The sequence below is a fragment of the Schistocerca serialis genome, chromosome 9 (assembly GCF_023864345.2).
Source record: "Schistocerca serialis cubense isolate TAMUIC-IGC-003099 chromosome 9, iqSchSeri2.2, whole genome shotgun sequence".
NCBI lineage: Eukaryota > Metazoa > Arthropoda > Insecta > Orthoptera > Acrididae > Schistocerca > Schistocerca serialis.
This window is the reverse complement of record NC_064646.1, coordinates 69166014-69274464: the sequence shown is the minus strand read 5'-3', so window position 1 is coordinate 69274464 and position 108451 is coordinate 69166014. Positions and strand designations below refer to the sequence as shown.

General features: G+C 42.7%; 2 protein-coding genes across 3 annotated transcripts; one reads left to right on the top strand and one right to left on the bottom strand.

Moving 5' to 3' along the window:
• Positions 1-1074: 1074 nt before the first annotated feature.
• On the bottom strand, positions 1075-29252 carry LOC126418687 (gamma-secretase subunit pen-2). The gene is made up of 3 exons (XM_050085580.1): positions 29065-29252; positions 1484-1588; positions 1075-1400 (listed from the first exon to the last, which is right to left on the bottom strand). The coding sequence occupies exons 1-3, from the start codon at positions 29123-29125 to the stop codon at positions 1261-1263; spliced, it is 306 nt and encodes a 101-aa protein (XP_049941537.1). The 5' UTR covers positions 29126-29252; the 3' UTR covers positions 1075-1260.
• Position 29253: 1 nt separating this feature from the next.
• On the top strand, positions 29254-90170 carry LOC126418686 (peroxisomal biogenesis factor 19). 2 transcript variants are annotated; one of them, XM_050085579.1, is made up of 7 exons: positions 29254-29378; positions 29778-29894; positions 29975-30130; positions 30259-30419; positions 60651-60806; positions 74524-74700; positions 89935-90170. In XM_050085579.1, exons 2-7 carry the CDS (start codon positions 29792-29794, stop codon positions 90067-90069), a joined length of 888 nt encoding a protein of 295 aa, XP_049941536.1. In that variant the 5' UTR covers positions 29254-29378; positions 29778-29791; the 3' UTR covers positions 90070-90170. The 2 variants fall into 2 exon arrangements, with proteins under 2 accessions (XP_049941536.1, XP_049941535.1); XM_050085578.1 differs by lacking the exon at positions 29254-29378 and adding an exon at positions 29484-29552.
• Positions 90171-108451: the final 18281 nt, after the last annotated feature.

The window sequence follows — 108451 nt, the reverse complement described above, 5'->3', positions numbered from 1 at the left end:
GGAAGATAAAATAGCTTCCTTGCATGAATTAAGAAATTGACAGGTTTCCCAGTTTTAAGAGAATTTCCTTAACAGTCTTAGTAAGGTCTCGCCTCACATGCTGAATCCGCTATCACACACTGATGGGGGCAGGTACAGACAACACTGGTGCACCTCTCAGCAAGCAATCAGTAGTGACAGGAAGTTGGATCTTGCCTGGTGATCTGAGCGAAGTGCTCTGCCTTGGTCTCTGCAATATCTTTCATGTTGGTTAGGAGACTCATTCATCATTACAGCATTAGGCACCTCCCATCTCTCCCTGAAATCCTCTTAATGGCTTCCTATACAAGGGCTGGTGTAGTGGAACTATTGCAATGAAATCTTTTTATTCTCCATAACTGCACAACAGCTCTTTGCCCTCACCACCTTAAGGGCTGTGAGTTTCTCATCAGATGGCTAGCACTTGATCCTCCACACTCTCCTTAATTGCAAAGTGACAATCATCACTCCACCGTTGGACAGGCAGTCTTCCTGGCTGGCCCAAAAACTTCAGCATGGATGCATCAGTAGGTAGTGGATTGTTTTGATGATATGATACACCCAATCTTTGATGCCATCTCTACACTCAAATACAGCCAATTGGCAGAACAGCATCAGTTAGCCTAGGTAAGCACCTATCTAGACAGCACTCTTTTTGGCATTATTCTTTTTGGTCTGTGAACAAGATCTGTGAGGAATATGTGAGATAGAAGAGCTTGGGAGAAGTTATCAAAAGAGGCGTGGAGGCATTCAATATTGGGACAGATATGTTTGTCGCAGGTGCCTAGGCTGTTGGGAAAAGAATGTGATGTAGCAAGAGTGTCACTTCAATCATTACAGCCATATATTGAATGTTGCCCCATATAACATAAAAAAAATTAAAAAACTTAAAACTAGTCTTCAAATTTAATCACTGATAGTTTAAGTAGTTCCAATAAATTACAAGAATTTGAACAATTTCAAACTTTGAAAATTTATTGTTTTCAATATGACAAACCCTACATCTTTTGTTACACATTTATAAAAAAAAAAAAATATCAAAGAATGAACTAAAGATTTTGACAGTGTTTCTCAAGTTTATTCCAATACTACATTATATTTACAATGCTTCTTTTAAAACAAAGTTTGTCTCCCAATAGGTTCAGTATTATTAAGATAATGAAAAATCACGGGCTCACAGTTTATAGTCTCCTTCTGATAACAAATGATTAGCACAAACCACAAAGTGCCAGCATTCTGCAGTTATGGGACCCCAGTTGGTATAATGAAAGACATGTAATCAGCTGTAGCTCCCCATTCTGCTCTGTGTGTTTGAAACATGACAATCCACGACACCAGAATTATAGTCCAAATAATAGCTCCAATCGCAGATAAAATCACATCTGAAACAACATACAATAGTAAAACACATGATCTTATCCTTCGAATATTCCATAAATAAGATTTGGATGTAAGAAATACATACATTTCTTGATAGGCTTTTGCTCTTCATACTCTGGTCGTTTGAATGCTTCCGGAAAAAACCATATAGCATTTATGCACCACAGAAATGGCAAAAATGCAAAGCCCGCTAAAACAGAGAGAAAACAAATTCCTTATAAAAACGTATCTCAACATCACAGCAGTTTGATGAAAGAGAATTTTGCTAGACACATGCCAGCAAACAAAAATACTTTAGGGCTGGGAAAGGACAGTTTTGTTTACCAAAAAAACAAGACAAATGAGGTATTTTTTTATGCCACACCAACCATACTGGAACATAAAGATGGATCATGATTGATTCTTTCACTATGAAATTATGTGCTCGTAGCTACAAAACTTTAAGGCAGATTAATTTTATGTCAGACTAAGACTCAAACATGGACTCACTCTCTTCCCTAGGAGCTATTTAGCTCTGAAAATTACTAGTCCTTCCTTTTCCTCTTGCCTGTTTACTTCTGTACAAGACTTAATATCCACTATTTTATTCTTATGAAACTTACTCAAAAGAAAGCCTGAGGTGGTAGAATTATTCTGCAGTCTATTGCAAATGCTATTTCTCTAACCTTTCTCAGTAGTGTTTCACAAAAAGATCCACCTTCTCTCCAAAAACTACCATCAAACCTATGGAGCATTTCTATAATACTCACACACGATTGAACCAACCAGTAACAAAGCTGGTACGATGCCTCCGAATTGCTTCCATGTCTTCCTTTTGTCTGATGTTGTAGGGACATCAAACACTTCAGACAGGGCAGAACAAGCATTCGGTACACTACCTCCTTTAAGGGTGTACTACACTTTTCCAGAACTTGAGGGTCCTGTAACAAATGGCATTAAATATATTGGCCTATAATGTGGCGCACCTGTTGTTGAGTCCTATACAGGATACTCTGTGCATCTTCCCACCTGCTTGGGGTGTTCCCTCTGTGTGAGGGCTCTCAAAATAATCATGAACTAAGACAGGAGCAATGCAAAGCACTGACTGTAAAACCGTTGCTTTTCAACACAAGGGATGTTTATATCTGTCACCGTTTTGTGAGAATGTTTGGTTATCAAATGATTATAATTCTGTACAGTTTTCACGTGTGGGTGATGTTTTTAATTTTACTCAACTATTTCTTCTGAGATTAGTGGCCACTGTAAACAGTGTAGTTAACAGCTCAGTTCAGTGCCAGCTATCGCCTGTGACACATATCCAGGGTATCAAACGTACTTGGCTTTTTCTGTGTTTTCTTAAGTGTACATATTTGTTTAATTGCTTGTGTGTTTTGGTATTTAAGGAGTTTAGTCTCACTTTTCTGTTAGCTGTAAATGTGAATTCAGGCAGTCTGTACTTCAGTTGTCATTTCTTCTGAACAGCCAGCTACATAGTTCACTGAGGTATCCGCATCCCTTTGTTACACACCAGGAGGATAACAAGTTGCTTACCTAAGTTTCTGCCACCTTGTACTGTTTACTCTTCAGTTAGTCTTGCTAGGATGGGTAGGTTATGTGCCTGCTGTGTGCGGACACAGGAGGGGCTGGCCCCAGTTTGCGGGGAACAGTTGAATGTGGTTTTGGCTGTGATCAGTCGCCTTCAGGACCGTTTTGGGGTGTAGCGGTGGAAGAGATTCTGGAGCGTTGCATGGGAGACCTCATGTGTCACTTGTTTCGCCCAAGGGTTCTATTGCTGAGGCACCTTCTATCGCACCCAACGTGGTGGACCCGAATGGCGAATGGCGGACGGTAACATGTTTGTGTCGTATGGCCTCGCCTATTCACACTGTGAGTGAACTGGTGACTCTTCCTTCAGCAGCATCTGAGCAGGAACAAGTGGTCATCAGTTTGCTGATTATTGGGTGCTCCATTGTTAGGCTGTGCACTTGATATGTCTACTGGAGGCCCTCATCCAAGACGTGGAGGCGACCTTGCCTGGAGCTGTCAAACACACAGCATACATACGCAGCCGTCTGAAAGCTGTGGCTTACATTGATACCAATGATGCCTGTCGCATGGGTGCTGAGGGCATCCTCAGTTCTTACAAGTGGCTGGAACCTTACATGCTGGGTGCAAGCAGAGCTCGCAATTTGGAGCACCATTCCCAAAGTTGATGGGCTCCTTTGGTTTTGAGCTGAGTGGAGGGTCTCAACCAAGGTCTTCATTGTCTTTGTGACAGTCTTGGCTGCAGATTTATGGACCTCTGTCATTGGGTGGGAATTTGTAAGACTCCCCTTGGTAAGTCAGGTGTGTACTACACAAAGGAAGAAGCTACTCGAGTAGCACAGTATTTGTGGAGTGCACATGTTTTCTTTTTTAGGCTGGGTGGTAGTTTGAGGTATTCTCACAAATACTTTCCAGTCAATATGCATATAGGGAAATCATATAGTGTTCAGAGTAAAGAAAGTTTGACTGCAAAAATTGTAATAGTAAACTGTCAAAGTATTCATAACAAAGTTCCAGATTGTATTGTCCTCCAGCAAAGTTCTCATCCTCAAATTATTCTTGAGACTGAGAGCTGGCTAAACCCCGAAGTAAAAAGGTCTGAGATATTTAGCATGTCTTGGAGTGTTCATCGGAAAGACAGATTAGATACTGTAGGAAGGGGCGTGTTCATTGCAGCTGACAAAAATATTGTCTAGCGAGTTTGAAATTGAGTGTGGTGGTGAAGTTATCAGGTCATGCATAACATGTCTAGGTGAAACCAAGTTAACTGTGGGACGTTCTTTGGACCACTCTAGTCCACTGTGACAATTCTAGAGCCATTCAAAGAAAGTTAATAAATCAGTCAAGAGAGCTAGGAGAGTGTTCGTGCTAGAAAAAGCAGATAAGCAGTTGTTAGCATCTCTCTTAGACAATGAACTGCAATCATTTAGTTTCAGAATGATGGCCATAGAGGAATTATGGGCAAAGTTTAAATAATTGTAAATCTTGCTCTGGACAAGTATGTGCTTAGTCATTGGATTAAGGATGGGAAAGACCCACTGTGGTTTAATAACAAAATCTGGAAAATGCTGAGGAAGAAAAGGCTGTTGCACTCTTGGTTCAAAAGAGGATGCGCAAATGACGACAGGCAAAGTTTAGTAGAGATTCGTGCATCTGTGAAAAGATCTGTGCTCGAAGCATAGAACATCTACTGCTGTCCTACCTTGGCTAGAGATCTGGTGGAGAAACTGAAACAATTCTGGTCCTATGTAAAATTGCTAAGTGGGTCTAAGGCTTCCATTCAGTAGTTTGTTGACCAGTCTGGTTTCACAGTAGAAGATAGCAAAAGGAAAGCAAAAGTTTTAAATTCCACATTTAAGAAATCGTTCATGCAGGAGACTCGTACAAATGTACCATCATTTGACCATTCCACAAAGTCCCATATGGATGGCGTAGTAATAAACACCCCTGGCGTAGAGAAACAACCAAAGGAGTTGAAAACAAATAGTCTCCAGGTCCAGATGGAACCCCAAGTCAGTTTTAGGAAGAGTATTTCATGTCATTGGCCCCTTACCTAGCCTGCATTTATCATGAATCTCTCGACCAGCATAAAGTGCCAAGTGAGTGGAAAAAAGTGGAAGTGATTCCTGTATCTAAGAAGGGTAAAAGAACGAGCCCCAAAATTACAGACCAATATGCTTAATATCAGTTAGCGGCACAATTCTACAGTGCATTCTGAGCTCAGATATAATAAATCCCCTAGAGACTGAAAAGCTTATCTCCACAAATCAGCATGGCTTTAGAAAACATCGCTTGTGCGAAACTCTGATTTCTCTTTTCTCACATGATATACTACAAACTATGGATGAAGGACGACAGGCTGATTCCATATTTCTAAATTTCCAAGAAGTATTCAACACAGTACCCCACTGCAAACTGTTAATGAAGGTATGTGCAAATGGAATAGGTTCCCAGATATGTGACTGGCTTGAAGACTTCTTAAGTAGTAGAACATAGTATGTTGTCCTCGATAGTGATTATTCATCAGAGGCAGGGCTAACATCAGGAGTGCCATGGAAGTGTGATACAGCCTGTGCTATCTTCTGTACACATTAATGATCTGGCAGACAGGGTGGGCAGCAATCTGCAGTTTTCGCTGATGGTACTGTGATGTACAGGATGGTGCTGAAGATCAGTCACTGTAGGTTGATGCAAGATGACCTAGACAAAATATCTAGTTGGTTTGATGAATGGCAGCCTGTTCTTAATGTAGAAAAATGTAAGTTAATGTGGAGGATAAGAAAAACAAACCCTTATTGTTTGGATACAGCATTAGTAGTGTCCTGCTTGGCACAGTCAAGTCGTTTAAATATCTGGCCATAATGTAGTGAAGTGATATGAAGTGGAACAAGCATGTGAGCACTGTGGTAGGGAAGGTAAATGGCTGACTTCAGTTTATTGGGAGAATTTTACGAAACAGTGGTTCAAATGTAAAGGAGACCGCATATAGGACACTAGTGAAATCTATTCTTGAGTACTGCTCCGGTGTTTGGGATCCGCTCTACATCAGACTGAAAGAAGACATCGAAGCAATTCAGAGGCGAGCTGCTAGATTTGTTACCAGGAGGTTCCATCAGCATGCAAGTGTTACGGATATGCTTCGGGAGCTAAACTGAGAATCTGTGTACGGAAGAAAACATTCATTTTGAAGAACCCTATTAAGAAAATTTAGAGATCCAGCATTTGAGGCTGACTGCAGAACAATCCTACTGCCCCCAACATACATTTCGCATAGGGACCATGTAAAAAAGATATGAGAAATCAGGGCTCATATAGAGACATACAGACAAAATTTTCCCTCACTCTATTTGCAAGTGGATCATGAAAGGAAAGGACTAGTTGTTATAAATTTATACTAAAGACAGAGTTTACTTATTTATCAAAAAATAAGCTTAGTGCATTTTGGTAACATCTACTTCAAGTCCGATGAACATTCTGTTTAAATTGAATATTCATGAATAGGTAAAAAGCTTTAATTTTTTAAATTCTAAGCTCAAGGTATAAAAAGGCGTTTCCATTTGTTTAGATCCAAAATCCAAGCACAGTGTGCCATTTTCATTTGGGAAGAAGCAACTGGAGCAACTATACGCGCACACACACTACCTGATCAAAAGTACATGGACACCTATATGTAACTCTAAATTGACCGCTAGAAGCCACAAGTGGCAGACCCCCACTAGTATAAAAGGAGTCGGGGAGTATCGAGTTGTCATTAGAGAAGCAGTAACAGCAGAATGGTTGGTTGGTTGGTTGGTTGGTTTGTTTGTTTAAAAGAGGGGGGACGGGACCAAACTACGAGGTCATCAGTCCCTTGTTCCGAAGGAAACAATGCCACAAGGATGAGAATAAGACACTTGAGACAACACAAAACAGAATGAAAGGAAAAACCATAACAATGACTGAAGGGCAACAAACACTTAAATGGAAAAAAGGGGACAACAAAACCACAAAGAGACAAGGAGCAGTTAGAGGAGGTTAAAACAAGAAAGCATGTTACCATTGCTGGCTGACCATGAGGATAAAAAGGAAAAGCCAGCCACTCTGTAACAAAATAAAACCCCCACGCTGAAAGCACTAGGGTGGAGGACACACAGGGACAAAGGACAGGTGCTAAAACTTTGAGCAAATGATAAAACTCACCCTCACGAATAAAACGTAAAACTAAAGCTGCTGTTGAGGCATTATCGTCCAACACTGAAGGTAGAGTGCTGGGAAAGTTAAAAGTCTGCCGCAGAGCGGCTAAAAGTGGGTAATCCAGTAAGAGATGGACAACCGTCATTTGTGAGCCACAGCGACACCGAGATGGGTCCTTGTGACAGAGGAGGTAACCATGCACCAGCCACATATGGCCAATGCAGAGCCGACAGAGAACCACAGAGTCACTGTGAGAGGCGTGCATGGAGGTCTTCCACACATTCGTAGTTTCCTTAATGGCACGCACCTTGTTGTGCATACTGAGGTTATGCCATTCCGTCTCCCAAAGCTGCAAAACCTTGCGGCATAATACCGAACACAGGTCAGTTTCAGAGAAGCCAATCTCCATAAGCGGTTTCTGCGTAGCCTGTCTGACCAGCCTGTCAGCAAGTTTGTTGCCTGGGATTCAGATGTGACCTGAGGTCCAGACAAACACCACTGAATGACTGGACTTTTCCATGGCACAGATGGACTCCTGGATGGTCGCTACTGAAGGATGATGAGGGTAGCACTGGGTGATATCTTGTAGGCTGCTCAAGGAGTCAGTACACAGGAGAAATGACTCGACTGGGCACGAGTGGATGTGCTCAAAAGTAGGAGATATGGCCGCCAGCTCTGCAGTGAAAACACTGCAGCCATCTGGCAAGGAGTGCTGTTCTATCTGCCCTCCATGAACATATGCAAAGCCAACATGACCATCAGCCATCGAGTCACCATGGACCCGGTACATGTTGAGCATCGAGCGGAAGTGACAGCGGAGAGTCTACATCTATATGATTACTCTGCTATTCACAATAAAGTGCCTGGCAGAGGGTTCAATGAACCACCTTCAAACTGTCCCTCTACTGTTCCACTCTCGAATGGCGCGCGGGAAAAACGAGCACAAAGTTTTCTGTGTGAGCCATGATTTCCCTTATTTTATCGTGATGATCATTTCTCCCTATGTAGGTGGGTGCCAACAGAACATTTTTGCAAGCAGAGGAGAAAACTGGTGATTGAAATTTCATGAGAAGATCCCGTCGCAACGAGAAACACCTTTGTTTTAATGATTGCCACTCCAATTCATGTATCATGTCTGTGGCACTATCTCCCTTACTTTGTAATAATACAAAACGAGCTGCCCTTCTTTGTACTTTTTCAACATCATCCGTCTGTCCCATCTGAAGTGGATCCCACATCACACAGCAATACTCCAGAATAGGGCGGACAAGCGTGGTGCAAGCAGTCTCTTTAGTAGACCTGTTGCACTTTCCAAGTGTTCTGCCAGTGAATCACAGTCTTTGGTTGGCTCTACCCACAACATTATCTATGTGATCGTTCCAATTTAGGGTATTTGTAATTGTAATTCCTAAGTATTTAGTTGAATTTACAGCCCTCAGATTTGTGTGACTTATCGCGTAATCGAAATGTAGCGGATTTCTTTTAGTACTCATGTGAATAACTTCACACTTTTCTTTATTCATGGTCAATTGCCACTTTTTGCACCATACAGACATCTTATCTAAATAATTTTGCAATTTGTTTTGGTCATCCGATGACTTTACAAGATGGTAAATGACAGCATCATCTGCAAACAATCTAAGATGGCTACTGAGATTTGTCTCCTATGTCTTCAATATAGTTCAGGAACAATAGAGGGCCTATAACACTTCCTTGGGGTACACCGGATATTATTTCTGTTTTACTCAATGACTTTCCATCTATTACCATGAACTGTGACCTTCCTGACAGAAAATCACTGATCCAGTTGCACAACTGAGGCGATATTCCATAGGCATGCAGTTGGGTTAGAAGACGTTTGTGAGAAACAGTGTCGAAAGCCTTCTGGAAATCTAAAAATATGGAATCAATTTGACACCCCCTGGCGGTAGCACTCACTCATTACTTCACAAGTATAAAGAGCTAGTTGTGTTTTGCAAGAATGATATTTTCTGAATCCACGCTGGCTATGTGTTAATAAATCGTTTTCTTCGAGGTACTTCACAATGTTCAAATACAGTTTATGTTCCAAAACCCTACTGCAAATCGACTTTAGTGATATGGGCCTGTAATACAACGGATTACTACTACTTCCCTTTTTGTGTCTTGGTGAGACTTGTTAGGTATGGTCTTTCTGTGAGCGAGTGGTTGTATATAATAGCTAAATATGGAGCTACTGTATCAGCATACTCTGAGAGGAACCTGACTGGTATACAATCTGGATCAGAAGCCTTGCTTTTATTAAGTGATTTAAGCTGCTTTGCAAAAGTGAGGATATCTATTTCTATGTTTCTCATCTTGGCAGTTGTTCCTGATTGGAATTCAGTAATATTTACTTTGTCTTCTTTGGTGAAGCAGTTTCGGAAAATCATGTTTAATAACTCTGCTTTAGTGGCACTATCATCAATGACTTCACCATTGTTATCATGCAGTGAAGGTATTGATTGCGTCTTGCCATTGGTGTGCCCGAATCTCTCTGCGTTTCCTGCCAGATTTCGAGACAGAGTTTCATTGTGGAAATTATTGAGAGCATCTAGCAGTGAAGTACACGCTATATTTTGAACTTATGCAAAACTTTGCCAGTCTTGGAAATTTTGCGTTCTTTTAAATTTGGCATTCTTTTTTGCTGCTTCTGCAACAGCAATGTGGCCCATTTTGTGTACCTTGGGGGGGATCAGTACCATCACTTATTAATTTATTTGGTATATATCTCACAACTGCTGTCACAGCGTTAACTGAGTCCTTAGGGCCACGTGAAAGGTCCAGGCAAAGCCGCAGCCAAGGTGTACATCGCGGAGATGTACGTGAATGAACCACAAGTATAGGCGGCAAAGGCAAGGACTCCAGTTCGGAGAGAAGGGATTGTACATGAACTGCAATTTTAAGCCCTGACCTGGGCCGCCGATGCGGGAGATGAACCGCCATGGGTGGGAAAAGGAGATGGTAATTTGGATGTGCAGGAGGACTACAAACGTGTGCAACATAACTGGAGAGCAATTATGCATGCCTAACTTGCAATGGAGGGACTCCGGCCTCCAAAAGGAAGCTGGTCACTGGACTCATCCTAAAACCTCCTGTCACTAGGCGAACGCCACAATGGTGCACTGGGTTGAGTAAACGCAATGCTGAGGTTGCCGACGAACCGCAATACAGACTCCCATACTCAAGGTGGGATTGAACAACGGCTCTGTAGAGCTGCAGCAGCATAGAGTAATCTGCACCCCAGTTGGTGTCGCTCAGGCAGCGGAGGACACCGAGGTGCTGCCAGCACTTCCACTTAAGCTGACAAAGGTGAGGAAGAAAAGTCAATCGGGCAAAGAAAACCAGTCCTAAGAATCGACATGTCTTCACTACAGTGAGTGGATCGTCATTAAGATAAAGTTCTGGTTCCAGATGTACGGTATGACGCCGACAGAAGTGCATAACACAAGAACTTGCAGCTGAAAACTGGAAACTGTGGGCTAGAGCCCATGACTGTGCTTTGTGGATGGCTCCCTGTAAGTGCCGCTCAGCAACACCAGTATTGGTGGAGCAGTACGAAATGAAGAAGTCTTCTGCATACAGAGATGGTGAGGCGGACAGCCCTGCAGCTGCTGCTTGAGCATTAATGGCCACTAAAAATAGAGATACACTCAATATGGAGCCCTGCGGGACCTCATTCTCCTGGATACGGGGCGAAATATGAGAGGCACCAACTTGGACATGGAAAGTACAAAGCGACAGGAAATTTTGGATAAAAATCGGGAGTGGGCCTCTGAGACCCCACTTGCATAATGTGGCAAGGATATGAGGTCGCCGGGTCCTGTCATACGCTTTTCGTACATCAAAAACGACGGCAACCAGGTGTTGGCATCTGGAAAAGGCTGTTCAGATGGCAGACTCGAGGGACACAAGATTATCAGTGGTAGAGCGATCCTGGCAGAAGCCGCTCTGACATGGAGCCAGTAAGCCACATGACTAGGACCCAATCCAACCCAACTGCCTACACACCACACATTCCAGCAGCTTACAAAGAATGTTGGTGAGTCTGATGGGCCGATAGCTATCCACATTGTGGGTTTTCACCACGTTTAAGCACTAGAGTGATAGTGTTCTCCCACCACTGCGATGGAAAGACGCCATCCAGTTGAAGATGACGAGGAGATGTCGCTTGTAGTCAGATGACAGATGTTTAATCATCTGACTGTGGATCTGATCAGGCCCAGGAGCTGTGTTGGGGCAATGTGCAAGGGCACCGAGGACCTCCCACTCTGTAAATGGGGCATTTTAGGTTTGACTGTGGCATGTAGTGATCGAGAGGACTTTCCTTTCCATCCGCCATTTGAGGGTGCAAAAGGCTGGGGGGTAGTTCTCCAACGCAGACACTCGAGCATAGTGCTCACAAAAGTGCTCTGCAATCACGTTTGCATTGGTAGACAACACACCACTGATGTTAATGCCAGGGACACCGGTTGGGGTCTGGTACCCAAAATGATGTCCGAGCTTCATCCAGACTTGGGAAGGTAACGTATGGCATCCAATGGTCGAAATGTATCTCTCCCAACAGTCCTGTTTCTGTCTTTTTGATAAGCTGGCAAACACGGGCAAGGGACCATTTAAAGGCTATGAGATGCTCCAGGGAAGGGTGCCACTTATGCTGCTGCAGAGCTCACTGGCACTCCTTTATTGCCTCAGCGACTTAGCAACTTACGTTAACCACCAAGGGACCGCCTTTTGCCAGGGGCACCCTAAAGAGCAAGGGATCCTGTTTTCTGCCGCATTAATGATTGTTGTAGTCTCCTGCTCAGCCATCACATCGATGTACCTATGTGGGGGAGATTCAACGGTGACAGCTGAGGTGAAAGTTTCCCAATCCCTTGTTTAAAGCCCATCTGGGCACGTATCTGTGTGCCTGACGCCGGGACAGTGACAAGGAGATGGGGAAGTGGTCACTACAACACAGGTCGTCATGTGCTCTCCAGTGCATAGATGGGAGAAGTCCTGGGTTGGCTGAGTAAATACCACAAGCCATGCTGACATATGTGGCGGCCCCAGTATTTAAGAGGCAGAGGTCAAACTGAGTCAGTAAGGTTTCGACATCTCTGCCTCGGCTAATAAGCATGGTGTCACCCCACAAGGGGTTATGGGCGTTAAAATCTCCCAAAAGTAGGAAAGGTTTAGGGAGTTGATCAATCAGTGCACTTAATACATTCAGGGGTACTGCACCATCTGGAGGAAGATATACAGTGCAGACAGTTATTTCCTGATTGTCCTTATTCTGACAGCCACAGCTTCAAGAGGGGTTTGAAGGGGCACAAGTTCACTACAGACTGAGTTTAGGACAGAAACGCAAGCTTAACCTGGCACTTGATTATAGTCGCTACGGTTCCTGTAATATCCCATATAGTTGTGGAGAGCAGGGGACCACATTGCTGGGAACCAGATTTCCTGGAGGGCAATGCAGAAAGCAGGTGTAAAGCTTACAAGTTGCCATAGCTCAGTCAGGTAGTGGAAAAAACCGCTGTAATTCCACTGAAGGATGACATCGTGAGACTGGGAAGGCATTGAACATTCAATGAGGCAGTTTACACCTCAGGGTCACCTTCTGCCACTGACTTATTGCCTGAGCAGTCTGTATCCATTGCGTCTGAGGGTCCGGCAAGATCTAGGTCCTCAGCGGCCGCCAGAATCTCCACCTCGTCCGCAGACACAGGGCTTGTAGGTGGCAGTGGTGTGGGTGCCACTGCAAATTTCCTTGGTCTTAGGGGTCTTCTTTTTGACTTTTCTCAGTGCCCCTTGGGTTTCTCTGACTGGGGCTGATTCAGTCACCAGGACTGAGGAGGATTATGAAGCCCTACAACCAGCTGCTTTTGGGCACTGCATCCACTGGCGGCTGCAATCTCTTCCACTAGCAGAAAACTGGGAAGGGAGTGACCCAACGGATCCCTTCCTGGGGAGGAGCTGAGGAAGACTGATGCCTCTCCGGCTGGGAGAGGGGGTGCAGTGCTCCTGAGGTAGATGGTGCGGGAGCAAGAAGATAGGGAGTGGGGGGGGGGGGGGGGAGTGGAATTGCCCCCCCCCCCCCATCAAGAGGGCAGGTGTAGCCTGAGAGCCAACTGGAATTCACAGAACTAATGGGGCTACAACTGTTCTCATAGCGACGGCATATGAGGAGGTCATAGCCACAGGATGTAGGCGCTCATATTTTCGCTTAGCCTTAGTGTAGGTCAGTCGGTCCAGGGTCTAGTATTCCATGATTTTCCTCTCTTTCTGTAAAATCCTGCAGTCTGGCGAGCAAGGTGAATGATGCTCTCTGCAGTTGACACAGATGGGAGGTGAGGCACATGGAGTATTGGGATGTGATGGATGTCCACTATCTCGACATGTGACGCTGGAAGTACAGCAGGAAGACATATGGCCGAACTTCCAGCACTTAAAGCACTGCATCAGGGGAGGGATATACGATTTGACATCACAGCAGTAGACCACCCACCTTGACCTTCTCGGGTAAGGTTATAACAGTACAGCCTCCCCCAAGAATCATATGAAATGTCTGATACCATCTTTTTTCTATATGCATCCGGATAGTTATCAGACAGTGCTTTCTAAGGCCTTGTATGTGTGTCTTCATATATATCATTCTGTCCATATTGCTAAAACACTTGATGTTCATTGTGAAAGCATATAGAATATTCTGGAAGGACGTACGTTGTTGTGATTGTCAACAGATTGTTGTTATTAATAAAATTATGTACATACGGTACATTAAATATATAATCAAGAAATTGAAGTAATAAATATGCAGCAACAGATAATAAGAGGCTATGGAAATGTTGGCATAAATAACTAACACTTCTAATTACCATAACTGCAATTGAGTAACGAGTAAACACAGAAAACCTCATTATCTTGAGAAACAGCTTAAAAGTTATTACCAAGCGATGTATTTTCATTTGTTATCTATTTTTATGTCTTCCTCTGTAAGTAATATTCTTTGTAATTACATTTCTAATTAACCCTCCAACTGTTTACATCATACAACTTTCCAATTTCCAGAATTTGAGGCCTTATTTTTGCATTTTATGTATGTAATCGGATAAAGCACGAGTTCTGTACTACCACTGAATGTTAGAAACCAAATTCAAACTGTAATTAATTGGATGACTAAAATAATACAAGAGACATTACTGTAATTAAAGTGCCGCCAGAAATGAACACCTCACTGCTCAAAATTGGCATACAGCTCATCGTCAGAGTGCAAAAGAAGGTCCCTGTGGAATATAATACCCTGGACCACATTTAAACTCTTATGTGGTGTGAAGATAACAGAAACATCACCCAACTTGTTACAAGTGAATAAAGCCTGTGACTGGGCAGAGGATGCTATTTTTATCAAGACTGACCCAGAGTGCATTATGGACAAGCCCTTCACCTCCACAAACTTGTCCTCTAAATGCTCCACAAAAAACAGTGCCTTCATCGAAACAAAGGAGTCCCCATCAGTTCTCATACATATGGAGTACTGGAGTGAATAAGGTTCACTGCCATCCTTAGCCTGGTGTTCCCCCCATGGTGTGGCCAAGGAGGGGAATGATTTAGGGTTGTACTTTCTTGCATTGTACTGAGACTTGGAACACTTGGAGACTGCTGGTGTCTGATCACCAGCAAGTGATGACGCGGTACGCTTCATCGCGCGTCATCCGCCCTGATGCCATCCACTCCTACCCGGAGCCCTCCCCACAGGTGCCACCTGGCAGGATGGCCTTTGCCGAGAGTCCTGATCCCCCAGCATGACAGGCATCTACTCCCTGGCATATGTGGGGAGTTAATGGCGCAGGCATCAGCAGAGTGGTCCCCATGTTGTCAGGGGGGCTACAACCAACAGGGTACATGGTGACCCCACCACAATGGACAGGTTACCGCGCTAGATATCACGTGCAAAGAAGTCCGTGGTTATCGTTGGCGCAGAAAGCGACACTGCATAGTGCATGGTGGAAAACGCACTCATGAAGGATTCCTCACTCCAGAGATGGAGAATGAGCTGGACTGCAATGCGATGACGAGAAAGTGGGCTAAAGATCTCAAGGGACAATGGACACGATGCACCATATAAGGCACCCTTCCCCAATTGGCTCGCTCTTCGGGTAAATTTTGAAAATGGAGGTCAAACCCTACAGGGGACATCACATAAAGGCCAAAATGTGTGAGACTTCTGTTAGTTGCCTCTTACAACAGACAGGAACACCTCAGGCCTATTCTAACCCCCGGACCCGCAGGGGGGGGGGGGGGGGGGGGGGGGGGGGAGTAACAGCAGAATGTATCAGGTAGAAAAGCTCAACGATTTTGAACATAGATTGGTCATTGGATGTCACCTGAGTAACAAATCCATCAGGGACATATCACCCCTTCTTAAGGTCCGCAGCTTGTGGTCTATTGGCTAGTGTTACTGCCTCTAGATCACGGGGTCCCAGGTTCGATTCCCGACCGGGTTGGGGATTCTCTCTGTCCGGGGACTGGGTGTTTGTGTTGACATCATCATCATCATCATCAAACCCTTCTAAGGCTGCCCACATTGACTGTTGTGATGTACCGGCCTCATGTACTGATGGACAGGAACTGTCAAACATTGCACAGGGAAGGTGTAAAAAATCGCATGAAATCAGCAGAAGGAGTCACCCATGAGTTCCAAAGTGCTACCAGTAGTGCAGCTAGGACAATAACTGTGCACAGGAAGTTAAAAACAATGGGTTATAATAGTCAAACAGATCCTCGTAAGCCACATATTTCTGTAGCCAATGCTGAGTGGCATTTGAGATGGTGTAAAGAGTGATGCCATTGGACAGTGGGTGGCTGGAATCTAGTGATATGAAATACCTGGTGTCAATTCAACAGAAGTTCTTTGGGTTTGGCGAATGTATGGAGAACATTACCTGCCATCACATGTTGTGCCAACAGTGAAGTACGGAGGAGGTGGTCCTATGGTGTGGGAGTTTTTCATTGTTACATCTACATCTACAAAATACTCCGCAATCCAACCCTCCTCGGAGGGTACCCTGTACCACTGCTAGTCATTTCCTTTCCTGTTCCTCTCGCAAATACAGTGAGGGATAAACAACCGTCTATATGCCTCCATACGAGCCCTGATCTCTCTAATCTTATCTTTGTGGTCCTTATACTAAATGTACATTGGCAATAGGAGAACCATTCTGCAGTCAGCCTCAAATTCTGGTTCTTTCAATTTTCTCAATAGTGATTCTTGGAATGAATGTCGCTTTCCCTCCAGTGATTCCCATTTTGGTTCCCGAGAGGTCTCTGTAATACTTGCATGTTCGTCTGACCTATGGGTAACAAATCTAGCAACCTATTTCTGAATTGCCTCAATGTCTTCTTTTAATTCGACCAAGGCAGATCCCAAACACTCTAACAGTACTCAACAAAGGGTTACATTTCCTAAAATTCTCCCAACAAGTCGACCATTTGCCTTCCCTACTACAATCCTTACCTTACACATAGATATTTACACAATATGACTAAATCAAGCAGCATGCTACTAATGCTGTATTTGAACGTTTGAGTTTGTTTTTGCTGCTCATTTGCATCAAGTTAGATCTTTCCATATTTAGAGCTAGCTGGCATTCATCATACCAACAAGAAATTTTGTCTAAGTCATCTTGTATTCTCCTACAGTCAATCGATGACGACTCCTTTCACACAACACAGCATCATCAGCCACAAACTGCTACTTACCCTGTCTGCCAATTCTTTTATGTATATAGAAAATAACAATAGTAGTATCATACTTCCCTGGAGCACTCCAGATGATTCTCTTGATTCTGATGAACACTAGCTGTCAAGGATGACATACTGGGTTTTATTACTTAACAAGTCTTCAAGCCACTCACATATCTGTGAACCTATTCCGTATGCTTGTACCTTCCATTAACAGGACACCAGTGGGGCACTGTGTCAAAGGCTTTACAGAAATCAACAAATCTGGAATCCACCTGTTGCCCTTCAGCCCTCCAGCCATTGTTCACAGGATATCATTTGAGAAAATAGCAAGCTGAGTTTCGCATGAGTGAGGCTTTCTAAAACCATGGCCTTCTGATTTGTTGCAGTCAGTACTAAAAGTTTTTATACTCGGCTTGAACAAGTACTGCAATAAGTGCAATGCAGATCTCCCAGGCGGTCACTTAGCAAGAGCCACCTCACCAAGCAACAGGTGTTGGAGATGTGGGAGTAGGCCATACTATGCAAGTGATCTAGCCACCGAATGTGACATTCCTTGAGAGTGGCAGTGATACTCAGCAGCTTTGCAGTATTCAGGAGCAACTTCTTTTTTTTTTAAGGGTGCACAACAGCTATGGTCATAAGCACCCATTCTGTGGCTTAGTGAAGGGTAAAAACAGGAATATAAATTAGCAGCAATGGAAGTGAAACTCAAGGAGGAGGGAAACTAAAACGGAAGGAAATATTACAAAAATGCTATTGAAGAGGCGTTGTTTTCCCTGAAAAGAGCTTCAAATGACTGATGTCATCTCACTAACACTTATAAACTCAAGGAGGCGATTGGTTGAGCACGCATCATATACTAAAAGGGAAGATAAATCAGGCGACAGCTGTAAATGGGCACGTAGCTGATTAAAATATGAACACTGAAGTAAAAGGTGTCTCACCGTCCATGACAGAGAGCAGTGGGGGCAAAGTGGGAGAGTATCGCCATTTAAAAGATGTCGACAGCTACAAAGACAGTGCCCAATCTGGAGTCTATTTAAAATTAACTCCTCCTGACGAAGAGACCGGGAGGAAGAGGTCCAAGCACAGGGAAGAGATTTTATGCCCTGTAGCGAAGAGGTTTTATGTCCTGTAATTTATTATCCTGAAGTGCAAACCAATGTGTATGCCATAAAGGAGCAGCACGGCAACATAAAATTCTCTATAGATCAGCAAAGGGAACCATGCTAACTATGCAGTTGCCTGTTTCCACATATACCAATATGCCCTGAGATTTAGAGGAATGCCACAGATATGCTCCCCAACTGGAGCATGTGGAGGCAGTCCTGAATCCGGTGGTGGACCAGAGGGTGGATGGGATAAAGAGCTTGGAGGTTGAGAAGAGAGCTGAGGGAATCCGAGCATATAATATACTGTAGCCACTCATGGCAACGGATGTATTGGACAGCCTGGAGAACAGTGTAAAGCTCCACAGTAAAAACCGAACACTGGTTGGGAAGCCAAAATCTAACAGAGGTGTCGTCAATAATATAGGCACTCCTGACACCAAAGGTGCTTTGGAGCCATCACGTAAATAAATGAGGCATCCTCCATTTGTGTGCATAGAGCAACAAATGCCCGACGATAAACTACAGGGAGGGTACTATCCTTGGGAAGCTAACAAACGCAATGGAGAAGGCAGATCTGGGGTGAAGCCAGGGTTGTGTCGTATCCCCCATTTGTCAAGAAAGTTTTAGGAAACTGGAAGGAATGTGAATGTAACAGTTCACTGAAGCGGACTCCTGGTGGTAGCAGAGCGGGCGAGTTGCATGCATACCCTAAATCCAAGGAGCCGTCGAAAAAACGGGCACGGGTCGGTTGAGCAGGCATGGAAGACAGATGACTAGCGTAACAACGCATAAGGACAGCTTGCTGATTGGACAGTGGAGGTTCAGTAGTCTCAGTGTAAAGGCTCTCTATGGGGCTAATGTAAAAAGCTCCAGACACTAAATGCAATCCACGGCAGTGGACAGAATTTAGACACCGAAGAATTGACGGCCATGCAGAAGAATAAACTATGCTTCCATAGTCCAATTTCGAGTGCACTAACACGTGATATAGGCAGAGGAGGACCACTCGGTCCATTCCCCAGGAAGTACCATTCAGAACATGGAGGGTGTTGAGGGATCGCAGACAGTGAGCTGAAAGATATGAAATGTGGGATACCAGCACAGTTTTCTGTCAAACAAAGTCCCAAGAATTTTGCAACATCTGTGAACAGAAGGTCAACAGGGCCTAGATGTAGGGAAGGTGGATAAAACTCTATACGATGCCAAAAATTTACACAGACGGTCTAACTGGGAGAAAATCGGAAGCCAATTTCGTTGCTCCATGAGTGGAGGTGATTGAGACATCCTTGAAGACATTGTTCAAGAAGGATGGTCTGTTGAGAGCTGTAGTAGATTGTAAAATCATTGACAAAGAGGGAGCCCAAGACACCGGGAAGGAGACAGTCCATAATTGGATTTATGGTGATGGCAAAGAGTACAACAATTAGCATGGAGTCCTGGGGCACCCTGTTCTCTTGGGAGAAAGTACGGGACAGAGTAGTGTTCACACGCACCTTAAATGTGCGCTCTGCAATAAATTCATGGACAAAAAGTGGTAGCTGACCTCAAAAGCCCCATGAGAACACTGTCCTCCAACAGGTATCGTATGCCCTCTCCAGATCAAAACATATAGCTACCGTTTGGCGTTTCCTGAGAAAATTGCTCAAGTTATAAGTGGAGAGAGCAACAAGATGGTCAACGGCGGATCGATGCTTTTTGAAACCACACTGGGCAGTTGTTAAAAGGTTTCAAGACTCCAGCCACCAGCCTAAATGGCAATTTACCATACACACCAAAATCTTACAAACACTACTCGTGAGAGAGATTGGGCAATAGTTGGAGGGGAGATGTTTGTCCTTTCCAGGTTTCGAACAGGAATGACAATAGCTTCCCGCCATCTTCTAGGAAAGTTACTGCTGACCCGAAGTCTATTATCAAGGCGAAGGAGGTAGCACAGACTAGGATATGAGAGATGCAACAACATTTGGACGTGGATACCATCTGGTCTTGGGGCAGAAGAGTGAGAGGAGGAGAGTGCATGTCTGAGTTCCTGCACAGAAAAAAACGCCATTATACCTTTTGCAATTTTGAGAGGCAAAAGCAAGAGGTCACTCATCCGCTACCTGTTTCTTCGGGAGAAAGGCTGGTGGATAATAAGAAGAGCTCGAAATCTCAGCAAAGTGTCGACCCAATGAGTTAGATATTGCGGCTGGGTCCACAAAGGTATCCTGCCCTGAGGTCGGGGAAAAACTGGACATGGCGGATATCTGTCGGATTTGACTCGAAACAACTGATGAGGGAGTGAAGGTATTAAAGGAGCTGGTAAACCCAGCTTGCCTTCTTGCTATCGCGTATGATGCGACGGCATCACGCAGATAACTGCTTATAGTGGATACAGTTGGCCAATGTAGGACGATGGCAGAAAACGCAAAGAGCACATCTCCGCTTGCGTATTTGCATCACGACATGCCTCGTTCCACCAAGGAACTGGGGGGTACTGGGACAATGGGGAAGTGCGATGTATTGAACGTTCCGCTGCTGTAAGAATAACTTCTGTAACATGAGTGACCTGATCGTCAATGCTAGGAAATTGATGGTCATCAAATGTTGCTAGAGAGGAGAAAAGTGTCCAATCTGCTTGGGAAAACTTCTAGCATTCTGGATGCATGGATGGCAGTTGTGGTTGTAATCGAAGGACACATGGAAAATGGTCACTTGAGTGTGTATCAGCAAGAGTGAACCATTCAGAGCGCTAAGCTAGCCAAACAGTACCGACTGAAAGGTCCAAATGAGAGAAGGTTGACTTGCAGCCAGACAAAAATGTAGGTTCCCCAGTGTTGAGGCAAACAAGATCCATTTGGTCAATCAATAGGGAACCTCTCTGACAAGGACCCGGAGATCCCCAAAGCAGGTGGTGGGCATTGGGAGTCCCCAACCACCAAATTGGGGAAAGGGGGGGGGGGGGGGGAGGGACCTGACCAAGGAGATGAAAGAGATCGGCTCTTGCCATTGGTGTGGACGATAGAAAATACTGGGTGATCAAAAGTCAGTATAAATTTGAAAACTGAATAAATCACGGAATAATGTAGATAGAGAGGTACAAATTGACACACACGCTTGGAATGACATGGGGTTTCATTAGAACAAAAACAAAAAAAATAAAATAAAATATACAAACATTCAAAAAATGTCCGACAGATGGCGCTTCATCTGATCAGAATAGCAATAATTAGCATAACAAAGTGCTGGCCGGGGTGGCCAAGCGGTTCTAGGTGCTACAGTCTGGAACCGCGCGACCACTACGGTCGCAGGTTCGAATCCTGCCTTTGGCATGGACGTGTGTGATGTCCTTAGGTTAGTTAGGCTTGAGTAGTTCTAAGTTCTAGGGGACTGATGACGTCAGAAGTTAAGTCCCATAGTGCTCAGAGTCATTTGAATCATAACAAAGTAAGACAAAGCAAAGATGATGTTCTTTACAGGAAATGCTCAATATGTCCACCATCATTCCTCAACAATAGCTGTAGTTGAGGAATAATGTTGTGAACAGAACAGCACTGTAAAGCATGTCCGGAGTTAAGGTGAGGCATTGGCGTCGGATGATGTCTTTCAGCATCCCTAGATGTCAGTTGATCACGATACACTTGCAACTTCAGGTAACCCCAAAGCCAATAATCGCACGGACTGATGTCTGGGGACCTGGGAGGCCAAGCATGACGAAAGTGGCGGCTGAGCACACGATCATCACCAAACGACGCGCAACAGATCTTTTACGCGTCTAGCAATACTTTGTTTTTTATTTTGGTTCTAATAAAACCCCATGTTATTCCAAGCATGTGTGTCAATTTTTACCTCTCTATCTACATTATTCCATGGTTTATTAAGTTTTTAAATTTACATTGACTTTTTGATCACCAGGTATATGATACAAAGAGAGAAGGTGAATGCAGAAAGGGAAAGACGTACAGAGACAGCTTGGAAGGAACTGTGTAAGTGGATTAGGTGATAATGGATAGTATCATGGAGAATCATCATAGGTGCCCCATGTGCCAGAATGCCAGCAACAGAGGGGAGATCAAACCAGACTGACTGGAAATGAGGGAAGAGAAAGCAATCATGGAAATGTAGCTATGTTTTGTGAAGACAGAAGATGACCGAGGAGTAGGACCATAAGAGGATCAAGAGTTCATCCCAATTGGAGTGAAGGATTGGGGACAGGAAGAGATGTGGAATGGGAAGGTACGCAGCCCAGAAAGGAAAGAGAGTTGCACAAGCTCAGAGTCCTGTGCTCACCACACATGTATCCCTGGGTGGGAGGGGGGGAGTAACTTATTAGTTGCATGATCTCCCTGTGTTATGCTTAGAATATTTCAAAGGCACCATATGTGAAAAGTGTTGAGCTTAGCATATGATGTCCAAGTCTTGGCCCCATACAAGAGGGTGTCACATGTGTGGCAGACAAGTATTTTAAAGTTATATATGTATATCTTATTACAGGACACAACTTTCTACTAACTTTTGTCTGTCGGGATTCATGCAGCCTTTTCTGAAGCTTGAGTACGGCTACTTTCTACACTACATGTAAAATATCCTGCTAATACAAGGAGTATCCAAAAGATTCCAGAACAGTGCTGCCCTGGGCATAGTTTGTGTAGTACAAACACTCTTATTTTCGATGTGTTGTACAACTCCTTGCAAGCTACAGTATTGCATCTGGTGTTGCCTGAGAATATTTTGTCTCGTCACAGTGAATTTGTTTGCTGTAGCTGTTTTGCTCTGTACTCTTTTTATGATGGGTGTTAGTGAACAATGCATAGCAATGAAATTTTGCTCCCCACTAGGGAAAAGCATTGCACACAGTATTGTGACGAAAACAGCTTACAATGATAACACTATTAGTAAAGCTGAAGTGTACAAGTGGTTTTCCCCACTTACTATCCAATATGTGGGGCAGAGTTAACTATATGTCATCAGAGCCCATTAAGTAGATTTTAAAAAGAATGGAGAATGAGAATTTTGGCTTGTAAACTTCGGTCTCAGGTTCTGGCTGACCAGAAATGGTATGTGAAATGGAAACATGCAGTGCTTCGCAGGAACAGCTTCAAACTGACCGAGAATTTTGTTCCACTATCATCATTACCAGTGATGGGTCATGGTGCTAGAATTATGTGGCATCCAACATTGATCAGATAATGCAGAAGTGCCTGGGATAAACAAATACGGGGAGCAACTGTAAGCCATGACTAAAGCCGAGTATAAAAATGTTTTAAAAATGGATTCACTGATTGTAAAAAAAACTTGTGTGTAATGGAACATGCCTTGAAGGAAATGTTGTTTTGTCAAAAAATTTAAATAAATAGTTTCTTTCAGGAACCCTCTTGTACAACTAGAAAGCAGTCCTGCAAGAAAAGAAGAGAGAGGAGAGGCATTGGCAGTCTGAAGCTATGGCTTACATTCAGACACGTCAGACAGTGACAGCGGAGCTGCCAGAGGGCATAGTCTTCCTCTGTTGGGAAGTTCCATATGAAAATGGATCTCAATAGAAAAAGGAGTTGTTGTTGTGGTCTTCCGTCTGAAGACTGGTTTGATACAGCTCTCTATGCTACTCTATCCTGTGTGAGCATCTTCATCTCCAAGTAACTACTGCAACCTACATCCTTCTAAATCTGCTTACTGTATTCCTCTCTTGGTCTCCCTCTACGATTTTTACCACCACGCTTCCTTCCAGTGCTAAACTGATGATCCCTTGATGCCTCTGATTAGGTCCAGTCAACCAATCCCTTCTTCTAGTCTGGCTGTGCCACAAATTTGTTTTCTCCCCAATTATTTCAGTATTTCCTCATTAGTTACACAACTTACCCATATAACCTTCAGCATTCTTCTGTAGCACCACATTTCAAAAGCTTCTATTCTCTTCTTGTCTAAGCTGTTTATTGTTCATGTTTCACTTCCATGCTTGGCTACACTCCATACAAATACTTTCAGAAAAGACTTCCTGAAACTTCGATCTATATTCAATGTTAAGAAATTTCTCTTCTTCAGAAAAGCTTTTCCTTCCATTGCCAATCTAAATTTTATATACTCTCTATTTCGACCACCATCAGTTATTTTGCTGCCCAAATAGCAAAACTCATCTATTTCAAATGTCTCGTTTCCTAATCAAGTTCTCTCAGCATAACATGATTTAATTTGACTACATTCCAGTATCCGTGTTTTGCTTTTGTTGCTGTTCATCTGATAACCTCCTTTAAAGATGTTGTCCACTCCGTTCAACTGCTCTTCTGAGACTCTTGCTGTCTGACAGAATTGCAAAGTCATCAGCAAACCTCAAAGTTTTTATTTCTTCTCCCTGGACTTCAATTCCTATTTCAAATCAGGGTTTATTGTACCTCCAGAATAGAAGAGGGTGCCATTATGATTTACACATACAGGAGAGACGCATGCCCCTCAGGAAAAATTACGGCTGTAGTTCCCCCTTGTTTTCAGCGTTTGCAGTACCAGCACAGCAAGTCATTTTTGCCCCTGCAACTACTGAAACAGCTGCCGTCCCTCTTCAGGAACCACACATTTGTCTGGCCTCTCAATAGATATCTCTCCGCTACAGTTGCACTTATGAGACGGCTATATGTATCACTGAGGCATGCAAGCCTCCAGGGTTCAGGGCGGGAGGTTAAAAATTAAATTATGAAAGAAGTGAAGCAGGGTGATTATTCACAGGAAATACTGTGAAGGGAAATATTCTAAACAAATAACTAAAATGGAATAAAAATTATTTTAAAATGTGGAGATGTGCATAATCTACCACACATCACATCTGTATACATCTGCATTTGCAGATCGATATTTAATGTTAACAAAGCCCAAGACTCTGAAGAAGCAATACTGTGTACCATAACTATGAGCAGCAGATTCACTAGAGTCATAATTGAGATATTATTTGACAACTACAGCATTTGATTGAAACAATATATATTAATGCTTGTGTGAGTTATATACTGAAACAGAAGTTTCTTTTGTTGGGCATTCTTCACATCAATCCTAAGAACACTCTACAGTTGCTGGTTTTTAGCTGAAGGAAATCTGTGGATGGAGTCCACTTTCCCTCTCCAGCGTGCATAGCACCACTCCTAACAATATGACAGAGGAATTCCACTTTCTGACAAGTAAATCTACACTATCTTAGTTGGAGGCTCAAGTCAGCACGATACACTGCTCGTAACACTTCTCCCACAGCCTGACAGTGCTCTCCAATACTCTCTGAGGACATTAAAATGTCACTGATGTAAAAGGTGACTCATCTAGCAAGGTCTGGCTGATGACTGCATGTATAAATGTTAGGACATTTAAATTTCACTGTAAAAATAGCACAGCCAATACATAAATGCTGCCATTGATTAGAAACACTGTATATTCCCTGGATAGCTTTGAAAAAGAATGTGGCTCACTCAAACTGTGTCAGCTCTTCAGCTACTTTTGGTTGGTCTCGTTCAGTTAATCTGATTTAGGCCACCAAATTTTCACCTGGTGGCAGAAAGTAGAACTGTTATTTTTTTTCAGCATGCTCCTTGAGTCCCCTGATTAATAAACACACCTACTATAAACATACATACAGTTTCAGCATCCTGTGATGTGTACAGCCTACACTGCAGCACTTTGACCACTGTCAGTTTAATTGCAGCAACTGTAAATTTTGAAAACGTTTTTGATGATGTTCACTGAAATACATTCTTTGAACTTCTGAAGGTGGGTGGGATTAAATACAGGGAGGAAAAGGCTATCTACAACTTGTACTGAAACCATACTTCTGTAATAAGGGCTACATGAAATGAAAGAAAAGCTGAATTGTAATTAAGAAGGGAGTGAGAGGTTTCCAGCTTGTCCCTTACGCTTTTGATTATGTACACTGGGTAAATTGTAGAGGAAACCAAGGAGAAACCTGGAAAGGAAATTTAAGTCCAAGAAATTGAAACAAAAAATTTTTGGTTTATAGATGACATTGTAATTCTGTTAGAAATACCAAAACACTTGAAATAACAGTCGATTCGAATGGGTAGTGTCGTGTAATGAGGCTGTACAATTAATATCTGCAAAAGTAAAACAGGGGTAATAGAACGTAGTAAAATCAAATCAGATGGTGCTGAGAGACTTGTACTATTAAATGAGACACTAAAAATAGTTTAAATGACTTTTGTAATTTGAGTAGCAAAATTCCTGATGATGGCTGAAGTACATACACTCCTGGAAATGGAAAAAAGAACACATTGACACCGGTGTGTCAGACCCACCATACTTGCTCCGGACACTGCGAGAGGGCTGTACAAGCAATGATCACACGCACGGCACAGCGGACACACCAGGAACCGCGGTGTTGGCCGTCGAATGGCGCTAGCTGCGCAGCATTTGTGCACCGCCGCCGTCAGTGTCAGCCAGTTTGCCGTGGCATACGGAGCTCCGTCGCAGTCTTTAACACTGGTAGCATGCCGCGACAGCGTGGACGTGAACCGTATGTGCAGTTGACGGACTTTGAGCGAGGGCGTATAGTGGGCATACGGGAGGCCGGGTGGACGTACCGCCGAATTGCTCAACACGTGGGGCGTGAGGTCTCCACAGTACATCGATGTTGTCGCCAGTGGTCGGCGGAAGGTGCACGTGCCCGTCGACCTGGGACCGGACCGCAGCGACGCATGGATGCACGCCAAGACCGTAGGATCCTACCCAGTGCCGTAGGGGACCGCACCGCCACTTCCCAGCAAATTAGGGACACTGTTGCTCCTGGGGTATTCGGCGAGGACCATTCACAACCGTCTCCATGAAGCTGGGCTACGGTCCCGCACGCCGTTAGGCCGTCTTCCACTCACGCCCCAACATCGTGCAGCCCGCCTCCAGTGGTGTCGCGACAGGCGTGAATGGAGGGACGAATGGAGACGTGTCGTCTTCAGCGATGAGAGTCGCTTCTGCCTTGGTGCCAATGATGGTCGTATGCATGTTTGGCGCCGTGCAGGTGAGCGCCACAATCAGGACTGCATATGACCGAGGCACACAGGGCCAACACCTGGCATCATGGTGTGAGGAGCGATCTCCTACACTGGCCGTACACCACTTGTGATCATCGAGGGGATACTGAATAGTGCACGGTACATCCAAACCGTCATCGAACCCATCGTTCTACCATTCCTAGACCGGCAAGGGAACTTGCTGTTCCAACAGGCCAATGCACGTCCGCATGTATCCCGTGCCACCCAACGTGCTCTAGAAGGTGTAAGTCAACTACCCTGGCCAGCAAGATCTCCGGATCTGTCCCCCATTGAGCACGTTTGGGACTGGATGAAGCGTCGTCTCACGCGGTCTTCACGTCCAGCACGAACGCTGGTCCAACTGAGGCGCCAGGTGGAAATGGCATGGCAAGCCGTTCCACAGGACTACATCCAGCATCTCTACGATCGTCTCCATGGGAGAATAGCAGCCTGCATTGCTGCGAAAGGAGGATATACACTGTACTAGTGCCGACATTGTGCATGCTCTGTTGCCTGTGTCTATGTGCCTGTGGCTCTGTCAGTGTGATCATGTGATGTATCTGACCCCAGGAATGTGTCAATAAAGTTTCCCCTTCCTGGGACAATGAATTCACGGTGTTCTTATTTCAATTTCCAGGAGTGTATAATATAAAATATTGACTGGCACTACTAAGAAAAGAATTTGCAAATAAGAAGAATTTGTTGACATTTTATAAAAATGTAAGTGCAAGGGTGTCTTTCATTAAGGTTTCAGTCCAGAGTGTGTCACTGTATGAAGTAAAACATGGATGATGAACAGGTAAGACAAGAAGAGAGCTGAAGTTCCCGAAATGTGATACTACAGGATACTGCTGGAGATTAGGTGAGTTGATCAGATAACTAATGAGAAGGTACTGAATCAAATCAGGGAGAAAAAGACAGTTCTGGTACAACTTGACTATGAAAGGGTGCTGATAGAAGAACACACACACACACACACACACACACACACACACACACACACACACACACACACAGAGAGAGAGAGAGAGAGAGAGAGAGAGAGAGAGAGAGAGAGAGAGAGAGAGAGAGAGAGAGAGAGAGAGAGAGAGAGAGGGGGGGGGGGGGAGGCTGAAGTGGATGTGGCTGCAGTAATCATGCAGAGATAATGGAACTGCATGGGAACACTGAATCATACCAAACTTTGGACTGGACACAACAACAAGTCATTTATATCAAAAATGGCACATGCACTAGCAAGAGAAATAATTACTTTTGAGCCGACTTTGTACATAAAGCGTCTAGCAAATGTATCAGCACTGGAAGATGCTGACTTGAGATACTAAACACAAAACAGAGTGGTTATTGTAAGTCACTCGTTTTACAAATGTTAACCTCACAATTCTCTGGCAATACTTCTTAATAATGTGAAAAAATGCTGAGTTGCATCACATTTTGTAGTCAATGTTAAACTGCAAACCTCCCTTTATTTGGCGAAGTCAGCCGACTGTAAGACAAAGAGATGGCAATTTCAAATCACCCCCAATTGGACCATGTCTAGTAAAGTACTTCTGTGTACAAACCAACCTTCAGATTGATTGGCACTGATCTTTTTTTAACTTTAAAAATGCTTCTTAGGACTCGGCGTAACACAGGGCAACTACGCATTAACAGACGAATACTGAAGAATACATCCTCCAGCCTGCCGTTCTCTGAAACGCAGTCGTTTCTAGTGCAACAATGAATGTACATTTACAACTGTCGGGGTGTACGCCAAATACCATTCTCAAAATGGGTTAGAATGTAATACGGCACCATCTCGATATCTTCGTTTTAGCGATAGGCTGATACGTAGCGAGCTCACGTATACGTTTGATTAGAATCACTAGCACTTAAGCAGAGAGATAAAGTGATACAATTAATTAGCTGCAGGCAATATTAGGGCAATACACTTTAAAGTTTGTTTATTGATGGTGACTTTCTCTTTATGAACGAAAGTATTTGCTTCAATCACAGTTTACTGTAGGACTGGTAAACTGCAGCGGGTTCCCAACTGTCGATGGGACAAGGTTGGTTTCCTTCCTTTAAAATGCATTGATATTATCATTTTATAACCTGTTACTTGCGAATACACTCACCTCTGAAGTACCATCGACATAGATATAGCTTCCTTTCATTTTTCATTTTAGACAAATCCATAGCGGATATATCAACACAAAACTCACTGACGTCTAACGAACAGTTGTCAACTTAAGCACACCCATTATCACAACACTGTACCAAAGATCAAAAAGTGCAGACATTTTACTCTAGCCTGAGACAGATCAATTTAAAGAGTCAAGCCCAGTCTCCACATCGAAAATAAGTTTAGGGGCTTTTAACACTTCTTACTGTCGTACCAGCTGACAAGGCAGTGAATCAATAAGATGTTTTTTCACAAGCTAACTGACAGGTAGGTGCGGTATTTTGGGAGGAATGTACGTGCTTGTTTTCGTTGCCTGCGGAAACATGGCTTCAAACATGACGTAAACAAAAATCAAAGACTTTCATCTTTCTTCCTTAGGCGCTAATGATTTATGATCACTGTACAGGCAGTGCAAAGTCGAAGGATGAGTTTGTGTTATAGGTAATCAGAATTTAACTTTTTTCCTTCTTTTCACTGAATGATGGTGGAATAACGCTTTATGTTGTCTCATTCGTGTTGTTTTAAATAAACTGAAGTTATTTATAGTTTTTGTGTGTGTGTGTGGCCCTGAAACTGAACGTATTTATATATACAGTGTGTAACATTAGACACGGACAGCTATGAGTTCCGGAAACGTAACAGTACGTATGTTGTAATGTTTTACAGTGACAAAATTTAAAATGGCAGAGGCAGAGAAAGGAACAGATACGGAGGCGAGCGAGTCCGTTAGTGAACACAAATCAGATGCTCCGCAAGTAGACACACTGGATAACATTCTGGACAGTAGGGGCTGATAATTTATTTTGTTTATGTACCTGCCACGACTTGTTTGGTACGGTCAACGTCAATTATTTGTGTAACAGGTGCTCTCGAAGATTTTGATAATCCTCCTCCAAACCGAGGAAAATCAACTACTGATGATGCGGCACAGAGCACGTCTTCTGATAATGCACAAGAATTATTGGACAATAGATGGACGGAGGAGTTCATTAAGGAGGCAACGGCCGCCCTAAATCTTGGTGAGGTTTCACTCTTTAGATAAATGTTGCATTGCTGCATGTCAGTCAAAGTGTGAATTAAGAAATTTATTCCGAAATGTTGTTATATGACTCTTTCATGAAATTTTAAAGTGGTTATTATATACCAGATAGCAGCTCGTCGATAAGTGCAGAAGAGTTTGGAGCTACTATACAGAAAATAGCAGAAGCTGCAGGGCAGGCAATATCTGAGGATACATCTGATAGCGATTTCACAGAAACAATATCACGAACATTGAAGAACCTGTCTGAGGGAGCAGACGGACTGCAGGTATGTTGACGTTTGGATTTCCACGTAGGACATTAAAGCCAAAGACTTGTTTAATCCCTTGTAAGTGTAGACAGTTAAGACTATCTTGTAATGATAATCATACATATGTAAATTGTAGATTTTAAAATGTAATTGATGTACTTCAAACCTAAGATAGGTAGCTACTATCATTCTGTAGAGCTTTTTTCTGTTCGTAAATGGTGAGATGGAAATAAATTGGCTGTTCCCTGTTGTTGTTGTTGAACCACAGCCTTAGTCTCCCTCTCTCTTTTGTTTACTTATCTGTTTAATAGTGGCAGACCACAGAGAGGAATAATAATTGACGTACCATACTCTCCTTTTTTCCAGTGTTTTCAAATCAATTTCTCTCTTCTCTCAACGTCTGCCACTCATGTAAAGTATTTATTCTGCTGGTCAATGTGATTTTTGATCCAAGCGCACACAGAACTTGATATTTTTCCTATAAGATTTTCTTTATATTCAATTTTTTGGGTCAACAGAACCACTGATAACAATTGTTGACCGAGCGAGGTGGCGCAGTGGTTAGACACTGGACTCGCATTCGGGAGGACGACGGTTCAATCCCGCGTCTGGCCATCCTGATTTAGGTTTTCCGTGATTTCCCTAAATCGCTCCAGGCAAATGCCGGGATGGTTCCTTTCAAAGGGCACGGCCGACTTCCTTCCCCGTCCTTCCCTAATCCGATGAGACCGATGACCTCGCTGTCTGGTCTCCTTCTCCGAAACAACCAACCAACCAACAATTGTTGGCTTGGGCCAATATCATAACAACAGTGTGGCTTATGATGTCATACAGGCACAAACGGAAATAGAACATAACTCTGTCTTCTCCTCTCTGATGTTTTTTGTATTCTTTTTCTGCCTACTGTGTCTCATCATGCTCTGCTATGAGGGGTATCCTTCTCAACATCCTACAGTCACCTTACAAAATAGTAGTCTGTCATCCACCTCACGTATGTAATAGCGTGGATCTTGAGGGTTGCACTTTTGTAGATGGCCCAGATACAACACCTGTTAAGATCCATCAAATATACCCATGCACTTCCCTTCTACAGCAATCAAATCACAATACTGTGCAACATTCTTGCTACATGAAAACGAGATAACAATCCCACACCACACTTATGTTCTACATCTACATTTATACTCCACAAGCCACTATGAAAACGAGATAACAATCCCACACCATACCTGTGTTCTGCATCTACATCCATACTCCACAAGCCACCTGACAGTGTGTGGCGGAGGGTACCTTGAGCACCTCTATCGGTTCTCCTTTCTATTCCAGTCTCGTATTGCTCATAGAAAGAAAGACTGTCGGTATTCCTCTGTGTGGGCTCTAATCTCTCTGATTTTATCCTCGTGGTCTCTTCGCAATATATACGTAGGAGGGAGGAATACACTGCTTGACTCCTCCGTGAAGGTATGTTCTCGAAACTTCAACAAAAGCTATGTATTCGCATGCACATTACACTTGTGTACATTGAGATTCAACTGCCATTTCCGGCACCATCAACCAATTTGTTGCAGATCCTCCTGCATTTCAGTACAGTTTTTCATTGTTACAACCTCTCGATATACTACAGCATCATCCGCAAAAGGCCTCTGTGAATTACTGATGTTATCCACAAGGTCATTTATGTATATTGTGACTAACAATGGTCCTCCGACACTCCCCTACGGCCCACCTGAAATCATTCTTACTTCGGAAGACTTCTCTCCATTGAGAATGACATGTTCCCACCTACAATAACTTATTTTGTAGTTTCTGTGAACTAGTATCATTCGTCGGTAAGAAGACATAATGATACCACACCAGATGAGTGATGTGTATCTGTCGTCACATATTAACCCACGTATACTTGCTGGAACTGTAGCAATTGCCCTACTTCATATGAAAAGTTTGTATCATTTTGAAGTATTTTTTTATGTTAATAATAAATTCTTTTCATACATCTTTTTAATTCCAGACACTTTGTTAAAGTAGGGATTACAGAAGCATCCGATTCGATCTGTCTCCTTTTTGACCCATGACATCATCAATATGGCGGAAAAGGCCATTCTCAGTGTCTCCAATGTATCACTATGATGCCGCTACATACACGTGGTAACAAACACGAAAATACATATAAATAAAACAATAACATCTCCCTCCAAAAATAGAATCAAACTAACAGCACAACGGTGGGAAATAAGTGGTTTTAGGGTGGGAATAAGCTAAATATATTTAAAAAAAAAACACACACACAATCCCAAAACACAGGACATGATGAACAAAGAAATAAAAAACAAAATTACAACATTCTGCTATCCAACAAAAACCCACAGGAATCGGACGCTCCCATGACCTATATAGCTAAACTGCAATTGTCGATACCACGAAAACAACACCTACAACTACGAAAATTGGAATTGGACATTTCCCTTGACCAGTATAGGTCAACAACAGCTGATGATACCAGAACACCAACACCTACACTTACGAAAACTGGAATCAGACATTTCCCGTGGCCTATATCGGTCAACCACAACTGTCGATACCAAAAAACCAACACTTACAACTCTTGTTGTTGTTGTCGTCTTACGTCCTGAGACTGGTTTGATGCAGCTCTCCATGCTACTCTATCCTGTGCAAGCTTCTTCATCTCCCAGTACCTACTGCAACCTACATCCTTCTGAATCTGCTTTAGTGTATTCATCTCTTGGTCTCCCTGTACGATTTTTACCCTCCACACTGCCCTCGAATACTAAATTAGTGATCCCTTGATGCCTCAGAACATGTCCTACCAACCGATCCCTTCTTCTAGTCAAGTTGTGCCACAAACTTCTCTTCTTCCCAATCCTATTCAATACCTCCTCATTAGATATGTGATCTACCCATCTAATCTTCTCCATTCTTCTGTAGCACCACATTTCGAAAGCTTCTATTCTCTTCTTGTCCAAACTATTTATTGTCCACATTTCACTTCCATACATGGCTACAGTCCATACAAATACTTTCAGAAACGACCTCCTGACACTTAAATCTATACTCAATGTTAACAAATTTCTCTTCTTCAGAAACGCTTTCCTTGCCATTGCCAGTCTACATTTTATATCCTCTCTACTTCGACCATCATCAGTTATTTTGCTCCCCAAATAGCAAAACTCCTTTACTACTTTAAGTGTCTCATTTCCTAATCTAATTCCCTCAGCATCACCCGAGTTAACTCGACTACATTCCATTATCCTCGTTTTGCTTTTGTTGATGTTCATCTTATATCCATCCTTCAAGACACTGTCCATTCCGTTCAACTGCTCTTCCAAGTCCTTTGTTGTCTCTGACAGAATTACAATGTCATCGACGCACCTCAAAGTTTTTATTTCTTCTCCGTGGATTTTAATACCTACTCCAAATTTTTCTTGTTTCCTTTACTGCTTGCTCAATATACAGATTGAATAACACTGGGGAGAGGCTACAACCCTGTCTCTCTCCCTTCCCAACCACTGCTTCCCTTTCATGCTCCTCAACTCTTATACCTGCCATCTGGTTTCTGTACAAATTGTAAATAGCCTTTCGCTCCCTGTATTTTACCCCTGCCATATTCAGAATTCGAAAGATTCCAGTCAACATTGTCAAAAGCTTTATCTAAGTCTACAAATGCCAGGAACGTTGGTTTGCCGTTCCTTAATCTTTCTTCTAAGGTAAGTTGTAAGTTCAGTATTGCCACATGAGTTCCAATATTTCTACAGAATCCAAACTTATCTTCCCCAAGGTCGGCTTCTACCAGTTTTTCCATACGTTTGTTAAGAATTCGCGTTAGTATTTTGCAGCTGTGACTTATTAAACCTATAGTTCAGCAATTTTCACATCTGTCAATGCCTGTTTTCTTTGGGATTTGAATTATTAAATTCTTCTTGAAGTCTGAGGGTATTTCTCCTGTCTCATACATCTTGCTCACCAGATGGTAGAGTTTTGTCAGGACTGTCTCTCCCTTATTTGATTTTGTATTTATAACCCTGTATTCACCTGACCAAAAATCTTGTTCCTCCTGCCACCGAACTTCACTAATTCCCACTATATCTCACTTTAACCTATCCATTTCCCTTTTTAAATTTTCTAACCTACCTGCCCAATTTAGGGAGCTGACATTCCACACTCTGATCTGTAGAACACCAGTCTTCTTTCTCCTGATAACGATGTCCTCTTGAATAGTCCCCACCTGGAGATCCGAATGGGGGACTATTTTACCTCCGGAATATTTTACCCAAAAGGACGCCATCATCATTTAACCATGCAGTCAAGCTGCATGCCCTCGGGAAAAATTACGGCTGTAGTTTCCCCTTGCTTTCAGCCATTCGCAGTACCAGCACAGCAAGGCCGTTTTGGCTAGTGTTACAGGGCCAGATCAGTCAATCATGCAGACTGTTGCCCCTGCAATTACTGAAAAGGCTGCTGCCCCTCTTCAGGAGCCACACGTTTGTCTGGCCTCTCAACAGATACCTCTCCGTTGTGGTTGCACCTACGGTACGGCTATCTGTTTCGCTGAGGCACACAAGCCTCCCCATGAACGGCAAGGTCCATGGTTCATGGGGGAAATGTAACATACTGTAAATAATAACGAATAAGAAACAAATAACAACAAAATCCGTCCTAGTTTTTCCGTTGTTTGATACTGTGTATGAAATGATATGAAAGTTTTCAGAAAGGCAACTGAGATAATATTGACCTATCAAAAATTAGAATAATAATACTGGTATCGACAATTACTGTTGAGGAAAAGTAAAGAGGAGGATGTCCCATTACAAGTTCTCCTTTTAAACTTAATATAATAGATAAAGTACATCAAGTTCTGATATTTTTTGATTTGTGTCAACCTTTCCCTGACATGAGTTAGCAAATTCTCATCTAAATTATTGTCTTGTTGGTTTGTTTTAGTATTTCTTGTACCAGAATTAGCTTTTTGTTGTATTCTATTTGTGCTCCCAGATCAGTTCTGACTGTTTCATTTTAGTAGCTAACTTTCCCATTTTAGCATTTAGGTCTGCCTTAAATGGCTCTCTATCTGCCCTAAATTGTTTACTAAAGTTTTTCAGAAATCTTCAAATCCTCTACTTTGTTTCTGGACAATACTGCCACACACTTTAAATAATGATACTTGAACAACACTTTCCCAGTTCAAAATAGTTATCAACACTTCAGTAAATTCTACAAAAAAGGGGAGGCAGTTTTCACTCAAGATATGACACAAAAGATGGGAAGGGGGGGGGGGGGGGTGTTGCTCAGGAGTAAATACAGCTCACCCGGCTCTGCCGTGCAGTGCACATCAGAATGTAGACTGTACTGTGCTGCTGCAACTCATTGACATTGTGAAGTAACTGCACAACTACCCCTCATCCTGCTAGCTGTTGTATATTCATTAATCGCCCATTAAAATCTGTGATCTTTAGTCAAAGCAACCAGCCATTGATTTTTCATATCAATGTCTTAGACTTTTACTTGTCTGACATTGGCGATACATTACTTTTTAATATTTGCCTTTCAGTGTGTAGTATGTGCACTTTCTTTCTTGAAATAGTTATTTATCAGGTTGTCAAGGGCAATGACACAATTTCACAATAATTTTCTGTATAAATTAGTTTATTCTTCTCAAATAGTTTCATTCAGTAGTTGTTATTATTCTTTTGTGTACAGCTTCTTCCTCTTATTATTCTTTGTGGTGTCCATTTGTTTCTTACATAGTTTGAGTTTCCATTATAGTTTCCAGCAATCATTTCATCCATGTTCTGTACTAAGACACCAAAAATTAGCTGTTCCATTGGATGTTGTATGATTTTATACAGTTCTTGTTACACTTGTATATTTTCAGATGTATGCTCTTGGAAGGCTGTGCGAAAAATCGTCTCCAACCATATTTTTATTGCTATTAAGAAACTTCTTACCACAATTATAACTACCTTAAAGGGGCATGAGAAGTCCATCATTTGTATTAATAAAACCATATCTTGACATTAAACATGTACATCATTGACCTTATCACTTCAGTAGCTTCCGTCAGCCATAACGTCCCAACATAGACTCTGAACATAGAATGGAAAATTAAGAGACCATTTCATTTGTCTCTTTGCACCACATAATAACCATCGTCAAAATGATGACTTGCCACATGAAAAAAAAAATAGCAAACCTGCACAACATCTGTGCTGTTACTTTCAATATCTTTCTTGATGATTTTTATTTACAAGAATTGTTCATCAATAAGAAGACCCAAGCTTATGCAATATTCCTCTGGAGTCGTATATATCACCACAAGCAGTTGGGTTTGAAGATATGAGTGGGTTGCAGAGTCACAACCGAACATAAGGACAAATGATACTTAAATTAGTTATATAGGTTAGTCTGAACAATTTGAAAAGCTTGTTTAACGGTGTTGCACCATTTCCAAGTTAATTAGCATAGAAGTTAGACAATCAGGCCGTTGCGCACACAAATTCAAGCAGCCTGCCAGATACGGTTAGTGTCAGTTGTTCTCATGATGTAGATGATAATAGTGTGCAAAACTGGTCTGCCTTTGGCTCAGGTTCACTCCTTATTACTGTCCCATGTCTGGTTTTTATATTGCTCTCCTGTTTGGTTTTGGGAAGCCAAACAAAGAACCAGTTTGACAACACCATCTCTGGCAGACCATGTGAATTAGCACCCACAACAGCCTGATTGGCTAACTTATACGATAATTAAGTCAGAAACATGTCAGTTTTTTTCTTTTTCTGAACAAATATTTCTCATCACAACCTACCCTGCAACACCCTTACAAGCTATTGAGACCCATCCACAGAACAGATAAAAGATATGCCTGGATCTTTATCTAAGCCCGAAGGAACTGGTAGCCCCTTGAACCTTCCTGCATTTGTTCCTTGCAGTTCTCTGTGAGCGTTTTTATTGTGACTCATTATGATGGAAGGCTGAAATGGTTAAGCTTGCTCTCATAACAGAAATCTCTGGTGACATTGGGTTCTCTCTCTCTCTCTCTCTCTCTCTCTCTCTCTCTCTCTCTCTCTCTCTCTCTCTCTGTGTGTGTGTGTGTGTGTGTGTGTGTGTGTGTGTGTGTGTGTGTGTTAAACCAATCTTACTTTCTTATGTTGACTCCTGTGTTTGGGCAATGTTATATTAAAGACTTTTAAAAATAGTGTTCATCAGAGGGACTGCATGTTCAGAAACAGTTATTTAAGGTTATTTAGTAAACCCAATCATGGTCACTTATAAGTTGTTACTTTTTACTTGTGGCTAATTGGTTTTGATCTACTAGAGATTGATCTCTAGTAGATTGAAACAAGTCATCCGCAAATAAGAGGTAAAAACTTATATGCAACCACAGCTGTGTTTACTAAATAATTATAATACTATTAGGTCACTGGTTCATGGAAAAATATTTTTAAAAAAATATGTTATTTAAGGCTCTACTTGTTTCAAATGCTAATTCCTCCCATCAAGTATTACAGTTTTTATGTCTTGTTGTGAACCTTTCTAATGCACTTTTACTTCCTTTTTCATGAAACTATCAGTACTTTCTGTAAGTAGATCCATACAGGATTTGGCACGTATTATGGTAGAACCTTCTTTCTCCGACATAAACTTATTTAGAGTCCCTAGATATTTCTTTCTATTAAACACAACTGCTCACCTTCCTTCACCATTACTATTTTTTTCCTTCCTTTTTGCACATCATTTGCACTTAAAATTGGGTGTAATTTCTCATGCACATTCATGAAATTATTGCAGCTTTTCTAAATTAATCCTTTAGCTTTATTTAAGTCATCCTGCATATTCCATACTACACATGTTGTACTTGAGCTATTCGGTTAATAAACACAACATGTGTTTTATCTATTTCGTGTAGCCTGCCATCACTCTTGGGTACACTGTTTTCTATTTCCTCCACTCAGTCATCTAGTTTCAGTAATTCACTTAACCTCTCATCAAGCCAAAACATCCATTTTTTTTTAGATATTCTTTTCCCATATAACTCATTTCAGAATGCATTACATCCACTGTTAACTGAATCCTCTACATTGTCTGCATCAGTGGACTGAATGATTCATTATTAACAGGTGTAGCCACACTTATAGGTTGCACATTTACACAGTTCATAAAACCAAATTACTACATTGCTTTTGCAATAGCAATCCTTGATTATCAAACTTATTTGCTCACTTGATAACACAAATTATAAAACATCGAATGAATTATTATGCACCCATCAGATGTGTGTAGTTATCATGTGACTAATGCGTTAGTAATAATGTGACATTCTGCGCACTCTCACAGTGTACATTGACCATGCGTACAGCCACAACTGATCTACTCCATCTCCATACTCCAGTTTAATACAACTTGTTGTGTGTAAAGCGCCCATGGGTTCGCAGTGGATTGACAATGGCCTGTAGAGCCAGATGTTGACAGCTGATGTGGCAGACCTGTCCAAATAAGACTGAGGGACAGTCCATTCTTCACTTTACTTCAAGTCGAATCAACTTTAGATGGGCCACGCTGTTCTATAACGCATCTCACCTCAAAAACCAGTTATCGTAACGTCTTTTGGTTCATATTTCCCTTGAATCACCTCTGCTGTAGCTTGCAATTCATTTGGTTCTTACAAATTATCACAAAATGGTTTTAATTCTTTGTTAGTTTGTTTGTTAAGGTATTTGTACATTAATGCTTGCAACATACACATTAGTTCTTTAGTTTCTGGGGCATTGCTAAGCAGCTGTTTATCGTATCAGTAAATTGTTTCTACATAATTGGTGCATATAATCAAGCTGTTTCTTTGCAAAATTATTTCAGACTTTCAGTGATCATTGCCTTAAACCATCCTTTACAGTTTTCTGTTCCGTGTACTAAACTTTTCCACATGGAACGGTATCTACCTACAATGCCCGTACACGTTGTCTCCTTGAAGGGAGCTCATTAAATTGGTATAAACTAGATTTTAGGAATTGGTCTAATACTGTACACTGCACACTTGTATTATTAAGCCTGCGACTTCACACATTTATTGCCTCTGTCAAACCCCTGCTGACCAGTTCCAGTTGTGACGAAAAATATCCTTTATTGGTAGGTTCTTCCATAATCCCTTTCACCAGTACAATGTAGACAACAAAACTATTGAGAATTCTCACTACCCAACTCTAACTTTATAATGTCACAACAGTGGCTGCACACATTATAGTCCTGATGTAACAACACAGATAATATATATCCAATATTTATACATAGTAAAGGCCAAAAAGGCAGTACATCTACATCTACACACCACAAGCCACCTTGCAGTGTGTGGCACAGGGTACTTTGTGTACCACTCTCACTTCCCCCCTTTCCTGTTCCAGAAGACTGATTGCCGGTAAGCCTCTGTGTGGGCTCGAATCTGTCTAATTTTATCTTCATTGGTCTTTTCGCTCTCAAAACTTTGAGATAAACCACAATGTGATCCAGAATGCTTCTCTTTGCAGCATCTGCTACTGGAGTTGGTTGATTATCTCAGTGATGCTTTTGTGCTTACTAAATGTATTTGTAATGAAATGCGTTGCTCTTTGGATATTCATTATTTTGTATATCAATTCTCTCTCGGGCAGTTCCCATATTGATCAGTAGTTTCAAGTATTGGTTGAATGAGGGATTTGTTAAGCTACCCTCTTTGTTGACAGACTACATTTCCTGAAGCCTTTCCAGTGAATCTCTAGCTAGCATCTGCCTTTCCTGCAATTTGTTTTGTGTGTTTGTTCCCCTTCAAATTGCTTTGTATGTATACTCTTAGATATTTTATGGAAGGAACTGCTTCCAGTTAATGTTCTGCAAATGTGTAATCACACAATAATGGGTGTTTCTATGTATGTATGTATATGCAATATGTTACATTTTTTTAGGTTGAGTCAATTTCCACTACCTGCACCAACTGTCGGTCCTCTACAGGTCTTCCTGCATTTTGCTGCAGTTCTTGTAGCATTGCAACTTCTGTGGGTACAAGAGTATCATCCACAAAAATTCTCAGGGAAATTCCAGTGTTGTCTACTATGTAATTTATATATATTGTGAAAAATAATGGACCTATAGCAACTCCCTTAGGCACACCCAAAGTCACGTTTTTGTCTGAAGACCTCTCTCCATTGACAATGACGTGCTTTGTTCTATGTGCTAGAAACCCATCAGTCCAGTCACAAGGTTGGTCTGGTATTCTGTGTGTGTTTAGCTCATTAAGTGGCAGTGTGGAACTGTATCAAATGCCTTACGGAAGTCGAGGAACTAGGCAGCTACGTGGGCGCCGGTATCTACTGCCTTCTGGGTCTCATGGACCAATGGAGTGAAATGGGTTTCACATAATCATTGTTTTACAGAGATTTTCAGTCTCCAGGGGCAAAGTAGGTGGTAGACTTCAGTTTATTGGTAGAATACTGGAAAAGTGCAATCATTCTACAAGGGAGACCGCTTACAAATCACTTGTGTAACAAGTTATAGAATACTGCTCAAGTGTGCGGAACCTGTACCAAATAGGACTTACAGGGGATATTGTATGTTCACAGAGCAGGGCAGCACAAATGGTTACAAGTTTATTTGATCCATGGGATAGTGTAGCAGATATACTGAAGCAACTGAACTGGCAGACTATTGAAGATAGACATCAACTATCCTGAGAAAGTCTGTTTACAAAGTTTCAAGAACCAGCTTCAAATAATGACTCTAGGAATATACGACAACTCTCTACATATCACTCACGTAGGGATAGTGAGGATAAGATTAAAATAATTACAGCATGCACAGAGGCATTCAGTCAGTCATTCTTCCTGTGCTCCATACGTGAATGGAACAGGAAGGAACCCTAATAACTGGTACAATGAGCCGTACCCTCTGTCATGGTGGTTTACAGAGTATAGATGTAGATATAGACCAGAATCAGAACCGATTTTTGCATAACTCAGAATCGATTTTTGCATAACTCAGAATGGTTACAGTCTCCTGACATTTCATGTAGGTATTACCTGTTTGCTAATCTGGTACTGACACTTGTGGAGAGGTGGACGCAGTGATAGCAGACTATTGTGTGCCATAAAAAGATTGGTGTATTAACATATCATGCTTTTGGAAACTGTGAGGATCATAATGAAAGTAGTGGCAGTGGTCCTTAAATCTCTTAATATTTATTTTTTAGAGAAACCAAGTACCTTGTCATAATCTATGGACTTTTCTTGTGCTTTTATATGTAGCATCTAATTCTTTCCAGATGTTTTTCCCATCATTCTACGAGTTTGAAAAGGGTCTTACAATAGAACTCACTACCCCCACCCCCACCCCCATCCCCCATGGGACCGGAGGTTAGAATAGGCCCGAGGTATTCCAGCCTGTCGTAAGAGGTGACTAAAAGGAGTCTCAGGCATTTCAGCCTTTATGTGATGGTCCCCTGTAGTGTTTGACCTCCATTTTTCAAAATTTTCCCGAAAAGTTAGCCAATTGTGGAAGGGTGCCTTACATGGCGCATAGTGTCCATCATGCGCTGAGACCTCTCGCATCCTTCGTTGACATGGATCTGCACTTCTGCTCATTCTCCAACTGTTGGTTGAGGTCACCTTCTTGGGTGCGTATTTTTCCATGAACTGTGCAGTATCGTTTTCTGCGTTGACGATGATAATGGACTTGTTTACTTGGTTGCACCTGATAACCACACGGTAGCCAGCCCATTGTAGTGGGGCCGCCATGTACCCTGTTGGTTGTAGCCCCCTGACCACACAGGGACTGCTATGCTGATGCCTGCACTGTTAACTCCTCACGTATGCCAAGGAGTAGATGTCCGCCTTCCTAGGGCATCGGGACTCCCAGCAATGGCCATCCTGCCAGGGGCCTTTGCTGCGGATATGTGACGCCCGTGGGGAGGGGCACTTGTTTGGAATGGGTGGCATCAGGGCGGATGACAAACCATGAAGCATAGTACATCATCTCTTGCTGATGGTCAAACACCAGCAGTCTCTAAGTGGACAAGGTGTAACTTCAGTTCTAAGAAATATGACCGAAAATCGTTCCCCCTCCTAGCCACACCATGGGAGGAATGCCAGGCTAATGATGGCAGCGAAGCTTGTTTACCCCGGTACCTCATATGTACGAGAGTTGTCAATGAAACCTCAGTTTTTTTGTGGAGCATTTAGAGGACAAGTTTGGGGAGATGGAGGGCTTTCCAAAATGCGGTCAGGGTCAGTCTTGATCAAAACAGCATCCTCTGCCCAGTCATGGGCACTGCTCACCTGTGACAAGTTGGGGGACGTTTCTGCGTCCATCATGCCCCATAAGAGCTTAAATATGGTCGAGGGTATCATATTTCACAGGGACATTCTTTTGCAGTCAGATGATGAGCTGCGCACCAATTTAGAGTGCCGAGGTGTCCATTTCATCCGGCGCGTCCACCAAGGTCCAAGGGACAATCAGGTTGCCACCAGTGCCTTCATGTTGGGCTTCGAGGGTGACACATTATCCGAGCTCAAGGTGATGGTCTACCACTGTGACGTAAAGCCATATATCCCTCTCCTGATGAGGTGCTTTAAGTGCTGGAAGTTCGGCCATGTCTTCCCGCTGTACTTCCAGCACCAACTGTCGAGATTGTGTACGTCCTTCAAATCCCAATACCCCCTGTGCCCCGCTCCCATCTCGTGTCGACTGTGGAGAGCACCATTCACCTTGCTTGGCAGACTACAGGATTCTCCAGAAATAGGCTAAGAGGAAATATCAGAGGCTACATCCTGTGCATTTGACATCAAACTACACCGCCGCTACGACAAAGGTTCTACTATCTTCCGTTCCGCCACGTATAGTTGGCTCTCAGAGCCATCAGACTCCATCTGCCCTCTTGATGGTGGAGGGCACTTCCCTCCCTGTTGCTCCTGGTCAACCTACCAACCTATTTCAGGAGCAACCCCCCCACCCCTGCACAACAATCGGGGACGTCAATCCCCACTTAACAGCCAGAGAAGCGTAAGTCTTCTTTCACTCCTCTCGCCAGGAAGGGATCCCTTGGGTCACTCCCTTCCCAGGTTCCTACCATTGGCAAAGTTGACACCCGACAGTGGCTGAAGCAACCACAGGTAGCTGGTTGTAGGGTTTCACGGTCCTCCTCAGTCCCTGAGACACTCAGTGAAACCCTTCCAGCTGGGCAAACGTAAGGAGCAGTGCGAGAAACCTAAAAGGAAAAAGACCCCCAAGAAACAAGCCGGTGCCTTCCACAGTTCCCCCCCATGTACAGGAGAATGGTGTTCCGCGGGGCTCCTTATTGAGTGTGTCCCTATTTTTAGTGGCTATTAACAGTCTAGCAGCAGCTGTAGGGGCGTCGGTCTCACGTTCTCTGTATGCGGATGACTTATGCATTCTGTACTGCTCCTCCAGTACTGGTGTTGCTGAGTGGCACCTGCAGGGAGCCAGTCACAAGGCGCAGTCATGGGCTCTTTCCCATGGCTTCCAGTTTTCAGCCACTAAGTTGTGTGTCACGCATTTCTGTCGGCGTCGCACCGTTCATCCAGAACCAGAACTTTACCTTAATGACGATCCACTCACTATATTGGAGATGTATCGAATCTTAGGACTGGTTTTTGATGCCCGATTGACTTGGCTACCTCACCTTCGTCAGTGTCATCTTAAGTGGAAGTTCTGGCAGCACCTCGATGCCCTTTGCTGCCTGAGCAACACCAAGTGGGGTGCAAATCGCTCTACGCTGCTGCAGCTCTACAAAGCCCTTGTTCAATCCCACCTTGACTATGGGAGTGTGGTTTGTGGTTCGGCGGTGTTCTGAGCATTGCGTTTACTCGACCCAGTGCACCACTGTGGCGTTCGCCTAGCGAGGAGAGCCTTTAGAACGAGTCCAGTGACCAGTGGCCTGTTGGAGGCCGAAGTCCCTCCATTGAAGGTTGGGCGTGCACAACTGCTTGCCAGTTATGTTGCACACATTCATAGTTCTCCTGTGCATCTGAATTACTGTCTCCTTTTCCCAACCACGGCAGTTCATCTCCCGCATCAGTAGCCCAGGTCAGGGCTTACGATTTTGGTTCGCATCCAGTCCCTTCTGTCTGAACTGTGTTCCTTCCTGTTACCACCTTTCCTCGAGGTCTATTCCCATACATCTCCATGGTGTACACCTAGGCCGCAGATTCTTCTGGACCTTTCGCATAGAGAGAGGAAAAAATATTGAGCAGAGTGGGAGCCAGTACACAGCCTCTTTTCACAGCAAATGGGTCAGATGTGATTCCATCAAAGACCACAATACCTTTCACATCTTCGTGAAAAGCCATGATCATCTTTAAGAGCTTTGTAGGACACTCTATCTTCAAAAGTACTGCATACAGTCCTCTGCTGGCTGTGTTGAAAGCCTTCTTTAGGTCGATAAAGGCAATGAACAGATGAGTTTTCTGCTCACGACACTTTTCCTGAATTTTCCGGAGTGTGAAGACCATAGCAAATGTAGATCGTTAGGGACGAAACCTACATTGTTCCTCAGGGTATATGCACTCAGCAAGCTTCTGAAGTCTGCCCAACACTACACAGGCAAATGTTTTTCCAGCTATACTCAGAAGTGAGATTCCATGGTGATAGTTGCAATCGCCACGATCACCTTTACCTTTGTATAAAGTAATGATAGTGGCATTGCGTATGTCTTGCGCCACATTACCCTCAGCCCAACATTTCAGTAAGGGGTTGAAAAGCAGTGGAAAACATGGCTTAAGGTTTACAATTTCTCTAGAGATGTTGTCTTTGCCAGGGCACTTCCCACTTTTAAGCTGTGCAATTGCTCTTTGAAGCTCCTCCGTAGTAGGCAAGACATCCAAATCATGGTAAGGTGTTGTCTGAGGAATTTTATCCATTGCATTTGGACTAATGTTGGTGGGATGTGAGTAGAGGCTGGAGTAATGTTCTACCCAACAATGCAGTTGACGATTTTGACTTGTGATGACTTTTCCATCCATTTCCTTGAGTGGTATGCTCCTCTTTGGAATGTCTCCAATGGCATGTTTGATGCCCAAGTACACACCACCAATGTCGCCGCATTGGAACACTCCTGTATAACAATGCAAAGTTGCTCCCAATAGGAACTGATGCAGTTGCGACCAGTGCATTGAACAGCTACCTTTGCTTAGCTTAGCTCTCGGTGTGTAAAACTGCATGGGTTTTTATGCCAGATGACAGTGGTCCGACACTTAGTCTCAAGGAGTGGTTTCAGGACATCTACATTCTCGATGAACCAATCCTGGGATTTTGCTTCCAGATTACTGAACACATTTTCAGCTGTAATGGTAAGAAGCGATTTTACACCTTCTGCCAGTCTTCAGAAATAGGAGTGGCTGAGTCTCAGGGATCCACCTCTTCCCATGTCTTGTCACTAAATACTTCTACTGCACCAGTGTTTCTTGTTTTGTTTTTCAAGGTGTTCTGGCAGAGTGAAACTTTTTTAGTCATGAAGCGCACTATTGTCACTACTAGTGCATAATCTGTGTCACAGCCTGCACTAAGGAAAGAACGTTTATGAAAATGGTAAGGCAGATCTTTCCTTTTAGTTAGAATAAGATCTAATTGGTGCCAATGTTTTGAGCGGGGGTGCATCCAAGAAACCTTGTGGTTCAGTTTGCCTTTAAAGTATGTATTGGTGAGACATAACTGATACTTTGCACAGAATTCAAGCAACCGCAGACCATTTTCATTCATCTTGCCCACTTCATGTTTGCCTAGGCAGTCAGTCCAAGAGGCAAAATCACCACCAATACGAGCATTGAAATCACCAAGGTTGCATAGACGGTCCCTGGAGTGCACTCCTTGTACCACATCACTGAGTTGTTCATAAAACTGAGCCTTGGCATCTGCAGCTGAGGTAAGTCTTTATGCATATACAGATATCAGCATCAGTGGTCCACTATTTGTTGTGAAACGCAGAGTCATAATGCGTTCTGAGATCCCAATCAGATATTCGGCACAACACAGCAAGTCATTGTGGACAGCAAAACCAATTCCATGCTGTCTGGGGCTAGCAACATCTTTGCCCTTCCAGGAGAAAGTTTAGTTTTTTCCCACTATTGAGCCTTCTGGTATCCTGGTTTCCTGCAGTCCTGTTATAGCGATATTGAGACTGACTAGCTCAAAGTCGATAGCAGCCGTTTTGTGAAGCTCTTGTGAGCTTCCAAAGGTGACCGGGAAGCCTTGCAGCATAGTGCGGATGTTCCACGTACAAAAGCGTAATAAAATATCTTTACTTTTTATTTTATTTTAGTTTTTTTATTTTTGTAGCAGCAGGTGTCGATATTACAGTGACGACTTCTAGCAGTGCCAGTCTTCCATACACCCAATGGAACAATCGGCACCAGGACGGGCCAGTACCTAACTGTCTTGGGGCTGTTCAGCTTGGAGCGGGCAGTGACTGACCAATGGACGTACGATGGACCCTCCCACTGGCAGTAGCAACTCTGGCACCCACTCCTACACCTATTAGAGCGAGCTTATGACTGGTAACTGCCGCTATCCATGTTGTTTTCACATGGGTGGAGTGTTCTCTCCCATGGATACTACTGCACCTTGGATGCAGATTTTAGGTGATGGCGAGCTTGCCCACTACTCGTGCAACCCTCTTGGCCCAACTGACTGGTTCCACAGGAGTGAAAATAAGTGACGTGCGGAGTCAGGTTGGCTGCATGCAATTGTCACTCATTTACAGTTGGACCGTACTTGCACCTAACATTAGTGCCGATTCCAGGTTTCAATTTGGAGTTGTCCCTCTCCTATTCGGATGGCATGCCAGTGGTAATGAAGTCCATATCTCCAAAGACAAGAGATGGGAAACAGGATATGGATAAGAGGAAAGAAAGGGCATTGTGAGACACACTCTGTCTGGTTTCTAGGGAAAATGAATGCACTATTGTAATCAGCATATGAATAATTTTAGTCTGGATAATAAATATACAGGAAGCATCATATGATAAATGTTTTGAAAGATTCAAGCATATATTACATTTGCACAAGTAGATCAAAGTTGAAAATTGAGTAAGAAAAAAAATAACTAACTGAAGCGAAGTGTAATCATAGATGGGGTGGTTCCATCTTCATATGCTGTACACCGTATGACTACTGCAATTGCATACGGCTTGTCTATGTTCTACTAATCACGCTATTGCGTCTTTGCTTCACTGCATCAGTTAAATTCGTAACATATTTTGTTGTAAATATATTCTCCCTCTTTAGCTCATATCTTGTTCCTGCAGAATCACAAATTCTTCATGACCATAAATTCTTCATTTTGCATTTTCAGAACATCACCATTCCTGTAGTCAGTACTTACGAGCATCATCGATTCTCCATGGGAAGGTTTGAATGTTATGCAAATTGTGAAAAATCTGTTCCTTCAAGTAATTGGCTTGTTTGCTTGATTAGAACTTGGACAACACAGGGATATCAGATTCTAAGCCAGCGGGTTTACTCGCAATTTGTTCTGCCATCTAGGAATTCAACCAATTATATTTCTGATTACAATAAGAAAATAAATTATTGTGGTATGCCCCTGGGGGTTAGAATAAGCCCGAGGTATCCCTGCCTGTCGTAAGAGGCGACTAAAAGGAGTCTCAAACTTTTCGGCCCTATGAGTTCAGGTCCCATTTTATGGTTTGACCTACCACTTTCCATATTCTACAGAAGTGCGGACTATATGGGGAAGGACGGCTTTCGTGGTGCGTGAGTTATCCATAGTGCCCTCAGATTCAATCTCCTGAACCTCTTTTCTTGGCTTTGCGTCTCCTCTTGCAATTCAACTATTTGGGCGAGGAAACTTTCTGGGGTATGTCGTCTTCTTCCATTGTCTCCTGACCTCTTTCGCCCCCATGACAGTATTGGATTTCTCTGTGCCCAATATCCAGCATGGTAGCCAGTCCATTGTGGTGGGTCCGTCATGTACCCACTTGGTGGTAGCCCCCTGACAACACAGGTGCCTGTCTTCCTGGGCCATCAGGACTCCCGGCAACAGCCATCATGCCAGGTGGCTTTTGCTGTGGCTGGGTGGCACCCATAGGGAGAGCCCCTGATCAGAATGGGTGGCATCAGGGCAGATGACTTGCAATGAAGTGGACTAAGTCATCTCTTCCTGGTGATCGTATGGTGTCTCTAAGAAGGGCAAGATCGACTACAATGCTGACAGGTATGACCCTAGATCATTTCCCTCCCTTGCTACACCATGGGACTACTGAAAGAAGAGAGGTATATTCGCCTCGGTATTTAGTCTGTAGCAGAATGGACGGGGACTCCTTTCTACCTATGAAGCCTCAATTTTTTGTTGAACATCTTGACGGTAAGTTTGGGGAAGTAACAACACTGTCCAAGATGAGAAGCGGTGCAGTCTTGAATCAGACAGCATCCCCAGCCTAATCCTGGGCATTACTTGCTTGTGACCAGCTGGGTGATATTCCTGTTGGCATCACTCCCCATAAAAGCCTCAACATGATCCAGGGGATTATTTTCCATTGCAACCTCCTATTGCAGTCTGACGACAAGCTCCACGCCAATCTAGAATGGCGAGGTGTTCATTTAATCCGGCGTGTTTACAGGGGACCTAAAGACAACAGGGTTGCTGCCAGTGCTTTCGTCTTGGCCTTTGAGAGTGATTCATGGCCTGAGAAGGTCAAAGTGATGGTTTACCGTTGTGACATTACACCATAAGTCCCTCCCCCTATGCAGTGCTTTAAGTGCTGAAGTTCGGGCTCATGTCTTCCCACTGCACTTCCAGCACCACATGTCGAGACTGCGGACATCTACTGCTTCCACATACTGCATGTGTGCCACCTCCCACTTGTATCAACTTTGGAGGCCAGCACTCCCCCTGCTCGCCAGACTGCACAGTACTCCAAAAGGAGTGGAAAATCATGGCGTACAAGACCCTGGACTGGTTGACATACCAAGAGGCTAAACGTATATTTGAATGATTACACCATTTGGTTGATGTCCACATATGCTGCAGCTACATTACCATCACTGTCACGAGTACCAGTCGTACCACACTCTGTGCCATGAACAGTGGGCCCTCCGGGCCTCCAGATGGTGCAGTACCCCTGAATGCATTGGCTGCACTGATTCATCAGTTCCCTAAACCTTTCCTACTTTTGGGAGATTTCGATGCCCATAACCCCTTGTGGGGTGGCACCACACTTACTGACCAATGCAGAGATGTCAGAACTTTTCTGTCTCAACTCTACTTCTGCCTCTTAAATACAGGGGCCCCCACACATTTCAGTGTGCCTCATGGCACTTGGCCATTAATTTGTCCCTATGCAGCCCAGGACTTCTCCCATCTGTCCACTGGAGAGCCCACAATGACTTGTGTGATAGTGATCACTTTCCCATCTTCCTGTCACTCCCCCAGTGCCATTCCTCTGGAGGTCTACTAAGATGGGCTTTAAACAGGGCAGCCTGGGAAGCATTCACCTGTGCTGTCACTGTTGAATCTCCCGCACATGGTACCATTGATATGGTAGTCGAGTGGGTCACTAGAACAATCATTTCTGCGGCGGAAAACGTGGTCCCTTGTTCTTTAGGGTGCCCCCGGTAAAAGTCAGTACCTTGGTGGTCGGTAGAAATTTCTGAGGCCGTTAAAGAGTGTTGGCAAGCTCTTCGGCAACATAAGCTGCACCCTTCCCTAGAGCACCTAATAGCTTTTGAATGGCTCCGTGCCAGCATTTGCCAGCTTATAAAAAGATGGAAACAGGAATATTGGTAGAGGTATGTCTTGACCATTGAGTGCCATACACCACCTTCTCAAGTCTGGACGAAAATCAGAAGTGTTTGTGGGTACCAGGCCCTGACAGGTGTCACGACATTAACATCAATGGTGTGTTATCTACCGACACACACCTAATTGCCGAGCACTTCGCTGAGCACTATGCTCGAGCCTCTGCATCAGAAAATTATCCCCCAGCATTTTGCACCTTCAAATGGCGGATTGGAAGAAAAGCCCTCTCGTTCACTGAACTTCACAGTGAATCCTATAAAGCTCCATTTACAGAGTGTTAGCTCGTCAGTGTCCTTGCACATTGCCCTGACACAGCTCCTGGGCCAGATCGGATCCACAGTCAGATGTTCAAACACCTCTCATCCGACTATAAGCGTCATCTCCTCGTCATCTTCAGCTGGATCTGGTGCAATGGTCTTTCCATCCCAATGGCAAGAGAGCATCATCACTCTAATGCTCAAACCTGGCAAATACCCATTTGATGTTGGTAACTATCGGCTCATCAGCCTCACCAACATTCTTTGTAAGTTGTTAGAACATATTGTTAATCAGAAGTTGGGTTGGGTCCTGGAGTCATGTAGCCTACTGGCTCCATGCCAGGGTGGTTTCCACCAGAGTCACTCTACCACTGATAATCTAGTTTCCCTCGAGTCTGCCATCCAAACAGCCTTTTCCAGATGCCAACATGTGGTTGCCATCTCTTTTGATTTACGAAAAGCTTATGACTTGACCTGGTGACATCATATCCTTGTCACATTGTATGAGTGGGGTCTCCGGGGCCCACTCCAGATTTTTGTCCGAAATTTCCTGTCGCTTCATACTTTCCATGTCCAAGTTGGTGCCTCCCATAGTTCACCCCATATTCAGGAAAATGGGGTCCCACAGGGCTCTGTATTGAGTGGATCTCTATTTTTAGTGGCCATTAATGGTTTAGCAGCAGCTGTCGGGCCGTCTGTCTCACCTTCTCTGTATGCAGATGACTTCTGCATTTGGTACTGCTCCTCCAGTACTGGTGTTGCTGAGCTGCACCTACAGGAGCCATCCACAAGGCACAGTCATGGGCTGTAGCCCACGGCTTCCAGTTTTCAACCACGAAGTCGTGTGTCATGCACTTCTGTCGACGTCGTTCTGGTCACGTTCTAACAACCGTACCACAACAAAGGTCAAAAATTAATTATGATTGTAGTGTTGCTCACGCCGCTAAATATGCATTTTCGGGCAACAACAAAGTTATATTATGTGGCAGGTGTCATTAGAGCACAGTTAATAAAGTCATTTCTTGAAATAATGGATAAACTAGGCACTCATTTTTTCGTGTTTCCCAAGCTGGTCTCATTGTGAACTCATGGCTCAATCGTCGAAAATCTAGGTAGTGATGATTCCAAGCTCAGATGCAAAGACGCCTAGGTGTTATTCTGCGATATTAAAAAGTTTTTTAGATGTGTTTCATAAACCATTCTTGAAGATTAAACTTTTGCAAGTTAAGACAATGGTGAGGTAAAAAAGTAATCAACACTCCAAATTTAAGTTACACTTCTTTTTTATTACTTTTGTTGCAATATCGCATGACTCGTTCCAAAACATCACTTCACAATATAAAACATACTTGAAAATATCTTCCTCACTGTTAAAGTTCACATTTCATAAACATGACGACCAAAGCTTGACTCTCCAATAACCGCTTACGCGCCCAAAAATCAGAGTTACAAGTATGACAAAGATCATAGTGACAAAAGAAAGAATACACATAAGAATAATATCATTGCAATATATACATATCGATGTATCGAAGTACCTCTACATTAATGAAATCAAATCTAAATGTTGTCACAGAAATATGTTAACTATTTTACAGAAACACAGTAGAATATTGCTGGTATCGAGAGGTTGAGGTGAGGTGCCGTAATGGTTACGTAATTCAAGTACCATTACAACCTGGAACCAGAACTTTATCTTAATGACGATCCACTCACTGTAGTGGAGACATATCGATTATTAGGACTGGTTTTCGACACGCAATTGACTTGGCTACCTCACCTTCGTCAGTGCCAGCTTAAGTGGAAGTGCTGGCAGCACCTCAATGCCCTCTGCTGCCTGAGCAGTACCAACTGGGGTGTAGATCGCTGTACGCTGCTACAGCTCTACAGAGCCCTTGTTCAATCTCGCCTTGACTATGGGAGTGTTGTTTATGGTTCGGCTGTGCCATCAGTGTTGCGTTTACTCGACCCAGTAAACCACTGTAATGTTTAACTGGCAACGGGAGCTTTTAGGACGAGTCCAGTGACCAGCGTCCTGGTGGAGGCAGGAGTCCCTCCATTGAAGGCTAAGTGTGCACAACTGCTCGCCAGTTAGATTGCATACATTCATAGTTCTCCTGAGCATCCGAATTACCGTCTCCTTTTCCCGCCCATGACGGTCCATCTCCTGCATCAGAGGCTAAGGTCAGGGCTTACGATTGTGGTTCGCCTCCAATCTCTTGTGTCTGAAGTGGAGTCCTTGCCTTTACCACCTATACTCGAGGTCTATTCATGTACACCTCCATGGTGTACACCTAGGCCAAAGCTTTGCCTGGGCTTTCCACATGGTCCTAAGGACTCAGTTAAGCCCATGACTCCTTGCTGTCACTTCCTCTCGATTCTTGACATGGACCAGAACCATGAAGTGGTATACCCCGATGGCTCGATGGCTGATGGTCATATTGGCTTTGCATATGTTCATGGAGGACATATTGAACAGCACTCCTTGCCAGATGGCTGCAGTATTTTCACTGCAGAGCTGATGGCCATTTCTCATTCATTTGAACGCACCCGCTCGTGCCCTGGCGAATCGTTTCTTCTCTGTACTGACTCCTTGAGCAGCCTATAAGCTATTGACCAGTGCTACCCCTGCCATCCTTTGGTAGTGACCATCTAGGAGTGCATCTATGCCCTGGAATGGTCTAGTCATTCTGTGGTGTTTATGTGGAGCCCAGGGCACATTGGAATCCAAGGAAATGAACTTGTTGACAGGTTGACCAAACAGGGTACACGGAAACTGCTCCTGGAGATCGGCATCCCCATAACTGACCTGCGATCATTATTACGCCGCAAGGTTTTTCAGCTTTGGGAGATGGAATGGTGTAATCTCAGTATGCACAACAATCTGCATGCCATTAAGGAGACTATGAATGTGTGGACACAGGGACACTGTAGTTCTCTGCATACTCTGCATTGGCCACACGTGGCTAACTCAGGGCTACCTCCTCCGTTGTGAGGACCCACCTTGGTGTCACTGTGGCTCACATATGACTTATCATCCACATCTTGCTGGACTGCCCATTTTTATCCCCTCTGCGGTGGACTTTTAACCTTCCCAGTACTCTACCTTCGGTGTTGGGTGACAATTCCTCAACAGCAGATTTAGTTTTACGCTTTATTTGTAAGGAGGGCTTTTATCATACCATCTAAGGGTGATCATTTAGCCTTCTCCCTGAGGCTGCCACCCTCCCTCCATTTTAACTCTGTTGCACTTTCTTTACATTTGTTTGTCTTGGTGGTCATCTTTTCCCTACATGTGTTCATCTCACCTTGTCTTTCTGGAGTGGACATTGTAATGTGTTGCAGAGTGGCTGGCTCATTCTCTTTTTATTATTGTGATCAGCCAGCACAGACTCTCTACTCTATGGTTTTAATACCTCCTTCTACTTTCCTTGTGGTGTATGTTTTCCCTATTTTTTGTTCGTTCCATTTGTTTTCTTTTTAGGTGTGGTTCCCCATTCCTTTTCCCCCTTTTACTTTCTCAAACATACTTTGGGTGTTTTCGTACCTTGAGCCTTACTTGCATCAGGAAAAAGGGACTGATGACCCTTTAGTTTGGTCCCTTTATACCCCAAACCAACCAATCTTGTGGTATATACTGGTTTCTTATTACAACTGGGTGTCGGCCAAAGTTGCTTCAGGCTGAACACTTCCAACACAAACCAGACATCTTGATTTTTTGCATTGAAATTGTTAATAATATGGGGTGTATCATAATTAATGGCAGAATTGGTTACAGTTGAAAGTATGTGAGACTAAGGAAAAAAGTTTTAGTAAACATTGGGTTCTAAAACAAGTACTCTAAGAACTGTGAGCACTTCTTCATCCTTGATACTGCGAAACAAATCTCTTCTATTGCAAGCTCTTTGCTCTCCATATTTTGGGAGAAGGCAGTATGGACCAAAACAAATACAGTAAACACAGGCTCTAAAGTACATATATCTTAAGAGCTATGAGCACTTTATCAGTAGAGATATGTGTTTCATCAGTAGAAAAGATGAACAAGTGCTCATAGCTCTTAAGGTATGCACTTTGGAGCCCATGTTTACTAATTGTTTTTTCTTGTTTACCCCATACTACTTCCTCCCAAAGTGTGGAAAGCAAAGAGCTTGGAATAGAAGAGATTTGTTTCACTGTATCAAAGATGAAGTAGTGTTCATAGCTCTAAGCATTTTAGTATGTTTACTTAGACTTGTATTGCTTAAAGTACTGTGTACTTTCAACTGTGTGTGTTAATGCCATTAATGGTGATACACCCTGCATAATCAATTCTTGGAGACTGCTATCTTGGTATGATAATGCCCACCCCCAGAGTGGCGGTTGGATGAGGGCTACAGCAATTTGGTTGGAAACACTGCAACATCTTGCGCACCTCTTTGGTGACCTGAAGGAAGATGTGTGTGAACGTTGGTTTCAGTTAGACAAGGAAATTCAAGAGTGGGTGCAATTGTGGTGTCAGCAGCTGACTGTTTCGTAGGAAACGGGCATTGATCATGTCCTTTTCCAGTGGAATAAATGTCTTACCATGTGTGGCTACTTTTGAATAGAACCATTTCATGGTTCCATCATGACAGATGTTCAGTTTTTATTTGACTTCCCCTTTTATGACATGGTGTAGTGCTACATGGGTTATTCATGAGAATGGCCTATATTCCACCAAGGTACCCACACTGTCGAAAGGGATTTTGTCTCTTATAAACATTTTTTCTAGTGGAGAAATACGCTGTGCATGCCTCCATATGTGATCTGTGCAGATTGTACCTGTGGTGATGTAACACAGCAGGGGTGAGGCATGGAGTGGTGAGTGTGGAGCACTACTTGGACATGGCCATTCATGCCTTGGTGACGCCCCTTGAAGATGTTGTGCACACCTCAGAGGAAACGAACATACTTCAGTGTAAGCACTCAAGACAAATGAAGATTGTAAACCTTATATCTTTAGTAGAGTTCAGTTGGTTGGACATACTGTTGGACGTATTTAAATTTATGAGTTGCTGATATTTGGATCTGTCTTCACAGTTGATGTACATAGTTGAAACAATACAGAGATTATCATTGAAGATGCATTCATCATTCAATAGTGCAAAGTAGTGAGACACTTTCTTAAAGCATCACACTGCCTGGAGACAAAGGCTGGAGGAGAAAGCTTGTGCACGGCTGTGGTATTGGATAGTCTGACCACGAGAACAAAACAGAAAGGTGACTGTAGTGAAAGAAGAATAATCAAAGACAACTTAAACCATATCACACTGACAAATCCTTACTCGTGGTGTTACAGCCAACACACACACACACACACACACACACACACACACACACACACACGCACACAAAAGAAAAGGAAACACCACAACAGCTGCTTTCACAGGTGGCCTGGCCTCTGATAGAGTACGGTATGCCTGTGGCAGGACTTGAATAGGAAATGCTGAATGGGTGGATTGCGCAGGTCTTACATCTGGCTCTTCCACAGAGGTGTGATCCCTGTGTCAAGGGTCTGGGACTGGGAGTGGCATAAGGGTGGACTAGGATGTTGTGGAGGTTGGGTGGGCAATGGAACACCAGTCTAGGAGGGGTGGGAAGGATCTTGGATAGAATGTTCCTAATTTCAATGCATGATGATAGTTAATCAGGACCCTGATGGAGCCTGTGGTTCAGTTGTTCCAGTGTGGGATAGTATTGGATGACACTCTTTTATAGCTTAAAAACTATAAATTTAATGTTATACCTAAAAACATAGATGATGTGACTTACCAAACGAAAGCACTGGCACGTCGATAGACACACAAACAAACACAAACATACACACAAAATTCAAGCTTTCGCAACAAACTGTTGCCTCATCAGGAAAGAGGGAAGGAGAGGGAAAGACGAAAGGATGTGGGTTATAAGGGAGAGGGTAAGGAGTCATTCCAATCCTGGGAGCGGAAAGACTTACCTTAGGGGGAAAAAAGGACAGGTATACACTCGCACACACACTCATATCCATCCGCACATACACAGACTGTGTGTGTGTGCGAGTGTATACCCTCCCCCTTAAAACCCACATCCTTTCGTCTTTCCCTCTCCTTCCCTCTTTCCTGATGAGGCAAGTTTGTTGCGAAAGCTTGAATTTTGTGTGTATGTTTGTGTTTGTTTGTTTGTGTGTCTATCGACGTGCCAGCGCTTTCGTTTGGTAAGTCACATCATCTTTGTTTTTAGGTATATTTTTCCCATGTGGAATGTTTCCCTCTATTAATAAATTTAATGTTATATACATTTATCATGCATCATTTAGTAAGTAAATTTCTTCAGCTTTCTATTGCTATCCTTTGTTTTTCTCTAAGGTAAATAGTTTGTTGACAAATAATGATTTTGTCCAAGTGAACACTCCTTTACGGCATGTCTTTACTAATGTAAACAATTAAAACCAAGTACCTTCATACCACCCTGTCTATGTCTACTGAGTAATACTGTCACTATTTTTAATGTTTAATTTTTTTGTGTGAAAAGTGAAAATTCAAGTTTCTGTGGGCAGTATGCACATTGTGGCCTATAATTCAAAATAAATCACATTTATAAAAAAAAAAGAGTCTTATGATAGTCCGATAATGCTCAATGAGACCTATCTGTAGACACTTATTTTGTGAAAAATCACTTAAGGTGTTGTCAAGACCTTAATTTTCAAAGTTCATGTTATATGTTGTTGTGGTCTTCAGTCCAGAGACTGGTTTGATGCAGCTCTCCATGCTACTCTATCCTGTGCAAGCTTCATCATCTCCAAGTAACTACTGCACCCTACATCCTTCTGAATCTGCTTAATGTATTCATCTCTTGGTCTCGCTCTATGGTTTTTACCCTCCACACTGCCCTCTAATACTAACTTGGTGGTCCCTTGATGCCTCAGAACATGTCCTACCAACCAATCCTGTCTTTTAGTCAAACATTTAATATGAAAAAAATTAAAAACTACTCTTCGGACAAAGGGCGCGTCTTGATGCACAACCTCTTCTGATTTTTCTCTTTGTAACCATGTTACTGGCTTCTTTGTTGGGTTCACTTTTTCACTTTCTGTTGGTTTTAATCTCATTTGATTTTTTTTTTATGCTTAACCAAGCCATGATGGTTACTCCTGGTTTCAAGCCAACAGCCAGATGCCTGGGTTTTCCCCAACATGTGGCCAGAGCATGGCTTTATGTGCTAGCCACGGTCCTGTGGTCTTGGTAATTCTCGTAGTCAGGTCAGCTTGTTTGCCAATCACTGCAGGTAAAAGGGTCCTACCATCTAGTGATGCCAATGCAAGACTGGTGCAGCTACTGGGCTCTGCCTGGCTCAGACGCCACCCCTTCTCAGCTGCCAAAACACTTGCGTAGGCTTGACAGCGCATGTCTCTTGCCACAACAGAAGGCATGTGCACAGCTGCGCCTGTTTTTAAAGTTCCAAGTCACAATTACAGAGTTGTACCCTCTCAGATTGTATTTTATTTTATAAGCAAACTTTGTTTATACAACTTCACTCAAATGAGATATGTTAAATCTTTGGACTTGGCAAATTCAGGAATGTTGAGGACCCCAGAATGCACAACAACAGATATTGTTCTCAAAACTTGTATCTGCATCATCCATGTCCTTCATTGTTGTGTCTACTTAAAGATCGATTTGGCTGACTAAATTGCTATGTCTCCAGGAACCTCATTATGGCTCGGTTGCTTTTTTATCTTCATCCCCCACCCTTCTCCCCCTCCCTCTCTCCCCCTCCCCCTCCCTCTCTCCCCCTCCCCCTCCCTCTCTCCCCCTCCCTCTCTCCCCCTCCCCCTCCCTCTCTCCCCCTCCCCCTCCCTCTCTCCCCCTCCCTCTCTCCCCCTCCCCCTCTCCCCTTCCCCTCTCCCCCTCCCCCTCTCCCCCTTCCCCTCTCCCCCTCCCCCTCTCCCCTCCCCCTCTCCCCCTCCCTCTCTCCCCCTCTCCCCCCTCTCTCCCCCTCTCCCTCCGTCTCCCTCCGTCTCCCTCCCTCTCTCCCCCTCTCCATCCCTCCCTCCCTCTCTCCCCCTCTCCCCTCTCCCTCCCTCTCTCCCCCCCTCTCTCCCCCTCTCCCTCCCTCTCTCTCCCTCCCTCTCCCTCCCTCTCCCTCCCTCTCCCTCTCCCTCCCTCTCCCTCCCTCTCTCCCTCCCTCTCTCCCTCCCTCTCTCCCTCCCTCTCCCTCCCTCTCTCCCCCTCTCTCCCCCTCTCTCCCTCCCTCTCCCTCCCTCTCCCTCCCTCTCCCTCCCTCTCTCCCCCTCTCTCCCTCCCTCTCCCTCCCTCTCTCCCCCTCTCTCCCTCCCTCTCTCCCCCTCTCTCCCTCCCTCTCCCTCCCTCTCTCCCCCTCTCTCCCTCCCTCTCTCCCTCTCCCCCCCTCTCCCCCCCTCTCCCCCTCTCCCCCCTCTCCCCATCCCCCTCTCCCTCCCTCTCTCCCTCCCTCTCTCCCTCTCCCCCCTCTCCCCCTCTCCCTCCCACCTTCCCATTTTCCTCTTAGTTCTGAGATACACTTCTCATCTATCTTCCCCGTAAGTGATTTATATTTCTCTATCTCTACCTTCTGCCAGTGCTGAACTGAAGCTATCACAGTCATCATTTGTGGTCTCCTCACTTCTTGATGGTTCCCTCTCTATCTTTGTATTCCCTTGTTCCCCCAGCAGGTGGTCCTTCCTCTTGGAATGATGTAAATATTCCCCAACCAGTCCCTTTTTCCTCCGTGAAGAAGGAGCATTTAATCTGGAAAATTTGGGATTAGTATTTTCTACATTTAATGACAATATTATGAAAGGTAGATTGTTACAAACCATAGAGAGGAAATGTTGAGTCGCAGGCAGGCGCAACAAAAAGACTGCCATACATGTGAGCTTTCGGCCAAAAGGCCATGTATTCATACAAGCAGAACTCCACACACATGACCACTTTCTATGGCTACCAAGGCCTAAAGTCTTAATGTTGTCATTAATCCAACTTGGATTTTCCATTGTTTTATTTTGTACCTTTCATTTTTGTGTTTGCAGTACTAGGAATTTTACTTCATGCTGGTAAGTACTAACCAGACATTCTGTTTCCTTGTGATTTAAACAGTTTTGTTATTTGAGTTTTCCATCTGGTGCATTTACTGTAGCATGTGAGTGCCCTATTTAGGAAATCTCAGATGTACTCGGACCTCACTTAACAGGTGAAAGGGTATTACGTAAAATCTTTCTTGTTTTTCATTCTCAGGCCATTAGAATTTCACCTGATCATTTCATTGTTCCTATTGTAATCTGAGATTGTACTGTAAATGATGAAGGAAGCAAACATCAGTCCCACTATTATTTCAGGGCTGCAGCCAATGGTAGCATTTTGAGATTTTACATACAGCAGCATATTAAAGATAATCTCATTATTGTTGTTGAAATTTCTTATAAGTATGGATAATATCAACAAATATTTAACTTATTATTATAGCAAATCAAAATTTAATCCAGAACATTAAAATTATGAGAAATAATTGTTTGCGAATGCTTACCATCAGGATGCAGAATGTTTAGTACTGCCAATAGATACAGCGAAAAGTAAAAGTGACAGCATTGTCCTAGCTTTCAAAACTGTTGAGTTCCTTCCTCATAAAGGAGTGACAGGTTGGGTGAGGTTAAAACTGAAGAGCAGGTCACTCAGTACCCAGGGTGATGGGGACTCACTTATAGTCTGAGTGACCTGCCCTCCCTTCTCAAACTTTGCCAAACAATTCCCCTCTCCTCCCACTGAGCAAAGTGATGCAGTGGTTAGCACACTGGACTCACATTTGGGAGGACAACAGTTCAAATTTGTGTCCTGCCATCCAACTTCAGGATTTCCAAGATTTCCCTCAAATCGCTCCAAGCAAATTCCAGGATGTTTCCTCTGAAAGGGCATGGCTGGCTTCTTTCTCCATTCATGGAACATGGTGAACTTTTGCACAATCTCTAATGGACTCAATGTCGATGGGACATTTAAGCCAATCTTTCTTCCTTACCCCTCTCTCAAAGGAAGGAACTCAGTTCTGAAAGCTAGGACAATCTTGTCACTTTTATGTGTGTCTGTTGGCAGGACTAAACATTTTGCTTTCTGAAGGTAAATACAGCATCATAATTTAAACTTTGTTATCTGACATGTGCAAACTTCTTCCTTTATGTTGTGATTCCAGAATGAATTCTCCGATGAGCAGATGGCGAATCTGTTGGGTGGACTTGGCCTGGGAGAAGGTGGAGACAATGACTTCCTTAAATTCATGCAAACAATGATGCAGTCCCTTCTGTCAAAAGAAATATTATACCCTACAATGAAGGACATTGTCGACAAGGTAAATGTAACGTTCAGTAGTTTTGGATGTTACTGTTTGACACTGTGTAACTATTCATTTGAACCTATTAGCTGTGACCGTACCAGCCAACTTGTCTAAAAGATGTCACAGTGTTAGAATAAGATTTGTAGAGTTCGTATCTTCATGTCATTCTGTAGTGTCAGGACAATGTAGTGTGTGCCTATTTGTGCTTGGAAGAAGAATGCAGTTGCATAAACTGAACTACTATGCTCAAGTTCTTGTGCCCTCTCCTTCCTTCCTTCCTTCCTTCCTGCCTCCCTCCCTCCCTACCCCTACCCCTACCCCTACCCCTACCCCTACCCCTACCCCTACCCCTACCCCTACCCCTACCCCTACCCCTCGTCATCTCCTTTCCTGTATTGTGTGATATCTGATCATCTTTACGCATCCATTGTTGGTATTTCATGCAGGATTTTGCAGTAGTGTGTGGATTACACATTCAGTTTCAATACCGTTATTCTAGTTTCCAATTAATTATTCACATATTACACCATCCTCATAGTCCAGTCAATGAAGGGAAAATGGGGGAAATAATTTGGGTCATTGCAAATTTTTTTATACAGAGTTATGTGCCATCAACCTGTTTTGGGTGCCTGTTGACTCTCATGGAAGTTAATCTTAGCCATTGTTTCTCCTATGATTATGTGACATAACAATTATTTAATAAAAGTACACATATGGTTGAATTTACTTTGTCGTACACCTCAAATTTATTGATATTAAGCATATAATGATCAACATTCGTGTAATATATTAATATTGTAACATGTTAAGGTTGATTTTGTAACACAGGTTGCAAAGTACATATGCTATGGGTTGTTGTTGTTGTGGTCTTCAGTCCTGAGACTGGTTTGATGCAGCTCTCCATGCTACTCTATCCTGTGCAATCTTCTTCATCTTCCCAGTACCTAACTGCAGCCTACATCATTCTGTATCTGCTTAGTGTATTCGTCTCTTCGTCTCCCTATACAATTATTACCCTCCACGCTGCCCTCCAATGCTAAATTTGTGATCCCTTGATGCCTCAAAACATGTCCTACCAACCGATCCCTTCTTCTAGTCAAGTTGTGCCACAAACTTCTCTTCTCCCCAATCCTATTCAATACCTCCTCATTAGTTACGTGATCTACCCACCTTATCTTCAGCATTCTTCTGTAGCACCACATTTCGAAAGCTATTCTCTTCTTGTCCAAACTAGTTATCGTCCATGTTTCACTTCCATACATGGCTACACTCCATACAAATACTTTCAGAAACGACTTCCTGACACTTAAATCTATACTCGATGTTAACAAATTTCTCTTCTTCAGAACGATTTCCTTGCCATTGCCAGTCTACATTTTATATCCTCTCTACTTCGACCATCATCAGTTATTTTACTCCCTAAATAGCAAAACTCCTTTACTACTTTAAGTGTCTCATTTCCTAATCTAATTCCCTCAGCATCACCCGATTTAATTTGACTACATTCCATTATCCTCGTTTTGCTTTTGTTGATGTTCATCTTATATCCTCCTTTCAAGACACTGTCCATTCCATTCAACTGCTCTTCCACGTCCTTTGCTGTCTCTGACAGAATTACAATGTCATCGGCAAACCTCAAAGTTTTTACTTCTTCTCCATTAATTTTAATACCTACTCCGAATTTTTCTTTTGTTTCCTTTACTGCTTGCTCAATATACAGATTGAATAACATCAGGGAGAGGCTACAACCCTGTCTCACTCCTTTCCCAACCACTGCTTCCCTTTCATACCCCTCGACTCTTATAACTGCCACCTGGTTTCTGTACAAATTGTAAATAGCCTTTCGCTCCCTGTATTTTACCCCTGCCACCTTCAGAATGTGAAAGAGAGTATTCCAGTTAACATTGTCAAAAGCTTTCTCTAAGTCTACAAATGCTAGAAACGTAGGTTTGCCTTTTCTTAATCTTTCTTCTAAGATAAGTCGTAAGGTTAGTATTGCCTCACGTGTTCCAACATTTCTACAGAATCCAAACTAATCTTCCCCGAGGTCCGCTTCTACCAGTTTTTCCATTCGTCTGTAAAGAATTCGCGTTAGTATTTTGCAGCTGTGACTTATTAAACTGATAGTTCGGTGATTTTTCACATCTGTCAACACCTGCTTTCTTTGGGATTGGAATTATTATATTCTTCTTGAAGTCTGAGGGTATTTCGCCTGTCTCATACATCTTGCTCACCAGATGGTAGAGTTTTGTCATGACTGGCTCTCCCAAGGCCATCAGTAGCTCTAATGGAATGTTGTCTACTCCCGGGGCCTTGTTTCGACTCAGGTCTTTCAGTGCTCTGTCAAACTCTTCACGCAGTATCTTATCTCCCATTTCGTCTTCGTCTACATCCTCTTCCATTTCCATAATATTGTCCTCAAGTACATCGCCCTTGTATAAACCCTCTATATACTCCTTCCACCTTTCTGCCTTCCCTTCTTTGCTTAGAACTGGGTTGTCATCTGAGCTCTTGATATTCAAACAAGTGGTTCTCTTCTCTCCAAAGGTCTCTTTAATTTTCCTATAGGCAGTGTCTATCTTACCCCTAGTGAGATAAGCCTCTACATCCTTACATTTGTCCTCTAGCCATCCCTGCTTAGCCATTTTGCACTTCCTGTCGATCTCATTTTTGAGACGTTTGTATTCCTTTTTGCCTGCTTCATTTACTGCATTTTTATGTTATCTCCTTTCATCAATTAAATTCAATATTTCTTCTGTTACCCAAGGATTTCTATTAGCCCTCGCCTTTTTACCTACTTGATCGTCTGCTGCCTTCACTACTTCATCCCTCAAAGCTATCCATTCTTCTTCTACTGTATTTCTTTCCCCCATTCCTGTCAATTGTTCCCTTATGCTCTCCCTGAAACTCTCTACAACCTCTGGTTCTTTCAGTTTATCCAGGTCCCATCTCCTTAAATTCCCACCTTTTTGCAGTTTCTTCAGTTTCAATCTGCAGTTCATAACCAATAGATTGTGGTCAGAATCCACATCTGCCCCTGGAAATGTCTTACAATTTAGAACCTGGTTCCTAAATCTCTGTCTTACCATTATATAATCTATCTGATACCTTTTAGTATCTCCAGGATTCTTCCAGGTATACAACCTTCTTTTATGATTCTTGAACCAAGTGTTAGCTATGTTTAAGTTATGCTCTGTGCAAAATTCTACGAGGCGGCTTCCTCTTTCATTTCTTCCCCCCAATCCATATTCACCTACTATGTTTCCTTCTCTCCATTTTCCTACTGACGAATTCCAGTCACCCATGACTATTAAATTTTCGTCTTCCTTCACTACCTGAATAATTTCTTTTATCTCGTCATACATTTCTTCAATTTCTTCATCATCTGCAGAGCTAGTTGGCATATAAACTTGTATTACTGTAGTAGGCATGGGCTTTGTGTCTATCTTGGCCACAATAATGCGTTCACTATGCTGTTTGTAGTAGCTAACCCACACTCCTATTTTTTTTATTCATTATTAAACCTACTCCTGAATTACCACTATTTGATTTTGTGTTTATAACCCTGTAATCACCTGACCAAAAGTCTTGTTCCTCCTGCCACCGAACTTCACTAATCCCCACTATATCTAACTTTAACCTATCCATTTCCCTTTTTTAATTTTCTAACCTACCTGCCCGATTAAGGGATCTGACATTCCACGCTCCGATCCATAGAACGCCAGTTTTCTTTCTCCTGATAATGACGTCCCCTTGAGTAGTCCCCGCCCGGAGATCCGAATGGGGGACTATTTTACCTCCGGAATATTATACCCAAGAGGACACCATCATCATTTAATCATACAGTAAAGCTGCATGCTATGGGTAACCTAACCAAAATTTACAACTCGAAATAATCAACACAGTAACTACACATCTCATGACGAATAAATATTTGTATATTAAATGTTGAGCCACAACTGACTGACAATTTTGACTTCCTCACACTGACTGACTGACTGAGATGTAGTAACTTTACAGGATGGTTACCAAATACTGACTGACTGTGTGAGCAAAACGAGTAATATAGTATTTGAACTGGTTGAATGCTTGCCCACAATTGATTGTGTCTTTGTGCATGACACAGCGGCCCTCAGTGGTCAACGACAGGGGGATCAGGACACAACAAATGCAGGAGACCTACAGCTGGTGCCCATGCAAATTTCCGTCACAATGCGCCCGCTGACTCGAGTCAACCAGTGCATAGCCAGAAAATTTGAAAATGAATCTTTGCAGGAAGAGATAAACGGGAACTTCTTCATTTGGTTCTTGAACATACGCATGGAGCACTCTACCTCTGAGTTACAAGCCGAGTGAAATGCAGCAGTCAGATGCTGCATACTAATGTTAATGTCGAAGTCCTCAAACTCCTGTAACTTAAACAACCAACTGTTATCAGACATGAGCATCATGGGGTGTCCCTTGGTGGCAAATATGGCTGACAACGTGCAAACAGCAGTAGTCGATGATATGGAAGACAACTTGACACAATACAGGAAATTTGATAAGGCACTGAACATTAACAGCCACATGCTGCCCAAAAATAGACCAGTGAAATCAACGTGCACCATGTCCAGAGGGTGGTCCAGGATTGGCCAAGGGGAAATCTGGTGTGGTGGCACAGCCTGGTTCTGCACACAAGCCCTGCAAGCCCACACCAGATGGTCAGTGTTGTAGTTGATTGCCTTCCAGTAGACGTGACAGCGTGTCAACGGCTTCATACAAGTCATACCTCAGTGTGATGCATGCAGCAGCTAAAGTATTTGAGGATACAATGCTGGGGGTGACCACCGACAGCTTTGCTTGTCCATGGCAAGCAAGAGGAATGCCAAATAAGATCAACGCCCAAAGAAGTGTGCTGTGATGAACCTATCTGGACAGCTGAATGATTTTCCCAAAAAGTGGGTTGCCAGCTGTGGAGGTCACACCCACACACACTATCAACAGAAAATACAACAAAATGTGCTGCAAGGTTTTGTTCAAGATGAACACGAGAGCCTCTTGTGGACTGAACTCTGGATCCCCCCCCCACTCCCTGGCAGCCATTATAGTGCATCAGCACTAGTGTGCCAGGTGGTGAAGTGGTAATGAATGTCATGGCACTAATTACTGAGAAAGACGGCTCATGCTGCAATTGGTGGGCAGTCCTCTCTGTTAGCTTGGAATAAAGACCAAATAAGGAACGAGCAGCTTGGTCAGTAATGAGGTGGAACCTAGTCCCATACAAAAAATTGAATCTTTGTAATTGTGAAAACAGTCATCAGCAATCCGTATCCACCTGTGAAAAATTGCACTGCGCCATGGAAAGTGTCTTTTATGCATAAGTGATACAGGTTCTGATGGGACAGAACTGCACCAATGCCATCCTGAATTGTCACAGGCCAGGGATAAAGATTTGCCCAGTGGAAAAGAAGTCAAACAGGGAGCAGAGTACATACACTTCTTGAGGGACGGAAAAGCCCATTGACATTCCACAGACCAGACAAACTTTACACCCTGTTGGTGAAGCTGGTTGAGTGAATGGGAGACGTGTTCGGCCTGGGGATTGAACTTAGCATAAGATGGAAATCTTGCCCAAAGAAGACTGGAGCTCCTTTAGGTTCTTGAGTGCTGCAAGTTGACAATGGCTTAGATGTGGTCATCCCTAGGGAGGGGCCATCTTTGCTAAGCATGTCCCAAAAAATGCAACATTGGAGAGAGAAACACTGAACTTTTTGAGATTGCAATGAAAGCCATTCTCTGGAAGGCATTGGAAAACCCTCTGTAGGTTTTGTAAATGCTCCTTTCTTGTAGAGCTCATAAGACAATTGTCCGTTGCATCAATAATGGGGAATGTCTGGAATCAGCTGCTCCAGATATTGTTGATAAATTCTCAGCACAGACGAGATTACAAAAGGAAAGTGATTAAACTGTTAAAGCCCAAAGGTGGTGTTGGGTACCAAGAAAGTTGGAGAAGCTGTGTCCAACAGCAACTGCAGGTATGCAGCACAAAAGTCAAATGCATGAAAAATACCGGTCCCTGTAAAACTTCACCAACAACTCCTCCGACCTTGGAGTTTGATACATTTCTGTGACACATTATGCATTGACTATCTGTTTAAAATCGCCTAAAGGCACACGGTGCTGCTGAGCTTCTGAATCGCCACCAAAGCAGTGCCCCACTGACTCAACAAATAAGAGATAAGACAACCCTGATCCTGCTAGCTTTGCAACTTGGCCTTTACCTCGTTACACATGGAGAAAGGAATGGATTAGGGCCACAAAATTTACACACCACTGACAGCTTAAGAAAAACTTGGGCCTCAAAATATTCTGCTCACCTTTCTTCAAGTGGTTTTATGACTGCACTAAGGAGTCAGAACCTTGAAAAAGTACTGGCTGAGACGTTGAATGGACTTCACCAATTATCTTCAAGTCCAAAACAGCAAAAGCTTCTAATCCAAAAATATTTTGCAACAGGGAATTGACCATTAACAATGTAAGTTGATGTTCCATCTTCTTATAACTCACTGAGACGAAGAATTGTCCACTCAAAGTATACACTGTTTACTGTACAGCACAGCTGACATCGTGGCTTACATACATATCTAAAAGAACAGACACTGTTGATTATACACAGCTGTACAAAATATTTCAAAATTAATCCGATGACTGTGAATCTCATGACTTCAGCTGTATTAGGGACTTGAGGTGTGTGAGAAAAGCAGTAAGAATGATTTTTTATCTACTAACAATTTTATTTTTTCAAAGTAATACCCTTGGGCATCTATTCACCGGCAGCATTGCTGTTCCCAGCCTCGGTAGCAGCACTGAAAGGCGCCAACTGATAGGGCCTCTAACATGTCAATTAAATTATTCTGAATATTCTCCGAAGTTCCAAAATGACGTCCTTTTAAGATGTTTTTCAATTTCAGGAAAAGAAAAAAGTCACAAGGACTCAGATCAGGTGAATAGAGGGCTGTGGAGCAACAGGAATGCCTTTTGAGGTCAGAAATTTCGTGATGGAAACGGCCATGTGACATGAGGTGTTGTCATGATGCAGCATCCAGTTGTCTGTGATGTTCAGTCTCACTTGATTCACTCTTTTCCTTAGCCTTTTAAGGGCATCTTTGTAAAACACATGGTTGACAGTTTGTCCTGGAGGAACAAATTCCATGTACACGATATCCCTACTGTCAAAATAGCAAATCAGCACTGTTTTGATCTTTAATTTGCTCATTCAAGCTTTTTTCAGTTGAGATGTCTCACTGTTCCGTTCCTCACTTTGCCTCAGGATTGCACTCGTAAATCTAGGATTCATGACTTGTGATCACACAACTGACGACCACCCACAGTCATTGGCAATACTCTCAAGATTATCAATGCACATGTTTCTTTGATTGTCCTTCTGCTCAGTTGTGAGGTTTTTCAGTACTATTTTGCCACAAACCTTTCGCATGTGTAAACCTTTGGTCAAAATTTGATGTACGGTGAGTTTAATAGATCATCCGCCATCCTTATTGTTAAATGTCGGTTCGATCTTACAAGAGCGTGCCCACATTCAACATTTTCATCAGTTTTTGAAGCGAGTTTCATCTTCACTGTGTTTTCGGCCCTCCAAAAATGATTTGTGCCAGCGAAAAACTCTTGATAAGAAATTTTCCCCATAGGCCCATTTTAACTTTTCAAAGATCACACTCGTAGATTCTCCCCAATTAACACCAAACTTTAGGTCATAACCTTGCTCTAAATTCCATTGTTCCATTTTCGTAACACACAACAAAAACACATCTTCCCTGATGGCACTGTCAGACGACATGTGGTCGCTGTACGGGGCTGAAACTTGGACTCAACATCTGGAAGGGATGAACACGCTGGTCTATTCAGGTTGAACAACAGAGTGTTTCCAAATTACTTACAATTTTTGCAGTTCCATTACTTTTCTCACACACCTCATAGATCTACTAACCAATAGTGACATATGAAAATTTGTGTGAAACTGGGACTTGAACCCAGATTTCCTGGGAACATATGGAAGCTTGAGTCAGTTCAGGGAGCAAGCACAGATAGACAATTTACTTATGCCAACCACTTGCGGTAAATGGAAAATCCAGTTTTGGATACCGGTGGCGGGCAGTCTTTGCTTAATCTGGCTAATGGATGTGACCTCACCCAACCGGAAGGTTTACAGAGGTGAGCGTTTCCCACAGGATGGCTGGCATTTCCTAGTATCCTTTAGGAACAAATTACTGAAATTGTCAGCAAGCAGCAGCACTTTGCAGTAGTACTATGAGCACTGGGCAGGAAATGACCAATAGCAGCCCCTACTTTCAGCTCTCGAGGCTGATTGGCTGAAAAGTCTGTGTGTGAAAAAATGTTGTGTAGCTGTGAGCAGCTAACAAAATGGTGGAGTCAGTTGGTGGTCGTGGTAGGGTGCATGAGCCGAGTCTGGCACTCTGGGGCGGAGGTGGTGTGGAGGCGTATTGCCGAAGTTTGTAGTCAGGAGTCACTAATGTTGTTCTTTAGGTGTGGAAAGTTCAGAAAGTGTTAAAAATAGCATCCCCTTGCACGGGCATAGGAAACATTTTGGTTTATTGCATGTTTTCAAGGTGAGTGTTGCTGCTTAGTGAGCGTACATGGACTGTTTAAGAAGAGAGCGTACATGGACTGTTTAAGAAGAGGCCGCCTAATGGAGCTTGTAGCAACTGGCTAGTTGGTGTTGTCTAATGGACAAAGTGGACTTGGTGAGGATTTTTAGAAAATAATAAATTACGTTTTGCTCCAATATAAGTTATGAAGCTTGTTCTTTTGTGTGTTCTTATGCATTTGGGTGTGAATCCTTTGATGTCTACATCAGAAATTGTAGAAATCAGTTGGTCATGGTATAGTGACTGATGGCGGTGTTTGTTGTCTAGTCCAGTGGTTGAATTCTGGGAATCACTTCCTCTTTACCTGTACTCAATACCTGTAGAAACCTGATTTCTCTCGAAAGAAATCAGGTAGCTACAGGTATTGAGTAGGAGTATAGAGGAAGTGATTAACTTAACCCTAAGTCACGGATCAAAGAAAAGCTGGTGACCTTTATTATTTAACTTTATACTGTATGTTTATCAGGGCCTACAAATTATCCAGGTCCACCTACAAACATTTCAGAGGAAGTCTACGGTGCAATACCTCATGCAATCTAGAGATGAGTTCATGGCCACAGTCAAGAAAAGATTTCACCAGATGCTACAGAAGCTACAAGATGATGGACGAGAAGGAACATTTCTGTTCTCATGAGAGATTCTACAAATTGATGATTCATGGCACATGATTGCTTGGGGTGCATGTGGTCTGGTTAAACTGCAACTGTGACACCACCAAATGGGTCTGATGTCTGAAATACTGCCTAAGCAACCGACAAAGTTCATCAGAGGAGAATTTCTCAGGCTCCATGGAGGACTTTAAATTCTGCACAAATTCACATAAACCTGCACTGCTATACAATAACAAGGCAGCTGTATCAACTACATCAATCAACGATGTGCCCTGCCCAGCAGTGCAGCAAGAACTGGCGCAGGTAATTTTTCAACCTCTCCATAGACTCATCAAAACTGGCGGTAGCAGGGGCTAGGAAGAAAAGCGTGCAGAGGGCACCTCACCCACCACTTGCGTAGCTTGGGTGTGAAGCAATTCCACATTCTGGTTTAGCAGTGCCTGCATCTGACCATGCTGCTGCTGCTACTGTAGGTGTAACTATTCCTGACAGCAGTGCAGAAATACTCTGAAAAGTAAAGAATAAAAATGAACTATCACACATGTAAGACTGTCCTTCATCACCATTTTAGTATCTGCAAAGGAATGAGGACACCACTAGAAGCTGTACGGGCCAACAGTGGCTCAATCAGAAGCTGGGGAGCAGAAACCTTCAGGGGGAAATCAAAATTCACTGTGCGACTCAGTCTATAGGAAAGCAGAAAGTCTGAAACAGCATAGAGACATGTACAGGTATGAACAAAACATGGGTGCGAGCAGCTGACAACTGATCATAATGGGAAGAGCACAAGGTGTGAGGCGAGGTCAGATCTACAGTGGTTGAATTCGGTATTGGAGCTGCCGTGCCCTGTTTACCATCACCTGCAGGCAAACAGTTCAGTCAATGGATCTGTCCATTCAAAGAGTTGCATGCACCCCCCATGGCAGTTGTCCACACTAGTCCGCTGCACTACCCACACCAGTCCATCTGCCTCCATTGTGATGTTGCAGGGATACTAGAGCTGGGATTCCCAAAGCCTACGAAGAATGTGACGGAAGCTTAAATTTTATAATTTGGATAGTTCATAAACTAATGTGTTATTTTAGAAAAGTCATATGGGTTTGTAATCAGGAAAATTCATCGCTACAAAACTGTAACAGCAGGATTTTGATCAGATTGCATTTTTAAGACTGGAGCATTCTGGAATATAATAATTTTGATTATGTACTAATAACTTTTGAAATATTGAGTTTTCAGAAAAAGTATAACATTTGTTTGAAAGAGAAGAATGAGGGCTTTCAAATAAGCACTGTCAGTCTTGAAACAAACAGTTACTAGCATTGTCAAATTTTGCAGTGAGTGTAGTTTTACGAGACCCTAAAATTGTAAATATCCCTTTAAATAAAATGTTTCCATATCAACTAAATACATCATTATCATCAGTAGTTTGAAAACTGTACTGTGAATAATAATGTTTAATGAAATATTGCATGAATAAAAATTTAGCAGGTTTGTGTAATTGCATTATATGAGTTACATACATAATAGAAAACAAAAAAAAACTGTTTATTTAAGGAGTAGACATGCATCAGGTGTAACCATTCCACCTTGCTTTGCCTCAAGTGGCAGTGGTGGGGGTAGGGGAGAGGAGAAGTATCTTATATTTATTTTTCTGCTACTAATGCTGCTGATGCCGGCCAAAGAAATCTTATGGCTTTTGTTTGTCAATATTCTCTCTTTGTCTTCCTTGGTAAAATATAAAAGGAGTAACTTATTTCATCAAATGATGTAGTCTGCACTGTCGGATTTTAAACTAACCAATCTATTCATAGTTATGGCACATAGCTGAGAGCTTGCTCTTCTTTGCATCCGCTCTGTTTCATGGGTACCAAAGAAAACAAATCTGATATGTTTGTTTATTTTGAGACAAGCAAAAATGTGATGACAGCAGAGGTGAAACTGCTTTAGTGAGTGTCCAAAAAAATAGATACAATAAAAATTATATCTAAACCACAAAACTAAACAGGAAGAGCTATGCTACAGCCAGGGAGGTGTGTTATACTATAGGGACTGCCTTGAAGAACATTTTGTTACACTTTCCTCGAACAATTAAAACACCTCAGTCTCTCACAAAAATGTGACCCAGCATAAAATCAAATTACATTAAGTGCTTCCAGGTGTTTTGCCAACTTGTTTCCTTTGATGCTCAATATTTTGACAACTGATGAAAACACCATCTCCAGGCTCTGTTAGTTTTGCTGTTCTTGCATAGGCTCCAACTACACTGAGAGCTGTCATTGGTCTCATGCTGCTATTTTAGCAGAGTCCTGTTCACTACGCCCACTGTGCTCGTTGATGCTCCTTTGCTTTTCAGAGATCACCTTGATATTCTGTGGAATACAAATACTCTCAGCATTTCCCATCTCCTGTGGATGTGACGACCAGCATTATCATAATAGTGAGTGCAAGGCCCAAGCCTTGTTTAAATGGAAACCTCTGTCCCTGCATATTAGTTTCCCTGGCATCTTTATTTCAATTGACTCCTGGATTATGCTGCCCCAAAACTTGGTGTTTGCACCATGAGGCTGGTCTCATCATATTTCATTTCGTGATTATATTTGAGGCAGCGTTAAGCAACAGCTGATTTGCTTGGTTGTTTTAGTCACTTGTGTCGCTGATGTTCCTGGCATCTCTCCTCGACTGTTTTGGTAGTCTGTCCACATAAGATGTGCCACATACATGTATCTATATCCAGCTTTCAGAGATCTACATCGTCTTTTAACATTACAAGGAATACTTTTTATCTTAATTGAAGGGAACAAAATACACTGTGTATCATGTTTCTGTAGGCATCTAGAGATCGTCCTGGATATTGGGCCAGCATAAGATAAATAAAGGAGTGAGTCTTGGCTTCCCTTCCTCTGTCCCCATATCAAGCATTTTCCCAGGTATTCTTGAAATTGACTGCAGTGACGATCTGAGTACTCATTCTTTTGGAACACTGTTCGTAGATGTAATTTTTCGTCGAGGCTCTCCTTTTCTGAGAGTGCTTGAGCCATGAATCAGTCTCTTCAGCCCCAAATTTCTTTGTAATGGATGGTGATGGCTTGAGATATGGAACATTGTGTGTACATTTTCTATACACACCGTGATCCAGAGATCTGTCTATTATTGTCTTAACTAACACATCGAGGGAAGGTAGTTGGTCCACATTTTCCAAGTTCTGTCATAAATTTTATATTGTGGTGGCCAGAGTTTAATGTTTCAGGAACTCTTCCAAGATTAACCACTCCATGTGGCCATGTCCGTGTACTGATAGAATGACATTGGTTTCAATTTTCTGGAGTCTAGTGCCTTTGCTTCAAAGTGCTCCATGTAAGAGTTTGACCACGACAAGTGATAACGGACTACCTTTTGCCGCGCCATTGATTTGTACATAATATTTTCTGTTCTGTGAACCAGTCACCAAACTTTTTCATGACTAGTTCTAAAGAATCAGAAAGTGGGACTTCCGTAAAATAGGGAAACTGCATTGAAACTGACTTTGTTAAAAAACCATTCAACAGCCAATATCTTATTAAATATTTCTTTATTTAAGGCAACTGGTTGTCTTTTTTATGCGATATTGGCAGGTGAATAGTTTTTTACAATTAAACAGAGTGCCCTTCATTAGTCTCAAAATGAGAAATTTCAATGAAATTGACTTTAATATCTATGTCCTAGAATTGCAATTGGCTTATGTGGTGTATAGAGTCAAGGCAGCTGCAAATGTGGTGTCGGCACTTCTCCACATATTCACTGAGTATGCTTTCCAAGTATTTTGCCATCTGGCATTTAAGTGTACCATATTATTTACTATTAGTCTTACAGGAGTTCCTTCCTTATGCATGTTAGGAAGGCTATGTGGTCATGGTGGCAGTCAGACTTCAATATGTCAAGTGTCACCATTTCAGTGTAATAGTGCCACACTTCAAATGTCCCAATTTGCCCTTGTTTTTGAAACGGGAGGACAGATATTGTCACTTTTAGCCAAACATATTGGTATCCACCTTTATTGGGTGTGTTTTGAATCAAAACATCACCAGCATGATTTTAATTGTGTCTATCGTCATCTGCATTTCCACGGTGGGAAATTTGACCTAGCACTGACAAGTTTATTTTAAACTGTGTAGCCCTGTAAAATATTTGTGGGTGTTAATGCTGTTTCTTTCTACAGAAAATCATTTGCTGGTATTGGAAAGTAGTCTGAAACTGCTGTTTTGTCTGTTCCTTACAGCTTTTGTGTCAGAATGCCAAGCAGTTCCACATAGGAAGAGGAAATAGCTATAACATCCAAATTCTTTCTGTATAAGATTATATTTTTGTCTTGTTATGGCTATATAAAGTGATGTCAGTGTCTGCCAGATGGTAGCTGTAAGATCTACAGGTTTTCTGCATGTCGAATGATAAGTGTTATTTATAATTTTGTTGTTGCAGTATCCAGCATGGCTTGAAGAAAATAAGAGTAAGTTAGCTACCTCTGAATATGAACGGTACAGTAAACAAAAGGAACTTATGACACGCATGTGTGAAGAACTGGAGAAAGAGGACGACACAGACAGTGCTGAGGTTAAGGAAAAGAGATGCAATCTCTTACTGGACCTTATGCAGAAGGTGAGATTTTGCAAGGAAATTTCACGTTGAATCCGTCTTTTCCTATTTATGCACCCTGCCAAAACTTTACTTTGCTGAGCTAGTGTATAAACAAGGAATATTTTATAACATATATATTGCACCAGCTTTTTAGTTGCTGAAATCTGTTTTTACTAATCTCACTAAAATAGACTTCAAATATAGAAAAAAAGTTCGTTCCATAATACTGTTATGATGGGAAGTTCAGATTTGACAGATTCGTAGTCATCGTATAAGAACATTAAATTGTGCTTAACAAAGCAGTTTAATGTAAATAATGATGTATGTTTGTCTCATTAATGGTCATTTTTGAAGGGAAAGATGTGAAATTACGTTTTGTACGAGGGAAAAGGGGAGAGGCGTTCCACCGCCCGTAGAATCTTCCTCCCCCCTCTTAAAAAAAAAAAAAATTAAAAAGGATCACTTTTTAGTTCAGGCATTGAGTGGTTTGTTAGGCACTGAAACAAGACTGAAAGCTTGGCTAAGTTTTGGGATGATATCCTTCTCAGAGCTAACTACGCATACAGATATACACCCCAACTACATTGTACTGATACTGTTGCTCAACTGGGGTGAGGGTTTGTGCCAGGTGTAGACAGTGAGGCGAGAAAAGAAATGGGTGGGGGAGGGGGGTGGCGATGATATGAAGGAAGAGGCGGCAGCAGCAGGAATGTGGTACCAGTAAGCTAGTTCAGTTTGGTGGTTGTGTGCGACACACATTAACATTATGCGGAAGAGATCAGCGCTCGCGCGCGCGCGCGAGAGAGAGAGAGAGAGAGAGAGAGAGAGAGAGAGAGAGAGAGAGAGAGAGACTGCCCTCATGGGCCGGCATTCATTTGTGGGTACCAGTTTGGCGACCCTGGGGTACATGAGCTGGGGAATGGTGCTGCCACATGCTTCAGGCGACCACTGTGTGGCACGGCGGTGGAACATTGTATGTCATAGGGAATGGGGATCTTAGCTTGACTGCCCAGATCACGAGGATGGTAAAAATCTCTATTAAAAAAAAACCTCCAATCTCAAGGTGTACTGCATGCCAATCAGATGCATGGCTGTTGAGGTGGAACAATCATTAGTGTGGGACCTCTGGGGAATCTGCTGCCCTCAGATGTACGGGCTCTGCGTCGACTTTCCTTTGCCTAGCTATTCTTGGGTTCGAGATGGAATGCTCAAAATTTTCTCCTCCTCCTCCTCCTCCTCCTCCCAGCAGAAATGGTGGGCTGCTGGTGGGTACTAACACCCAATCAAACAAGAGGGTCAGTCCTCCTGACTCAGGGGTTCCTTCCAGAAGTTTTGTCTGTAGTAACAGAACACATTCTGGTAGTCATGAGAATGTGTTTTTAATAGTGAAAAGGAAAGAGGGTAGCTTTGAAAAAGTTTCACCTCTCTATATTAAAAAAGCTGCAGAGGACATTGCTGGCGTCTTAAATTCAGTCAAGCGATTGTGTAATGGGTCACTTTGTTGAAACTTCTAGTTCCCAACAAGTTAAGAACCTCCAGAAAGCTCAGTGCCTTGGGAAATTGCTATGAAAACTGAGCTACACACCACCTTGAGTTACAGCAAACATATTGTGATGTGCTGGGATCTGGTGGACATTCCCAAGGAGGAATTGAAAGCTGAATGGGGCCCAGAATGTATAGTCGATGTGTAAAACGTAATGAACAGGGTGGATGAGGATCTTCTCAAATCTGTCTCCTGTATCCTAACATTCAGTAGCACAAACTTCCTGAGCATATTAAGGCAGGTTTCCTTCACCTAAGTGAGAGGCCTTACACCCCCAACTCAGTGTACTGTTTCAAATGGTCATGCTATTCTTAAATGCCATGGAGAAGCCACTTGTGGCAAATATATAAGGGGCATTCAAATGAAACCCGGTCACTAGTGTAAAGTAACACTAATGATTTTATAAACCCAAAAATGAAGTTATACACAGTACACATACTCAAATAGTCACCAAAACTGTTGGCACATTGATCCCATTGCGGCACTAGCCGGTCGATTCCATCTTTTAAAAAGCTGGTAGGCTGTTGTCAGATCCAGGCCTGGACCCAGACACACACTCCATTGTCCGTTGCGAATCAATGTCTGTGAGTAGCTTGTTTTAGAGGTCCAAACACATGAAAGTCACACGGTGAAAGATCGGGACTGTACGGTGGATGTTCCCGCATGTTCCATTGAAACTGCAGCAGTGTCATCTTCACTGCATTGGCTGTGTGTGGGCGGGCATTATCATGCAGGAGGATAATGCCATTGGACAACATGCCTCAGCGTTTTGACTTAATGGCTCACCTAAGGTTCTATAAAGTGGCTTGATAATGCTGGGCATTGAACTCAGCAAGCAGTTGGCCCTTGTGGTTAAAAAAGGGCATCATGACCTTACCAGAACTGGTGTGCGTGGCCTTTGATTTCTTTGGAGATGGTGAAATCGCATGTTTCCACTGCTTGCTCTGACGCTTGCTTTCCGGTTCAAAATGGTGACACCATGTTCCGTCACTAGTGATAATACGTGACAAAAAGCTGTGTTCATCCTTATGATAATGTTGCAGATGACTCAAAGACTGTGCCATTTGAGTATTGCACTGTTAGGCAATCAGTTGGTGAGGAACCCTCTGCACGCAGATTTTTTGAAAGTTCGAGTGTTGATGCATTGTGGTGTGGGCGGTGCCCGTACTAATACCCAGTAACCGATGGATCTTGTCCACGGTGACTCTGTGGTTGTCCAAGGCTAAAGCATTCACTTCCGCAACCATTTCCAGTGTGATGACGTGATGAGCCTGTCCAGGAGGAGCATCGTCTTCCAGTGACTTGCACCTCTCAAGGAATCATTTGTGCCATTCCACAACACTTGAACGACTTAGACTGTACTCACCCTATACACCCTTCATCCGACAATACATTTTGTGGCCTGGCCTCCAACTCCCTCTGCCGCCAAAAATCAAATCACTTGTTGGTCCTGCTTACTCGCTTGCATGTTCGGTAGTGGACGATAACATGTGGGACCACCTTCTCTTCGGCGTGAAACCACACTGGTGCTATGCAACATCAAGCACGGAAGATGCAAGAGCTTAAGATGATGAAGTGCGTCTGGTATGGTGAGACCAGTAAGCTGTATAAGGCAATGCTGCCCCCAAAATTTGCCACCTCCTTTGCTTCATTTCTTAAACAGCCAGTGCAGAAAGCTGATGCTGCTACACAAAGGGAGATTGCTGGTGTCAGCACTGATACCTGCGGCTGTCAATTCACCTTTGCTGCTGCAGTTATTTTGACGCTTGTCTCCCCCCTGCCGGCAGAACATCAGAAAAGGCCGTAGTTGCCAATGTTTTGGGGCTCCCAGCCCCTCCAAATTTTCATTCTGGTCCACTGTCCAGCACTGCCACAAAGACTTCCATGGTTGTGGCTCTGAAGCCTCCTCAGACAAAAAAATAAAAAGTTGAAGGTGAAGAATCGCTCAATGGCAGAGACGGAAAGTACACAGTCTGATGATGTCGACGTCATCCTCTCGGACATCTCTCTCAACCCTTCTTCAGCGGCAATGGACCTTGATATCGGATTGGGGCAATCATTTCGCTGCCAAGAGTGAGCCTCTACCCATTGCGGGCTCCCCTCCCCAGCAGAAAGTCAGGAAAAAAGTGCTAGCCCCATGAAAGAGCGCTCCCATCCTACAGAGGAACATTAATGGGTTCAGGACACGTGGGGGAACTGAAACTCCTAGTAAAAGAATGCCCCATGTCCTTGTGTTTGCAGGAAATGCACTTTAAAGCATCTGATGCCTGTGTACCAAGGGGATGTATGCTCTTTTGCAAAGATGACCTGACTGACAAAAGGGCCAATGGAGGGCTTTCTGTGTTTGTAAATAACATGCACCACCCCTCTGCTCTCCCCCTGGTTACTGACCTACAAACAGTTGCAGTTGAAATTCATGTGTGTCAGAGGATCACTGTTTGCTGACTTTATTTACCTCCACAAAATGCAATGGACTCAGAGGCTCTCAGAGATCTTATGGAACAACTCCTCCAACTGTTTCTCATACTGGGAGACTTCAGTGGCCATCAAGTCTTGTGGGGCTCAGTCACTACTTGCCATTGGGATCACATTTTGGAGAGCTCATGATGTCTCATGAGCTGCCAGCTGTGCATCCTCAACACAGGTACTCCCACTCATCTCTGCGCTGCTACTACGTCATTGATCATTCTCAGCCATACACCTCTCTTTCTGCTCTCTGTTCAGTGGGAGGACGTTGATGACCTTTCCAGTGACCACTTCTCCTTCAGCATTCATCTATTGGATGGAGCATTATTTGCACACAAACCACCAAAATGGATGGTCGTCGGGGCTCACTGGACGGTGTGCAGCCAGCTAGCTGTGTTTGAACACCGTAACAGTGTTCGGAAGTGGACAACCACATCACACAAGTGATCCATCATGCCACTGACTTATCAATTCCAAAGTCCGCAGGTTATCTTAGGAGGCAACCTGTTCATTGGTGGTCCAATGAGTGCCACTCAGCCATCTGGGACAGGCATGTAGCTTTTCAATGGTTTAAGTGTCGCCTCACAGCCTTTCAGGTTTCAAAAGGCTCAACTCATCATTAAAGAGAGCAAGAAAAGCGTTCCATCAGGAGGATTTCTGGTAAATACAGCCATTTACCAATAATGGCAGTGCTGAAACAAGGGTGTCTTCAAACAGTGCCAGGAGACATCACTCAGACACTGGCAGAGCATTTTGCAGCGACTACTGCTGATGCATTTTGCTGCTAGCATGCGACTGCTGAGAGGGGCACGCTGGACTTCAGGCCACATAATTCTGAGAATTACAACTACCCTTTCTCCATGTGGGAGCTGGAATTTGCACTGTCTGTGGCTCATGATACTGCATGTGGTCACAATCAAATCCAGTACTGCATACTTTGACATTTGCCAGCAGTGTCAAAGGAAATTCTCCTCAAATGTTTTAATTTTATCTGGCAGACAGGCAACTTTCCCAGATCATGGAAGGAAACACTTCTGTTAACCTGATCCAAACCAAGAAATTACCACACATGTCCGAGTAGTTACTGGAGCTTCGCCTTAACGAGCTATGTAGGAAAGACCCCAGAGCAAATGGTTAACCATCGCCTGGTCCTGTTGGTGAAGACTAGGCAACTCCTTGCCGCTCTCAGTGTGGATTCCTGAATATTTTGATCCAATGTCAACAACCTGGCCCTACTAGAGGCAGCTATTCAGCAGGCTTTCCTACGTAAACATCACTGTCTCAGCATATTCTTCGATATCAGTAAGATATACAGCACTACTTGGAAACACAATATTCTCATGCAACTCCATCAGTGGGCTTTTGTGATCACATCCCCATTTTCATATGGTCCCCCCTGTCTAACCTCTTTCTTCTGTCCCAATTTAGTGACGTGCTGTCAGATTGTTTTGAGCTGGAGAATAGTGTTCCTCAAGGCAGTATTTTAAGTGTTACCCTCTTTGCCATAGCCATAAACCGTACCATGTCTACAGTAAGGAGTCCTGTACAGTGTTCCTTATTTTTGGATGATTTTGCTGTTTTCTGTTCCTCCTCCAGTGTTGCAACAGCAGTCAGTCAGATGCAAATTACAGTGTGGAGGTTAGAGGAGTGGGCTGCAAAGATGAGTTTTCAGTTTTCTGTAGAAAAGTGTGTGTGTGTGTGTGTGTGTGTGTGTGTGTGTGTGTGTGTGTGTGTGTGTGTGTTCATTTTAATCATTCTTGTTGTTGAAGTTTTAATTTACATGATTTACATATGAGGGACACCATTCTACATTTTGAATATTGAGTGAGGTTTCTGGGCCTCATTTTGTACTCCAAACTATTATGGTTACCACACCTGAAAGACATGAAAGCCAGAACCCAGAAGGCACTGAATATTGTGAAGTGCCTTAGCTACAGGTCTTGGGGATCAGACAGGGCATGTCTGCTCCAGTTTTATGGGGCTTTCGTGCGTTCACAGCTAGACTGTGGATGCACAGGGTATGGGTCAATGAGGCCTTCTTACCTGAAGATTATTGACACTGCCCACCATGGGGGTATTAGGCCAGCCACAGGCTCTTTCAAGACAAGCCCCTGTAGGCAGTCTCTGTGCTGAAGCTGGTGAACTGCCACTCATAATCTGGTGCCAGCTCCTTGCAGTGTGTCAGGCGTGTAAGTTACTCACAACTCTGACTTCACCCGCATGCCATGCTGTTGTTCGTCCACCTTTGGAACGCCTTTTCTCCAATCATGCACAAGTAACAACACCATTTGGAATTTGGATGCGACATGTGCTGGAGTCACTTGGTGTGGAGCACATACAACCCCAAATTCACAGCTTTAACCACCAGCCACCATGGTTATTGCAGAGGCCCAGAGTAAAATTACTGGTGCAGTGCAGAAGACATTGCATTCCTGCATATGTTTTTAATACTTTATTTTATGACATTTTAACTGAGCACCACAATTCTACAGCTGTCTTTATGAGTGGGTCAAATTGGGGGGATTCCGCTGATTGCTAAGTTTGTTTTTCCTGATTGTGTCCTCCAGGTCCAACTGCCTCAAGACTGAACTGCCTTTGATCTGGAATTATGTGGAATCTTCAAGGCACTGGAGTGGATGAGATGTGCTTCAAGGGCTAAATTCCTTGTCTGTTCTGATTCTCTGAGTGCCCTTCACTCTCTAAAACACTTGTATCAAGCAGATAAAGTAAACCAGAATATCCAGGAACCTTCCTCCAGCTACAAGAGCTGGGGAAGAAGGCGTCTTTGTGTTGAGTTTCAAGGCACATGGGTATTGCAGGGAAAGGCAGATAAAGCAGCTGGTGAGGCATGTCATGAGTCTCAGTTATTCCCCTGCATGCTATCACCTCACTGTTGCTGTACAGTCATGTGTTGAAGGGAGGATGATTGGCTGGAAGTGAGAGATAATAAGCTGTATCTAGTAAAGCCCACTAAGCAACCATGGCACACCTTTGAGCCACGAAGACTTGGTGAGGTCCTCCTTACTCGTCCTTGCATGTGCCACAGTCCTCTAATGTGTGGCTTCTTGATTTGGTGTGGTGACCTTCCAATGTGTGGTGCTTGTGGCCTACAGATCACTGTGCACCACATTTTACTAGACTGTGTTTTCTCTCTCTCTCTCTCTTTTTTTTAAGTGACTTTCAAACAAATGTGGTGATGCTTTTAAGATTTGTGATTTGTCCAACTTGTTGTCAAAAAAAATTAAGGAGATGTTCTCAATGTGTTAGCAGGATGACTGGCTCACTCATTTTCCTTCAGTTTTCCTCCCAGGCGGGGAGGGGGGGGGGGGGGGGGTGAGATTAGATTACACCAAAAACTTTCCATTATCAACAACACTGCATTATTTTATGCCAAGGACTTTCCAGAATCAAAATTTTGTTCTGTAGTTCCTGTTTTGGTGGGTGATTAGTAGATGCACAGCAAATAATTTGTGTGGGAACTGCAAGTCACTTTATAATGTTTTAAAAACTTAACTCACATTCGAGACTCTGCAGGCTCATTATCAGGTCGTGGGTATTTGAAGGAGCCATCTATCTGATGATGACAGACCTGCGAAGGATGAAGGTTGGTTAATGAGAAAGTGAAAGCTTTTAAAAATCATTATAAAGCTACCAATCACAGTTTCTGTGCAGATAATACACTAATTCAACCACAGTTGCAGTGTAATGCACCAGAATGGGGTAAGATAAAAATAGATATAAACTTAATCATTTAAATTGTGAAAATAAAAAGGGGCATAAATGGATGTGCTAAGAGGCAGAGCAGGGAAAACTTTGCAACAGCCTGTGAAATATGAACAGCAGGCAGAGTGAAAGAGCTTAATGAACATTATTAAGAATGTGCAAGATGTGCTTTTAATGTGGCAGAAGGATAACCAAACATAAGTACCTGAATCATCATGGCCTAAAGTGAGTTTCCAAGATCAAATGTGGCTATTTATCTTCAACAAAAGGGGTAAAAGTGAGATAACAGCACAACAGTAACAAACATACAGGATTTCCCGAATGAGACGACAATGAAATACGAGGGTAATCCCAAAAGTAAGGTCTCCTATTTTTTTATATATACATAGACCTGTTTATTTCTACAATGGTTTACATCAGTTTACAGCTTGAACATTTAGCTATTTTTTGACATAATCACCATTTCTGTCGATGCATTTTTGTAGATGCTGTGGCAGTTATTGTATGCCCATGTCATACCAGCTCGCTGCCATGCTATTCAGAAAGTTATGAACCTCTTCTTTCACCTCGTCGTCGGAGCTGAATTGCTTTCAGCCCAAATGTTCTTTTAACCTAGGGAACAGGTGACAGTCACTGGGCGTCAAGTCAGGACTATAGGGTGGGTGCGTGGGTGATTATGTTCCACTGAAACTGTTGCAGGAGAGCAAAGGTTTGCCGAGCGATGTGTGGGTGAGCGTTGTCGAGGAGAATGTGTACTCCCTTGCTCAACATTCCTCTTCTCCAGTTCTGAATTGCCCGTTTGAGTTTTTTGAGAGTCTCACAGTACCTGTCAGCATTAATTGTAGTCCCAGCGATTCAGCTCCAACAACGAGGTGAAAGAAGAGGTTCATAACTTTCTGAACAGCTTGGCGGCGAGCTGGTACGACATGGGCATACAAAAACTACCACAGTGTCTACAAAAATGCATCGGCAGAAATGGTGATTGTGTCGAAAAATATGTAAATGTTCAAGCTGTAAACTGATGTAAACCATTGTAGAAATACACAGGTCTATGTACTTATAAAAAAATAGGAGACCTTACTTCTGGGATTATCCTCGTATTTATAGAAAAACTTACTATCAAATGATAGCAAACCTATGTAATCGTCCACACAAACAACAACAAATTGGACTTGAAGTTCCTTTTTCCCAGAGGAGTGGAAAGGGATAGCTGTTGAATTCTCACTCACCTTGTCCAGCTGCACCTCTTTTCATGTTGGGGCATTCATGATGTTCCTACTTCATTCATGAGTAGTCTTAGCTTCCCAAATCTTCTCTTTCACCATTTAATGGAAAAGCAAGGGTTTTAATTGTGCGTTTTTGTTGCACAATCTGTAAGTGGAAGAAAAAGGGAGAGAATATGTGAACACTAGGAAAGAATGCCCTGAATGTACTTGTTTCAGATGCAAGAAATAGTTTGGTGAAACACAAAAGAATGATTCAATAAAGTATGGCTCTCATCTTATTTCTTTAGACACCTAGCCTTAAAATGTCGAACACACATTTGATTTTAGTAGTGGAACAATGACTGATTCTTTTTTCCCCAAATCCATACAGAAACCTATTCTAGAATCAACGGTGAATCCAAAACAACCACCTCCTTCCTAGTCGCCATGACCAACTATATCCTCACCCACAATTACTTCTCTTTTGAAGGCATTACCTACAAACATATCTGGGGTATGGCTGTGGGCACCCGCATGCCACAATCCTATGCCACCCTATTCACGGCCCATCCAGAGGACTCCTTCCTAATCACCCAGAATCCTACACCCCTCACCTAGTACAGATTCATTGATGACATCTTTGAGATCTGGATTGAGGGTGAGGACATCCTATCGACGGTCCTCCAGAATCTCAACTACTCTCCTCCCCCCGTTTACTTCATCTGGTCCTACTCAATCCAACAAGTCACCTTCCTAGATGTTGGCCTCCACCTCAAAGATGGCTACATTAGTACCTCCGTCCATATCTACCCTACTAACCCCCAGCAATACCTCCACTTCAACAGCTGCCATCCATTCCATACTAAGAAGTTCCTTCTGCACAGCTTAGCCACCCTTGGTTGTCACACCTCCAGTGACGAGTGGTTCCTCTTGAAATATACTGAGGATCTCACTGAAACAGACCATAATTATCCTCCCAACCTTTTACAAAAACAAATCTCCCAAGCACTTATCTTTCCAGTCTCCCAAAGCCTTACGATCCAGGCACGAGCATTCGCCTCGTAACTCAGTACCACCCAGACTGGAGCAGCTGAATTACATTCCCCGCCAGGGTTTCAATTACCTCTCGTCACGCCCCGAAATGAGAAATGTCCTCCCCACTATCCTTCCCACCTCTCCCACAGTGGTATTCTACCATCCACCAAACCTACACCATATACTTGTCCATGCCTACATAACCTCTTCTCCCAGCCTCTTGCCTAATGGCTCATACCCCTGTAATAGATTTAGATGCAAGACCTGCCCCATACATCCTCCCACCACCACCTACTCCTGTCCGGTCACAAACATCACCTATCTCATCAAAAGCAGGGCTGATCTACAAGCTAAGCTGCGACCACTGTGCTGCATTCTGTGTGGCCATGACAGCCAACAAGCTGTCTGTCCACATGAGTGGCCACCGGCAAACTGTGGCCAAGAAACAAGTGGACCACCCTGTTGCTGAGCACGCCGCCAAACACGACATCCTTCATTTCAGTGACTGTTTTACAGCCTGTGCCATATGGATCCTTCTCACCAACACCAGCTTTTATGAATTGCACAAATGGGAATTTCCCTGCAAAATATCCTACGTTCCCGTAACCTTCCTGGCCTCAACCTTTGTTAGTCATTGTCCTCACCCATCCAGCCCCTTCCCTGTTCCCATTCCAGCGCTACACAGCCCTCATTCCACCATCATACCCAGTCTTTTTACTTATCTCCTTTTCCGCCAATCCCCCTCCCTCCCCACCTCTCCCCTGCCCTATGCTAAACCTCCTGCCCACACACAGCTGCCCTACCCTCTCTCCACCTTGTCACTGCACACTCCCCAGCAACCTTCACTGTCCATCACCGCTACCCTACTATCCCTCCCCCTCCCTGCCCCAGCCTCCTCCTTACTCCCACCCAGTCACCAATCCCATCATGCACTGGCGCTGCTGCTCGGAGTGTGGCTTCAGTTGACTGAGACTGTGTGTGTGTGCCATCTATTTTTGACGAAGGCCTTACTGACCGAAAGCTTTATTTGTGACAGTCTTTTTGTTGTGGCTGTCTGTGGCCCAGCATCTCCGCTATATGGTGAGTAGTAACTTTCCATTTCTTAATTGTCACATTCCATCCTGGATTTTCTGTTGTTTGAAGTCAAGACTTCAGTAAAACATGATGTTATTGATACAGTGCACATATAGTCCAGCTGTTCACAATACACACTAAAATTGCTCTTCACCATTAACCAGATACACACACAGTGTGTGCCTGGACTGGGTTAGGTTGCTTATCAGATGTGATTTGTCATTTTCTATTGCTTGGAAATGGTAGAAGTAGAGAGCAGGTGTGGCGCTGTTCTCTCTCCGCTCGATGGTGATGGGTGTCCCAGTCTATATGATGTGGAACGGCATCCATAGGTCATGACATCGCCAATCTGTAACTATTAGGAAAAGAGCAAACTCCTCACATGGTTCGGTTATTTTCAGATACTGTATCTCAGAAATGATATCACTGTCTCGATGGAACAGCATGCCGGATTGTGTGCACCGCCCTTGCTGTGATGAAAGCAATTGCGTTAGTTGTCTGTCGATCTTCTTCACTTAAAATGTAGCGACTGCACCACTAGATAACATGATGCCTCCATTGACCTGAAATAACCAAAAGTCCCTTGTGTGTTTGCGATGGACCCTTCAGTTTACGCGAACTTGCTGACTATAGTTTTTATGCCTGGTTTGAGAATGGTTATTCAAACATTAAAATTTAGTGTCTTGAATCATTATTCCATCACCCAAGCCGAGGCCACAATATAAATTTTGCGAGGATATTAATTTGTTAATTATTATTCCATCACAAGATGCCGCTATGTCTCGTATTCAACAACTGTGACGTTTATGGGGAGATAGGCGGCAAACTGGCCTGGCTGCAGTTGCTAACTAGATTTTACATGTAGTATTGGTTTTATGTATGGGTTTCTACTTACTATGAAATGGCCAGTAAAGAGCAGGCATTATTATGCCACTGCTCATTGCAAGACCATTGCCGATGAACTCAGGATTTTGTGTAAGATTGTTTCCTGAAAGTAGAAATATTGTTCAGTGCATTTGAGTAACTGGGTACAAGTTAGTGGATCAAATGAATATTCCTATTGAAAAATATATTCAGAACGTTTCCGCCCTGAGGATTACTAGTGGGATTATTATAAAAATGAGGCATTAGCTTTGCCTTTTAAATAAGGTGTAGAAACTGAACACTGTTCTGTCATAGAAATCTCTCTCTCTCGTGTGTGTGTGTGTGTGTGTGTGTGTGTGTGTGTGTGTGTGTGTGTGTGTGTGTTTCCATATCTCCTAAACCATTGGATCGATTCCAGCCAAATTTGGTGCACATCCTACATACCATCTGGAAAGAAGTACTGTGGGGAAAGAACTGCCTAGCTCCCAAAGGGGCGGGAGTGAAAATGATGTGTAACACCTGACATCTAGGCTGCCTCCACAACTGGCATGTCATGTGAATAGTATTGGAATTTGTTCCAGGAGATATGTGTGTGGATAGGCACAGCTGAACAGAGAGGGGAGAGGGCAGTTGGTCAGATATTGGTGGAAGTTGGAAATGGTCAAAGAGAGAGGGGGAGAGGAGATGGACTGAGAGGGCATTGCAGAATTTGTTGGTTGGTTTTGGAGACGGGGATCAAACAGCAAGGTCATCGGTCCCATCAGATTAGAGAAGGATGGGGAAGGAAGTCGGCTGTGCCCTTTCAAAGAGACCATCCCAACATTTACCTGAAGTGATTTTGGGTTATCATGGGAGACCTATATCAGGATGGCCAGATGCGGGTGGCAGAGGAAGAGACAGATAGTGTTAGGGAAGTAGGGGATGGGGATGGACAGAGTGGAGTGGAGATTAGGGTTGGATTGTCTGGGGGACAAGACCAAACAGCTAAGTCATCGGTCTCATTGGATTAGGGAAGGAGGGGGAAGGAAGTTGGCCATGTCCTTTCAAAGGAACCATCTCTGCATTTGCCTGGAGCGATTTAGGGAAATGATGGAAAACCTAAATCAGGATGGCCAGAGGCAGGATTGAATCGTCATCCTCCTGAATGCGAGTCCAGTGTGCTAACCGCTGTGCCACCTCGCTCGGTTAGTGGAAATTAGGAAATGGACAGAGACAGGGGTAGAGAAGGAAGCGGGAGGAGGTGATGGACAGAAGTGGTGGACAAAGGGGGGAGGAGATGGACAGCAGAGGGGAGAAAATGTGGATTAAATAAATGCCTTTTTTATTACTAATTGGCTTGCCAGGTTCATGGTTCAAGGTCCCAGTTACAGACTGCCTGTCAAACGGCATCCAGGTGCAACAGAATTTTGATTTTCAACATTTCGTATAATTAATGACCAAATTTAAAAACTTGAAGTGCTGCAATACTCTACTAACTAAGAAGATTAACACAGTAAGAGAAGTATTATATTTAGAAACTGAATACATGTCTTGAGGCAGCGTAACTCATGGCAGGCAAATACTCAGACTATATTCATTGAGTATTTAAGAATGAGCGCACTTGTTGGCTGCCAACAAACTTTACACAGGATTTCAAACTTTCTCTCTCTCTGACACACACACACACACACACACACACACACACACACACACACACATATTCTATACTGAAAGGAAAAATAGTTTATTGTGTACTTTTCACTGTCCATGCAGTGAAACTGCCACATCAAATACGGCCTTTTAATTTATACATTTTTACTATTGACTCTATTCACAACACATTTTGCAGACTGTATCCACATATACAACTGAATGTACCTGCAAAATTATATAATGGCACGACACAGGTTTAAGAAATATGACGACATAAATATTGAGACGGATGGAGAACTAGCTTTTACGGAAGACAGTGCAAATTGCCCAGACTGAACTTACCCTTGTTTGATAATGACAGCACATAATGACTTCCAACATGTAATGTAATCAGAAGACTGAAACTGTTTTATACATGGGGTTCAGTTCTGTACAGAATCAGAGGTTTATTTGGATTATATAGAATCCATAAGTACATAATTAGTGTACTTTTCCTTGTAGGATGTCACAGAATTGCAGTGGCACTCTTAAGCCTTCCTCATTTTCAAGTAGATATCTCAAATGAAAATGATATAAACTCAAAACTGCAATTACACCTGAAATGCTGCAAGAGTAGCTCTTCTTGCACCTGTCATAACCAAACTAAATTCCAAAAATCATCTTAAAATATTGTTCCAGTTCTTAAACTTTATGTTTGGGAGTTCAAAAAAAGAATTACGTTTTCTTCAGCATTTTCACAGCTTGCACATTGTGACATAGAAGTAACTGTGCAGTTATTCTCACACCTTGGTGTACACTGCCAGTAATATTCTGATACGTCTCTGAAATGTGAAATGCAAATGAAAGATCATAGATCATCCATATCTTGATGCCTCAGATCTTTTATTAACTTCTTTGTCAAAGTCATGACATCTGGCAAAATGGAGTCCTTTGTCTAGTGAACAGTTTCTTAGCAATTCCACGAAGTGGTACATTACAGAACACCCATAATCATGTCATGATCTGAAGGGTTTGAGAAAGGCTTCATTCGTAGATAGCTGAAGCTGCTTCTGTACTTTCAAATTTTTTGCTCCCATGTCACAAGAAAAAAGCTAGAGTGAATCCAGATCCTTGTTCTTACTATTATTCATTTTGCTGAAAATTCTTGCAAACTCTACAAAGTGTGCTGACCAGAAAATTGTGGGCAAGTATTTTAAAAGCTGACTACCTAGTGAGTTTTCACATTTGGCTATAAGAATTTGAAATTATCTGCATCAATTGTGCCATGTTTAAATCTTCCTGTTTTGCTAGCTGTTTTCTGACAAACATTTCTTATAATTCAAATTCGTATTGTAAACTGTGGAATTATCACTTATCATGCAAAATCGTAACTCCATTCTTTCAATGTCATTGTGTCTTGTAAAATCGGGTTTACTTATTCAATTTTTTAAAGTGTAACTGTTTATTGTCTTCAACTTTTGACATGAAGGAACATTACATTGTTACACCCAAGAAGGTAAATTGTTAAATGAAAATTGGCCTGTTTGTTCATTTGTGAAAAGAATCATCAGTTTTAGTGAACAGAGGAATAATTTATTTGTTGGGTATGACGATACATAATCAGCTCTTTACTTTTGTTGTAGAATAGTTTGGATCACATAGACATGTTTACAACTTAAAGAAAATTAGATGTGTGTGGAACCAAATGTAATTATGTACATTTTTGTTTTATAGATGCAGAATTGTGGTCATCCACCAAAGGATCTTGTTGGAGACATGAATTCAGTTATAACGTTCGATGAACAAGGCAACCCAGTTCTGCCTTCTCTGCCACCTGGGGCAGATCCCAGCCAATGTGCTGTCATGTGACATAGGAAAACGTGCACTGCTGTATACAGTGCCGCTTTGTAATCTTTTAGTCGAGAAATCCTTGTAAAAAGTTTGTTTAATAAAATTGTATACCAGTGTAACCTGATAGTTTCCATCTTACTGTAGTCATCCTTTTGTAACTGCATTGTTTTTGGGAGGACAGCATTTCAGTTCCTCATCCAGTCAACCAGAATTGGGTTTCCATACATTACTTAGGTTAAATGCCTGCGTGATTACCATGAAAAGAGCATGACCAATTTCCTGCCCCCATGTTTCTTGTGACCGAGCTTGGGCTGCATATCTCATGACCTTCTCACTGACAGGACATTAAACCCTAATCTTCTTTCCTATTTCTATATGACACCAAACTGAGTAGTGGCAGAAAAATAATTGTTACTGTGGCACTTCATATTCTGCCTTAGTGAGGAGTCAGATAAGCTTTTATCTTTATTGTCTTTCCTTCAAATGGAAATGTTGAAGTAAAAACTGTAACTGATTAGTATCTGTTGATGCAATTGAACAGAAAGAAGGATGCATCTGACTGAGATTAATGTTAGATTTAGAAAGCTAGTGAAGGATAAAAATTTGTTTCCAAGAGACTGAAGTAAAATTAAGAAATCAGTTTGGCATGAATTATAGCTTGCAGTGTGATGCACAGATCCTAAGTTAAATGGTCGATGTGGATGTGAAATAGGTATATCTGAATCATATTTTTAAGCGGTAATACTTGTCACAAATATGTAAATGAATATACACTGAGGTGTATAAGCTAAGGGTACTGTAACCATGCATCATCATCAGACAGAAAGCAAGCAGTACCTACTGGCAAGTCATTGAAAATGTTTACTCCTGAATAATGGACACCTTTCTGGACCAAAGTAAGTGACTTCATATCTTTATGAAGATTATTGTAATTTGTAGCATTAATCCCATGAACTGAGCTGTTGGTTTGGCATATTTCATTAAAGTATAAATCTATTGAGAATCAGCTCCTTGAACAGGCATATGCAGGACATTATTGAATTCAGACTACTAGTAATTTGTATTACACACATTGGGACTCGGGAAACTTCACCTTGGCATGATGAGTTACCGAAGAAAATTACCCCATATTACAGTATGGAATGAAAGTAAGTGAAGCATTCCAGCTTTTTTCTCTTTATATTTCCTGTGTCTGACAACAAATGCATTGCAAGTAAATATTTGTTTAGGCACTTTGGTGGTCCTGTGGTGTCAGCCTTCCACCCGTCCCAGTTACCATCAGTTTATAATCCCAAGAATTTAATATTGTCAACCTGTACTAGCTGCTTGTCATCAAATTTTAGATGCATAAAAAATTTCTTTCACGTTTTGACCTAGATGTAGTGTGCCTTTTTAAAGTTTAGCAACAAAGAATTTGATGGGAACTTCTTATTAATGTCCATGAAAGTTTCATTAACTGATCATTCTCAAACTTCACTATTTATTGCAATGCTTGTTTCATTTGTAAACAAAACAAATTTGGCATCTAGTAATATTACTTATGAGAAGTCAGTTATATACAAAACATAAGGTGAGGACCCTAAGATGAAACGTTGTGTGACACCACATTAATTGATTTCAAGTTGGATGGCAACTGTTAGCTTAATGTTGCACTCTTCCATATTGACAACCTTTGTTATCTCTCAAAGCAGTGGTGACTCATCCAAAATTATACCAATATGGTGGTCTGTAGCCTTTGACTTACAATGGTAGTAATGATAACTAAATTGAATATATAAATTTTACATATATATAATGAATTTTACATATATTTAAATTTTATAGTTTAGTTTAACATTGTGAGGAATAAAATAAAATGAATGAAAAAGAAGAAGAAAATGTTCATATCTGGAGTAATCAAACGTGGAGCCACAAATTACCAGTCTCTGTTAAGACCATTCACCCCTGGAGGAGTCATGGCTGGTGCTTTAAAAATCCATCATATTTTACACTTGCACAATACACTACATGTAGTTTGAAAGAAAAATACTGACTTTACTAGTCGAGTAATTTTTGGCAAATGATTGATTTCAGATTAAATATTTGTTCAGAACATAATCTGCCCTCCCTCAAACCACCTTGATGTTCACCTTTGATTAAATTGCTCTCCACTGTTATTTCTACTCTGTTTAATCTTGGAAAATATGTTATATGCAACTGGTTGCAAAGAAATTGCTCTGTTATTAACATCTTGCTAATTGCCTTTGTTATGTAGTGGATGTTTCAAGGCCACCTCCCACTCACCTAGGAGGTTTCTCTCTCTCTCTCTCTCTCTCTCTCTCTCTCTCTCTCTCTCTCTCTCCACCTCCCTGTGTGTAGGAACCATTTCAAAAGTACTGTTGTCTTCTCCACTAGTTTTATAAGGTGTTAATGACTTCGTTTTCTTTGATAGTTGGGGGTAAATCGTCATCTAGATTTTCATAAGTGAGTATTTGAGCTTACGAATTGGTTCTGAACAATTAAGAAGCTGATCAAAATATTTTGCAAGTGTTCCAAAATTTTCAGTGTTAGGTATGCCAAATCAGTGAACCTGATTCCTCATCCTTGCATTGTTCGATTTATATTTGAAGTACATCTACCAGAATCTTTAAATCTCACTTTCACTCCAAGGGTCAACTGGAAAAGGGCCTCTTTAGCGGGTCACCAACATGAAACACTTTGACAAACTGCCTATAGGCTTCTGTCTCGGGTTCTTCGGCCGACGTTCATCTAATGATTTTTCTGACGTTTCGCCAGCATGAGTGGCTGGCATTGTCAAAGCTTCACCCTCCATTGCCGGTGGTGAACTGGAGCCGAGCTCGCGGCCGCAGGCTATATGTACCTGGCGCACCAATGTCCGAGGGCTTCTCCACGGTCATTTTCGGTGCAGTTCTCCTCTTGCTACCTGCGACGGTCGTTCGCCGCAGTACGGGAAGCCATGATGCGTTTACCTTAAGGCTCTCCTCTTTCTTGTTGAAACTGTTCACGTGTTTTTGTATTTCTACAGCTTCTCTGAACAAGCGCGTGTGATATTGCTTCTGTACAGCCAGAACTTCCGTGTCGGCGAATTTTATTACGTGGTCGGTCTCATTCAGTGCGTGCTCTGCCACGGCCAATTTCTCCACCTGCCCCAACTTGCAATGTCGCTTATGCTCTTTGATCCTGGTGTTAATTGATCGTCCAGTCATTCCGACATAAACTTTTCCGCATGTGCATGGTATATGGTATATTCCCGACATTGCAAGTGGGTCTCTTTTCTCCTTCGCCGATCTAAGACACTCTTCGATCTTCCTTGTCAGTTTGAAAATCATCTTTATGCCATGTTTGTGCAATATACAGCCGATTCTGTCCGTCACTCTGGGAATGTATGGCAGAAAGGGCGTACCCGACATTTCTTTTTCTGGTTCCTTACTTCGCCGAGTGTTTGGCTCTGTTACACTTCTAATATAATTTGTGGAGTACCCATTGCTCCTCAACACCTGGAAACTGTATCAAAAAACCTTAAAAAATAAAAATTTCTCAATTTGACTGGACTAAGTGAAAAGGAAAAATTCGGGAAAGAGGCTGGTTACTGAAAAGTCAAGTTACAAGACGGCTAAAAAATATGCTGCATTTCTATTTGATGGAAAATACTACCAATTTTGAATGTTGCCATTTGATTTAAATATTTTTGGGTCAGTTTTTAGACAAGCAGTTAGAGAAGCGTTAGGTAATGAACTGTTAGAAGAACTGATTATCTACATAGACGACATACTTGTAGTGTTGAAAACTTGGTAAGAACATTGTCGTTTACTGATGAAAACAAAACTAAAAATATGGAAAGGGGATAACAATTAAGCTGTCAAAATCACATTTTGCAAGGGAGGAAATAAAATTTCTAGAACACTTGGTTAGGGTGAATGATATAAAATCAGATCCAGAGAGAAAAAGAGCTATCAAGGAGTGTCCACAACCTCAGAATGTAAAACAGTTGCGTTCATTTACAGAATTAGTAGGATTTGACCACTGGTATGTTCAAGGGCAAGTTTAAATGATCCACAGTTAATAATTTTTTTTTTTTTTCAAATAATTGTCTGTGTGGTCATGGAATGAAGGTACACCTGAAGCATTTTGAAATATTAAACAGGTGCTAGTAGATGAACCCATTTTAAAGCATCCAGTAATGAATAAGCCATTTAAGTTGACAACAGATGCATCAAAATACTGAGTCACTGTAGAATTATCCCAAGGGGAATGGAATCCTGAAATGGGGGAATGTAGGACAATAGCTTTCGCTAGGAGACGCTCAACAAAGGATGAAATGAATTAAAATGGTCACAGAGAAAGAACTCTTAGTGATTGCATTGCTATGGGGTCACAGATTATTATCTGTGCAGGCCATCACACAACAACCCTGAAAGAGTGGGTCGGCGGAGGAGTGAACTGGACCACTGCAGCTGTGGTGGGGATGGAGCCTCTCCGCCGTTTCTGGGCCCCCGGTTAACATACAATACAATACAGGTTCTCGTAATGGAATAGGAAAAAAGTGAAACTTTTTTTTATTTTTCAGTGTAGTCTCCTTGTAGATTAATTCACTTGGTCCAACGATGTTCCAGTGCCTTGATCCCATCTCGAAAATGAGTTTCCTCCAGGCCTACAAAATAGTTGTCAACTCTGGCTATCAATTCTTCGTTTGAAGTGAATCTTTATCCACCAATCTGGTAGCAGAGTGGTCAGCACGACAGAATGTCATGCCTAATGGCCCGGGTTCGATTCCCAGCTGGGTCGGAATTTTCTCCACTCAGGGACTAGGTGTTGTGTTGTCCTTATGATCATTTCATCCCCATCGACACGCAAGTCACCAAAGTGGCGTCAACTCAGCAGACTTGCACCAGGTGAACGGTCTACCCGATGGGAGGCCCTAGCCACACGGCATTACCATTTTTTCGTCCACCAAGAAAAATTTTCAGTTTTGGAAAGAGATGGAAGTTTGAAGGAGACATATCAGGTGAATGAGATGGGTGTGGCAACAATTCATACTTAGTTCATGTAATTTTGCCATGGTGATGGCACATGTGCGGATGCGTGTCAAGTTTTGCGGCAGCCATCTTGCGGATAATTTTTTTCATTTTTAATTCTTCAGTTAAAATGTGATATATCCTTGCAGATGATGTCTGGCAACACTCTCAATCAGTGATCCTCCATGATCATTTTGTGCACTTTTGCAATACTTCTGGAGTAGTTTTGGCCGACCACTGTGTGGATCATCATCTAAGCTCTCCCGACCAAATTTAAGTTCATTTGTCCACTTGACAACAGTTGAATATGAAGGAGCAGAGTCCCCCAGTCTATTCTGGAAATCAGCATGAATATCCTTTGCTTTTGTTGTGGACTGGCCAGACAGCCAAACCACTATGACCGGTAGCCGAAAGGCACGCGTTAAGCTCACGCAGGCTGGCGTGAGGTCTGGAACAGGACACGGAAATGAGACTAGTAAAAAAGGTACGTAGCTTAGGGAATACTTAACTTTAATCCATAATTGGTGAACATCGCTCTTGACGGTACATGCATCACAAGATAAATAGCAAATGATAAAGGCGCCTTGCTAGGTCGTAGCAAATGACGTAGCTGAAGGCTATGCTAACTATTGTCTCGGCAAATGAGAGCGTAATTTGTCAGTGAACCATTGTTAGCAAAGTTGGCTATACAACTGGGACGAGTGCTAGGACGTCTCTATAGACCTGCCGTGTGGTGGCGCTCGGTCTGCAATCACTGATAGTGGCGACACGCGGGTCCGACGTATACTAGCGGACCGCGGCCGATTTAAAGGCTACCACCTAGCAAGTGTGGTGTCTGGCGGTGACACCACATTCCTCCCCCGCAAATCGGCGTACGGTTGTGTTATAAGGCTTCCGCCCGCCGTGGGGAGGACCCCATGTTGACGTATGCGACGAGGTGGGGAGCCCAACAACAGGCGAGGCTGTGCCACCTGCACCCTGCCATTCGGTCCGAGGGGAGCTAGGAAACACCTGAAAACCTACTCCAGGGTGCACGCCAACATGCGGTGTATGTGCCCATATAGAGACAGGAGGGGCCGAAGGGTCGACCTCCATCGGGTCGGGGCACCCGACGGGCGAAGACGACATATGGTCCGGAGCGGGCAAGAGTTCCATGTCGGAAGGCAGCTGGTCACGGGAAGCGATCGGCAGCGCGTGACCCAGGGAGGCGCCCGGCGGCTGCAGCGTCGCGTCCACTGCGGGCGTCGCCGGCGGGAGAACAGGCGGCGGCGGCGGTGCGTCGCCATGGGGCAAAATGGAAGGCAGCGTCGGTAACACCTGGGGCTGAGGCGAGCCAGTAGGTGGGTCCCAAGGGCACTGACCGGATGGCACCGTCGCTGAAAGCAGATGGGGAGCGGCAGAACCCAGGCGACGACAGAGGCGCAGCTGATTGAGATGGCGATGCACCTCACCAGAGGCCCCCATAACCAGATACATAGCGCGCCCGAGGCAGCGAAGAATGCGCCCTTCGAGCCAACGTCGTGAACCTCGATAGTGATGATAGTAGACAACATCGCCTGGAGCAAAAGCAGGTGTCTGCCGCTGCACAGGAACCTGATGCGGCGGATGTAGCAAAGACATCAAGGTTCGATGAGGACGACCGTGGAGCAACTCAGCCGTCGAGCGACCATCTCGGGGCTGAGAGCGATACGAGGACAAAAAGAGCAATAACGCGTCCTCCCCAGAATGCGACTCTTTCAACTTCAACATCTGGGACTTGAAAGTCCTGACCAATCGTTCAGCGGAAGTATATGAAGACTTAGACAATGTTGGGTAATAAGCTCAGCTTATGCCGGGCAAGACACTGTCACTCCAGCTGATGTCCGTAAGTTAGTTACTTAGTTCATTAATCAATCGCGTGGTAACAGTTATGTGGAACGTGTCGAGTGTGTAAGAAATGCATGCTTGAATCAAGGGTGTTTTTCTTATTTTAATATTTTTTTTTTTGCCTACCTCATTCCCTTTATTTCTATTCAAGAATACATTTGTGGCATAGGAGTTGTCAAGGCAATATGGTTTCAGTTTATTTTTGAAACTATTACTGCTGTCTATCAGACATTTTCTTTCATCTGGTAATTTATTGAAAAGTTTTACAGCAGCATATTTTACCCTTTCTGTGCCAAAGATAAGTGGAGGACAGTGTAAGTCTGTCTTTCTTCCAGTATTATAATATAAATGTCACTGTTTTTAAACTAGTCCATATTGTTGAGAACAAATTTGATTACTGAGTAAATGAACTGTGAGGCTATTGTAAGAATTGCTAACCTGTTAAACAGATGCCTAAAAGATGTGTGACTGAGCCCCCACACATTATTCTAACCACTTTCTTTTGTGCCGTGAATACTTTCTGCCTAAGTGTTGAGTTACCCCAACATATTATTCTGTATAACAGAGTGAAAGTATGCAAAGTATTTTAGCTTACTAATTTCTATATCATCAAACTTGGCAATTATTATGATTGAAAAAGTTTCTGAACCTACTCACTTTACGAGATCCAAAATACGAATTTTCCAATTAAGATTCTCATCTCTATGTACACCCACAACTTAGTATGCTCTACCCTGGCTGCTGACTTCTGTTTATGTGTTATATTTGTTGAAGGAACTGTACTTCTTGTAGTAGAAAACTAGCTGTAGTGTGTTTTTTCAAAGTGCAGAGAAAGCCCAAAACCAATCAATAACTTTCCAAAGACATTATTTGTATCATTTTCTATTGGAGTTTCTCTTACTGGATTAATAATGATGCTTGCATCAGCAAAAGTGTCAGTTTAGCTTCTTGTTTCAGATAAGAAGGGAGGTCATTCACATATCAAGAACAGAAGGGGACCCATGATCAAACCCTGTGAAACACCTAAATAATTTCACCCCCCTTAGATGAAATGGGAAACTTCCTTAAATCACTTAAACCATATAACCCACTCATATGCTGTTCCATTTATACCATATAATTGCAATTTCTGTAACAATGTCATGCTTCACACAATCAAATGCTTTTGATAAGTCACAGAAAATTCCTATTGGTGACATTTTATATTGCTGTCTCAGTGGAACAGCATTTTTCGAAAGACGAATTGTGATGGCCAACCACTCTTAAGTGCATTACTTTAATGAGTTTTGAAAATGCTGTGAGCAAGGATATTAATTGACATCTGTGGTGTCCCTTTTTTTTTTTTTTTTTTTTTTTTTGTAGAGAGGCTTGACAATGGCACATTTTAACCTGTTACTGCTCCACATTGTTTTAATATCTTATTAGAGATGTTATCTACTCCAACAGACTCTTCCATATACTGCTTGGCCTTTTCTTATGAATTATTCTCACCAATTTTTTCACTGACACTTAAGAAATAGTTGTTAAAAACATCATCTACTTGTGTATTGTTGGTTAAGATGGTATCATTCTCTAATAGCAATACTACCAACCCCAGTGGTTACTTTTCCTGTCTCCCTTGTAACAACATTCCACACTGATTTGGATTTTATTGACCAAAATGTTACTTTCCATCTCTCATATATATATATATATATATATATATATATATATAATAAAGGGAAACATTCCACGTAGGAAAAATATATCTAAAAACAAAGATGATGTGACTTACCAAATGAAAGTGCTGGCAGGTCGACAGACACACAAACAAACAAACACAAACATACACACAAAATTCAAGCTTTCGCAACAAACTGTTGCCTCATCAGGAAAGAGGGAAGGAGAGGGAAAGACGAAAGGATGTGGGTTTTAAGGGAGAGGGTAAGGAGTCATTCCAATCCCGGGAGCGGAAAGACTTACCTTAGGGGGGAAAAAAGGACGGGTATAAACTCGCGCGCGCGCGCACACACACACACACACACACACACACACACACACACACACACATCCATCCACACATATACAGACACAAGCAGACGTCTGCTTGTGTCGTATATGTGTGGATGGATATGTGTGTGTGTGTGTGTGTGTGTGTGTGTGTGTGTGTGTGTGTGTGTGTGTGCGCGCTCGCGCGCGCGCGCGAGAGTGTATACCCGTCCTTTTTTCCCCCCTAAGGTAAGTCTTTCCACTCCCGGGATTGGAATGACTCCTTACCCTCTCCCTTAAAACCCACATCCTTTCGTCTTTCCCTCTCCTTCCCTCTTTCCTGATGAGGCAACAGTTTGTTGCGAAAGCTTGAATTTTGTGTGTATGTTTGTGTTTGTTTGTGTGTCTGTCGACCTGCCAGCACTTTCGTTCGGTAAGTCACATCATCTGTCCATCGTCATTCTTCCGGCGGACAAGGGTTCCACGACCGTGGTACTTGATCGTCGGGAGTATGTGGCTGAGGGACTGCGTCATCTTTCAGACAACACCACATAAAAAGTTTGCCAAGGTAACCCCATTCCCGATGTCCAGGCGGAGCTTCAAGGAATCCTCAGAACCTTAGGCCCCCTGCAAAACCTTTCACCTGACTCCATCAACCTCCTGACCCCACCGACACCCCGCACCCCTACCTTCTTCCTAAAATCCACAAACCCAATCATCCCGGCCGCCCCATTGTAGCTGGTTACCAAGCCCCCACAGAATGTATCTCTGCCTACGTAGGTCAACACCTTCAACCCATTACATGCAGTCTCCCATCCTTCATCAAAGACAGCAACCACTTTCTCGAATGCCTGGAATCCTTACCCAATGTGTTACCCCCGGAAACCATCCTTGTAACCATTGATGCCACTTCCTTATACACAAATATCCCGCACGTCCAGGGCCTCGCTGCGATGGAGCATTTCCTTTCACCCCGATCACCTGCCACCCTACCTAAAACCTCTTTCCTCATCACCTTAGCCAGCTTCATCCTGAGCCACAACTTCTTCACTTTTGAAGGCCAGACATACCAACAATTAAAGGGAACAGCCATGGGTACCAGGATGGCCCCCTCGTACGCCAACCTATTCATGGGTCGCTTAGAGGAAGCCTTCTTGGTTACCCAGGCCTGCCAACCCAAAGTTTGGTACAGATTTATTAATGACATCTTCATGATCTGGACTCACAGTGAAGAAGAACTCCAGAATTTCCTCTCCAACCTTAACTCCTTTGGTTCCATCAGATTCACCTGGTCCTACTCCAAATCCCATGCCACTTTCCTTGACATTGACCTCCACCTGTCCAATGGCCAGCTTCACACGTCTGTCCACATCAAACCCACCAACAAGCAACAGTACCTCCATTATGACAGCTGCCACCCATTCCACATCAAACGGTCCCTTCCCTACAGCCTAGGTCTTCGTGGCAAACGAATCTGCTCCAGTCTGGAATCCCTGAACCATTACACCAACAACCTGACAACAGCTTTCGCATCCCGCAACTACCCTCCCGACCTGGTACAGAAGCAAATAACCAGAGCCACTTCCTCATCCCCTCAAACCCAGAATCCCCCACAGAACCACCACAAAAGTGCCCCACTTGTGACAGGATATTTTCCAGGACTGGACCAGACTCTGAATGTGGCTCTCCAGCAGGGATACGACGCCCTGAAATGAGATCCATCCTTCATGAAATCCTCCCCACTCCACCAAGAGTGTCTTTCTGCCATCCACCTAACCTTCGTAACCTCTTAGTTCATCCCTATGAAATCCCCAAACCACCTTCCCTACCCTCTGGCTCCTATCCTTGTAACCGCCCCCGGTGTAAAACCTGTCCCATGCACCCTCCCACCACCACCTACTCCAGTCCTGTAACCCGGAAGGTGTACACGATCAAAGGCAGAGCCACATGTGAAAGCACCCACGTGATTTACCAACTGACCTGCCTACACTGTGATGCATTCTATGTGGGAATGACCAGCAACAAACTGTCCATTCGCATGAATGGACACAGGCAGACAGTGTTTGTTGGTAATGAGGATCACCCTGTGGCTAAACATGCCTTGGTGCACAGCCAGCACATCTTGGCACAGTGTTACACCGTCCGGGTTATCTGGATACTTCCCACCAACACCAACCTATCCAAACTCCGGAGATGGGAACTTGCTCTTCAATATATCCTCTCTTCCCGTTACCCACCAGGCCTCAATCTCCGCTAATTTCAAGTTCCTGTCATTCAACATCATCTTTGCCTCTGCACTTCCGCCTCGACTGACATCTCTGCCCAAACTCTTTGTCTTTAAATATGTCTGCTTGTGTCTGTATATGTGTGGATGGATATATGTGTGTGGGCGCGCGAGTTTATACCCGTCCTTTTTTCCCCCTAAGGTAAGTCTTTCCGCTCCCGGGATTGGAATGACTCCTTACCCTCTCCCTTAAAACCCACATCCTTTCGTCTTTCCCTCTCCTTCCCTCTTTCCTGATGAAGCAACCGTTGGTTGCGAAAGCTTGAATTTTGTGTGTATGTTTGTGTGTATCAACCTGCCAGCGCTTTCGTTTGGTAAGTCATATATATAATCTTGATTTTCTGACAACTTTTCTCATTATAAGTAGAATGTTTCGACTATTCTAGTGTGTCTGTGCTGTGATTTTATCATCATTGATGATAACTTGGTAGCAATGGTAGGCTTGGTATATTTGTCTCTTTTGGAGAATTTAGGTTTATTTAGTGCCAACATATCCTAAGCTATACTGGAGTTGCAGTTTGAATTCCTGCACGGTGGCAGAAAGCATAACTCAAATGCCATGTAGCATACCAGAACTGTGCTAGAGTAGAATTTTAATGTCAGGCACGAGTAACTTTTCTGTTTGTATTGGTGGTGTCATGTCAACAGGAAGGAGTTATGGTCACATGGGCTGCACGAATTCTGATAAACGCAATTGTTAACTTTGTGCAACTGATGTGACTAATTTACATCTACAAGATGGAATGACACTGGACCTCAACAATGTAGTGCGATCTCACCAGATTTGTCTGCTATTTATTTACAGGTGTACAAACTTCTCACTAAGTGTTATTGTCTTAGAATTACCCATTATGAGAGTTCATATGTGGATGCGATCTACTAGCAGCTGCACTGTACGTAAAAATCAGACAAGGTTAACAGGTCAAGGATGTGCAGTATGACAGGCAGGTCTACTATTCAATAGACTCATCCACACCTATTGGTCTTCCTGATACAGGCAGTCTGTTTACGGTACATTGTTGGTTAGGCTTTGGACATCACTTAATTTCTCTCCTTGTCAACCAAGGCATTTTGTTTTGCTTGGCACTAAGAAGTCCCATGGAAAATTGACATAAAATACAAGAGGAAGCAGTGGAAATATGTTTCAAACAAGCAGTAATGGAAACCAAGCAGCAATTTGAAAAGGGAATTAAAGTTCAGTAAAAGGAACTAAAAACTTTGCGGTTTGCCAATGACCCTGCAATTCTGTCAGATGGTAAAAAACTCTGAAGAGTAGTTGATGGAGTAGTGTCTTGAAAATAGATTGTATTATGAATGCCAACAAAGGAAAACAAGGGTAATGGAATGTAGTTTAATTAAATTGAGCAATAATGAAGAAATTATGGTAGAAAACGAAACAGTAAAAGTAGTACATTATTTTTGCTATTTGGCAGCAGAACAACTGAATTTCTGAAGTAGAGGGGTTTTAAATACAGACTGACAATAGCCAGAAAAGCATTTCTGAAAAAGAATTTGTAAACATCTAATATCAATTTAACCACTGCGAAGTATTTTTTGAAGATATCTGTCTAAAGTGTGGCTTTGTATGAAAGTGAAATGTGGATGTTCATCAGTTCAGGCAAGACGACAATAGAAGATTTTTAAATGTGGTTCTATAGACAAACACTAAATATTATATGGGTACATCAAATAACAAATGTGGTGGTTCTGAAATGAACTGGGGAAAAGAAATGCAGTATGTGGCATAATTTTACTAAAAGAAACTATCACTTGATATGACAGCAGCAAGGAATGGAGGGAAGTATGGGGAAGGGGGATAAAAATTGTAGAGGGAGACATGGCACGAGTATGGTAAGTAGATTCAAACAGCTGTAAGTTCCAGTAGTTATACTGAGCTGAAGAGGCATGAATGGGATCGACTAGAGAGGGGAGCTGCAGCAATTAATCCTTCAGCCTGAAGACAAGAACACATTTAGTCATTGCATATGGTACCATTCTGCGGACCATACAAAAGGAGGGGGAAACAAAGGTACTGAAATTACAAAGTAAGGCAATGAGGATAATTTGCAGCCTGGCACCAAGAGGCCATTGTAGACATTGATTCAGAAAACTAAATATTATGTTCTACCATCATCATATCTTCTTGTGTGTAATGCACACCGCATTCATCAATCCCAAGGTTGTTTTGAACACCACAGAGCTTCAATAGACCTGGTCCTGTTGGAGGAGGTATGCTGCTGCCTCCCTATGGCCTTCGAACTGGCTAATTCAGCCAGTTATAAGAGTACCTACAGTTTAACACTGATTCTGAACCAATGTGCAACTTGGCATTTTTTGCATCAACTAACACTGCCAGAGGTGAAAAAAGTGATAAGTGACAAAATCCTAGTTGTAGTCTGCCACGTTACCACATACCATACGGAATTTAAAAAATATATCAAAGTCTTTAATGACTCACCTCTGTATCGGTGAGCTACCTGATTTACTTTTATGAAACTGATGAATTTTTAATTAAGGCCTCGAATATGGCATGGGTGATTTGTTTATTACTGTATTTGAAGAATTAGCAGGTAACATCAGTGAGCAGTACTATAACACAAACTTTCCTTTAACAGTATAATGAAAAGCATAGTTGCTACTCACTGTACAGAGGAGATGCTGAGTCGCAGAAAGGAACAACGAAAAGACTGTCACACAATTAGCTTTTGGCCAACAAGGCCTTTGTCGAATTTTGACCACACACACACACACACACACACACACGACCTGGACCCAGTGCTCCAGCTGCCAGACACTGTCCTCTCTCTCTCTCTCTCTCTCTCTCTCTCTCTCTCTCTCTCTCTGTGTGTGTGTGTGTGTGTGTGTGTGTGTGTGTGTGTGTGTGTGTGTGTGTGTTGGCTAATTTTGACAAAGGCCTTGTTGACCAAAAGCTAACTGTGTGGCAGTCTTTTGGTTGTGCCTTCCCCATTGTATGGCTGCTGTATGTTGAGTAGCAACTACCCTTTTCGTTATATTGTAACATTCCCTCCTGCATTTTCCAATGTTTAAACTTTCCTTTAATGTTGTGAATGGGTTATAACTATTGGTATTATTAAAATACTGACATGTAAAGTCACAGCAACTAACAATTTGTTTCATATGTAACACTTAAAAATTGTAATGCCTCAGATGACTACAAAAATAAAATTAAATTTGTTACAAGGGGCTTTCTTCTTTTGCCCTTGGGATGGAAGAAACTTATGGTGATTTCTGTCAGCTTTCTTTGTTAATTACAGCATACTTTGAAGGCCATTTCATCATCTGATGAGTAGTCTTCTGGGTCATCAGTTATCCCCCAGTCAGGTGTGACGATGTTTTCTGTGTAGACTTTTCAGGCTTTTGGCTTCCTTGTACTATGTATTTACTTTTTTTTTTTAGGGGGGGATTTTGGGGCAGTCACAAGACTTGGCCGAGTTTTTGTGTTTGCCTGTGTCTCCAGTTGAGGAGGGTGCTTACATGAACATCAGATTACTTCATTGTGGTGCTTTCTGGTTTTACCTTGGCTGATGTATTGCTGTAGGGGTGACTCACCTTTGCAACGACAGATGCAACTGTTGGAGCTGGCAGCAGTGGTGGCTCATGCAAAATTTTATCAATGTGCTACAATACTACAAAAATAAGCAGACTGTTTCACAGTGTCATGATAGGCAAAACTTAATATGGTTGCGATATTGGTTTTACTTAATGCACTAAGGTAATGTATACTGGGTATGTGTTTGATTTTTACCCTTTTTACTTCTTATTAATGCTTAATATCTTTAGCTCTGACTGTCCCTGTACCCCACCCATAACTGATCCTGAATGATGAACTCTGAAAGCAAAAAAGTGCACTGCAACCATCACACCCACCGAGCCAATTCTCTTAATACACTGTAGAAAAAGACAGATTGCTACTTACCGTAAAGGAGACATGTCATGTTGCAGACAGGAACGATTAAAAGACACTTACATCCAGCCTTTGGCCACAGTCTTAGTAAAAACACACACACACACACACACACACACACACACACACACACGGAAGCACTCTTAATGCTGGCTTCATAGCCACTGATCACTGCTTAGCTGTAGCCAAGTGAGATATGGAACTGTCTTTATAATATGCCCTATATCCTCAGCTAGGAGACAGCCATACTGCAGTGTCTCAATTACAGTGATCCTGCAAACAATCTGATATTGTTGCAGAGCTCAGGTGTAATATGTTAGTTGCAGTTACGGTACTTACAAACAGAAACACCTACGCAACTAAAATATTTTGTCTGATTTAATGATTACCCTCAAGTATTATTTCTAAATGTTGTCGTCAGCCCTTGTGCAATACAGAGTTACTGTACTGTGTTTCATGCAAGTTCAGCAACAGTCCATTTGTATGGAATTAGTTATTAATTTTCAAGAAAATGTAATTTACATTTCCAAGTGCTGATGTTTTCCACTGGGCTTGATAATACTTGAATTTTCAGCAAAAATATTTTTTTTTTTCCTTTTTGGTTCTATGGAAGCAAATCACTTACATACAACAACAACCAAAGTGGATCCAATCTCTCTCTCCCTGTGGTACACTTGGGATTACTCCACATTCTTAAGATACTTTCCCTACTGCGAGCAGGATAAAATAGGACAAGGACTAGTAAGATATTTAAATGGAAGTTGGCTGGAAATATTATGGAAGTACAATGCAGGATTAATGTAACGCACATTGGTTTCGTAAAACTGAGAACTGAATATGTTAAATACAGCACCTTGGCATAATTCTGCTCATCTGCTGAAGCAGCTCACAAAACACTGGTCATGATCCTTTTGCTACAACCACAGGGTGCCGCAGCTTCCTACAGTAATTACTGATGTCTTGCAAGAAGTGCACAAACTATTTTGAGCGAGCACCCTTGATGCCTTGTAGGTTTTACTTTTAGACAAAAATTGATCTTTTTCTTTTTTTCCCGTATTCAGTCTTCAGTAATCGATTGAATTCTCTCCTCTCATAAAATTCTTTTTCACTTTTACCACATTATATGCTCCCATTCTTTATGTTGATTTCTCTATGTGATGACCACCTTAATTCTGTGTATATGAAGCCTACCAGCCTAAATCTTTATGAAGCAAAGTGACTCAGGATTATGTTGAATGTAATGATAAGGGGCATACCAAGCATTTGAATCTTGAGTCAGAGCCCCTCATAAATGATGTTTGCATAGTTCATATAATTTTGATAATCTCTTGATTTGCCACAGGTTTAATTTTTACCAATACACTTAGTGAAAACCCATAGTCTGCAATAGACTCGTTAAAAAAAAAACCACACACACACACACACAAAAAAAAATACAGTGAAAGAACTTTCAATCTTCTTCCACAAATCACAATACACTATCTGTCACAAATGCACAAAAGTTGTCTAAATGTATAACAGGTCTCCTAATCTGTCTTAATTCTGAATTACTCAAATTTTGCAACTGCTTTTCAAGAATGTTTTACTTTTTCAGTAATTTCTGCTTATTTGTAGAGCAGAGCTATTGTTCACAAAAGTTTCTTACCATCAACCTTCGTCTTCATATAGGGGGCTCAAGATGAACACTGTTTTCCATTTGGCGGTGGTGGTGGTGGTTAGTGTTTAACGTCCCGTCAACAATGAGGTCATTAGAGACGGAGCGCAAGCTCGGGTTAGGGAAGGAAATCGGCCGTGCCCTTTCAAAGGAACCATCTCGGCATTCGCCTGAAACGATTTAGGGAAATCACGGAAAACCTAAATCAGGATGGCTGGAGACGGGATTGAACCGTCGTCCTCCCGAATGCGAGTCCAGTGTGCTAACCACTGCGCCACCTCGCTCGGTGTTTCCATTTGGCAACAAATAATTGGACAGAGAAATGTTTTACGTCTTAGTGAGCCGCTTTTCGCAAAACAAATGCAGTTAACTGACATGCAGCCTTCATAACTAGAGATGAAAATTTTGCATTAGCAATAATGTGAAACCAAGAGTTTTTTCCATTGTAACAAAAAAATCAGCAGTTTTTTATGAAATAATGTGAAATTTCCCAAGTTATACATTCTAGTGTAAGGGCGCTGTAAATTTGAAGGCAGCAGTTTTAGTAACTGATAGGTATTGACAGTTGACTGGTTTTTTATCATTTTCTCAAGGATGTGAGCTTACAGGTGATATTGAAATGACAGTTTACCACATAAAGAACTATGGCTCTAGATGTAATCTGAAGCAAAAATACCCTACTTATAATGAACACCATTCCCATATCAGTTTTAATTGATGTCACGTTTCCCAGACACTTATGCACAACAAATAATTCAAAAAATGAAGTGTTTTTCAGACATCTGCAATAAAATCCATCAACTCCATATTTTCATGGTTCATAAGTATACATATAAAAGCAATCACCAACTATGACAAATCAGGTTTGGAAATAAATAACTGAACATTGTGTCTACTCCATTTGCTTCTGTCAACTACTCATATCACAGGACACATTCTGTATTTTGTGGTTTTTCTATTTATGTTTACATACTTTAAAATATAACTGATGCACCACATTATAAATCTTTCAAAAATGCATCTTCTTTCGCACAATTTATTCCAGAAAAATATTGGGAAATGTGACATCACCATACAAAACTATTACTTCTGTTCCATGTTAGTTTGTTTCATTATTGTTGAAACAGGAGTTGTTATGAAACCAAGTTTGAGGCATAGAGGGATGAATGTCAGGCTGAGGTAAAGAAAAAAAATTGAAACCCACTAGGTTGCACCTTAAAAACTTGGCTAACAACCCCAATGATCAAAGCGCTAGGTTCTTGTTTCCATCACAGCACAATAATGATGAAGTGTTTTATGCTGAGACTGATGACCATAGCTGTTAAGTCCCACAGTGCTCAGAGCCATTTCTTATGCTGATAATGCAAAGTCTTATGTGAAACTGGAATGGCACGTCTCAGCCACATATTCTAAACAAGTCTAAAGTCTTTCACAATTTAGTGGAAAAGCATGTCCATGCCAGCACAAAATGTGGGCACTGTCAAGAGTATTATGGCTGTTTTTCAAACTGTAATTAAGTATTGACAGATCAACAGCATAAAGTCTCAGAAGATAACTTTGGTGCTATGGCAATGCTATCTTTTGAAAAACTTTCAAGTGCACAGTTGCAGATTACTTTCTTCTTTAATTGATTAGATTTAGTCATCTTAATGAATTTACTTTCTTTTCAGTAATGTAATCATATGTGA

What these genes read in the sequence shown, in the direction of transcription:
- LOC126418687 (XM_050085580.1), bottom strand. Translation starts at nt 29,125, where the DNA reads ATGGATTTGTCTAAAATGAAAAATGAAAGGAAGCTATATCTATGTCGA. An exon ending in ATGTCGATGGTACTTCAGAG is followed by an intron (nt 1,589 to 29,064) that starts GTGAGTGTATTC and finishes TCTCTGTTTTAG; the next exon opens with CGGGCTTTGCATTTTTGCCA. An exon ending in GCAAAAGCCTATCAAGAAAT is followed by an intron (nt 1,401 to 1,483) that starts GTATGTATTTCT and finishes ATGTTGTTTCAG; the next exon opens with ATGTGATTTTATCTGCGATT.
- LOC126418686 (XM_050085579.1), top strand. Translation starts at nt 29,792, where the DNA reads ATGGCAGAGGCAGAGAAAGGAACAGATACGGAGGCGAGCGAGTCCGTT. An exon ending in ACTGGATAACATTCTGGACA is followed by an intron (nt 29,895 to 29,974) that starts GTAGGGGCTGAT and finishes TTTGTGTAACAG; the next exon opens with GTGCTCTCGAAGATTTTGAT. An exon ending in TGAAGGACATTGTCGACAAG is followed by an intron (nt 60,807 to 74,523) that starts GTAAATGTAACG and finishes TTGTTGTTGCAG; the next exon opens with TATCCAGCATGGCTTGAAGA.